The sequence below is a fragment of the Macadamia integrifolia genome, chromosome 3, assembly GCF_013358625.1.
Source record: "Macadamia integrifolia cultivar HAES 741 chromosome 3, SCU_Mint_v3, whole genome shotgun sequence".
NCBI classification, from domain to species: domain Eukaryota; kingdom Viridiplantae; phylum Streptophyta; class Magnoliopsida; order Proteales; family Proteaceae; genus Macadamia; species Macadamia integrifolia.
In genome coordinates, this window is record NC_056559.1 from 17,131,220 (window position 1) to 17,262,219 (window position 131,000).

The following is a 131,000-nucleotide window of genomic DNA, read 5'->3' on the forward strand; positions in this document are numbered from 1 at the left end:
AGAGTTTAATCATTGAATTACTTGAATTGTAGATGAACCTTTTAATTATCTTGACACTTGTGTTGACACCTATTACAATAAGACATGTGTTGCAGTATGATTCTCAACACATAGATGACAATAGCAAAAGGGGCAGCAGCTGCAGTCCAACAACCAGCAGCAGATGAAGATGCAGCGGTAGCAATAGAGGCAGCAGCTGCAATCCATGTTCGACAGCACCCCTCTCCTTCTTCTTCTTCTTCGTCTTCTTCTTCTTCATCTTCTTACAGTTCAACCGTAGTATACAGCAGAATAATGGAATAACAGAGGCAGTTTTGGGCTTTTAACGTTCAGCCCTAAGGGTCGTTAGGGCCCATTTGGTAGAACCAGTAGCAATTGGGGCAGCAGTTGCAGTGCATGTGCAACACCCCCCCTCTCCTTCTCCTTCTTCTTCTTACTGTCCCACCATAGTATACAGCAGAATAATGGAATAACAGAGGCGGTTTTTTTGGGCTTTTAAGGTTTAGCCCTAAGGGTCCTTTAGGGTGTAGGCATATGGGCCCCGGTAAAAATTTTCAATTTTTCCTGCATGTTCGGCTGGCCAGTTGGCAGTAGGGTATCCCGCCAGTTTGTCCATTTTTACACCACTGGCTGTCCTAACCTTTAGGTTCTCGAATCCACCCATTATAGGACTGGTTCCACTCATTTTTGGCTATTTTTATGCTCCTTCCATAGCCCATAAATTAGCCAAATTCCCTATCTCCCACTACTGTATATAGGGATCATTAGCAGAGTAGTCAACCTTCTTATACCTACTAGGCTACAACACTAGGGACAGTTGCTTCCAGTTTAGGGTGTTACAACATCATTGGTAGACTTCAAGTGTATGTTATATACTTCGCTCGTTTAAGGGTGAGAATATTTGTTCTATTATGCTAGGAGCCCAATTCCTATGTTATAATATTCTGTTTATACTTACCGCTCTCTTACTAACTTCTTATATTGGTCCCTCCGATAGGTAATTTGAAGAACATGTTTGTGCTAAAATGTCTCTAACTCAACTATTTCATATCAAGATACAAATTGATAGAAATCCTACAATGTTCTTTTAAGTATTCAAGCTAGATCATCCTAAGTTCCTTAGATTACTTGTCATATAATTTGCACGACTTTTAAGTAACTGTGAGTATTTTTCATATAATTACAGCTCTTTCAAGTTATTGAGTGTCTTTGTCATATATGAGATTCGCCACCTCAACTCAGATGGTGATCACACAGTCCAAAGCTCAGCTGTCCATATCAGCAAGGTTGGCAAATAGCCAGCCAATGGGAAGAGCCACCAACCACTATAAAAAGAAGACTTAAACAGAATTTTACGGTAAGACACTCAGAACACTCAGAGCTCTATCTACTCACCCTTCTATTTTTGTTAGAACACTGACTTAGGCATCGGAGCCTTCCTCCTGGGGTCACCCTCCGGGCCAGTTCCTTATCTATGGTTTGCAGGTTCTAACTGAGTGGGAAACTTCATCAGCATTAGCCGAACACTCGAAGACGAGCACTTTAAAAATTAGCCGAACGTGCTAAAAATCTCAACAGATATGTCTCTTACTAATTGCTTATACGATTTCAACATATTTAAATTTAAGTTTATGTGTTGGCTTCTATTATTTTGTAGCTCGTAGTCGTCAGGGATCATAACACTCAGAGCTCTGCCTACTCACCCTTCTCTTTTTATCAGAATACTGACTTTGGCATCGGAGACTTCTTCTCGGGGTCACCCTCCGGGCTAGTTTTTCATCTGTGGATTGCAGGTTCTAACTGATCAAGAAATTTCATCAACATTAGCCAAACACTTGAAGATGAGCACTTTGAAAATTAGTTGAATGACGCTTTCATCCCTCCACATCTCTCTCGACTAAAAATCCTAATAGGTATGTCTATTACCAATTGCTAATACAATTTCAAAATATTTAGATTTAAGTTTATAATCGACTTCTATTGTTGACACTTAGAACACTCAGAGCTCTACTTACTCACCCTTCCAATTTTGTCAGAATACTGACTTAGGCATCGGAGCCTTCTTCCCGGGGTCACCCTCCTGGCTAGTTTATTATATGTGGTATGCAGGTTCTGTTGGGCGGGAAACTTCTACAACATTAGCCGGACACTCGAAGACTTGCGCTTTGGAAATTAGCCGAACGACTCTTTCAACTTTCCACATCTGTCTCGGCTGAAAATCCCACCAGATATGTTTCTTACCAATTACACATACAATTTCAACACACTTTAATTTAAGTTTCCGTATTGAATTCTTTTGTTTTATGCCTCTTAGTCGTCAGGGATCATATGCCTACACACATTTGATCAATATGAGATTAGTTTGGCCAAAATTCATCAATATTGAAGTTTCTTAGGAAATTTTCCTCTTTGGAGTCAAAACTAGGGAAATGATACCGAAAGTCAATATACCGTTGAACTTTCCTCGTAATTGTAATTTTCTCATTGAAAACGTACAATCTATACAAAAGGTTTGAACAAAATATAATAGAGCCTGTAATTACTGAGAGCCAGTACGTCACCTAATACAAAAGGGCATCACAGAGAGAATGCTCATTAATTTTTCCATAATTTAAATGCACAAGAAAGTATTTTTTTTAACACTATAAACATAATGGCCAAATATCCAAATTTAAATTAGAACAAGTATTTAATATAATCCACTAATATTTGCAAATGAATCTTACAAACTGATATAAAATAAATTATATACTCTAAATAATTCCTATCATAATCATGCTAATACGAAAATGGTAACGCAGGCATTCCTTAAAAGGGAACAAAAGGAGATATAACTAAATAAATTAATCAGTTTCACATAATATGATTCACATACATGGTTAAACACCATAATATGACTTAAATACAAGAATAACTAAGTCATCCATAGGTCTCCCTATAAAATGATTATACCACCTCAACCTGCTCTTGCGGAACTTATACAGAATCGGTGTGACCCCCATTTTGTTTCTGATTAATAAATTCGTTACTTATCCCTCCTGGTCTTGATGCACATCCCTTATAACATCCTCATCTCTGCTACACCCAGAGATGAGGATGTTATATGGGATCCTCATCTTTGGGTGTAGTCGAGATGATGAAGTTACGTGTGATATGCGGTAAGACCAGGAAGGATAAATTGAGGAATGATTGCATGAGAAACTAAGTGGGGGTTGCACTGACTCAGGACAAGCTCCGTGAGAGCCAGTTGAGGTGGTATGGTTATATTCCATGGAGAGCTATATAAGCCTCAATTTGAAAAAATGACCGAATGTAAGTAGAGGGTTCCAGAAGAGGTATGGGCAGACCTAAAATTACTATCGACAAGTGGTAAGGACATATATACATATGGTAAGGAAAATTAGCTGTCAGACGATGTGCAAATTGGTTGGTATCAGGTTGGACACAAATCTTGCAACGTTCTTATAAGTAGTATTACTAGAGCTTCTTAAGTTAATGGGATTACTTTTCATATAATTTGCACGTATTTTAAGTTAATGAGAGTACTTTTTAAATAATTTACAGCTTTTTTAAGTTATTGAGTATACTTATCATATATGAGATCTGCCTCCTCAGCTAGAATGGTGATCGCTCGATCAAAAGCTCACGAGTCCACATCAGTAAAAATAGAAACCAGCCAGCAAATGGGAAGAGACACAGACCACGATATACAAAAGATTTAGACTTTTTTTTTACAGTAAGACACTCAGAACACTTAGAGCTCTGCCTACTCTCCCTTCCATTTTTATCAGAATATTGACTTAGGCATGAAGCCTTCTTCCTAGGATCACCCTCTGGGCCAGTTTCTTATTGGTGGTTTGCAGGTTCTATTGAGCGGGAAACTACAACAACATTATCCGAACGCTAGAAGATGAGCAATTTAGAAATTAACCGAATGACGTTTTCAGCTCCCCACATCTGTCTTAGCAGAAAATCCCAACAGGTATGTCTCTTACCAATTGCTTAAACAATTTAAAGACATATAAATTTAAGCTTATTGAAGGACTTATTTTATTTTGTGGCTCATAGTCATCAGGGATCATAACACTCAGAGCTCTGCCTGCTCACCCTTCTATTTTTATAAGAATGTTGACTTAGGCATCGGAGCTTTCTTCCCGGGGTCACCCTCCGGGCCAGTTTCTTATCTGTGGTTTACAGGTTCTATTGAGGCTGGGAAACTTCAGCAACATTAGCCTAACACTCAAAGACGAGCACTTTAGAAATCATCCGAACGTGCTTTCAGCCCTCTACATCTGTCTCGGCTGAAAATCCCAACAGGTATGTCTCCTACCAATTGCTTATGCATTTTTAACATATTTAAATTTTAGTTTATGTATTGATGTCTATTTTTTTATGGCTCATAGTTGTCAAGGATCATAACTCTCAGAACACTCTGAGCTTTACCAACTCACCCTTCCAATTTTGTCAGAATACTGATGTAGGCATTGGAGACTTCTTCCTGGGGTCACCCTCCGGGCCAGTTTCTTATCTGCGGTTTGCAGGTTCTAATGAGGGCGGGAAACTTTAACAACATTATCCGAACACTCGAAGGTGAGCACTTTGGAAATTGGCTAAACGTGCTTTCAGCTCTTCACATCTGTCTCGACTAAAAACCCCAACAGGTATGTCTCTTACTAATTGGTCATACGATTTTAACATAATTAAATTTAATTTTATGTGTTGGCTTCTATTGTTTTATGGATCGTAGTCATAAAGGATCATAACACTCAGAACACATAGAGCTTTGCCTACTCACCCTTCTCTTTTTATCAGAATACTGACTTAGGCATCGGAGACTTCTTTCCGGGGTTACCCTCCAGGCCAGTTTTTTATCTGTGTTTTGCAGGTTTTATCCGATCGGGAAATTTCATCAACATTAGCCGAATAGTTGAAGACGTGCACTTGGGAAATTAGTCAAACGACGCTTTCAATCCTCCACATTTATTTCAACTGAAAATTACAATAGGTATGTCTCTTACCAATTACTCAAACATTTTCAACACATTTAAATTTAAGTTTATATATGGAATCTTATTGTTTTGTTTCTCATTATCGCCAGGGATTATAACACTCAGAACACTCTGAGTTCTGGCTACTTACCGTTTCATTTTTTTTTTAAATACTGACTTAGGCATCAGGGCCTTTTTCCCAAGGTCACTCATTGAGCCAATTTCTTATCTGTGGTTTGTGGGTTCTAACTGAGCAGGAAATTTCATCAACATTAGCCAAACACTTGAAGATGAGCACTTTGAAAATTAGTCGAACAATATTTTCATCCCTCCACATCTGTCTCGTCTGAAAATCACAACAGGTATGTCTCTTACCAATTGCAAATACAATTTCAACACATTTAGATTTAAGTTCATATATCGGCTTCTACTGTTAACATCTAGAACACTCAGAGCTCTGCCTACTCACCCTTTTAATTTTTTCAGAATACTGACTTAGGCATCGGAGCCATCTTCCCGGGGTCACCCTCCAGGCCAGATTATTATCTATGGTATGCAGGTTCTGTTGAATGGGAAACTTTAGCAACATTAGCCGAACACTCGAAGACGTGCACTTTGGAAATTTGCCGAACGACGCTTTCAACCCTCCAAATCTATTTCTACTAAAAATCCCAATAGGTATGTCTCTTACCAATTGCTCATACAATTTCAACATATTTAAATATAAGTTTATGTATCGGCTTCTATTTTCTTATGGCTTTTAGTCGTTAGGGATCATAACACTCAGAACACTTAGATCTTTTTGTACTCACCCTTCCTTTTTTGTCAGAATACTGGCTTAGGAATCATAGCCTTCTTCATAGGGTCACCCTTCAGGCTAGTTTCTTATTTATGGTTTGTAGGTTCTATTAATCGGAAAACTTTTGCAACATTATCTGAACACTCGAAGACGAGCAATTTGGAAATTAGCCGAATGACGCTTTCAGCTCCCTATATCTATCTTAGTTGAAAATCCCAACAGGTATGTCTCTTACCAATTGCACATATAATTTAAAGACATTTAAATTTAAGTTTATATATCAGTTTCTATTATTTTGTGGCTCATAGTCGTTAGAGATCATAACGCTGAGAACACTCAGAGCTCTTCCCACTCACCCTTATATTTTTATCAGATTACTAACTTAGGCATCGGAGCCTTTTTCTCGGGGTCACCCTCCGGGCCAGTTTCTTATCTGTGGTTTGCAGGTTTTATTGAGGGTGGAAAACTTCAGCAACATTAGTCGAACACTCAAAGATGAGAAATTTAAAAATTATTCGAACGACGCTTTCAGCTCCCCACATCTATCTCAGCAGCAAATGCCCACAAGTATGTCTCTTTCCAATTACTCATATAATTTAAAGACATTTAACTTTAAGTTTATTTATCAGTTTCTATTGTTTTGTGGCTTATAGTCGTTAGGGATCATAACACTCATAACACTCAGAGCTCTGCCTACTCACCCTTCTATTTTTATCAGAATATTGACTTAGGCATCGGAGGCTTCTTCCCAGGGTCACCCTCCGGGCCAGTTTCTTATCTGTGGTTTACAGGTTTTATTGAGGGCAGGGGCTGGCTTTAAGGCCCCCGTGCCAAGCCCCAGTTTTATGAAGGCTTCGTATGACATAAGGTCAACGGAGGCTCCCGTGTCCACTAGGACCCTGTGGAAGGGGTGGTTGGCCACTACTAATTGAATTACAACAGCGTCGTTGTGAGGCCAGTTCAACTCTTCCAGATCTCTGTCAGAGAACGTAATGGGTGGATCCATTTTAAGGGCTTTGATAGGTTGTTCTGTGATGCATACGAACTGCGCGTTTGCTTTGGCTTTTCTGACTGATTCTGTCGTGGGTCCACCCATGATTGGTAGGATGGCTAAGTTAGTGTTCTGACAAAAATAGAAGGGTGAGTTGGCAGAGCTAAGATTTTTTTGAGTGTTATGATCCCTGACGACTAAGAGCCATAAAATAAGAGAAGCCGTTACATGATATTGAATTTAAACGTGTTGAAATTGTATGAGCAATTGATTAGAGACATACCTGTTGGGATTTTCAGCCGAGACAGATGTGGAGGGTTAAAAGAGTCGTTCGACTATCTTTTAAAGTGCTCGTCTTCTAGTGTTTGGCAAATGCTGATGAAGTTTTCCATTCAGTTAGAACCTGCAAACCACAGATACAGAATTGGGCCAGAAGGTGACCCCGGGAGGAAGGCTTCGATGCCTTAGTATTCTAACAAAAATAGAAGGGTGAGTAGATAGAGCTCTGAGTGTTCTGAGTGTCTTACCATAAAATTCTGTTTAAGTCTTCTTTTTATAGTGGTCGGTGGCTCTTCCCATTGGTGGGCTATTTGCCATCCTTGTCGATACGGACTGTTGAGCTTTGGATTGTGCGATCACCATCTGAGCTGAGGTGGCTAATCTCATATATGACAAAGACACTCAATAACTTGAAAGAGTTGTAATTATATGAAAAATACTCACAGTTACTTAAAAGTCGTGTAAATTATATGACAAGTAATCTAAGTAACTTAGGAAGGTCTAGCTATAATACTTATAAGAACGTTGTAGGATATCTATCAATTTGTATCTTGATATGAAATAGTTGAGTTAGAGACAGTTTAGAACAAACATGTTCTTCAAATTACCTATCGGAGGGACCAAAATAAGAAATTAGTAAGAGAGCAATAATTATAAACAGAATATTATAACATAGTGATGCAGAAAAATTTGACCGGACTGTCTCTCCTGCAGTTCCCAGTGCTTTGGCCTACCTGCACAGAAGAGATGACAAGGAGTGCCGGGCTAACCCAACGGGGGACTCTCCGATGCCTAAGTTAGACCTTTCCACAACAGATGCTCAAGAGAGCTTTTACAGTCTGAGAAGTGAGTAATCGATCCTTTGTGATGGAGGCTTACCTTGGTATTTATAAGCTGCTGATGGAGGGCAAGTGGGAGACGATTGTGAAGAGTCCTGTTTAGGCGTGGAGTCCTCAAGGGGAGCGGCTCTGTGTTTCTAGGAATATTCCTGGAATATTCCCCTCTTAACTAGGAAAGACCAACCGTGTGACATCATGATGACGTGTAGTGGATAGAGTCCTATCCTCTGAAATAAGGATTACGTTCCTTGAATGTAGGGGTGGACGAAAACACGTTTCTGGAGTCCTTCTTGTTGACGTCGGGAAGAGGTGGCAGCTCGGCTAGATGGAGGCCGAGGTAATAGCACGGCCCAATGGATGCCGAGGTAACAGTGCGACGTGATGGATGCCAAGGTGGAGCACGGCATGATGGAGGCTGAGGTATCAGCACGGCATGATGGAGGTCGAGGTAGTAGCATGGGATGATGGAGGCCGAGGTAGTAGCACAGCATGATAGATGTCGAGGTAGTAGCATGGCCTGATGGAGGCCGAGGTAGTAGCATGGCCTGATGGAGGCTGAGGTAGTAGCACGGCATGATTACGGCCGAGGTGGGGCACGACCTAATGGAGGTCGAGGTAACAGCACTGCCTGATGGGTGCCGAGGTGGAGCACGGCCTGATGGAGGATGAGGTAGAGCACGGCCTGATGGAGGCCGAAGTAACAGCACAGCATGATGGATGCCAAGGTAGTAGCACGGCATGATTGAGGCTGAGGTGATAGCGTGGCCTGATAGATGCCGAGGCAGTAGCATGACCTGATGGAGGCTGAGGTAGAGCACGGCCTGATGGAGGCCGAGGTAATAGCACGGCATGATGAATGCCGAGGTAGTAGCACGGCATGATTGAGGCCGAGGTGATAGCGCGGCCTGATAGATGCCGAGGCAGTAGCATGGCCTAATAGAGGCCGAGGTAACAGCACGGCCTGATTTATGCCGAGGTAGTAGCACGGCATGATTGAAGCCGAGGTAGAGCACGGCCTGATGGATGCTGAGGTAGTAGCACGGCATGATTGAGGCCGAGGTAACAGCACGGCCTGATTTATGCAGAGGTAGTAGCAAGGCATGATTAAAGCCGAGGTAGAGCACGGCCTGATGGATGCTAAGGTAGTAGCATGACATGATTGAGGTTAAGGTGATAGCGTGGCTCGATAGATGCCGAGTCAGTAGCACGGCCTGATGGAGGACAAGGTAGAGCATGGCCTGATGGAGGCTGAGGTAACAGCACGGCATGATGGATGCCGAGGTAGTAGCACGGGAGGATTGAGGCCGAGGTAATAGCGTGGCCTGATAGATGCCGAGGCAGTAGCACGGCCTGATGGAGGCTGAGGCAACAGCACAGTCTGATTTATGCTGAGGTAGTAGCACGGCATGACTGAAGCCGAGGTAGAGCACGGCCTGATGGAGGCCGAGGTAACAGCACGGCCTGATTTATGCCGAGGTAGTAGCACGACATGATTGAAGCCAAGGTAGAGCACGGCCTGATGGAGGCCGAGGTAACAACACGACCTGATGGAGGCCGAGGTAGGGTACATGCTTTAGCCGTGCTAAGGAAAGTGACATATTTTGCCTCATCACCAGCCCCCAGCTCTAGTAGTTCGAATCGAATTGCTAGAGGATTTAATCCTATGTGAGATGCACCGCTTCACTTTCTCAGTGAGGCGCCTTAAGGGGGGTCGAGAAGAAATGGCCCGATCCAAGGAGGGCCATCCCAATGATGTCGGGTCGATAACTAGGGAGCCGGAACAGGATGTTGCTGAACCCTTAGGCCTATCAGAAGCAGCTGGATGACGTTAACATTCCTTCGTTTCAAGTTGGCTCGGTCGATGCCATCTTGGTCATTCAGAGTAAGATACCAGGCTACACTCTGACGGACTATGAGCGACGCATTCCAGTCCATGCTACTCTGGTGCAGCCCTGTAGCTCGATCGATGTTGGTGAAGAAGTGAACCTACTCTGGTGCTTCTTTCTTTATTTTCTTGCGCGTCGGGCATGGACCAAAATGAGTAACTTTTTGGAAGAAGGAGGATGAGTGCAGCTATCTGGGTGTGGCCTTGAGGCGTTAAGCCTTGGACTAGCCCTAGAGGTGCCGAGCTAGGGCTCAATTTTTTTATGTGCCTTGCATTAAGGTCTTTTGTATTGCCGAGTGGGGGCTGGGGATTGCATGCTTAATAACTTAAGGCCTTTAGGTGCCGAGGTGTGATCTGGCGTGTTGCTAAGCTCGAGTTCGGTCTAGTTGCTGCCGAGCTGAAGCCCTGTGTTTGTGCCTCATTGGTTAAGGTCTTTGAGTCGCTAGACTAGGGTCTGGTCTTATGGTGCCGAGCTAGAGCTCAGGCTTAGATGCGCCGAGCTAAGGCCCGGTCTTAGAAGAGTCAGATATTTGCGAGAAGCTTCGTAGTATATTGATGTGTGGCATGCACTTGGGATAAATACATTGATTCAAAAGAGAATCTATTCTGCTCCTTGATAAAAATTGAATAACTGCTAAGGTCCTGATAGTATGAATCTATTCTGCTCCTTAATAAAAATTGAATAACTGCTAAGTAAAATCCCTGAATGGGATTTCAATGCAATCTACTGAAGAAAACTGTCTACTGGTAAATTTTTTTGAAATTTTCAACATTCCATTCCCTTGGTATAGTTGTACCCCCCTGAGTCTGCAAGTGGTATGTGCCAGGGCGTACCACTTTGGAGACTATGTAAGGGCCTTCCCAGTTCGTGCTGAGCTTGCCTTCACTTCTTGGGTCCGCCGTTGCTGCTTTTCTCAGCACCAAGTCCCCAACTATGAATCCCCGTGACTTGACCCTCCTGTTATGGTATTGCCGGAATTTCTGCTTGTAGGTTTCATTTCGAAGAAGTGCTTCTTCCTGAACTTCGTCTATGAAGTCGGCGTTTGCTTGGAGCCCAGCTTCATTCTGTGAGGCTTCGAACACTGCTAATCGGAACGAGGCTTGGGTTACCTCCACAGGGGTTAACGCTTCAGTTCCGTATACCAGTCGAAATGGTGTCTCTCCTGTGGGTGTCCGAGCTGAAGTGCGATAATCCCAGAGTACACTGAGTAGCTGATCTGCCCAGTTCTTCTTCTCCCAGTCCAGCCTCTTCTTTATTCCATCTAGAAGTATGTGGTTGGCCTTTTCTACCTGACCATTCGATTGCGGGTGTGCTACAGCGGTGTTTCGGAAATCAATATTGAAGTTGCTGCAGAAGTGCCTGACTTTTAGATTGTCGAATTGTTGACCATTATCCGTGACCAACACCTTCGGGACACTATAGCAGAATATGACATCATCCCTAACGAATTTCTCTACTGCCTGCTCATTGATTCTGGCCAGGGGACGTGCTTCCACCCATTTAGTGAAGTAGTCAATAGCAACAATCAAGAATTGAACGCCCCCTTTTCCCTTATTGAACTGTCCTAGAATATCCACTCCCCACATTGCGAATGGGATCGGGCAGATCACTGAACTAAGTTCTGTAGCCTGGACGTGAGGTATTGGGGCGTGTACCTGACACTTGAAGCACTGATGCACGAACTTCATTGCATCTCTTTACATGTTTGGCCAGTAGAATCCTTAGCGTAGTACCTTGTAGGCCAGTGCTCTACCCCCGATGTGTCCCCCACAAATCCCCTCGTGGACTTCACGAAGCGTCTCTTCAGCTCGGCTCGGGGGCAGGCACTTCAGCAGGGGCCAGGATATCGCCCTTTTGTAAAGCACTCCACCCTGGAGGGTGTATTTGGATGCTCTCCTTTTGACTGCCCTTGCTTCTGTTTGATCTCCCGGGAGATGCCCATCATGTAAATAGACCACGATGGGATGCATCCAGCTCGGCTCGGCCCTTTGAGTAATGCTGCACAGCAATTCTTGTTCATAGCTTGGTTGGTCTAGCACTTCAAAATATACAGAGCTTGCGCAGTCAGCGATGTCTGCTGTAGCTAGTTTGGAGAGGGCATCTGCCATAGCATTTTCTTTCCGCGGGATCTGTACCATCGCGAACGTGCCAAAGCTGGTCACCAGACGACGTACATCCTTCAAATATATGGCCATTCTTTCTTCTTTGGCCTCGTATTGGCCATTGACTTGGTTCACAATTAATTGGGAGTCACTATGAGCGACCAGGTCGTCTGTCATCACCGCCTTTGCCAGTTTGATTCCTGCAATCAGCGCTTCATACTCTGCTTCATTGTTTGTTGCGGGAAATGCAAACCTAAGGGCATAATGTATCGTGAACTCTTCAGGGCTTTTCAGCACAAGCCCAGCGCCGCTCCGTGCTGTGGTGCTGGATCCATCAACAAAGAGCACCCACTTTCTGTTCGGCTCAGCCTCAAGTTCTGCCGCTTCTTCGGCTTGGGTACATTCTACCAAAAAGTCAGCCAGCGCATGGCCCTTGATCGCGCTTCTTGGTCGGAATTCAATATTGTGCTCACTTAACTCGATAGCCCAACTTACCGTACATCCCGCTACGCTAGGGCTGTGAATTGACTTTCTCAACGGTTGATCAATTAGTACAGCAATGGCATGTGCTTGGAAGTAGGGCCTCAACTTTCTGGCTGTCACGACCAGTGCCAGTGCAAGCTTCTCAATCTTCCGGTACCTTGTCTCCGCTTCCAGGAGCACATGACTTACATAGTAGATGGGCCTCTGGGTCTTTGCCTCTTCTCTGACTAGGACTGCACTAACGGCCACGGCTGAGGTAGCGAGTTAAAGCTGTAGTTCTTCCCCGAGCTCAGGTCAGCTTAGCAGAGGGGGTCGGGCTAGGCAGGCCTTGATCTCATCGAAAGCTACTTCGCATTCCTCTGTCCAGCGAAATTGTTGTTGGCCTTTTCCTCCTTTTAGTAGCTTGAAAAATGGAAGGCACCTATCGCCAGCTCGGGACAAGAACTTGTTAAGTGCAGCAGGCAGCTGATCATTTTCTGCACGTCATGAATGTTTCTTAGTGCACGCATCTCGTGAATGGCCTCAATTTTTGAGGGGTTTGCTTCTATCCCCCTTTGCGGCACTAGAAAGCCCAAGAATTTCCCAGAGGTTACTCCAAATGAACACTTGGTGGGATTTAGTCTCATTTGGTTCTTTCGCAGGACACCGAAAGCCTCCTTCAGGTCTAGCACATGATTAGTGCCTTTGTTGCTCTTGACCAGCATATCATCAACGTAAACTTCCATATTTCTACCGATCTGGCTTCGGAACATCGTATTCACCATCCTCTGGTAAGTGGCTCCGGCATTCTTTAGGCCAAAAGGCATTGCAATGTAGCAATAGTTGCCCTGAGTGGTGAGGAAAGCGGTTTTCTCCTCATCTTCCAGCTTCATCTTTATCTGGTTGTAGCCGGAATATGCATCCATGAAGGTCAGCATCTCATGGCCAGCAGTTGAGTCTATGAGGGAGTCAATCCGGGGCAAAGGGTAGCAGTCTTTAGGACAAGCCTTGTTCAGGTCAGAGTAGTCAATGCATATCCTCCACTTCCCGTTGGACTTCGGAACCATGACCACATTGGCTAACCAGGTCGGGTACTTCACATTCCTCACAAACCCTGCGGCTAGGAGTTTGTCAACCTCCTCATTGATGATGGTGTTCCTCTCAGTCGTGAAGTTCCTACGCTTTTGCTGGACAGGCCTGAAGCTCAGGTTGACGTCCAGACTGTGCTCGGCTACGGTCCTGGAGATTCCTGGCATATTAAAAGCTTTCCAAGAGAAAATATCAAAGTTCTCACCGAGGAAGTTCAAGATTTCCTCGCGACGATGGGAGCTCAGCAGCGCTCCGAGCTGAACTATTCTGGACTGCTCAGCCTCTGAGATAGGGATGGTAAGCAGCTGCTTAACTGGCTTAGCTTAGGCCAGGAGGCTCTCATCTCGGCAATCAACAACTTCTACCATACATGCTAGCCCCGAGCATGGTTTTTTGACAGATTTTATGAAGTTGGCATAGCATTCCCTTGATTCCTTCTGGCTGGACTTGCATTCTCTGACTCCATTGCTGGTTAAGAATTTGACCTTCATGTTCCTAGTGGACACGATTGCCCCAAGACCGTTGAGACCAGGTCGGCCAAGGATTGCATTATAGGGTGAGGTGATCTTGGCAACCCTGAAAGAGACCATGGTTGTGGCTGTCTAAGCTCCTTGTCTGAGGGTTACAGGTAGGTAACAACTCCCTCTAGCTCAGTTGGCATGCTTGAGAAACCATACAAGGGTCCAGGGGCTGGTTTTAAGGCTCCGGTGCCAAGCCCCAGTTTTATGAAGGCTTCATATGACATGAGGTCCACGGAGGCTCCCATGTCCACTAGGACCCTGTGGATGGGGTGGTTAGCCACCACTAATTGAATCACGACCGCGTCATTGTGAGGCCAGTTCAACTCTTCCAAATCTCTGTCAGAGAAAGTGATGGGTGGATCCATTTTGAGGGCTTTGACAGGTTGTTCCGAGACACACGCAAACCGCGTGTGTGCTTTGGCTTTTCTAATTGATTCCACAGTAGGTCCCCCATGATTGTTAGGATGGCCAGACCCACAGGCTGGTTGTCGTATGTGACAGCTCGGTTCGTGGCTGGATACGCTATCGGCTCGGCCTTACCTCGGCTCGGCTGGACATTCTCTCCTCGGCTCGGGCCAGTTCCCACCTTATTTCTGCTTCAGATACTGGTTGAGGTATCCGACCTTGATGAGCTCATCAATTTCCCTTTTCAGAGACTTACAGTCTTCAGTGTCATATCCATGGTCTCGGTGGTATGGGCAATACCTGTTGAGGTTCCTCTCTTCTGGTTTACCTGCCATTGGCCTGGGCCAGCGAAAGTACCTCTGATTTTGGATCTCCAAGAGTAGGTTTGTTTGAGAATGATCAAGTTCATATCGCTCAAGTTCAGCTGTGTCCAGAGGCCGATCTGTTCTATTTTTCTTCGGCTCACGAGAGTCATCCCCATGTCCAAGAGCCCTTTTCTTCTCCTTCTCTGCCTGATCACCCCTGTCAGCTATTCCTCGGGCTTCCAGAACTTCCTCCATGTTGGCGTATTGATTGCACCATCTCAATAGTGTAGGCATCGTTTCCGGTAAGTCGAGGGCCAGGGACTGAACCAGATCGGGGTGTATTACCCCATTGCACAATGTGCTATACACCACTCCTTCCGGCAAGTTTTTTACCTCCAATGTCGCCTTCATGAATCGGGCAAGGAATTCTCTTATTGTCTCCCTCGCCCCTTGCCTCATGTTCATCACATTTTACATAGTTTGCTTATGCTTTATACTTGCTTGGAAACGTGTGAGGAACGCTCTTGTCAGTTCTTCATAGCTGCGGATGGAACGTGGCTGTAAGTTTGACATCCATACCAACGCGGATCCTTTTAATGAGGTTGCGAAGTACGGTAGAGAACGGCGTTGACCTACCATGCACTGCCATGGCTGAGCTGTAGTACTGTAGATGATCGTAGGGATCTGTGGTGCCGTCATATCTGTTGAAGACAGGTATCACAAAATTTGAGGGCAACTCGGCATCAATCAATTCATCGGAAAGTGCATTATGGGTCGTGGTTACTATAATGTCGACCGGGTGCTCCTGCCTCTGCATTCCCTCTATTCACTCAGTGAGTCACTGGATACGGCTCTCAAGGTCAGCTCTTCTCTCCTCGGCTTGGCCATCTGTTGATCGGTGTGACCCTTCTCCTCTCCTGGGGCTTCTTCCTCGGCCTTGGTGACCTTGCCGTGGTGCACCTCTGGTAGGCCCGATGGGCGAGCTCTGACCAGGATGGGGTCGATCTCGTCGAGCTTGCCTCTGGTGGTTCTCATGTTCTTCTCTGTGCGGACGAGTGCCTCTAGTGAGTCTTTGAGGCGACGGTTGGCGTCCTCCTACACGGTTTGGGGATCTATGAGTATCATGTGTCTCTGGGCTCCGATGATGTTCAGAACGACCGGCTCTCCCGATCTAAGTAGGGATGGCACCTCGCCTGTGAACCTCAGTAAGAGATCGCGGTGTTACAGAATGAACAGTGCACAAAGTCCTGCCCGACCCCCTTCTTTCTGTTGATTGGGGGTGACGCTGTTGTCAGGAGATTCGTCATTGGGATTTCTGCTCGGAGCAGACCTAAGCGGCTGAGCTGAACTAGTGCGTGGTACTGGAAGTGCTCTGCCGAACTGTCATATGAAATCCCTCACCAGTGCGTTCGTGGATAATACCTACAGCTGTAAGTTCTGCATTTGTTCTTCCATGTTCGGATGAGTTACCCGGGACGATGGGACATGGCGGGATAGCTGAGGGTTCTGCTCGCACTGATCCCCCTCTCCCTAGGCAACCTGTGCATCGGGCCTGGTTTGCTGGGGTCCTTCTAGAGGGGTCTCTGCTGGGACGTTTTCCTGCCCTGCCACTGGTGGTGAATGGGAACATCCAAGTGGTACTTCCCGAGTGGATCTTGCACGCGTTGTCGTTGAAGAAACGACCTTCTCACTCCTTAATTGCATTGTTCCAAGGTGACTTTTTGTAACAAGTTTCCCACAGACAGCGCCAATCTGATGCAGAAAAATTTGACCGGACTATCTCTCCTGCAGTTCCTGGTGCTTTGGCCGACCTCCACAGAAGAGATGACATGGAGAGCCAAGCTGACCCGACGGGGGACTCTCCGATGCCTAAGTTAGACCTTTCCATAATAGATGCTCAAGAGAGCTTTTACAGTCTGAGAAGTGAGTAATCGATCCTTTGTGATGGAGGCTTACCTTGGTATTTATAGGCTACTGATGGAGGGCAAGTGGGAGACAATTGTCAAGAGTCCTGTTTAGGCGTGGAGTCCTCAAGGGGAGTGGCTCTGTGTTTTTGGGAATATTCCTAGAATATTCCCCTCTTAACTAGGAAAGACCAAACGTGTGACGTCATGATGACATGTAGTGGATAGAGTCCTATCCTCCGGAATAGGGATTACGTTCCTTGAATCCTTCTTGTTGACGTCGGGCCAAGGTGGCAGCTCGGCCAGATGGAGGCCGAGGTAACAGCATGGCCCGATGGATGCCGAGGTAACAGTGTGACGTGATAGATGCCGAGGTGGAGCATGGCATGATGGAGGCCAAGGTATCAGCACGGCCTGATGGAGGCCGAGGTAGTAGCACGGCATGATTGAAGCCGAGGTAGAGCACGACCTGATGGAGGTCATGGTAACAACACTGCTTGATGGATGCCGAGGTAGTAGCACGGCATGATTGAGGCCGAGGTGATAGCGCGGATCGATAGATGCCGAGGTATTAGCACGGCCTGATGGAGGCCGAGGTAGAGCACGGCCTGATGGAGGCCAAGGTAACAGCACGGCATGATTGATGCCGAGGTAGTAGCACAGCATGATTGAGGCTGAGGTGATAGCATGGCCTGATAGATACCGAGGCAGTAGCACGGCCTGATGAGGCTGAGGCAACAGCACGGCCTAATTTATGCCGAGGTAGTAGCACGACATGATTGAAGCCGAGGTAGAGCACGGCTTGATGAGGCCGAGGTAACAGCACGGCCTGATTTATGCCGAGGTAGTAGCACGACATGATTGAAGCCGAGGTAGAGCACGGCCTGATGGAGGCCGAGGTAGGGTACATGCTTTAGCCGTACTGAGGAAAGTGACATATTTTGCCTCATCACATAGGAATTAGGCTCCTAGCACAATAGAACAAATATTCTCACCCTTAAACGAGTGAAGTATATATCATACACTTGAAGTCAACCAATGATGTTGTAACACCCTAAACTTGAAGCAACTGTCCCTAGTGTTGTAGCCTAGTTGGTATAAAAAGGTAGACTACTCTGCTATGGATCCCTATATACAGTAGTGTCCCAAAGGTGTTGGTCACAGATAATGGTCGACAATTCGACAATCGGAAATTCAGGCTCTTTTGCAGCAACTTTAATATTGATTTTTGAAACACCGCTGTAGCACACCCACAATCGAACGGTCAGGCAGAAAAGGCCAACCACATACTTTTAGATGGAATAAAGAAGAGGTTGGATGGGAGAAGAAGAATTGGGCAGATCAGCGACTCTGTGTACTTTGAGCTTATCGCACTTCAGCTCGGACACCCACAGGAGAGACACCGTTCCGACTGGTATATGGAATTGAAGCATTAACCCCTGTTGAGGTAACCCAAGCCTCATTTCGATTAGCAGTGTTCGAAGCCTCACAGAACGAAGCCGGGCTCCAAGCAAACGCCGACTTCGTAGACGAAGTTCTGGAAGAAGCACTTGTTCGAAATGAAACCTACAAGCAGAAAGTCCGGTAATATCACAACCGGAGGGTCAAGCCACGGGGATTCGTAGTTGGGGACTTGGTGCTCAGGAAAGCAGCAGCGACGGACCCAAGAAGTGTAGGCACCGATTGACGCAAACTGAAGGCAAGCTCAGAGCGAACTGGGAAGGCCCTTACATAGTCTCCAAAGTGGTGCGCCCCAGCACATACCACTTGCAGACTCAGGGGCGTACAGCTATACCATGGGCATGGAATGTTGAAAATCTCAAAAAATTTTACCAGTAGACTATTTTTTTCAGTAGATTGCATTGAAATCCCATCGATTGGGTGTTAGTCTTGAAGATTCTATTTTGAAGCAATGTATTTGTCCCAAGTGCATGCCACACATCAAAATACTAGGAAGCTTCTCGCAAATATCTGACTCTTCTAAGATTACGTACAGCTCAGCAGCATCTAAGACCAAGCTCTAGCTCAGCACAATAAGACCAGACCCTAGTCTGGTGACTCGAAGACCTTAACCAATGAGGCACAGACCGGGCCCTCGCTCGGCTCACCTAAGACCGAGCTCATGCTCGGCACCACAAGACCACACCCTAGTCTGGCGACTTAAAGACCTTAACCAATGAGGCACAAAGACCGGGCCCTAGCTCAGCGCGTCTAAGACCGAGCTCATGCTTGGCACCAAAAGACCAGACCCTAGTCTGGCGACTCAAAGACCTTAACCAATAAGGCATAAAGATCGGGCCCTAGCTCGGCGCATCTAAGACCGAGCTCCAGCCACCACCACAAGTCCAGACACTAGTCTGGCGATTCAAAGACCTCAACCAGTGAGGCACCAAGACCAGACCCTAGTTTGACAACTCAAAACCCTTACGAACTAAGGCATGCAAACCTGAGTCCCGACTGGACCTCAAGACCTTAGTTTATCTAGCATGCAAGCCCCAACCCCCACTCAGCACCATAAAAGATCTTAATGCAAGGCACATCAAAAAATTGAGGCCTAGCTCAGAACCCCTATGGCTAGTCCAAGGCTTAGCGCCTCAAGGCCACAATCAGACAGCTGCACTCGTCCTCATTCTTCCAAAAAGTTACTCATTTCGGTCCATACCCGACGCACAAGAAAATAAAGAAAGAAGCACAAGATAAAGAAAGAAGCACAAGAATACTGAGAGGTGAAGACATAAAGTAACTTTTTCATTCTCCAACAAAGGGAATAAGGCCCCCAAAATACATCGCTACAGAAGGAGACATCTGCATAAATATAGATCTATATACATGAGGCTAATCCCGGGGGGCTGATTCACGAACCTAGCTTAGCACAAGAAAATCCTTCGAGTTGGATCACCTCTTCACCAACATCGAAGGAGCTGCAGGGCTGCACCAGTGTTGCATGGACCGGAACGTGCCGCTCATAGTCCGTCAGATTGTAGCCTGGCATCTTACTCTGAATGAACAAGATGGCATCGACTGAGCAGACCTGAAACGAAGAAATGTTAACGTCATCCAACCGCTTCTGATAGGCCTAAGGGTTTAGCCACCTCGTTCGCCTTCAACAACCTCCTGTTCCGGGTCTCTAATTACCGACCCGACATCATTGGGACGGTCCTCCTCAGATCGGGCCATTTCTTCTCGACCCCCATGAAAGCGCCTCGCTGAGAAAGTGAAGAGGTGCATCTCGCATCGGATTAAATCCTCTAGCAGGTCGATTCGAACTGCTAGAGCGGGGGGCTGGTGATGAGGCAAAATATGTCACTTTCCTCATCACGGCTGAAGCATGTACTCAAACCTGAACAGGATTGAGCCGCTACTTCAGCCTCCATCAGGCCATACTACTACCTCGGCCTCAATCAAGCCGTGCTCCGCCTCGGCCTCCATCTTGCCGTGCTACTACCACGGCCTCAATCATGCTGTGCTGCTACCTCGGCATCCATCAGGCTGTGCTGCTACCTCGGCCACGACCAGGCCATGCTGCTACCTCGGCCTCCATTAGCCGCGCTACACCTTGGCCTCCATCAGCCGTGTTGCTACCTCGGTCTTCATCAGGCCATGCTTCACCTCGGCCTCCATCAGGGCATGCTGCTTCCTCTACCACTATTTCCAGAAACGTGTTTTCGTCCACCCCTACATTCAAGGAACGTAATCCCTATTCCGGAAGACAGGACTCTATCCACTACACGTCATCATAGACTCACATGGTTGGCCTTTCCGAATTAAGAGGGGAATATTCCAGGAATATTCCCAGAATCACAGAGCCACTCCCCTTGAGGACTCCACGCCTAAATAGGACTCTTCACAATCATCTCCCACTTGCCCTCCATCAGCAGCCTATAAATACCATGGTAACCCTCCATCACAAAGGATCGATTACTCACTTCTCATACTATTAAAGCTCTTCTGAGCATCTGTTGTGGAAAGGTCTAACTTAGGCATCGGAGAGTCCCCCGTCGGGTCAGACCAGCTCTCCCCTATCATTTCTTCTGTGTAGGTCAGCCAAAGCACCAGGAACTGTAGGAAAGATAATCCGGTCAAATTTTTTCCGCATCAGATTTAAATTGGTTCAGTCTAATAGTTACAATAAGATTGCTCATAGTTCAATGGTTCAATACAAACCAAACCAGTTCTGGTTTTCTATAGACCATTTGAGTTCAACCTTTGACCAGCTTGGTTATTCAATTCAGCAGCACTTTATAAAGACGTCAGTCTCTTAAAGACCTCTATCAGGCCGTGCTATTACCTCGGCTGTTACCACGGCATCCATCAGGCCGTGCTTCTACCTCGGCCTTCATCAAGCCGTGCTTCACCTCGGCCTCGTCAGCCCATGATTCCACCTAGGCCTCCATTTGGCCATGCTGCTAACTCGGCCCGACGTCAACAATAAGGTTTCCAAAAACGTGTTTTCGTCCACCCCTACATTCAAGGAACGTAATCCCTATTCCGGAGGACAAGATTGTATCAACTACACGTCATCATGACATCACACGGTTTGCCTTTTCGAGTTGAGAGGGGAATATTCCAAGAATATTCCCAAAATCATAGAGCCACTCCCCTTGAGGACTACACGCCTAAACAGGACTCTTCACAATCATCTCCCACTTTCCCTCCATCAGCAGCCTATAAATACCAAGGTAAGCCTCCATCACAAGGGATCGATTACTCACTTCTCTTACTAGAAAAGATCCCTTGAGCCTCTGTTTTAGGAGGAACTAACTTAGGCATCGGAGAGTCCCCCATCGGGTCAGCCCGGCTCTCCCCTATCATCCCTTCTGTGCAGGTCGGCCAAAGCCCCAGGAACTGCAGGGAAGATCGTCCGGTAAATTTTTTCCTCATCAGACTGGCACCATCTGTGGGAACCTGTTACAAAAAGTCACCTTGGAACAATGCAATTAAGGAGTGAGAAGGTCGTATCCACTCGAGAAGTACCACTTGGACGTTCCCACTCACAACCAATGGCAAAGCAGGAAAACGTCCCAGCAGAGACCCCTCCAGAAGGACCCCAGTAAACTAAGCCCGATGCACAAGTTGCCCAGGGAGAGGTGGATCAGCGTGAGCAGAACCCTCAGCTATCCCGCCATGTCCCATCATCCCTGGTAACTCACCCGAACATGGAAGAACAGATCCAGAGCTTGCAGTTGCAGGTATTTGCTACAAACGCTCCGGTGAGGGATTTCATATGTCAGTTCGGCTCAGCACTTCCAGTGCTAGGAACTAGTTCAGCTCAGCCGCATAGGCCTGTTCTATGCAGACGTCCCAATGACGAATCTCCAAACCACAGCATCACCCCTCAATCAACAGCAAGAAGGGGGTCGGCCAGAACTTCGTGCACTGTTCATTCGGTACCACAGCGCTCTCTTACTGAGGGGCTCAGGCGAGGTCCCGTCCTTGCCCAGATCGGAAGAGCCCGTCATTCTGAACATCATCAGAGCCCAGAGACACGACACTCATAGATCCCCACCCCAGGTGGGAAGACGCCAACTGTCGCCTCAGAGACTCAGTAGAGGCGCGCGTCCGCACAGAGAAGAACGTTAAAGCTACCAGAGGCCAGCTCGGCAAGATCGACCCCACCCGAGCCAGAGCTCGCCTACCGGGCCGACAAGAGGTGCCCCACGGCAAGTTCACCAAGGCCGAGGAAGAAGCCCCAGAAGAGGCAAAGGTCCAAGCCGATCCCCAGATGATTGAGCCGAGGGAAGAGATGACCTGGAAAGCCGCATCCAGCGACTCACTGAGCGAATTGAGGGAATGAAGAGGCAGGGGTTCCTAGCCGACATGACAGTATCCCCAGCCCATAATGTACTTTTCGACGAACTGATTGATGCCGAGCTACCCTCAAATTTCGTGATACCTGTCTTCAATGGATATGACGGCACCACAGATTCCTACGATCATCTGCTGTACTATAGCTCAGCCATGGCTGTTCATGGAAGGTCAGACGTCGTTCTCACATGTTTCCAAGCAAGTACGAAGCAGAAGCAAACTATGGAAAATGAGATGACCATGAGGCATGGATCGAGAGACTATAAGGGAGTTCCTTGCCCGATTCTCCAAGGCGACACTGGAGGTAAAAAACCTATCAGAAGGAGTGGCGTATAGCACGTTGTGCAACATGGTAATACACCCTGATCTGGTTCAGTCTCTGGCCCTCGGCTTACCAGCTACGGCTCAGCACATCATTCCCTTACGCATAAGGAATTCAACCCAAGCCCGGCTCGGCACCTTAAGCATTTACGCACAAAGGCAGGCAAGCACGAGCCCCGGCTTGGCACCTTAAGCCCTTACGCACAAGGCAACAAGTCAGAGCACAGCTCGGAACTTCAAGACCGAGCCCAAGCTCGTCATTCTCTATGATCGACTTCCAGCTCGTCACTCCTAAGGCTAGGCCCATGCTTGGCACCTCAAGAGCTTATAAACTAGACATGGAAGATCAATTCTGAGATCAGCTAGGGAACGGGGCCACACTCAGACAATTGTACTTGTCCTTATTCTTCTAATAAGTTACTCATTTCGAGCCGCGCTCGAAGTACAAGAAAATAAAGAAAGAAGCACAAGAATGTTGATAGATGAAGACATCAAAAAAGGGGAAAAAGACCTCAAAGTACATCACTCCTGAAGGAGACATCTACATATATGTATATATACAAGGCTAATCTGGGGGTGCTAATCCACGAGCCTAGCTCTTCACTTGGCTATCCTTCTAGTCGGGTCACCTCTTCACCAACATCGATCGAACCGCAGAGCTACAACCAAAGTAGCAGAGACGGGACATGCTACTCATAGTCCATCAGATCGTAGCCTGGCGTCCTACTCGGGATGAATCGGATGGCATCGTCGGAACTGACCTAAAACAAAGCAATGTTAATGTCAACCAACTTCTGACAGACCTAGGAATTCAACCACCTCTTTGACCTCCAGCTTGGCCCGGTGTTGCTTTTCCAACTCACCAAAGCTTGCTGCGAGCTCCTCCTCCTTGCGAGGGCCTTGAGTCTCAGACAACTCATCCTAGAGAGCATCATTCTCCTTCATCAAGTTACCGTTGGCATTGAGCTGCTTAGCAACCACCTGTTCCTGCTCTTTAGTTATCAACCAGACATCATTGGCATGGACCTCCTCAGATCGGGCCATTTTCTTCTCAAACCTATAATTGGCCTGTGATCTTGTGCGGCTCCCCATGAAGGAGCTTTGCCTCCTTAGCCTTTGAACAAGCAACAGCCATGTCCTCGAACCGTTGAGCAGCCTCAGTGAGAAAGAGGAGCAGTGCGTTTCGCATCGAATTAAATGCTCTAGCACTTTGATTTGAACTGCTCTAGCACTTCGATTCGCTCTAACAATCATGGATGGACCCACGGCAGAATCAATCAGAAAAGCAAACACACACGCGGTTCGTATGCATCACAGAACAACCTGTCAAAGCTCTCAAAATGGATCCACCCATTACGTTCTCTGATAGAGATCTGGAAGAGTTGAACTGGCCTCACAACGATGCTGTCGTGATTCAATTAGTGGTGGCCAACCACCCCTTCCATAGGGTCCTAGTGGACACGGGAGCTTCTGTTGACCTCATGTCATATGAAGCCTTCATAAAACTGGGGCTTGGCACCGGGGCCTTAAAACTAGCCCCAAGATCCTTGTAAGGATTTTCAGGCATATCGGCAGAGCTAGAGGGAGTTGTTGACTTCCCTGTAACCATCGGACAGGGAGTTCAAACATCCACAACCATGGTCTCTTTTATGGGCGCCAAGATCGCCTCAACCTATAATGCAAACCTTGGCCGACCTGATCTCAATGGTCTTGGGGCAATCATGTCCACTAAGCACATGAAGGTCAAATTCCCAACAAGCAATGGAGTCGGGGAATGCAAGTCCAGACAGAAGAAATCCCAGGAATGCTATGCCAACTTCATAATATGTCAAGAAACCGTGCTCAGGCCTAGCATGTATGGTAGAAATTGCTGATTGCGGAGATGAAAGCCTCTTGACCCGAGCCAAGCCAGTTGAATAGCAACTTACTGTCCCAATCACTGAGGCCAATGGACACTTTTATCAGTAGACAGTGTTATCGGTAGATTGCATTGAAATCCCATCGATTGGGTGATAGTCTTATAGATTTTATATTGTCAGCACCTTAGCTTCCATATCGCATTTATTTAATTTTTATCACGGAGCGGATTAAATTCTGTTTCGGAGCAATGTATTTGTCCCAAGTGCATACCGCACATCAATATACTATGAAGCTTCTCCCAAATATCTGGCTTTTCTAATGAAACAAAGACCTTAACAACTAAGGTATAAAGACAGGCTACAGCTCGGCAGGATCTAAGACCGAGCTACAACTCGGCATCTTCTAAGACCGAGGTGAAAGCTCGGCATCATTTACGATGGTGCTCAAGCTCGACACTATCATTTGGCAACTCAAGCCCTTACGCATTAAGGCATGCAAGCCCGAGCCACGGCTAGGCACCTCAAGCCCTTACGCAATAAGGCACGCAAGCACAAGCCACGGCTCGGCACCTCAAGCTCTTACGCATTAAGGCACGTAAGCCCTAGCCACGGCTTAGCACCTCAAGAGCTCATAAACTAGACATGGGAGATCAATTCCAAGCTCAGCAAGGGAACGGGGCCACACTCAGGCAGTTGTACTGGTCCTTATTCTTCCAACGAGTTACTCATTTCAAGCCGCGCTCGAAGTATAAGAAAATAAAGAAAGAAGCACAAGAATGCTGAGAGATGAAGACATCAAAACAAATTTTCCATTTATCAAAAAAGGGGAAAAATCTCTCAAAGTACATCACTTCCGAACGAGACATCTACATATATGTATATATTCAAAGCTAATCTCGGGGGGCTAATCCACGGGTCTAGCTCTTAACTTGGCAATCCTTCGAGTCGGTTCACCACTTCACCAACGTCGATCGAGCCACAAAGCTGCACCAAAGTACCAGAGATGGGAACACACTACTTATAGTTCATCAAATCGTAGCCTGGCATCTTACTCGGGATGAAGAAGATGGCATCATCCGAACCGACCTAAAATGAAGCAATGTTTATATCAACCAACTTCTGACATGCCTTGGGGTTATGCCACCTCCTTTACCTACAGCTAGGCCCGGTGTTTCCTTCCCAGCTCACCAACCCTAGCTGTGAGCTCCTCCTCCTTGTGAGCGCCCTGAGCCTCAGACAATTCATCCTAGAGAGCTTTTTCTCCTTCATCGAGTTGTTGTTGGCATTAAGCTGCTTAGCAACTGCCTATTCCATTTCTACAGTTATCAACCGAGCATCATTGGCAAGAACCTTCTCAGATCTTGCATAGATCCCCATGAAGGAGCTCTGCCTCCTTCACATTTGAACAAGCGACAGCCATTTCCTCGAACGGTTGAGCAGCCTCGGCTGAGAAAGTGGAGTAGCGCGTTTCGCATCAAATTAAATGCTCTAGCACTTCGATTCGAACTGCTGGAGCGGGGGGTTGGTTACGAGGCAAAATATGTCCCCATCCTCAGAACGGTTGAAGCGTGTATGCCAACCCGAACAGGACTGACACACTACCTCGGCTCAGTTAGGGCGTGTTACCACCTCTACCTCCATCATGCCATGCTGCGTCCTCGGCCTCCATCAGGGCGCTCATCACTGTCAAGGGTGCTCGTCACTATCAAGCCGAGGTGGCAATCACCTCGGCTCGTCACTGTCAAGGTGCCCAGAAACGTGCTCTCAACCAATAGTACATTCAAGAAACGTAATCCCTGGTCACGGGGGCAGGACTATATCCACTACAGGTCATCAGAGGCGTCCACCCCTCTCATGACATACTCCTTCAAGATCAATGGGGAATATTCCCAGAGTTTTCCTTGAAACCTGGAATATTCCTAGAATCCCAGAGCCACTCCCCTCAAGGACTCTATGCCTGGACAGAACTCTTCACAATCGTCTCCCACATTCCCTCTATCAGCAGCTTATAAATACCAAGGTAAGCATCCACCATGAAGGGGAGATCACTCACTTCTCTTACTGGAAAAGCCCTCTTGAGCATCTTTTGTGGAAAGATATGACTTTGGCATCGGAGAGTCCCACGTCGGGTCTGCCCGGCTCTCTGCTATCATCTGCTGTGCAGGTCGGCAAAAGCAACAGGAACTACCAGGAAGAACCTTTGGTCAATTTTTGCCGCATCAGGGGCCAAGGCTAAATGATGAAGCCTCTTGCAGCTGCATATGGCTGCTACTGATGCAAGCTATAAGGAAGGAAATTATTATACACTAAGGTGGTTGCTGCCCATCTTTGGTATTTAGCTGTTGTCCTGCAACTAACCATGACTGAGGATAGTAATTCATGCACATGGAGCTTAGCAAAGCTGCTGTTCAGAAGTTTAGATGTTGCTAGGACTGAAATTTCTACAAACTAGAGCAAATTCAAGCATGGAAGATTGCTACTACCTGGTTGTACATAGAGTTGATGCTGCACACAGCTAGGTTGGGCTGCTAGAACCTTCTTTCTGTTGTACACGTACTCAATAAGATAAAATTCCACCACCCTAATTGCTGTACAACAATTACATTAAGTAGGAATGAAAAACGTTTAGGGTTTCAAGCATATAGCCACCTAAAATTTGGGAATCAGGGACTGCATGCAAAGGAATTAGGTTAATTAAAGTAGAAGCATACTCGGTTAGGAATTCAGTAAATTAGGGACTAAAATTAGTCCCTATATAGTTATTTTGTACTCGGTGGAAGAATTCCTAATTTTAGTATGCTAGACTGTGGCTCATCCATACTTTTTATAATGTTCCAGCTCCAATAAAATCAGTATGAGAGGTGGGAAATTTTTTATTACAGAATTATAAGGTTTAAGTATACAAATTAGGAAGAAATTTGAAAGTATGTTAAGGCAGAAATTTAACTCATGTAATTGGTGATTTTGTGGACTGTAAAATGACCCTAGGGATAAGAAGATACTTCCCCATGTTGCCATGGACCATACCCATCGGCCATGGGCAGCCTAAACTGGAGAAATTGATAGAACCACATAAGGAAGAGCATAAATTTTTATAGAATCTCTCCTATCGATTGGGCAAGCGGCCAGATAGTTGTCTCATACCGATTGGGTGTTTTTCAGCCCAATCAGCCCCTATTTTGGTTGAATGGCACCTGATGAGTCAAAATATGTCCCTTCCTCAGCATGGCTGAAGGACGTATGCAAACATGAACAGGACTGACCTAGCACCTCGGCCTCCATCAGGCCGTGTTACCTCCTCGGCCTCCATCAGGGAGTGCTATCACCTCGGCTAGATCTAGCAAAGATTCCACCTCGTCCTTTATCAGGCCGTTCTACCCCCTCGGCATCCATCTTACCGTGCTTCCACCTCGGCCTCCATCTATCAGTGCAACTGCTTCAACCTCATCCGGTCGTGCTACCCACTCGGCCTCCATCAGGCCATTCTGTGACCTCACCTCCAACAGGTCGTGCTACCACCTCGGCCTAACAGGCTATGATTCCACTTCGGCCTCTATCAGGTCGTGCTGCCACCTCGGCTTCCTGAACACCGTGATCCTCCTCGGAATCAAACATGTCGTGCTGCATCCTCGATCTCCATTTGGCCGTGCTACTACCTCGGCTCCATCTTTCCGTGTTGTCACCTTGGACTCCTTCATGTCGTACTGCTACCTCGGCCTCCATCAAGTCGTGCTACCACCTCGGTCTCCATTGTGTCATTCTGTCACCTCGGCCTCCATTAGGCCGTGGTACTACCTCGGCCTCCATCGTGCGGTGCTCTCGTCTCCCCACCATCATTCAGTGCTGCCACCACGGCCTCCATCAGGCCGTGCTGCCGCCCTGGCCACTATTGTGTCGTGCTGCCTCCTCGACCTCCATCATGCCGTGCTGCCCTCTCGTCCTCTATCAGGCCGTGCTACAACCTCGGCCTCTATCTTGTCGTGCTTCCGCCTCGTCCCGACGTCAACAACAAGGTTTCCAGAAAAGTGTTTTCATTCACCCCTACATTCAAGGAACGTAATCCCTATTCCGGAGGACAGGACTCTATCCACTACACGTCATCATAAACTTCACGCGGTTGGCCTTTCCGAGATAGGAGGGGAATATTCCCCTAGAATATTCCCAGAATCACAGAGCCACTCCCCTTGAGGACTCCACGCCTAAACAGGACTCTTCAGAATCGTCTCCCACTTACGCTCCATCAGCAGCCTATAAATACCAAGGTAAGCCTCCATCAGAGGGGGGCGATCACTCACTTCTCTTACCAAAAAAGCTCTCTTGAGCATCGGTTGTGGAAAGATCTAACTTAGGCATCGGAGAGTCCCCGGTCGGGTCAGCCTGGCCCTCCCCTGTCATCTCTTCTGTGCAGGTCGGCCAAAGCACTAGGAATTGTAGGGAAGACTGTCCGATCAATTTTTTCCGCATCTGTACCCTACCCCTTGTGGGTTATGTTCTCTACCTATTTACCCAAATTTGCCCTATGACTAGGGGTAACTCGGGGCATTTTCGAGGTTTCAAATAAGATTTAGACATGGGTTGTTAAGAGTTGTTTTGGGTTCAGTAGTGAACCTATAATGAGTCAATTCAGAATATTTAACAAATGATGCACACATTTGGTTATGAAACTAAACAATTAGGCGTGGGTACGACGTCGATTGTGGGGATCTCATTGTATTTGTGATTTGGAAAACAAGGTGAGTGGGTGTGTTTTTTTTTTTTTTTGTTTTATGGAGTGTTTATGCATTATTACTATTGTGCGTTAATTATATGCATCGATGATATGTTATTGTATTGTTATGCATGTTGTGTGCCATTATTAATATTATCTACTAACCTGTGAATATGAAAGATGAGGCTGAGAAATGGTTTTAGACTGCAAAGGTAAGTGAGGTAAGTAATTATGGTTCTATGAATGAAATCTACAGTTGTAATATTGGTATTCACGGGCTGGGGCACGGTGTGGTCGAGGTTCTTTCTGATACCGTGGGCCCAGAGGTTAGTAGTATGGTTAGTACAGATGTGGAGAGCTGGAAGTGTCATTTGGCTAATTTTCAAAGTTCTCGTCTACGAGTGTTCAGCTAATGTTGCTAAATTTTTTCGCTCAGTTAGAACCTACAAACCACACAAAAGAAACTGGCCCAGAGGGTGACCCTGGGAATAAGGCTCCGATTCCTAAGTCAGTATTCTGAAAAAAAATGGAAGGGTGAGTAGGCAGAGCTCTGAGTGTTCTAAGTGTTATGATCACTAATGACTAAGAACCATAAAAAAAATAGAAGCCGATAGAAAAACTTAAATCTAAATATTTTAAAATTGCATTAGCAATTGGTAAGAGACATACCTATCAGGATTTTTAGTCGAGAGAGATGTGGAGGGCTAAAAGCATCATTCAGCTAATTTTCAAAGTGCTCGTCTTCAAGTGTTCGAATAATGTTGATGAAATTTCCCGATCAGTTAGAACCTGCAAACCACAGATAAAAAATTGGCCCGGAGGGTGACCCCGGGAAGAAGTCTCCGATGCCTAAGTCAGTATTCTGGTAAAAAGAGAAGGGTGAGTAGGCAGAGCTCTGAGTATTCAGAGTATTATGATCCCTGATGACTATGAGCCACAAAACAATAGAAGCCAACACATAAACTTAAATTTAAAGATGTTGAAATCGTATGAGCAATTAGTAAGAGACATACCTGTTGGGATTTTTAGCCGAGACAGATGTGAAGGGTTGAAAGCACTTTCGGCTAATTTCTAAAGTGCTCATCTTTGAGTGTTCGGCTAATGTTGTTAAAGTTTCCCGCCCTCATTAGAACCTGCAAACCACAGATAAGAAACTGGCCTGGAGGGTGACCCCGGGAAGAAGGCTCCGATGCCTAAGTTAATATTTTGACAAAATTGGAAGGGTGAGTAAGTAGAGCTCTGAGTGTTCTAAGTTTCAACAATAGAAGCCGATACATAAACTTAAATCTAAATATGTTGAAATTGTATTAGCAATTGGTAAGAGACATAACTGTTGGGATTTTTAGCCAAGAGAGATGTGGAGGGATGAAAGCATCATTCAGCTAATTTTCAAAGTTCCCGTCTTTAAGTGTTCGGCTAATGTTGATGAAATTTCTCGCTCAGTTAGAACCTGTAAACCACAGGTAAAAAACTGGCCAGGAGGGTGACCCAAGGAAGAAGGCTCCGATGCCTAAGTCAGTATTCTGATAAAAAGAGAAGGGTGAGTAGGCAGAGTTCTGAGTGCTCTAAGTGTTATGATCCCTGATGACTATGAAACATAAAACAATAAAAGCCGACACATAAACTTAAATTTAAATATGTTGAAATCGTATTAGCAATTAATAAGAGACATACCCATTGGGATTTTTAGCCAAGACAGATGTGAAAGGCCTAAAGCACGTTCGGCTACTTTCCAAAGTGCTCGTCTTCGAGTGTTCGGCTAATGTTGTTAAAGTTTCCAGCCCTTATTAGAACCTGCAAACCATAAATAAGAATTTGGCCCAGAGGGTGACCCCGGGTGAGTAGGTAGAGCTCTAAGTGTTCTAAGTGTTATGATCCCTGACGACTACGAGCCACAAAACAATAAGAGTCGATAAATAAACTTAAATTTAAATGTCTTTAAATGGTATGAGCAATTGGTAAGACACATACCTGTTGGGATTTTCAGCTAAGATAGATGTGGGGAGCTGAAAGCATTGTTCGGCTAATTTCCAAATTGCTCATCTTTGAGTGTTCGGCTAATGTTGCTAAAGTTTCCTACCCTCAATAGAACCTGCAAACCACAGATAAGAAACTGGCCCGGAGGGTGACCCTGGGAAGAAGCCTCTGATGTCTAAGTCAGTATTCTGACAAAAATAGAAGGGTGAGTAGGCAGAGCTCTGAGTGTTCTGAGTGTTATGATCCCTGGCGACTATAATCTACAAAACAATAGAAACCGATAAATAAACTTAAATTTAAATGTCTTTAAATTGCATGAGCAATTGGTAAGAGACATACCTGTTGGGATTTGCAGCTGAGATAGATGTGGGGAGCTGAAAATGTTGTTTGAATAATTTTCAAATTGCTCATCTTTGAGTGTTCGGATAATGTTGCTAAAGTTTTCCACCCTCAATAGAACCTGTAAACCACAGATAAGAAACTGGTCCGAAGGATGACCCCGGGAAAAAGGCTCCGATGCCTAAGTCAGTAATCTGATAAAAATAGAAAGATGAGTGGGAAGAGCTCTGAGTGTTCTCAACGTTATGATCTCTAACGACTATGTGCCATAAAATAATAGAAACTGATAAATAAACTTAAATTTAAATGTTTTTAAATTGTATGAGCAATTGGTAAGAGACATACCTGTTCAGATTTTCAGCTGAGACAAATATGGGGAGCTGAAAGCGTCGTTCAACTAATTTCCAAATTGCTCGTCTTCGAGTGTTCAGGTAATGTTGCTGAAGTTTCTCGATCAATAGAACCTACAACCATAGATAAGAAACTAGCCCGAAGGGTGACCCCAGGATGAAGGCTATGATTCCTAAGTCAGTATTCTGACAAAAAAGGAAGGGTGAGTAAACAGAGCATTGAGTGTTCTAAGTGTTATGATCCCTAACGACTAAGAGCCACAAAAAAATAGAATCCGATACATAAACTTATATTTAAATATGTTGAAATTGTATGAGCAATTGGTAAGAGACATACCTATTGGGATTTTCAGCAGAAATAGATTTGGAGGGCTGAAAGCGTCATTCGGCAAATTTCCAAAGTGCACGTCTTCGAGTGTTCGGCTAATGTCACTAAAGTTTCCCATTCAATAGAACCTGCATACCATAGATAATAAACTGGCCCAGAGGGCGACCCCAGGAAGATGGCTCCGATGCCTAAGTCAGTATTCTGACAAAATTAGAAGGGTGAGTAGACAGAGCTCTGAGTGTTCTATGTGTTAACAGTAGAAGCCGATATATAAACTTAAATCTAAATGTGTTGAAATTGTATTTGCAATTGGTAAGAGACATACCTATTGTGATTTTTAGCTGAGACAGATGTGGAGGGATGAAAGTGTCGTTCGGCTAATTTTTAAAGTGCTCATCTTCAAGTGTTTGGCTAATGTTGATGAAATTTCCCGCTCAGTTAGAACCTGCAAACCATAGATAAGAAACTAGCCCGGTGAGTGACCCCGGGAAGAAAGCTCTGATGCCTAAGTTAGTATTTTAAAAAATATAAAAGGGCAAGTAGGCAGAGCTCAGAGTGTTCTGAGTGTTGTAATCCCTGACGATAATGAACAACAAAACAATAGAAGTCCATATATAAACTTAAATTTAAATGTGTTGAAATTGTTTAAGCAATTTGTAAGAGACATACCTGTTGTAATTTTCAGTCGAAACAAATGTGGAGGGCTGAAAGCATCGTTCGACTAATTTCCCAAGTGCACGTCTTTGAGTGTTCAGCTAATGTTGCTGAAGTTTCTTGCTCAATAGAACCTGCAAATCACAGATAAGAAACTGGACCCGAGGATGACCCCGAAGAAGACTCCGATGCCTAAGTCAGTATTATAACAAAAAAAGAAGGGTGAGTAGGCAGAGCTCTGAGTGTTCTGAGTGTTATGATCCCTAACGACCAAGAGCCACAAAAAAATAGAAGCCGATACATAAACATAAATTTAAATGTGTTGAAATAATATGTGCAATTGGTAAGAGATATACCAATTGAGATTTTCAGCCAAAACAAATGTGGAGGGCTGAAAGCTTCGTTTGGAGAATTTTCAAAGTTCTCATCTTTGAGTGTTCGGCTAATTTTGATGAAGTTTCCTTCTCAATTAGAGCCTGCAAACCATAAATAAGTAACTGGCCCGGATGGTGACCCCGTGAAGAAGTCTCCGATGCCTACGTCAGTGTTATGACAAAAATAAAAGGGTGAGTAGGTAGAGCTCAGAGTGTTCTGAGTGTTATGATCCCTGACGACTATGAGCCACAAAAAAATAGACACTAATACATAAACTTAAATTTAAATATGTTAAACTTGTATGAGCAATTGGTAAGAGACATACCTGTTGGGATTTTCAGCCAAGACATATGTAGAGGGCTGAAAGCACGTTCGGTTGATTTCTAAGTGCTCATATTTGAGTGTTCGGCTAATGTTGCTAAAGTTTCCCAACCTCAATAGAACCTACAAACCATAGATAAGAAACTGGCCCGGAGGGTGACCTCGGGAAGAAAGCTCCAATGCCTAAGTCAGCATTCTTAAAAAAATAGAAGGGTGAGTAGGCGAAGCTCTGAGTGTTATGATTCCTGATGACTATGAGCCATAAAATAATAAAATTTGTTAAATAAACTTAAATTTATATGTCTTTACATTGTATGAGCAATTGGTAAGAGACATACCTACTGGGATTTTCTGTTGAGATAGATGTGGGGGGCTGAAAGCGTCGTTCGGTTAATTTCTAAATTGCTCATCTTTGAGCGTTCGGCTAATGTTTTTGTAGTTTCCCGCTCTATAGAACCTGTAAACCACCAATAAGAAATTGGCCCAGAGGGTGATCCCAAGAAGAAGGCTTCTATGCCTAAGTCAGTATTCTGATGAAAATGAAAGGGAGAGTAGGCAGAGCTCTAAGTGTTCTGAGTGTCATACCGTAAAAAAAGTCTAAATCTTCTGTATATCGTGGTCTGTGTCTCTTCCCATTAGCTGGCTGGTTGCTATCCTTACTGATGTGGACTCGTGAGCTTTTGATTGAGTAATCACCATTCTAACTGAGGAGGCAGATCTCAAATATGATAAGTACACTCAATAACTTAAAAGAGCTGTAAATTATTTGAAAAGTACTCTCATTAACTTAAAATACGTGCAAATTATATGAAAAATAATCCCATTAACTGAAGAAGCTCTAGCAACACTACTTATAAAAGCGTTGCAAGATTTGTGTCCAACCTAATACCAACCAATTTGCACATCGTCCGATAGCTAATTTTCCTTACCATATGTATATATGTCCTTACCACTTGTCGATAGTAATTTTAGGTCTGCCCCATACCTCTTCTGGAACCCTCTACTTGCATTCGGTCATTTTTCCAAACTGAGGCTTATATAGCTCTCCATGGAATATAACCATACCACCTCAACTGGCTCTCACGGAGCTTGTCCCGAGTCAGTGCGACCCCCACTTAGTTTCTCATGCAATCATTTGTTAATTTATCCTTCCTGGTCTTACCGCATATCACATGTAACTTCATCATCTCTGCTACACCCAGAGATGAGGATCCCATGTAGCATCCTCATCTCTGGGTGTAGCAGAGATGAGGATGTTATGAGGGATGTGCATCAAAACAAGGAGGGATAAGTAACGAATATATTAATCAGAAACAAAGTGGGGGTCACACCGATTTCGTATAAGTTGCGCGAGAGCAGGTTGAGGTGGTATAATCATTCTATAGGGAGACCTATGGATGACTTAGTTTTTCTTGTATTTAAGTCATATTATGGTGTTTAACCATGTATGTGAATCATATTATGTGAAATTGTTTAATTTATTTAGTCATTTCTCCTTTTTTCCCTTTTAAGAAATGACTGCATTATCATTTTCATATTAGCATGATTATGATAGGAATTATTTAGAGTATATTATTTATTTTATGTCAGTTTGTAAGATTCATTTGCATATATTTGTGGATTATGTTAAATACTTGTTCTAATTTATATTTGGATATTTGGCCATTATGTTTATAGTGTTAAAAAAAAATACTTTCTTGTGCATTTAAATTATAGAAAAATTAATGAGCATTCTCTCTGTGATGCCCTTTTGTATTAGGTGACGTACTGGCTCTCAGTAATTACAGGCTCCATTATATTTCGTTCAAGCATAGGTGTTAAAGCCGTTTCATTATAATAAAGAACTTGAATACACAACTTACACGTTTTATAAAAATTAATGTACTAAAAGCAGGAAATCCTAACTAGCCTAAGTCTAAGAAATTTAAACAACTGAAGCAAATGACATAATGTAAAAGTTCAACTAAACCTAAAACATCAAACTCAAATAAAACATAAAAAGGAAAATCCTAACAGCAATAGTGGTGAACATGCCACTACTCTTGCTATTGTTGCTGCTGGTTCTGTCCTTGGCCCTGAGCATGGTTCAGACCATGCGTTCCTGGAGGAGGCACTGGAATACCCAAATGGAAGACCATCGCCTGCATCTGTGCCTCTAGGGAAGCCACTCTATTGTCTATAAGACAATAGGTCATGTCCTTGCTCTCGAGGTGACTGTCCATGCTCCTCATCAATGACATAGTAGTATCTAGACAGGCCATAACATAATTGAGACCATAAGGCCTCGTACACCTAGTACTCTAGGATGTAGAAGCTACCATCAAACCTATGGCTTGGGGATCAAGTGGTGGAGCCCCACCAACCCTAGCAGCTTCTCCTCCTGCACCAACATCACCGGTACTGCCACCCTCTACCTCTATAGGCTACTGACCCTCTCCTGGGATAGGAGCCACCTCCCTCAGATCTATGGTCATCTTCCTCAGTGAGTCTTGGTTGAAGTCTATGACCTCTTCACCCAAGCGTGCCTAACCCTCCAAGTCCACCCCAAAGCGATGGAAGATGTCAGTCAATAACCTTCCATAGCATAGGTTCCCTACTCGGCAATCCTGCCCCTCAGATCAAATTACCATGGTCCACATTAGGAGGTAAGGCAGACGTATCTGCACCCCCATGTACACGTAGTATGTCATATAGGCTTGAAGGGCGGATACCTCGTTATAATGTTCGCAAGTGGGGAGGACATTCAGCTGAATCGCACGGCAAACAATCTTTGGAGTAGCAAAATAGTTCACTAAATGGTTCCATCCCTCAGCTTCCTTAGTCAGCATGTCATTGATCTCCTGAAAGGTATCTGGACTCTGAAACTCATATGTCGGAGTCCAAGGTGGGCAGTACACTAGGCCATCGGCATTGCTAACCATTAGAATGTTAGCCAACTGCTCCATGTCAAAGGAGATCTCCACCCCCTTCACATAGGAGGTGATTCGCATCTCTTCGATGTCTCGGTTCACGCATTCCATGTTGGAGCAGAATAGCTTGACCAATATGGGATAGTAGTATTTGTTGGGTTTCAGGATGTGGTACCACCCGATCTCCTCTAACCATTGACGAAGATGAAATGCATGAAATTCGTTGGTCCTCACATAACTCCTGGGTCGACATTACGGCGCTCAAAGAACTCCCAACGGTCTCGCTCAACCACAGAGTGGAACAGGATTAGGTTGAATTGTTCAGCGGCATCTTGCTCCTCTTGTATTAGAGCACATCGAGCACGTACACGGCGTCCAGACATCATTGCAAGATGATTCCTAAGGATTTGGAATGGAAAGCCTAGTTAAATGGTTGCATGCAAAACTCACAGAGAAGAAAATCATAAAAACTAGGTTACAGAGCAAGAAAACATACCTTGGATGCGAATGCGACACCGATCGATTGTGAAATGGATCAAGGAAGGTATGGAATGGGTAGCAAAAGACTCCTTGGCCATTTCCACACCTTTCTCACAAGAGTAAATAGGGTTTTGTGTGAATAAGCCAAGACCCGAGCCTATTTATGGCCGGTTTAGTGCCATCGGAAATAGCCCACTGGAAACACTGGGCATGCTTCCGGTGTTTGTTTCCAGGGAAGGGAAAAGTCAAATTTTAGCCTTTGTTTTGTCCATCGAAAATACCACTGATATTTCCAGTGGGTTAAACGATATTTCTGGTGGTTTGACTCCCTGTTTCCAGTGGACTCATTTGAAAAATAAATCATGTTACTTTTCAAACCTAAGTTTTTATTTGGTTCCTTTGATGGTGTGCCTCTTTGGGTTGTGTGCGTGATTGGATCCTAGTATGTGCTAACCCCACTTATGCATGCCCTAACCCTAATTTTGACTATCGTATATATGTGCGAACCACTATGCATGCATGTATTCCAATTACATGCAACCTTGTTCATGCATGTGTGCTAATCGGATTCCTTTGCAAGAATCATGTCACGCCGGAACACCAGATCCTGATCCCAATCACGTCCGTTGCCTCCCGCTTCCCCTACATGGAATCGGGGTAGACCCCATAATACACCTCTGGCTCCGCTTGTACTTACGGCCCAAGATGTGGCATCCATCATGAATAACATGATGCGGGAAGTGGAAGAAAGCCAAAAACAGTTTATGGTTGGGATCGATAATAGAATCTATACGGCAATGGAAGCCTGTAATGCACCACCCGCACCTCCTACTCCACCGACACCCATTCCAATACCCACTAGACCGGCTACCCTTCAAACATCTGGTGGGGCACAAGTGTATGGGCATGTGCAAGACCTGATGCCGGAACAAGCTCAAGCCCATGTAGAGGGCCGGACAGACTTGACAAAAATGATGGAGAAGTTTCAACGGCTTAGGCCGCCTTATTTCTCCAAGGTGGGGCAAGACCCGTTGTATCCATTAAGATGGATTGGTGGAATGGAGAAGGTTTTTAGACTGATGGGCTGCACTGATGAGCAAAAAATTTTGTGTGCGGGCTATCAGTTACAGAATAAAGCGGATGATTGGTGGAGTGCCACCAAGCCTATTCTGAGGACCAGTAACCCGAATCCCACTTGAGCAGACTTCAAAGGGGCCTTCTTTGAGAACTATTTTCTAGAAAGCTTTCAAGATAGGAGAGAGAGTGAGTTCTCTCAGTTGGTTCAAGGTTTTCGGTCTGTGCTCGAGTATCAACAGCGCTTCGAGGAGCTATTCCATTTTGCTCCTAAGCACCTCAGAGGTGATAGGGCTAAAGCGAAGAAGTTTGAGAAAGGATTGAGGCCAGGTATTGGGTCGACCATTGTGGGGTTGAAACTGCAAACCTATGCTGAGGTGGTCCAAGTGGCTAAGTCTATTGAAGACTGGCATAGGGATAACTACACTGCTCAGCAAGGAACGGGAAAGAGGCCACTAGGATCTACTGATTCTAAGGGAGGCAGCAAACCTTTTCGAGTGCCTTATTTCAACCGAACTCCAGTGCAATTTAAGAGGCCTGATACTAGTCAGACTTCCTAGCCCTCCCGATCTAGTGTTGTATCTCAGTCTTCAGGATCGAGCCTGAGATGCTTTTATTGTGATCAGCCCGGCCACATGGCGAGGACATGTCCCCACCGAAGTCCAGGTGATGCACCCTACGCTATGCCACCTAAGCCCTAGCAAACATATTCAGCCCCTAGACCAGCACAGCCCCTATAGGGCCAGAGACCATAGGGCAGAGTGTTTGCTATGACTGCAGAAGATGCTAAGGCTGCACCCGATGTAGTGACGGGTACATTATTGATATCATTATTTCCTGCACATGTATTATTTGACTCAGGAGCCTCGCATTTGTTCGTGTCACCAGCATTTGCAAAGAAGATGAGAATTTCACCTAAGGGACTATTGCTGTCGAAAATCCGTATGAGCTGATCCTGCACAAGCACAGACGGCAGAGGCTCGGAGCTTTGTCCGGGGTTAGTCCTCCGACGCTTAAGTTGAGGGTCGGCCGCACAATTTTTGTTATAGGAGTAATGGTGTGGGTAGTAATGCTTACCCTTTCCTTCTTCTCAGGCCCTCTTATATAACTTTTAGGGTTTAGGGTTTCCCTTTTCCTTGGAGGAGTCCTCATCGGGTCCACCTCCTTTCCTTATAGAGTTCTACTCGAATACGTCCTATCCCCTTCGTGGGGATATTCTCTTCACATGATTAACGTGGTAGAGTCCTTGTAGCCTCTGTTAGGTGGGTGACACGTGTCCAGGTGCACGACGCGTATCCTTACCCTATTGGGCAGTCAATTTGGCCATATCAGGAGCCCCCTTACTCCCCCAGGAGACTCTTCCTATGAGAGTAATCAAATTTTTCGTCATCTTTTCTCTTTTCTTTCTCCTTTTTTTTTTGCGTCCCTTCGGCCTTATTCCTTCGGCTTCGGCTTTAGTTCTGCTTACGACCGAGACCTTCAGTTAGCCGACGTGAAGACCTTCGGTTAGTTCGGCTCGGCCATGCCCAAGCACCCAATCGAGGTAAGGACCTTCGGTCAGTTCGGCTCGGGCTTGTCCAAGCCCCCCGACCGAGGTAAGTAACTTCAGTCAGGTCCGTTCGGCCTTGGCCTTAACTCCCAACCAAGGTGAGGACCTTCGGTCAGGTCTGTTCGGCTTTGGCCGAACTCCCAACCGAGGTGAGGACCTTCGGTTAGGTCCGTTCGGATTTTACCTGAACTCCCAACCGAGGTAGGGACCTTCGGTCTGGTCCGTTTGGATTTTGCCTGAACTCCCAACCGAGGTAGGGACCTTCAGTCAGGTCCGTTTGGCTTTTGCCTGAACTCCCAACCGAGGTAGGGACCTTCAGTCAGGTCTGTTCGGCTTTGGCCGAACTCCCAACTGAGGTGTGGACCTTCGGTTAGTTCGGCTCGGCCTTGCTCGAACCCCCGACCGAGGTAGTCCAGGCCCTCACCGCTCTGGGCCATGACATGCCTGCCCGAGACTCCTCCCCCATCGCGGACTTCAAAATCCCGATGGTGAGGAACGTGAGGGTCGAAGTTGGATTCGTCCCTCAGTGGTCGGTCAAGGAAGACGACACGTTGGCAATCGGGCATGTTGCTCGTGAGCTGGTGATGAAGGGCAGTCTTCCCCGAGATGCCACCGAAGCTCAACAATAAGGGATGGTAGCTATGATAACCAACGCCTGCATCTTCATGGCAGGGGTAAGCTTCGGTCCTCTAACCTTTGCTTATTTTTCACAACATTCTGACCTTCGGTGTCTCATGTAGGCCCAAAACCAAATGGTTCAGCTGGCGGTTAGGGCTGAAGCTATGGGTCGAGACCTCGAGATCGCCGAACGAGAGAAGGCAGTCCTGGAGAATGAGCGTTCGGTTCTCCTCGAGAAGGTCGAGCACCTGGAAGAGGAACTCCTCCGTACGTGCCAGGAATGCGATCGGAAGTTGGCGAAGCTGAAGGCTCAGATGAAAGCAAGGGTTCAGGAGGCCGAGGCCCTAGGGGCCGAGAGGTACAGGTCCTCCGAGGACTTTCATGAAGAGATTAAGCATGTCATTGCCCCTGGGTTCACCATGGGTGCTACCGAGGTCCGAGACTGGGTCCTCGAGCGCTACCCAGGGGTCTCTTTAGAGGACAACGGGCTCATCTTCAAAGAGGAGTGCATTGAGGCGGCCCCATCAGCCACTGAGGTTGCCAATACTGACGGCGGAGGCTGCAGCGAGGAAGGTGAGGTTTAGCCGCAACGCGAGGTACCTCCGACCCCCAGTCACGATGGCTCTGATCAAGGGACCCCCCATGTCGAGGATGAGGCCGTGAATCCGACGGACGCCTCCTAAAGCCACCCTGGGTCTCAACTCAGCCTTTGAGCTCTTTTTGTTTTTGATATGAGCCTTCAGGCTTCTTCATGTAACCTTGGCCTTCGGGTCTTTTTTATGTACTCTTGGCCTTCGGGTCTTATCAATGAATGTACTCTTGGCCTCTTGGCCTTCGGGTCTTATCAATGAATGTACTCTTGGCCTTCGTATGCTTTGACTTCCACTTTTTCGTGTTCTCTCGGGTAGGGTGATCTTTAGCCCGTAGGTAGGCACAGGAAGGTGGGAACCCTTTGTTGCTAGCCTAATGATGCACACATCTACTTTAGCATGGCTCGATCCCACTCCCTCGGCTTATCCGAGAGGTTTTTCGAGTCCGAGGGCTCTGGACTTGAGGTTTTCACCAAGTGTTCCCCCTCAGCTCCGACCGACGGGTCTTTTAAACTCGTGTTGATCCGAAGATCCAACCGAGGGTAGATCCTTCGACCATCGTCACTCCTTACTAAATTGAGGACCTTCGGTCAGGTCCCCTCGGCCATTGGCCTGAGCCCCGAACCGAGGCGAGGACTCGGTCAGGTCGGCTCGGCCCTTGCCAGAGCCCCTAATCGAGGTGAGGACTTTCGATCAGTTCAGATCGGCCTTTGCCTGAGCCCTGACCACGGTGAGGACCTTTGATCAGTTCGGCTCGATCCTTGCCAGAGCCCCCGACCGAGGTGAGGACCTTCGGTCAGATCATCTCGGCCTTTTCCTGAGCCCCCGACCGAGGTGAAGACCTTCGGCTGTATCCGTTCGACGGAGTTAAGGTCACCAAACAGTAGAATTCCTCTCAATTGCCGTGAACCAACTTTCGTATTTTTCCATGAATAAGATCCTCCGGAGTTTAGGATGAGGAATTATAACTTAAAAGTGCATAGGAGCAAAAATTGCAAAAATATAAAAATTACAAAAACAAGTGTGCTTGCTACTTCACTACTGATAGAATTTTCTTAATTCTCAGAGTTCCACGATTGGGGTACCCTTTCTCCCCCTACAGTCTCCAGGTGATAGGACCCTGGTCGTATTACCATTGAGACTCTGTATGGACCGTCCCAATTTGGAGCTAGCTTCCCTTGATGTCTCGGGTCTGATACTTCAGCCCTTCTGAGGACGAGGTCACCCATTCTGAACTCGTTCTTTCGAACTTTGGTGTTGTAGTGCCTCGCAACCCTCTATTGGTAAGCGGCCATCCTTTCCTGCGAGGTGTCCCTGACTTCGGCCAAGAGGTCTAAATTCGCTCGGAGCCCTCCATCGTTTTCCTCTTCATTGTAGTACTGAATCCGATGGGTTACGGCCCCTATCTCCACTGGAAGTACAGCTTTAGTGCCGTAAGTTAAAATGAATGGTGTTTCTCCGGTGGCCGATCTCTCAGTTGTTTGGTAGGCCCAGAGGATGTGGTGCAACTCGTCTGCCCATAGTCCTTTAGCGTCATCCAGTCTCTTCTTTATTCCTTGAAGCAGTGTACGGTTGGTTACCTCTGTCAGCCCGTTGGTCGGTGGATAACCGATAGAGGTTTTCTTGTGGTCAATACCAAGGGCATCACAGAACAAGCTGAAGGCCGGGTTGGCCAACTGAGTTCCATTGTTCGTTACCACAACCCGAGGGATTCCAAATCGATAAACTACTGCCCTCTGGAAGAAGTCTCTTACGTTCTTTTCGGTTATCGTCGCCAGTGCTTCGGCTTCTGCCCATTTTTTGAAGTAGTCTACCGCCACCATGAAAAATTTCTTTTGTCTCATGGCCAGGGGGAATGGGCCCAGGATTTCGACTCCCCACATGGCGAATGGTATTGGGCACGATAAAGATGAGAGCTCTGTAGAGTGTAGCCTGGGAACGGGGGCGAACATCTGGCACTTGACACACTTCTTAACTAATGATTCTACGTCCTTCCTCATTGTTGGCCAGTACAGACCCTACCTTAGCACTTTATGTGCCAAGGCCCGGGCCCCCAGGTGCTGGCCGCATATCCCTTCATGCACCTCTCGGAGTGCTACTCGCCATCGGCGGGGTCCAAACACTTGAGGTACGGCATGGTGAACCCTATTTTGTACAGTGTCTCGTCCTTTAGAAGGAAGCTTGCTTACCTCATTCGTACTTTCCTTGCCTCGTCCCTATTCTCTGGGAGCTTTTCTTCCTTGAGGTATTCGATTATGGCATCCATCCAGCTATGGCCGTGTTCGCCTATAGGTAATACCTCTCGGGGTTTTTCGGTACTTGGCTGTGGTAGAACTTCGAAATACACCGGTCATCCGAAGTCAATGAAGTTGGAGGTGGCCAATTGCGATAGTGCATCAGCACTAGCATTCTCTTCTCATGGCACTTGCCTTATCTCAAAATCCTTAAAGGCTGTTATTCTTTCTTGCACTGTCTTCAAGTACCCAGCCATCCTTTGTTCCTTGGATTCGTAGTCTCCATTCACCTGTCGTACCACGAGTTGTGAGTCACTATGCACCACCAGCTCCTGTACCATCAAAGCCTGAGCTAGATTAATTCTGGCTATTAACGCTTCGTATTCGGCTTTATTGTTGGAGGCATCAAAGTCGAACCGTAGGGCGTATTCTATCTTGAAACCCTCGGGGCTGACCAGTATGATTCTTGCACCGCTTCCTGCGCTGTTGGAAGCACCATCCACGTACAATGTCCAAGCCTTTTCTCCTCGGTCCTTGGCAAACTCCTGGGGATCAGCAGGGAGCGTCATCTTAGCGATGAAATCTGCGAGGGCTTGTGCTTTAATTACGGTTCTCGGTTTGTACTGAACGTCGAATTCTCCCAACTCTATGGCCCAGTTTACCAGGCGATCGGATATATCCGGCCACTGTAGTATCTTCTTCAGGGGCTGGTCCGTGAGTACATATACCGTATGTGATTGAAAATAGGGCCTCAGCTTTCTTGCCACTGTTACCAAGGCATACGCCACTTTCTCCGCCTTTTTGTATCTTGTTTTGGCATCTAGCAGGGTTAGGCTGACATAGTATATTGGCCATTGTTACCTCCCTTCTTCCTTCGTCAGTACTGCACTTACCGCCACTGCTGATACAGTAAGGTACAGCTGCAAGGTATCCCGGTGTTTGGCTTTGTCAGCAGTGGGGTTGCGGCCAGGTACCCCTTCAGTTGGTCAAAGGACTTTTCGCACTCCTCCGTCCATTCGAACTTTTTGGTCCGCTTCAGTGCTTTGAAGAAGGGCAGGCACCTGTCAGCCGACCTAGACATGAATTGCCCGAGGGCGGTGACCCAACCTGTTAGCTCCTGGACTTGCTTCACATTCTGGGGTGACCTCATATCCCGAATGGCTTGTATTTTCACCGAGTTGGCTTCAATTCCTCTCTCTGAGACAATGAAGCCGAGGAACTTTCTTCAGGCTACTCCGAATGCACACTTTGCCAGGTTCAATTTCATGTCGTACCGCCTCAGCACCTGGAACGCCTCTTCTAAGTCTTGAATGTGTCGTTCTGCCTTCAGGCTTTTTACGAGCATATCATCCACGTACACCTCCATGGTTTTGCCGATCATCCCCTTGAAGATTTTATTCACCAACCTTTGATAGGTGGCCCCTGTGTTTTTCAGCCCGAATGGCATGACTTCATAGCAATACAGTCCTCCCTTGGTCACGAAGGATGTTTTCGGGACATTAACTTCTGACATCTTGATCTGATTGTACCCCGAGTACGCATCCATGAAGCTCAACGCCTCGTACCCTGTTGTGGCATCAATGAGGAGGTCTATCTTCGGCAGGGGGAATGCGTCCTTACCAGATCCTCCACTTTCCATTTGCCTTTGGGACCATCACCACGTTGGATATCCACTCTGGGTATTGGATCTCGCGGATGAACTGGGCCTTCAGCAACTTCTCTACCTCTTCGTCTATTTTCTACTGCCTTTCGGGGGCGAAAGTCCTCTTCTTCTGTTGCATCGGCTTCTTCGTTGGGTTAACATTCAGATGATGCTCTATTACCCCTCGGTCTATTCCAGGCATGTCTGAAGCCGACCAGGCGAAGACGTCAGAGTTGTTTCAGAGGAATGAGACGAGTTTTTCTTGTTGTTGCCTTGGCATTGTAGCCTTGATCTGGAATTACCGAGCGCTATCCCCCTGTTCGGCCTCGACTTGTACCAGATCCTTGGCCGGTTCCCCCCGTTGGTAACTGGCATCATCACGTAGATCTTCTATTGGGAGCGTCTCGCCCACCTTTTCTCTTCCCCATAAGGTAGTGGCGTAGCACCTTCGGGATGCCTCCTGATCCCCTCGACATTCCCCGACACCGTTCTTGGTTGGGAATTTCATCTTGGGATGGGGTGTGGAGACGATAGCCTTTAGTAGGTTCAAACCAACCCTCCCTAGTATGGCGTTGTACGCCAAGGTAATGCCTACTACCAGGAAGTCGATCATGACTATTACTTGGCAATCTCCGGTGTCGGTTCTTACTGGCAATTCAATCGATCCTTTCACTTTTATTGGGACGCTAGAGAATCCCTACAATGGGTGTTCGACTTTCTTCAACTTTCCTTCGTTCAGGCCCATCTTCCGGAAAGCTTCCAGGAACAGGATATCAGCTGAACTACCGTTATCCACTAGGATCCTCTTCACTCTGCAATCCGTTATGGCCATGGTAACTACCAAGGCATCGCCGTGCGGGGTGTGCACCCCTTCCAGATCATCGTCCGAGAAGGAAATAACTGTCCCTGTCCTCACCTTCTTGTTCGACCATTCAGCCACGTGCACGCTTCTCGCATAGGCTTTTGCTTTCCTAGCCGAGACTAAACTTTCTCCAGTCTCGATGCGATAAGTACACCTGTGAACTCTTCTTTCGGGTCTAGACCTCTGATCGTGATCTTCTCTTGTTGGAAGCGCTTCATGTAGTTCCACAGTGATTCTCCTTCATGTTGTTTGACGTTGGTCAAGTTCAACGTAGTCTTCTGAAGGGGTTGGCTACTGGAGAATCCCTTCACGAAGAAGTAACTTAGATCGCTGAAGCGGTGGATCGACTTCATCGATAGACGGTTGTACCATAGCCTTGTCGCTCCTCTGAACGTCAATGGTAGGGCGCGACACATAATGTTTTTCGAGACTCGATGGAATTGCATGGCGACCTTGAAGCCTTCCAGATGATCGACGGGGTCCCCAGACCCATCGTAAGTGTCATACTTGGGCAGGAGAAAGCCAATCGGGAGCGGGTCCCTTATGGCCTCATCATCTAGAGCCGTGTCATTAGTGAGGTCTGGCTCGCGGGCTCGCGAGCTCCCATCTGATTTTCTGCCACCTTCTTGATCTCATCTTTCAGGTCCAGGATCATCTGCTTTAACCCCGAGTCCTAGTGCCTCCGTTCGTCTCCTTGGCGTGGTTCCCCATGTGGGTCTCTAGCGGCACGCCGCATCCTCCCCCTGGGTGCAGGACTCTCCCGCATTGCTCAGTTTTGAAAATTATGACCGGATCTTATCGATCCTGTACTGCTCCGATCTTCGTCTCGAGCTCTCTCGGGCTGGGTATGGTGGCCTCACGGTGCTCCGTCGGTCTTCTGGGAGACGGCTTTGGAAACCTCCCTCATTACCTAGGCCATTCGGTCGTATTTGTCCTAGAGGGCTTCGAATTGCTCCCTCGTCACATATTCCTGCGCTCTAGGAGGGGGCAGAGGATTACTATCTCCGTGCACCGAATATACGGACGAATGCTGGTACCTCTCAGAACCTTTCCGATCATCGTTCCCCCTTTATCGTCCAATTTCCATCGAGGGAGGGAGCCCTCCTGAAGGTTCCTCCTCCCCCACGTTCATATTCGATGATGCTCTTGTCTTCTTACGATTGTAGGTTCTCCCCACCATTACTATCGATTCCCACGGACGGCGCCAATCTGTTGCTGTCGAAAATCCGTATGAGCTGATCCTGCACAAGCACAGACGGCAGAGGCTCAGAGCTTTGTCCGGGGTTAGTCCTCCGACGCTCAAGTTAGGGGTCGGCCACACAATTTTTGTTATAGGAGTAATGGTGTGGGTAGTAATGCTTACCCTTTTCCTTCTTCTCGGACCCTCTTATATAGCTTTTAGGGTTTAGGGTTTCCCTTTTCCTTGGAGGAGTCCTCATCGGGTCCACCTCCTTTCCTTATAGAGTTCTACTCAGATACGTCCTATCCCCTTCATGGGGATATTCTCTTCACGCGATTAACGTGGTAGAGTCCTTGAAGCCTATGTCAGGTGGGTGACACGTGTCCAGGTGTGCGATGCGTATCCTTACCCTACTGGGCAGTCAATTTGGCCGTATCAGGGACTAACTCAATGTTTGGCTGTGAGCACCCCTATAGGAAGTGTGGTGGATTTGAACTATGTTTATGAGCCTTGTCCAATGACCATAGGTGACCATGAGTTGAATGCTCACTTGATCGAGTTGGATATGACTGACTTCGATGTGATTTTAGGAATGACTAGTTGTTCGCATACAGAGCCAGAGTACTTCTAGGGAGGAACGTATCCTGGAGAGGCAGGCTACTTTGAAGAACTCCTTCCTCAGACTGGGCCAGGACTTGGACACCACGGCCAATGCCATCTCAGCAGATTTTGGCCGACTTCGGAGGGAGGTACGGCTGGTGAACTCGAGGTTTGACTACTAAGACCATCGCCTCAACGTCAACTCTAGACCTTTGGCGAACGTAGTAATAATAGACGACGACGACGACGATGATCAGTGAGGACTTAGCTCGTCCACACTAGCTTCTCTCCTGTTTCCTATTGTTAATCCTATTGTAATTTTTTTCTTTCTTTTCTCATTCTTTGTACTTTCTCTGTAACTGGACTTATTTGTGGGATGATTGTGTTTTGATAGTGGTTTGTGATGAATTTGTATGTTTGAATACTTGTGTAGTTAGTTGTGATGTCCATTGTTACTTTTGATCATTGTTAAATATATGAATATATCGTTTATCAGGTGTTTGTGTGAAAATTTTTGGAAATCTCATTTTACGCCGTTATGCTGTCGAAATTTCGTTAAACTCTTACTCGATGGGTTATAACATCTAATAAATCAATCTTTCATTTCCTCTCATGCATGCCATGAATGCAACAACCTAAATGCAACCATTTTTTTTTTAATACTTTCTTTCTTTGGCTTTTAACTCTTTAAAGTTTTTACATTAACCCAATCCCAGTTCCTATTATAGATTCTATGGGGTCTAATGGTATGCTGTGAGTGGAGTAGAGCATCACGCTCTGATACCACCGTTGTCACACCCCGTTCACACAGAACTGGGCCAGTGACCGGGTTAACACCGGTTAACCCAAACCTACCAGGATCATCTGATACAGTAATCCACCACAGCATACATACAACTAAGAAAAAGCTTATCAGTTCAGTGGAAGTCTTGGTTTACCTGTGAATATTCCCATAATACTTGATACCCGAATTGTGATACAATAGTTAAATATATGTGGGCCCGAAGGCATGATATTTACACAATAAGATTACAATTCACATATCAAGTACATAAAAGAAATCATCAAAAATCTGAGTATGCAGCTCGGCTCGGTATCAAGCCTAGAGCTCAGCTCGGTATCAAAGGTTGAGCCCAGCTCGGCATCACAAGGTAGAGCTCAGATCGGCATCTAAAGTGGAGCTTAGCTCGGTATCAGAACTGCGGTCCTGTAGCACAACTCACGCACAAGCAATCAGTGCCGTGCTCTAACTCCTCAGGGGCCCACCAGTCCTCTTCAGGGAACTCAACTGTGGGACCCACCCCGTGCTCTTCAAATGGATGACCTGTAAAATCATCTAAAAGAGGTGCACATGTGGGATGAGCTCACTAGCTCAGTAAGTGGAAAGATGGACCACACAACAGTCCACACAACAAATCACAACCATATGCACTATATGCTATGCAATACATTTTAAATCACATCCACCTAAGCAACATTACTAAGTCTTTGGTTTACTGCTACTACAACCACAGTGTGCGTATACTCTGGGTATGAGCCGCGAACTCCATCCCACGATACGCCCATAGGGCTGTCAGAGAAGGCCCACCGTGAGTACTCGAAAAAGTAAAAACAATGCCGACCACCAGCTCTCAATATAAAGTAAATGACTAAAAATTAAAGGTGCTGACTCCAGCAATTTAAAAGCAGTACGATTGGCCCTCTTGAATATACCACCGGGGTTGCCGACTGTCCTAATGACCAGCCGGGCATAATGTCTAACTGCCACAGTGACCCGACAACCGTGACCACTGCTTCCCCCCAAATGGTAACCCAATACCTTAACCCCTGTTGGGAAGGGTCGTAGCACGGGAAGGTGATAATCCTAAACCGCATGCTCCTATATGACAATAGTACGATTGCATAGTGCCACCGCGTCCCATACCACGGGCCACCAATGCACTCGTTTTCAAGCCGACTATGGCATCTAGTCTATTAATGCATCATGCATAATGATGTCAACATTCATCACATAAGCATATCATCACTTGGCATTTAGAAAATAAACACAACACCCATGCATAACAATGTGAGGATGACTAATCTACATAGCATTTTCATGATGGCATGGCTAGACTAGATACAATTAAATGAATGCCAAACAATGCCTTGAAACAAGGCCAAACATCCTCTCCCCACTTACCTGTAGTGTACAAGGACTCACGCTCGGTACGGGTGAGATCCAGTGCGAGAAGCGTGGGATTTGGTGAACCTATCATAAGTGATCGGGGTTAGTATTTCACCATTTTGGGATCAAGATTAACACAATCCAATGATAATATCATGTTTAGAATCCTAAAAGAAGGTCACACATCCGATTTGGGTCCAATCGGATGTAAAAATCACATTCGGAGCCTCTCGGGTGGGTCGGACAGCCCACCTGTCTGACCCACCAGTCAGACCCACCGGTCTGGACCGGCGGGTAGGTCAGACCACCGGTCAGCCCACTGGTCTGGCCTTTCGGTTGGGCCTGAGGGTCCTGTTAAGACCGACGGGCAGGGTGGCCTGTCGATCGGCCCGTCGGTCTGGCCCACCGGTCTTGGCGGGAAACTGCTGTTTCTTCCCAAACTTCCCCCAACCTTTGGGGATCCAAATGGGGCTTTTCCAAATCCATTCTTCACACATTCAAGGTCTCATAAGATGGTTCTAACCTAGATCTAGGTTAGATTTAAGGAATGGGAAGTCCTCTTACCTTCTTTGCCCAAGAACACCTTCAAAACCCCAAAATCACTTCCAATCCACAATGCTTCTCCAACCTTGTAAATACTTCTTCAAATCCTTCAAAATCAACATATAAATCATCTATTAAACCTTAGATTCATCATTTCAAGAGGGATTTACAAGACCTCAAGAAACCCTACCCAAATCAAGGGTTTTACTTGGGTATGGTGAGGGTTTAAGGAACCTAGCCTTTGCTCACCTCTAAACGTAGATCTAGTGTTGGAGATCACTCTTCCGGCGTCGGAATGGGAAGATCAAGCCTCAGCGCCGCTGAAATCCATCTCTTTTTCCTCTTCCTTCTCTTCTCTTCTTCTTCCCTTTTCTTTTCTCTCTCCTCTTTACTCTTCTCACCAACGTACGAGTGTCATAAATGAAAAAGAAAAAGGGAAATAAATGCTATATATACTTCTTAAAATAACTAAGTATTCACATGGGTGGGTCACTCAGGTGGGTGGATGCGCCCACCTGTCCGCCCACCTGAGGGCCAAAACTTGGGATTTTGACAGAATTTGGCCCTCGGCACGAATCTCACTCTTGGCATACGATATAATATATGTAAGCGCCTTAATATACGGCTACATACCTGCTTTATCTGTACATGGTCTTATGATAGGTGCATGTACACGGCTTGGGTACACCCGTCTCTTCTGGCACTGGCTCGGACTTGTCAAGTCAGCCGGTGTTTAAGGTCACCCTTGCCATCATAGTCCATAAGGATCTCGCTTTAACTCTCTCTGGTTCGGGTCCTGCATGGTTAAACCGGGTCAACCATGTAATCAGACCGGGTTTAAGAAGTAGGGTATTACAGATAACATCATCAAGTTGCATGGTGTACCAGTTAGTATCATCTCTAATCGAGATCCCAGGTTCACTTCCAAGTTTTGGACATACGTGCAAAAGGCTATGGGCACACAGTCGGCTTTCATCATTACCTTTCACCCTCAGACCGATGGTCAATCGGAGAGGACTATTCAAACATTAGAGGACCTACCCGAGCATGTGCCTTGGATATGAGTTATAGTTGGGATGAGCACATTTCGCTTATTAAGTTCTCCTACAACAACAGTTATCAAGCCACCATCGGAATGTCCCCATTCGAGGCACAGTATGGCAGGAAGTGCCGCACTCCACTCTATTGGGATAAGATTGGTGAGCGACACATTTTGGGTCCAGACTTGATACAGGCTACTAGTGAGAAGGTGAATGTGATCAGAGAATGGATCAAGGCAGCTCAGTCTAGACAGAAAAGCTACACGGATATTAGGAGGAAGCATCTGGAGCTCGGTGTTGGAGACAAGGTGTTCTTTCGGATCTCCCCAGTTAAAGGGGTGATGTTGTTCGGCAAGAAGGGAAAGCTTAGTCCAAGGTTTATGGGACCGTATGATGTACTGGAGAGGATCAAACTTGTAGCTTACCGAATAACCTTGCCACTAGAGTTGGAAGGTACACATGATATCTTCCATGTATCTATGTTGAGGAAGTACATTTCTGACCCGACTCACATCTTGACTTACATACCCCGTGAGTTGGATGAGGACTTTGCCTATGTGGAGTATCCGGAGAAGATTGTTGATTGGAAGGATCATGTTCTTTGCAATCGTACCATTTCCTTCATCAAGGTGAAATGGATGAACCACCCCGAACAGGAAGCATCATGGGAGTAAGAAGATGAAATGATGAAGCAGTATCCTGGATTGTTTGATTTTCCAGGTATGTTCAATTTCGAGGATGAAATTCTTGTAAGTTGGGGGGGATGTTACACCTATGCCCTAATCCGATCTAATTTGAAACTGCTGTGACAGGCCTCGGATCGAAGATCAAAAGTACGATCTGGTTTTGGCTCGTGGCTGCACATTACCGAAGGGGTAGAGATGACCCCACATGTTCGTGCATCGCGTGCCTGTCTAATTGGAGGGGATTCATACCTTCCGATCCCAGACAGTAAGTGACCTGACTCACCACACTTGATTTCCAGCACGCATCATAATTGCCAAAAAGCCTTGGGCATGTCCGAGGGCAACCACCCATGCAAGACGAACCTTGGGACAAGCTGACCACAGGAAACAAGCCACCGGAAGCAACCTGGGCATAAATCCAGTGCCTATTTTCGGTGGGTCCACAGGTTGCTGTCGAGGTTCCGATGCCCATGGGTCCTGCCACTCTCATCGTAAATGGTTCTGGATGATCCCAAATCATCCTCCACACCTTCCTCTTGATGTGAACACCTTATGGACCTAAATGTCTGGGTCCTCGAGCCCCGAAACTCATTTTAACCAGATTGGTTCAAAAGGGGTCCAAACCAAATGGACCCCAAGGCCCAACTTAAGTTATAAGTTGGGAAATGGGGATTCATTTCCTCATTTCCCTTGTGCCCAACGTAGGAGAGGAGAGAAAGGGGAGGGGAAGGAAGAAGAAGAGGAAAAAGAAGAGGGTTGGAGGCCTACCTTGGTGCCAGCTGCCGCCTTGTCGAAATTGTTACTGGAGGTAAGTATAACCTCCCATGCCACTCTCTCTCTTTATTTTGACCTAGACAAAGCTAGGTATAGATAGAATCTTGGTGTACAAACCATGTTAAGGTTGTAGGATGGGTGTTCTACCATCCCGGTGTTGTTGTCAAGCTCGAACCAAGCCCGGTGAGCTCTGGTAACATATAATGCCAAAAGATCAACTAAGGTTTCGATCGTTCAATCGACGTATCTCCCAAACGGCTAGATGGAATTGGGATTTTCTTGGCTTAGAATGATGCTAGGAACATCCCCTACAAACTCCACGGAACAAAACCTGGCAATTGGGCCTGAGCCAGAAAGCCCCAAATTGTTGGACTGCCCTGTACCTCCACCAAAAATAGTCCACCTGATCCACTGGGTCTGTTTTCGATGGCATATTTCTGGTGAACTTGGAGCCTTATGTGCTCTCTGTCACCTCCACTGGAAATAGGCCTGATATTTCTAGTGGAAATGCCCTATTTCCAGTGGTTGTTTTCGGTGACAGTACTGTCACTTAGGGACAGTGTCTGTACATTTTAGGGGGTGACCTGTGTGGGTCCCTCCTGATGTTTTCGACGCATACTGATGTATGATTCCATTTGTGTCTAGGACAGTGATGTGCATATGCCCCGAAGTCAGAGTTGATTTGATTGATCGGTGGCCTTACTTGAACCCTAAACCAAACAAAGATCAGCAAGGTGAGGGATGGACTGTGTTTATTTTTGGAATGTTTATCATTTATTAAATTGCTCACATGCTTAGAATTATATGCTTAATTGTAATTGTCATTTTTCGATTAGGATATGAATTGTATGGAAATGTATGACGGGATCCGGTGTGGCCAAGGTGGTACCGGTACCATAATCGCCGTGTGATTGGATGTGTGTGTGTGAGACGGAATTCGGCATGGCCGAGGTGGTACCGGTGTCGTGATTGCCGTATGTATGTTATATTCATGCATTGACTATGTGCATTAGAGTTAGTTGTATTCGCGGGTTACACTTTGTGGCCAAGGTCTCGTTGGTATCATGTACCCCGAGACTATATTTGGAAATAGATACGCTTCATGGCCGAGGTCTTGTCGGTATTGCGTAGTCCATATTCAATTGTTATTGCATGCTATATTAGGTAAACGGTCTTGGGTTTTACTTTGTGGCCAAGGTCTCTCTGGCATCGTGCACCCGAGACTATATTTGGAGATGGGTTACACTTTGTGACCGAGGTCTCTCCGATATTGTGTAATCCATACTAATTGTATCATTATGAAGGTATGTAGTATATATGTGGTTAGGTATCACTCCCTATGCTACGCACCCTTGCCAACAGGGATTGAGGTGTTGGATAACCGATTGTGGTATGTTTGATGAGCCTTCCCAAAGTGCCACTCCCTCTGTATGATGTGATTGTTGTCGGAGGCAGGAACCTGTCCGACATGGCCGATGTGTTACCGATGCCGTGACTGCCAAGAGGGGGTTATAATGGGTCTGCTAGGTGACCCATGGATGCATACGGGGACTGGTAGGCTTCTAATCACAACTAGGGTTTGTATCGCTGCGTAATCGATGTCGTTTCTGAGACGAGGGATACAGCCTAATGCACCATAGTAGCATTTACCAGACTTAGTTTGTATTGTTAGGTGGATAATAAATAAATGAACTGCATAACGAGCATCATGGACTATGTGTCTAATTTTTGTGAGCATGCATCATAAATTATTACTGCTATTATCTTGCTTGGATGTGCTTGGCCCACCTCTCACTAAGCAAGTTGGAAAGCTCACCCCATTTATACATCTTTTTTTTAGATGATGATGTAGGTACTGTGGTGCCAATGGCGGGTGACCCAGTATCTTCTGGGTTAGAGCATGGTGTGAGTGACTGGTGGATGTCAGAAGCGGAGGAGCACAATCAGGACTGTGCTTGCGATCACTGTACTCACGCCGCACCGTGAGATTGTACATCATCTTTCGATACTTTTGGATATAGTTGTGGATTGTATATTTTTTTGAGATTATATTATATGTCATGGATGAATGTAACAGGATAACTCGGTTATTGCTATAATATTACCATTAGATGTTTTTCCATTTTATTTATAATTCCGCTACTATACTCTGATTTCGCTGCTTATGTTGGTTTGTGTTATGAGATTATAAAAAAGTTAAGGTACTGCTATCAAAGATCCTGGTAGATTGGTAAGATAGGTATGTGTCTTACTTATACCACCAGTATTCCTGGTGGTAAGTTGGATCTGCTGAGAGTGGGGTGTGACATAATGAGCCTCTGCCAAGGCCATCGGAAACAATAGACCTGTTTTGGTGACTCAAGTCTTGTTTTCGGTGGCATATTTCCGGTAACAAGTCCCATACTGTCAAAATTGACTGTATTTGTATCCTCTAGGGCAAACCTTGTTGGTCCCCATGATGTGTATGTTTATAAAATTGTTGCACAAAAAATAAGGCAAATCAAAGGAATCAACATGTACCCCACACTGCAGGTCAAAAAAATTATGCAAGAATTCATGATGAGAAGATAATTATTGACATGATCATAACTAAAGAAATGTGATATATCATATATTCATTTCTATTTTAGTATGAAGTTTTTAATCATGACATTTGTAATGTGACAATAACATAAAAAAAAAAATTGGTGTAGACTTATATATAATTACTCATAAACGTAGAGACGGGAATCATGTAGATGACATTGTACAAACTATGATTGTATATATTATTTATATTTTTAATTAAATTAATATTAAAAAATATTTTAAATATAATCACACCTATTTAAAGTAGCATACTTGTATAGGAATTGCAAGATAAAATTTAGAAAAAAAATCAAAACCCAATACCTCCCAAAACATGGGTGAGAATATCACTTGGGATAATGACATTCATTCTCAAGTGAAGAAAAAATACAAACGTGAACATGTTTTTGGGTTAGGATTGCTTCCTACAACTTCTTCAGCTTCTTATCTTTATGGAGATATTAGGATAAGTTCTGAACATGATAAAAAAAAAAAAAAGAGTGCTTTCACTGAAAAATAAGGTTGATATGATGCAAACATTAATTAATACTTATTATCAATCTTTCAAGATTTCATCCTAGATTTCATATAGGAGATTGTACATGCTCTTCTTCACAATCAATGAAATAGGTAATATAAATATTTAAAGTTTCATACTAAACTACTTATATTATGCCAGACTTAAAAGCTATTTTTTTATAGATTTTTCATTACTATTATAATTTAGTGATCCTTAATTTTAATTAGTTTGCACTTATCATGAATGATTTAATTAGGAATATTCAAGAAGAGATCTCGTGGTGTGTGTTTTTTACGGATGATATTGTTCTGGTTGGTAAAATAGTAGCATAAAATAATGATAAGTTAGAGCTATGGAGATATACTTTGGAATCAAGAGGTCGTCTTAAGATAAGTAGAACAAAGACGGAATATCCGATGTGTAACTTTAGTCGATTGAGGATTAATAGCGAAGGGGTAAAATTTGAGAGGAGAGAGATCCCACAAAGTGACTATTTCAAATATCTAGGCTATACCTTAAACAAGGAAGGTGAGATTGATGATGATGTTTCTCACAGAATTAAAGTAGGATGGATGAAATGAAGAGGGACGTCTAAAGTGTTATGTGATTGACATATTCCTCTAAAGATTAAGAGAAAATTCTGCAGGACAGTCGTAAAACCAATTATGATGTATCGTACAAAATGTTATACAATTAAGAAACGTAACATAGATAATTTGAGTGTGGAAGAGATGAGGATGTTGAGATGGATGTGCGGCAAAACCCTGAGAGATAGAGTAAGGAATGACCAGGTCAGAACTGATTTGGGAGTTATTCCAATTCAGGATAAGCTTAGAGAATGTCAGTTACAATGGTTTGGACATGTCAAAAGGAGGTCTTTGGATGCCCTAGTCTGGAGGAGTGACTAGATTCAGATGGATGGAGCTCAAAGATTAGAGGCAGGCAAAAAATGACCATTGATGATAAATAAGAAGAAACATGCAAAAGATAGGCCTACATCCAAGTATGACATCTAACAAAACTATCTGGAGAGTAAAGATCTGGGTTACTGATTGTTCGTAAGTGGATGTCCCAAAATTATATATATATATATATATATAATGCCCCAAAATTTATATATATATATATATATATCCTAGGATCCATGTAACCGACCTTATTTAGTTGGGATAAGACCTAGTTCTGTTGTTGTGTTGATATATGTGATAGGTACCCAGTACTTCTAATGGTTAAAATGAGTCAGTATTAGAAGGTAAATTGATATACAACTAACCATTTGTTATGAGTATTTATAATTTGATTATTATATAATCATTTTTTTTTTTATTAGAGAAAGTAACTTGGAAACTCATATATAGGGCTTGAGAGACTTGGACACGAATAAGGAGCACTTAAAAACTAGTCGAGCCATATATATATATATATATATATGGTTATATATAAGTTATTATGTATTGAATGAATTATGCAGGTTCGAGAAACAGGTCCATTTGTATATATCATATACACATATATATATATATATATATATAAAAGATATTATAATGTCACTGCTAAAAAATGTCATATCTATGTTTTCATAATAAATTCTCAGTTAAAATTCACAATTAAGATATTTCTATACAAAATATCTACCATTATAAAATCACAACTACAAATTGTGATGAAAATTTCTGCATCCAAAATTTGAAAGTATAAATTTTGCTACACAAAAAAATTTTACTATAAAATGTCAATACAAAATTTGGAGTGCAATATTCCGTAACTAATATCTGCTGTTATAGATTTGATGTGAAAAAAATCGCAATTAAAAATCCACAATAATAAATATACTGCAAAAACATTTGCATATGAATATCTGCAATTATAGATTTGCAATGAAAAAAATTCACAGTTAGAAATCTATAGTAATAAATTTGTTGCGAAAACATTCGCAACCATAGAGTTCTCTTTCCTTACGGTGTGAAATCCATAACCACAGACCTAGCGACGACACTTATAATGCGAATAGCAAATCGCAGTTATATAGCCACAATAAGCTATTTTTAGCATTGTTGGCAAACCAGATTTTGACTAGGAAAACTAGGCCAAGTTTGGTTAAAATATTAAAAACATGGTCAAGAGTCATGGAGACTCGTCCTGTATTAAAAAATGACAATATTGGGACCAAATCGTACCGAGTCATTCAAAACTTGTTTGTTTTTCCCGAGTCACAAAAAAACGGTCGATTTTTGTCAAAAGTTTAAGTCGGCATTTCTGAATAGTTTTGAACTAAAATATATTTTAATGATGTTAAATGTTCAATGACCTAAGTCTTCTGTATTGAATCTAGCGAATATTGAGTGTATACATCTAAATTTTAATTTAAAAAAATGATTTATGACCATGACATCTTCAAGGCGGATCTTATCACTTTCATCCAAGAGACAATGAATGATGAGCTTTATAAAAAAATTTAAAAAACAAACACTTTTATTATATATTATCTCATTTAATTTATTTATTTATTAATTATATATTTGGATTGCTTGAAAAATACTAAAATAAAAATAAGAAGGAAAATTTTGACATGACTTACCTATTTTTTGTGACTCATTCCGATTCACTTGGATTTAAAGAGGACGACTCAGATCACAAAATCTAATTTTCCTATAATGATTTTTAGACCATTACGACAGAAAAAATCGTAATTTTAGGCTTCCTTTGTTGTAGTGTGTATCAATATTAAATGCGATCAACCTCCTCACAAAAAAAAAAAAAAAAAAAAAAAAACAAAAGGGTACCGAACTTTGACCACAAAGACATATATATATATATATATATATAAATATAAATATATATTTATTGGAAATCTGTGGTCCCATACAGCCACATAATTGCTACCTAAGAAGTCGATCCACAAGAAATCAAGAGGGAGAGTGAAACCGAAGATCACCCAAGCTCTAGTCATGCTTTCCATCGGAGAATTGGCCATGGATTCATGGTTTTCTCCCTCGAATCTGACGGGAATATTCGTCGGACCAGACCAATTCTGGCGGGAAAACACCCGTGGCTGTTGGGTGACGATTCTCGTGCTTCTTTTTCTCTTTATCTGCCAACCTGCAAAGAGGGCTTTAACGCTCAAGAGGCGCCGCCGCCGCCGCCAATCCGTTTCTGTGGATGGCGAAACCACCGTCTCTCGCCCTGGGAATTCCCAAACCAGGTAATTTCTTCTTCTTCTTTTGTCAGATTGGATTTTTTTTTTTTTGGTGGCAGTTTTTAATTATGTTTTAAGTTTCCACTCTGTTCTTGTTGCTTCTATTTTAATGGCTGTCTGGGTAAATGTATCTAGCTATGCGGTTATTTGATTCGAAATCGTCACTTTTCAACTCCACCTGGGTATTAATGATGAATGAATTCCATTTAATGATCAAACAATTGCTACTTTCATCTTCATAGAGACCTGAGATGCTTTAGGGGCTCCAGTGTTTAAAGATTGGTCAATCTAATCTTCTCGCTTATAAATGCTTTTGTAATGTTAACTTTCTGTTGGATTTGGTAGTTTAATTTATTGGTTCACAATGTATTTTATGGCTCGTGCTCTTTTTGCTTAATTTAGTGACCATCTGTGTTGAAGTTATCTCTAAACTGGAGGGAACTCTCTGGTTATGCAATACTTGATTTCAAATAGTCTCTTTTCCAGTCCATTTGGGTTATATTCATGTATTTTAAGTAAAGACCAAACCATGGCTACTACCTAGATGGAGATCCGAGATGCTTAGTGTTTGATGTATAATAATTAGTTTGATGCTTGGGCAGTCAAATGACTCCCTGATACATATGGGTTATGTTAATTTTCTGTGGAAGTTTGGCAATATGATACAAGTTTTTGCTGTTGTATCTGATGGAGAAGTTTCATCTTCCTCCTTTCCTCCAGAATCTCTGAAATTATATCAGTTGAAGATTTGAGAAATTTAATTAACAGTTTGGATGGGAAGCTTAATGAGAAGGAGAATTGGGAAAACATCATAGACAAAAGGAACAACCTTCTTTCCTATAGTGCAAAATGCTGCAAACCCAAGGTTAGTGCTTTTTTACTATTATTTTTATACATTATTATTATAATTATTTTTCATTCCCTGGGAACTGGACTTTTTTTTTCCCTGATAAGTTGTATTATGTATTGAGAAAAATAAAATAAAATAAAATACTAGAAATTGGCATTCTACCTTCTTTGGACTGACTTAAAGAAAGGAAAAGGAACCCTTAGCACAAGCAGAATAGGCCCTGCCCTGATAACAACCCAAAAAGATAAAACACTGTACTCTGTAATACACCATGTTGGCCGCATCCTCCTCCACAAAGGCCTTCAACTCAGTAGGATGTCTATAGGTTTAATCTGAATTTCTTCACCTGTAGTTCCAAGAGAAGGCATAAGGTCTTCCGGTCTGTTTAGTGCCTGCCAAATATGCTTGAACTTTTTTGAAACTAAAGACCCCATCAACTGTAAGATCCTTCTCTTCATCACTTGAGTATCCCACAGACCTTGCATTTCTCCATTAAGCATATCCCCAACAAGCTTAGAATCCGACTTGATTGAGATATGACGCAAGTTGTGATCAAGGCACAGGGTTATACCTTTCATAATAGATAATAACTCCATGTGAAGAACCGAAGCAACATTCCCTACACCAGCAAAAGCTAAAATGGGCACCCCCTTATTATTCCAAATGACCCCACCATAGGAGCCAATATCATGCTCTAGGGACACCCATCACAATGCAAGGCTATCATAGAGTTAGGAGGGCTGAACCATGAACTGATGACATGCCTTCGTTATCTTCACTATCCACTTCATATTAATGCTCCACTTATCCATTAAAAACTGATTTCTAGGATTATTAATTCCTGAGAATTGAACTGGACTTAAGAGTATATTTGTGAGGGATTGTTTGAAGGATACTCTGTAATCTGATTAGGGTCATCTTTCGGGTTTAGATGTACAAGTTCTTTTATATACTTTAAGAAGTGTTCTAATCCTTATCAAGTTAATTCTTATTTTTTTTGTTTGTAATTGCAAGGTTTCTTAGCACCTTGGCGTGCTACGTTTTTTCCTTCGAGGGTCAAACTTGTAGAAAATTGAAACTCGATTCCTGGTCAACTGGACAATGGGAGCCTGAGTGAGAATTGTCTTGAAATTTTAGGTTTTTGTTTTTCTCACCCACCCCCCTCCCCCAAAAAAAAAAATCAATTTCTCTCGTACCTTCTTTTTTTTTTTTTTTTTTTTTTTTTTTTTTTTGAAATAAATCTTTCACCGACATAAAGTTCGTTCTAAATCTAGCCTTTTTTTTTGTTTTTTTTGATAGGTTGGGGAGGGAAGTAGGTAACAGCCAAGAGGCTCGAACTTGAGACCTCCTGGTGAGCATAGGATTTTTGCACACCACAGTTCATTTTAGCCTATTTTTTTTGTTTCTGCCGGATGTCCACTTTTGGCATTGTCTTTAACCCATGTGCTCATGATACTCAACCATTGCCTAAAGCTTCACCTTGACTCAAAAGTGTCCAAATTTTATAATCATGATTTAGTTTGAAATTCACGATGGTACTTAGCTTGTAGTGCCAATATATATATAGGCCAATCAGCAGCTTTACAAGCATGAAAGATCCAATGAAATTGGTATGCTTGCATTTTAATTGGTGATTATTTTCTGTTGTGCAGGATGGACCCCTGAAATACCTTAGTGTGACAATATTTGAGAACTGTTCACCTGAGTTTCTAAGAGACTTTTATATGGACAATGAGTACCGGAAACTGTGGGACAAAATGGTGGTTGAGCATGAGCAGTTGCAGATTGATGAAACCACTGGGATAGAAATAGGCCGCACAGTAAAAAAGTTCCCATTTCTGACACCAAGGGAGTATGTATTGGCTTGGCGACTATGGGAAGGGAAAGAGAAGACCTTCTATTGTTTTATCAAGGTAAGCATTACCAAGAATAGATTCAATTTGACTGTAAAATAATTATTGCAGAAGATTCCAAGCATTCCTAGTTGTTGTGAGGATGCTGAGTTTCATAATATGGATCCTCTGTAGTTTATCCTTCCCCATGGCTGTTGTGCAGTTTTTGTGGGAGGATAGGAAAAGCATCCAATAGGTTATATTAGTGGCATTAACTTCTGATACATTTATGTTTTTAATCGGTAACACTTCTAGAGGTTAGCGGAGTACTACTACGTTACGTTTTATTTTTACTTCATTTATTCTATTATAAGGAAATTTCTTTTATTTGTTTTTTATTGTCTTTTGCTCTATAGTGCTGTGGAAATCTGGGTTTGAGATTTTGGATATCTTGCTTTTCTTAGATCCCTGTAAGTTATACATGTTTATGTTGCAAACACTCAAGATGGGTTCTTTTAGAATGAATCTTGTGCTTACTTTTTGAAGTGGTTGGCTGATGTGATTGAGCCATTGAGTACCAGGCTCAGAAATTGGGATTGGGTCTGGCGGATTGGTGGCCACGGTTCCAGCTGATACTGGATAATATGCTGATCTTTCTTAAAGGTTGGCTGGCTGGTATCTGGCTGAATTGAACAATGTCTATCTAGACCAGCACTGGGGCCACTGATCAGGCCCTATGCCACTTTTAAAATCCTTGGTTTGGTATCAAAAGCTTTCTTTGTCTGGAAAATATTATGAAGTGGTCATATTGAGCTTTGGGTAGTACAAAAGATATATTTGGGTCTGTAGTAATTGATTTTATAATTTCATGTTCTATCTCTTTGTAATTTACCTAATACCAACTGTCCTTGCCCCCATTGATAACCCCTTAGGCATGTGAGCATGATTTAGCACCACGAAGGAAGAAGTATGTACGTGTCGGATTTTTCCATTCTGGTTGGTGTATCAAGAAAGGCAAGTGCATCCTCCAACTTTCTTGTTCTTTTCTTTGACCCAACCAAACATAACATCTCTTTGACGTGCTAATTTTTCCCATGACACTAAAATCTGAACTTGATTTTGATTTTGTAGCTTCTTTTTTATCGATATAGACCCCCCTTTACTGTTTGTCTTGTAGACCTTAATACTGTCTTTTCTTTGCTTTGTTTTTTTAGAGGGATGTTTCGGGGACACACCACATTTCACATGCTCTCTCCCTCTCTCTTGTGGAGGGTAAGGTAGATGGGTAAACTTTAATAATTTAACAGAAAAAATTGATCTTCAGAAACAATGGAAGGCTCTTGTAAAAGCAGAAAAATTGTAATTGGAACTCAGTCTCCTTGAGGAAAATGAAAGCCTTTGAAATCATTAAAGATCAAGGACCAAGGACTAAAGTCTAAAGGAAGAGAAACTTAATACTTCTCTAAATGAATGCCATTCCCTTCAACTTAAGGCCATGTTACTGTGAAGTGTGAACTCTATTTTGTGGGGGTATGTGTCATCATAAATCCTATAGTTCTTCTTATTCTAGAATGTCCAGCAGAAAACATGAACTTTCCACGGAAATCTTTGTCAATGCCAAGAGTACAAGTCTAGCATGAGTCAACTTGGGTATGACTTGCACTACCACAAGATCGGTGGATAAACACAGAACAGAAAGTCCACTGACAAGCTTGAAATGGATACTAGTAGCTGCTTCTGTACTCTTCTGTTGTTGGTTTCTAGAAAGTTGGTGCTTAACATTATTAGTAGTTTGTATTTCCCTTGTTTCTCTCTGTTTTCGGTTTAGATTAGTAGGAATCATCAAATTATGTTGTTTTCTATTTGAAACAAATTATTACATAATATATTAATTCACTAACCGCTGTTTATTTAGTTGGCAGATTTAGGTGTAGCCAGGACCTAAAATATCAGTTGGGGTCTCAGCCTGTGGTAACCCTAGATAAAAGTGGTCCAGTTTCTCTGGAATATTGGGGTGGAATTATTATTATCATTTCTACAAGTAAAAGGTAGGTCTGAAATCAATTGGTGAATTGGATTTGATTTAACACGTCAACTCTGCTGGTGAAATTTGCTACTTTGGGGAGATGCAACTGTAACAAAGTCAGGTTGAACGAACTTTTTGTAGGTCCTAGATTAATCCTCTTTGACTAGTTCTTGTACCATGCTGTTCATATTCAAGTCTACTTTCAATCATTGAAATTTTTGGTGTTATTTGAAGCTACTTTATGCGATTTATTTTTCACATATTGTTTTTTGCTGGAAGCTGGAAATGATGTAAGTTGTAGCTTTTACAATCTGTCCCTTGTATTACTTGCTACTGCTGTATGGTGACCCTTTCTAGTATGATTTGATATTTTCCTGGACCAAGAAGGCTAATATCTTTTTGGTTTGGATTTTTTTGTATTATAGTGCCTGGTAGAGATGCATGTGAGATCAAGATGGTGCACCAAGAAGATGCAGGTTTGAATGTAGAGATGGCAAAACTAGCCTTTGCCAAAGGAATTTGGAATTATGTGTGTAAAATGGATCTTGCACTACGTGGGTATGCACCCACCAACTGCCCTCTGCCTAGATCAGTCATGACTGCTGTCATTCTTGTGCAGAAGGTGAGGATTTCTATCCTACAATAGCCATTGGTTATTGGCTATTAACTGACGTGCCTTTGAATAGTTTATTGACAGCTTGATCAATATATGGTTTGCTTGGTACTAATGCTCAATTCAAGGCCCAAAATTCAGTGAAACATGGTTGAGTACAATGTCCCTGTCTCTTCATGACAACAGGAGGAGAATTTGATGTTTCAGAACTTAGAAAGAGTACAGATCAGACTTCCAAAAAAAATCTGATAAAATCTAAGATGTATCATGTTAGATTACTCTTCACTTTCTTTTCTCCAAGTTGCCGTTATGAGTCTTACCTGACTGAGAAATCATGGATGCGGGTCCGGTCCTCTTTTCAAAGGAGTATTGTGAAAGTTGGACTGGATATAATGGGTGTATTGGATTTTCAATTCCTGGATGGATTGTCACCTTGATGTTCTTTGGCTGCCCTCTTATTTCCTTAAATGTTTAATAAATGTTCTTGTTATGTTTTAGGTGCCACCTGGGTTGGAAACTGTGATTATGACTGCAAGTCCTGCCCTTTCGAGAAGTGTTGGTTGTGCAGCCAGCCAGAGGGTAACCGATGAAATAAAAGAGAGGAAAATTTTGAGACGGCCTTCTAGAAAATCGGTAGCCAATTGCTTGCTTTTGCTTGGAGGTGTCATTTGCCTCTCTCGTGGCCATTCTAGCTTGGGTGCTAAAGTTGCTATGGCTTACATCCTGAAGAAGCTCTCGAAGCATGGAGCATCTTCAAGTCAAGCTGGGCAAAGTGGAGCCACCCTTGAATCCTTGCATTAGAACTGATTTGAGTTTAAACTTACTTTAGATGATCGATGGACATTGTGGTGTAGAATTACCATAGATTCAATGCTCATGTTGTACAGAAAATTTTGTTTCTAAGAAAAAGGTGCATCTGTTTGTAAGAAACATAATTTGTAACCATACATTTTTCGCTTCTATGAGACTATGTTTCAGTTAAGAGGGGCTATTAATGTAAATTTGCTACCTCTGTCTGGCAGGCCTCGTTGTTTCTATTTTGTTCATCCATAGCAATTCAATGGGAATCCAACAATGGATGCTCTAGCATCAATTTCAACGACTGCGAGTGCGATGTAGGTGATCAATGGGAACGAAACCTACTCTGGGTTGTAAGCGTAAAAATTTCGACGATATTAACTCAGCTGCCGGTGGCTTTGCAGCTGTACCACCATCTTTCCCCCTATTGCCTGTTGTCTCCAACATCTTCCCCAAGTAGCAATGGCAGCCGTTTACATGCACTTGCGTCATCAGCATCCAATCCCATCCATCCTCCCATCACCCAAGTACCACCTATTGCTGCACCTGGTGCCGTCGCAGCACTAGTAGCTGCCGCTGGTGGCCAGGTTGCATCTGCCATTGCGGCCATGGCTAGTTCGGACCCGCATCAATTGCTGTCCTTTCATGCATGACATAATTGGTGGGAAAACCCCCTTTGCCCGAGCTGTTATTGGGATCATAACCAACTCAACTGTCAATGGTCAAGCTCCCTTTGCTAGGCCCAATGGTGTATTCCTCCCCATTAACAACAATATTCCCCTCATCTCTCCCATCCCTAAATGTAACGCCTCCAAGTTTTCCCACCTTGCTTTCATAGGTGAGCTCATGATCTTCTCAAAAGCATGAGACTTCCATCCAATCCATTATGTCGTCCTTTCGTCTTTTTGAATCTCTTTCCGACAATCTGCTTAAATTCCGTCTTTTCTTTGTTGGAGTTTCCAACTCTAGCAAAGCCCTCCTTCTTGAGCTTACTGGCTTCTCTCTTGGCTTTGCCTGTCAAATACCTTGGCCTCCATCTTTATCTCCTCTAGACTCACTGTCCACCACTGCATTACTATGTTGAACCAAATTCGTAAAAGGCTCCAACTTTGGAAAGGGAAGCTCCTCTCCTATGTGGGTCGCCTGGTTATTATTAGATTAGTTCTTTGATCCTCTTACATTTACCGGTTGGGAGAGTTCTAGTTGCCCAAATCCATCATCAAATCAATTGAATCCTTCTTTTGCTTTGAGTTTTGGTTCATCACCCATAGTGATGGATTAGCCTATATAAACTCTACGGAGGTGGGCCCACATGGATCAATTATCTCATTAAATCAATCATTATAAAGTACACTATTTAGGCAAAATGCTTTAGTCACATAGGCCCATGTATATAATGTGTAAACCAATTCATTTTTTGTCATTAAAAAAAAAAAAAAAAAAAAAATTCATTTCTTCATTTCATAAACTAAAGAAAGGAGGAGAGGAAAAAGGAAGGAGAAGGAGCTTGAGATTTGGGGAGCCATCTACCATCTAAACCTAAGCACATACCCTAAGGCAGGTGGTACACCTCTCTTTCTCCTAATCTTCACTCCTGATATGGGTTTTGGCAGGAGCCTAAGCTAGAGATTTGGTTTATGTGTAGCTGAAACCTACTTGGCTGAACATGGATATCTAAGACCCTTTGCATGCATGCCTCTATTTCACCTCATCTAGCATGGGAGCATGCAGCCCTATGTCACGGCCTTAGACCTTTCTAAGCAACCACACCGGCACTTAGTACTCTCACTAGCACTAAATCAGCCTAACCACACTCCTTAAGGGACTTGGGAAGAGAAGAAATGAACACAAGAGTGAGTTTGGGAAGAATGAACTTGTATTGCACTAAAAAACTCTTGAGTACAAGGCTTGAGAACTCACTTACTTCGTGCCTTGGCCAAATGAGGGCACCTCTATTTATAGTCACTCCTAATTACAATGAATGGCTAAGATATGTACATGTGTCTTACATCCAACGATTGGGGTGGAAACTAGAAGCTTCCCACCTTCTTAGTGGAGAACTCTAGAAACCTCCCTACATAATATTTCTTTATAAAATATCTAGAGTTCCACACTTTGGTAGAAATCTCTAGAAACTGGGTCTTACTAAGCCCAATGGCCTAAGTCCATGTGCATAATGGGCTTGGCCTGTGGGCCTTCAGTGGGCGGTCTGTGACACTCTCCCCCACCTAATTCGACGACGTCCTCGTCGCATCTTCTTCATGGAACCTTTGAATGTGGTCTTGGAACTGCCATAAAGAGGCAACGAGTTCCCAACTTGTCTCGCTCTCTGGTAGCTCCTTCCACTTGACTAAGTACTCCCTACTAGGTTGTACTCCTCGTCTTCGGATGACTCGATCAACGATCATGTATTCAGCCTCCTTATCGTAGGAAGTAGTGATAGTCATTGGTGCTCTTGTTGAGGCTCCACGACTTGGGTCTTCCTTATCTCTATGGTATGGCTTTATTAAGCTTGCATGGAAGACTGGATGGATTTTGAGTTTAGGAGGTAGGCTCACCTCATAGGATACTTTGCCCACCTTTTTGGTTATCTCGAACGGGCCTTCATACCTGCGTACCAGCCCCTTATGTACCTGCCTTAGGGACTTGAATTGTTGGGGTAGAAGCTTCACAAGTACCAAGTCCCCGATCTTGAAGTTTTTTGGTCGCCTCCCTTTGTCAGCCCATTTCTTCATCTTTTTGGTGGCCTTGTCTAGGTATGACTTAGCCACATCTAGTTTTTCTTGCCACTCCTTGGCAACCTTAAATGCCAAAGGACTCTTCCCTATATAGCCGGTCATCACCGTGTTTGGTGTTAAGGGTTGTTGTCCCGTAGCAATTTCAAATGGACTTTGGTTCGTAGCCTCACTTCGTTGGAGGTTGTAAGAGAACTGAGTCATATCAAGCAACTTGGCCCAGTCATGTTGGTTAGCACTCACTAAGTGTCTCAAGTAAAGCTCCAACAAGTTATTAATGCGTTCTGTTTGCCCATCGGTCTGGGGATGAAAGCTTGTTGAGAAGTGTAGCGACGATCCCAACAACTTGAATAGCTCTATCCATAACCTCCCTGTGAAGCGAGGGTCTCGATCACTTATTATGGATTGTGGCACACCCCAATGTTTGACGACATGCTTTAGAAATAGCCTTGCCGCTTCTTCTGCCGTACAATCCCTTGGTGCTGCCACGAATGTGCCATATTTTGAAAATCTGTCAACCACCACCATTATTGACCCACACCCTTCTAACTTGGGTAGGGCACTGATGAAGTCCATAGAGACACTCTCCCATGGTCTTTCTGGTATGGGAAGTGGCTCCAGTAGTCCCCTGGGTGGTTGCTGCTCCACCTTGTCTTATTGGCATACAAGACAAGTTATCACATAGGCCTCTATGTCATCCCGCATCTGAGGCCAATAGTAAGCCGCTTCCAACAATGCCCGCGCCTTTGTCCTGGGTGGCCAGCCCATTTAGTGTCATGGCATTCGCGAATGAGGTTTCTCCGTAGGTTACTCCACTTAGGCACGTAGAGTCTCCTCTTCTTAGCATAGAGCAAGCCATTTTGCTCCCAAAATCTTCTTGTCTTGCCTTCCCGTGTAAGGGTAAGTAAGTTCTTAGCCACAGGATCATGTTGGAGGTCCTCTTTGATCAACTCTAGAAGTTCCCCCTCCGGTTGGCTAAGAGAAGCTAACTCTGCCTTTCTACTAAGCGCATCAGCCACCTCGTTGGCCTTACTCGGCTTGTATTCAAAGACGAAGTCAAACTCTGCCAAGAAGTCTTGCCATCTAGCTTGCTTAGGACTCAACTTCTTTTGGGTTTGAAAGTAGCTAGTGGCAACGTTATCCGTCTTCACCACAAACTGTAACCCAAGTAGGTAGTGTCTCCACATCCTTAGGCAATGCACCACCGCGGTCATCTCCTTCTCATGGACTATGTAGCGCCGCTCTGTCTCGTTCAACTTACGGCTCTCATAGGCAATGGGGTGCCTTTCTTGCATCAACACCCCACTGATAGCAAAGTCAGATGCATCTGTGTGCACCTCAAATGGCTTGCCATAGTCAGGTAGGGTAAGCACTGGTTCTCCCATGATAGCCTTCTTTAAGTCCTCAAAGGCCTCTTTGCATGCGTCCGACCATAACCATGGTCGGTTCTTCTTTAGTAAGTCTGTAAGTGGAGCTGCCCTTCTTGAGTAACCTTGAATGAACTGCCGATAATAGTTAACTAAGTCAAGGAAAGACCTTAGCCCAGTCACTTTAGTTGGTGCCTCCCATTCCTGGATAGCCCACACCTTGTTGTCATCCATTTGTAAGGTTCCACCTCTAATCTTGTGACCAAGGAACATCACCTCCTCTTGTGCAAATGCACATTTCTCCTTCTTAACATAGAGTTGATTGTCCCTTAGTTCCTTGAAGATGATCTTCAAGTGTTGCACATGCTCCTCCAATGTGTTGCTATAGACAACGATGTCGTCCAAGTACACCACCACAAACTTGTCAAGGTAGGGATGGAAGATCTTGTTCATAAGGGTGCAAAATGTAGCCGGGGCATTCGTGAGTCCGAAGGGCATCACCAAGAACTCATATGAGCCATATCGAGTCACGCACGTTGTCTTAGGCTTATCATCTTCTGTGATGCGGACTTGGTAGTATCCCGATCGTAAGTCTAACTTGGTGAAGTACCTTGCCCCACCAAGTTTATCAAATAGATCTGCTATCAAAGGAATGGGATACTTATTCTTGATTGTTACCTTGTTCAATACCCTGTAGTCGATGCATAGTCGAAGCGATCCATCATGCTTCCGTTGAAAAAGAATCGGAGCACCGTAGGGAGCTTTAGAAGGGCGAATGAATCCCGCATCTAATAATTCCTTGAGTTGCTTCCTTAGCTCCTCCAACTCTAGCGGTGACATTCTATATGGTGCCATTGCTAGTGGCTTGGTGCCTAGCTCCAACTCAATGGCATGATCCACCTCCCTCCTAGGTGGAAGCCTCTTGGGTAACTCGTTTGGTATCACATCCTTGAACTCTTCGAGAACCTTCTCGATTGGCTTGGGTAGCACCTTAGTTGGACCGTCTTCCTTAGGCTCTAAGAGTGCTGCCAAGTATGTTGTCTTCCCCTTCTTAACTCCTTTCTCGAGCTATATAGCCGAAAGAAGTTTTGGGCCGTCCTTGGTCCCTTGTACAGTTGGGACCATGCATGGAGCTCCTTCCTCCATAATGCAAACCGTGCTGATAAATGACATGGGTATGGCCTTAACCCTTCGTAAGAAATCCATGCCAAGCACCACTTGAAAATCATCCATGGGCACTATCGATAAGTCAACCGTGCCCTTCCATGTCCCGATGTTTAACTCGACCCCTCGAGCAACACCATGTATGGGACGGGCTTAGGAGTTGACAGCCTTAAGCCATCCTCCCTCCTTGATCCCTTTAAGTCCAAGTCTCTTTGCCTTTCTGTTGAGACGAAGTTGTGCATAGCACCTATGTCTATCACGGCACGAGTGGGCTTACCTTTGACATGCACCTCCACGTACATTAGCCCTTTTTGTGAGGTTGTGGCCTTGATCTCTGTCTTAGCCTTGATGGCACTTAGTCGTTGTAGGGACCTCATATACACCTCATTGTCTTCTTTCTCCTCGAGTACGGCATTGAGAGCCTTTCTCTTGGGACAATCCCTAGCCCAATGGGGACCATCACACAAGAAATACTTATCCTTGGGCATGAACTTGTCCCTTTTGTCTTGCTTGGGCCTGCCCTCCTTGTTTAAAGATGGTTTACTACTACCTTCCTTGGGAGGGTATGTCTTAGGCCCCTTCTCTCCCCCACCTTTCCCATTAGTGCCCTTCTTGGGCTTGGAACTATCGTCTCTCCTAAACTCCATTAATGACTTTGCTGCTGTGATGGCTGAGGCAAGGTCCTGCACGCCTCGACGTTGTAGTTCTTAGGCAACCCAGCCTTGGAGGTCATCCATGAAGTTAAATAGGAGTTCCTCCTCGGTCATACTCGGGACTTTGAACATTAGGATAGAGAATTCCTTCACATAGTCCTGAATAGAACCTGTGTGTTTAAGCCTTTTTAGGCTCTTTCTAGCCAAGAAGGTGGCATTCTCATGATAGAAGTGTTTCTTTAACTCAGTTTTGAAATCATCCCAAGTGTCTATGGTGCACATACTTCTCTCTATATCGGCATGCTTTCTACGCCACCATAGAGTTGCATCATCGGTGAGGTAGAGAGTAGCGGTCCATACCTTTGATGCCTCATCATTAAGTGTCATTGCCTTGAAGTACCTCTCCATATGCCATAAAAAGTTGTCGATTTCTTGGGCATCTCTCTTCCTAGGGAATGGCTTGGGCTTTGGCACCTCCATCATAGGCACTTCTCGTGAGGTAGTAGCTCCGCTGGCCACCGCCCTCTTACATAAAGCCCAATCCTCACGTACCTCAGCAACATAAGCTTCTATCTTGGCCAACGCCTCCCGCATGTGATCCTTGAAGGTGGAAATGTCCTCCCACACATGAGCCTTAAAGGATGCAAACTCCTCGTTTTGGTCATATGCTATGGTGTTGAGAGTACTCAATAGGGACTCCTTGAGCTCTCCTTCGAGCTCCTTCCCACTTTACTTTACAACATCGAGGCGTCCCTTCACCTCGCCCATTGCTAGCTCCACCCGAGCTAAGCGAGACTCCATAGCACAACCAACATCTACGGACTTGTCTTTGCTCCTCTTTTGCTTCCCAGTGTTGGGGTTTCCCTCCCTTCCACGGTTTTGCTCACATGTTGCAACGTCGTGTATCTCTGAAAGGTTAGACATAATGCTTATCCCACAAGCTTGGCTCCCTCGCAACCGAAGCTCTGATACCACAACTGTCACGGCCTTAGACCTTTCTAAGCAACCGCACCGACACTTAGCACTTTCACTAGCGCTAAGTCAGCCTAACCACCCTCCTTAAGGGATTTGGGAAGAGAAGAAGTGAACACAAGAGTGAGTTTGGGAAGAATGAACTTGTAATGCACTAAAGAACTCTTGTGTACAAGGCTTGAGAACTCACTTACTTCGTGCCTTGGCTAAATAAGGGCACCTTTATTTATAGTCACTCCTAGTTACAATGAATGGCTAAGATATGTACATGTGTCTTACATCCAACGATTGGGGTGAAAACTAGAAGCTTTCCACCTCCTTAGTGGAGAACTCTAGAAACCTCTCTACATAATATTTCCTTATAAAATATCTAGAGTTCCACACTTTGGTAGAAATCTCTAAAAACTGGGCCTTACTAAGCCCAGTGGCCTAAGTCCATGGGCTTAATGGGCTTGGCCTGTGGGCCTTCAGTGGGCGGTCTGTGACACCTAGCTAAGTTAGTAGGATTCTAAGAGGTTAATGACATAGTAAGGCCTAGGTTAAGGGTTAGGACTTGCCGACTTGGGGTTCAGTAGAAACCCACTCATGGGACTAGTTCTATGTAAAATTGATCAAACTAGGCATGTATGATCCCTTTGCATGCTGACAAATCCTAGACTCAAACCCTAAATAGGGGAAACCCACCTAAATGAGTACAATGAGGCATTTGGTTGATCTCACCTACATAAATGATAAATTGACCATAGTAGGAACCCATATGGACCAAAATGATTTGAGGATGAAATCTAGGCAGAGACCTCACTCTCGGGGTCCCGTTGGTTGATGGTCACTGATGAATTACCAACCCACTGGAGACATCAACTGATGAGCAAAACTCAGAAACCTGAGCTTCTGTTCCATCCACCGGTGGCACTATTATACCCAAGCCTAATCCAATTATTTTAAATTCTTATAACAGATGACACACAGGAACTTAACAACATTAGAGACTACTAGATCGTAACAATTTCTTGTGAAGAGGAAAGAGATGATCCTACCTGTCGGTGTAGATCATGTTGATCTAATTGGAGAGGATTCAAACCTTTGAGACCTCAAGGTTAAAGTAACCTAATATTAGGGAATTTATCCAAGATAGGCATGCTCCACTCCGAGTATGCAATCCCTTAATGGAACCCCATAACTAGTAGGGTAAAAGACACAAAAGAAATCCCAGCCAAAGTGTTAACAACAATGTTCATCGATTGATCAGACCGATGGTACTGTACAGTCCAAATTACATTATTTGGGTGTGGGGCCCGAGGCTTCGCACCGGCATACTCCAAAAGCCTTCGAGATTTTATTTATCATCAATGGTGGAAAATCTATCAGACACCATAGGGGTGGGCCTAAATGGATCAATTAGAGAGTTAATGTTTATTACTTAGAAAATGGATTAATTCGGCAAAACATGCCTTAGTAGGAGTTGCATATGTATATAAAGTACAACCGAATCATTTCTTCATTCACTAAACTAAAGAAGGAGAAGACAAAGAAGGAAAGCGGAGAAAAAGGAGGAACCTAGGCTTTGGAATCTAATACAAACTTGCATACACAAACACAAGGTAGGAGTTCTCTCTCTCTCTCTCTCTCCTATCCAAATCCAATTATGTAGAACTTAAACTAGGGATTATGTTCAGCTAAAATCTAATTGGTTGAACATGATTATGTAAGACCCTATTCATGCATGCTTCAATACCATCTTATCTAGTATGGGACCATGCGCACCTCTAACTAAGTTACTAGGATTTTAAGGGTTTACAACTTAGTAAGGCTAGATTTGAGGTTTAATTTCTGTGTTCAGTTGGAACTTAACTTATGGGATCATGTTCTCTAATTTCTAATCAACGCAATCATGTACGATTCTTATACATGTAGTCCGAGTTAGGTTTTTGCCCTAGAGTGATGAAAACCCACCTAATATATGAATAAACCCCTGTTTAAGTAGAATTTCTATGAATCCCATAGACACTCAAATGGGACTAATTCCCTAAGAATGAAATCTGAGCAAATATCTCACCTTTCATCTGAGCAAATATCTCACCTTTCAAGGCCTCACCAGTCAATGTCCAAGATCCATCAGATGCATCTACCGGTGAAACTCCTAAGCTATTGTTTCACCAATTGAAGAGGCACCGTCCACTGGTGCTATCTGCCGATGGCACCTACTGAAGCAATATTCCGGAAATGATTTATGGGTTTGATGGGATATTCAATAGGGGTATTCTAAGGACAAAAGTAATAACATCAACATAAACCCTGGCATGATTGTGGTACTAAGACTCTCTAGTTCTCTTATCAATAGCAATTGGGTGCCCCAAGGCTTTCGCCAATGACAGAAGGATAGAACTATGCCAATACTCTTGAGGAAGATCAGAAAAGAAATCAACATGAATACATGGGTTATCTTCTAATCAATGGCATTAAATCAAGCTTCCATCTCTAAAATCGTAGAAATTGATCATTTAATCAAGAAGGCCTTCTCTTCATTACCATGGCCATTTTCGATTCTTGGAGGTTCCATGAATTCTTTACAGACCTCTACAAAAGCATAAAGGGGTTCACTTGAACCATAAGGCAAATCAAATTGAACCGTCGAAACCAAAATCGGGTCTAATCAAGCGAATCAACCACATGAATTTGAGTATGGTTGAACCGGCCAGGTCTGGTCGACCCGAAAACACGAAAATGTGACATGTTTGGGTTCTCCAGTGGGTCACCGAAAAAGTCGGTGGTGACCTGACTGGAGTTGACCGGTGTCGACCAGGAAGGTTAAAAAAAAAATCTTAAGGACTTGTTTGGATTTATATTCTTTTTTGTTTTTAATTTAAACTACTAAATTGGGTGTAAGCTTCCGCACACTCTTCCTAGCTGCACAATAAATTTTCAGGAAACTATGAAAGGGTGGGGTGGTATCCACAAAAGTAACACTTCTTATTCTTTCATGGTTTTCCTCAGAGCAACAAAGTTGGTGACATTTTCACAAATGTGATGTCACCCAAGGTACAGAAAATGACAGTAACTTAGAGGTTTCTAAGCCCAAATGTGAGGGGATCTCGAAAGTTATTGTTTTTTTTTTCACAATAAATATGGATTCTCAAGAGAACCAGTGCATTCTTAGCCCGAAGGATATGAATATAATTACGGTTGTGACTCTTGTACAATTTTTTATTGTCTTAGTGACATTTAAATGTATATTCCTGAACTTAAAGATACACATCTCCAATGGGAAATATGTGATAGGATTGAGTGGAACCCATCAAAGTGGTACATTTAATTCGATTGCATCTTCCCCAGCAATAAAGATGACATTTTCTCAAAAGTGATGTCATTAGGGTTTCTGGGTAAATATTCACATGTTAGGAAGAGATATTGACTTAGGAGTTCTTTTGCACAAAGGTGATTGAATTTTCGAAGATTAGTGTTCTTTTCACACTTAAAACAAGAAAATAAGAAGATCAGTGAATTCCTATCCTAAAGGATAGGGGTAGTTATTACTCTTAATACGTAGAAACATAGAAATCAAAGGCACTGCCAAAGAATTCTTGGATGCTATTAATGCCAGATTTGAACTTAACAAGAAAGTTGGGGCAAGCACATTGACGATCAGGATAATAAATGCAAGATAAAATGAAAATGGGAGTGTTAGGGAATACACTTGGACGTACATATTGATGTTAGTAAATTTAAAGATCTTGGAATACAAATCGATGACGAATATATTGTTTATGTTGCACTGAATATCCTCCCTAATCAGTCTAAGGTTATCATCTAGACTACCTACATGTCACTAAAGGAGAATTGGAGTTTAAATGAGCTTATTTCCATTTGCGCTCAATAGGAGAAAAAATTGAAACAAAACAAGTTTGAGAGTACAAATGCCACATTTCACAAGGGATCTTCTAATAGACCTAGCAGAAGAAACAAAATTTTTTCAAAGAAATGAAACTTCAAGCCATATGACGAGAAAAGGCTCTCAAGAGCCTTAGACATCTCAGAATGCTCAGGATTTCATAGATGAAAAAACAAACAACGTAGAGTGTTACTGGTGCCACAAGAAATAGCATTTGAAGAAGGATCGTTTCATTTTCAAAAAGTTGTTAGAAAAGAGAAAGAATTTTGGAGTTGATAAACAAAAGGATGCTAAGAAAGGGTGAGGTGGACTATTCATCAACGATTGAGAGTACGTAGAAGTTGATGTCATTAAAGTAAATACCATTTGATCTTCAATGCACCCAAAATAACCTTGATTTGAACCCTGGCAAAGCTTCTCTCCTCTCAATCTCTCAACACAGTGTAAGCCACTGCATGGTCGCCCATCTTGTTCTCCGATGACCAACGTTAAGTTCTAAAACTCGGGATCGATTAAAGGCCACTATTGATCTAGATCTGCTTGGATCAGATTCTTACCCTTTATAATAAAAATCAGTTTTTATTGTGCTTTTACCGTTGGGCCATACCTATATATAGTGATAGGATGAGGACATAGGATGAATCAAAACCGATACAATCCAATCCAATCCAGCCAAACCAATACTGATCGATCTAATCGGAGTTTTAAAACCATTGTGCTGACTATAACCTATCATTTGGAGGTTGTTTTCCCTTCTCCTTTTTGTAACTACCTATTTAGTTCTATTAAACAAGGTAGTTCTGTTCAAGAAGATGGAATACAAGACTCGGACTTGATTATGTTAACGTTTACGGTGTGACAGAAATAAGGACTGTTGCCCTCATTAACGTCTCTCTGCCCAACACTCCAAAAAAAGAAAGAAATAAAAAAATGGGGAAAAGAACTCCGCCCAGGAGAACAGGCTATGCCAACGCTCCATGTGTCTCTCCCCTCCCCCAAACAAGGGGTAGAAAACCACTTCCCCCTGAAAAATTAAAACAAAATATACACTAATGTTTCCAGACTTACACCACCATCCAAGTGGTGTCTCTGCCCTAGACCTTATGCAATGGGTGTTGAGATTTCACTTCTAGGTTGCCTTTTATCACTTTGACAACGAGGAAATCAGTCTCGTAGTACTGGGGGAGGGGAAGGGGGGCCTTGCTAAAATGTAACAAAACAATACTAGCATAACAGTATGCATCTAGACCAAAGGATGTGTGAACCAATTATGAAGAAAATGTATCAGATATGGTTGCTCCCACAGCTTCCTGAGCCAGGCATGCATGAGCAGTGGGTATTGCTTTACAGAACTTTCTTAACCTCAAAGAAATTAGAGCGCTCTTCATTTGCTGCAACAACATCTTCTGGGGATGCCACTGCCACCACAACACCTTTCTCTTTTACAGCTTCAATTGCATCAGAAAAGTCCTTGAAGTCGTTCAAACTGCACAAAGAAAGGTCAATAAGTCAAAATCAGAGAAGTTTGAAAGTGACTGAAGCACATATTGAACATATGCACTTAATCCTATATAAAGGAAATACTTTATAGGACCATGGGCTCGTGTCTCAGGCAACTAGTGGTGGACATAGACACACCATTCGGACAATAGCCCTATAACAGCATTGAGAATGACAGCGAAGTCTATTCTATCAATGACTTCATTTAAATAAACAAGCAAAACTTTCATTCCAAAAGTACACTTGCTAAGAGTGTCTAAGGCAATGAGATGGTAGAACCAACAGTCATCATCATAGTTTTGAAGGCATCATAGGCCTCTAGGTGCCTTGGTCTCCTTTGTCGCCTTGGCCACCTTGTTGGTGTTGCCTTGCATCCAAGGTCCCTCTTAACGCCTTGGGTCGCCTAGACACCGTGACAAATGTGGTCACCATGCCATCATGTTCCCATTGCCTAGATATAATTATCAAATCAATCTAATGTCAAAAGGGATTAACCACACATTTTACCTAGTTGATAATATCTCTTCACGCCTTTTCTGCCTTTCTTCTTCTGTGACTCCCAATAAGTAGCGCAACAAACTGAAATACAAGATTGAGTTTGTTAAGTTGGGCATCAAATTTAAAATAGGTGAAGAAAGAGGGTGTCATCAAGGAAAAATTGCACTTATTGATAATACTTGTATCCCACTGTCATTTACATACAGAAGGAAGTATGTATGGCCTGATTACAGTAGAAAGTGAAAATAAGAAACTTATACATGGAGACCTTACTTTCAATATTTCTTTTCTTGTTTCCCATCCCAGTTCCAAACTCATAACACAAAGGTTTCGATCAATAAGTCTGAGGATGCATATTCACCTCTCCCCCGGGAAAAAAGAGAGAGAGAGAGAGAGAGAGAGAGAGAGAGAGAGAGAGTTCAATTACGCAATTAAAAGGCAGATGAATTCCATTACCACTGAGGAGACTTTAGCTACTGAATTAGTTGTACAATAATTAGCATCTATATTTCAAGCAATGATATCGATGCAAGTATAGAATCCTACAGAGGGAGAGTTGGGGTGGGGGGTGGGGGGAGGGCGGGGGAGGAGGAGCTTGTTTGTATCTTTTGATTAGAAGTCATTGTTACCTGCTGTAACCTTTGGCATCAGGAAGCTGATAAGCATCCACATCCCCGATGGTTCCAATAATTGCTTTTGTAAGAATTTCATCATCCATCTCTAACTCTCGTAGGAAGTCAGCAGTTCCATCATATACGTCAAGTGTCTTTAATAAATTGGGATCACGATAAGAAAGGTATGAGAACACCCCTATGTAGAGATAACAACAATTAGTTAGTTCCTTATTATCATATTCTAGGTTTCTACCAAAGTGAGTAACCCGACTGGAAAACATGAGCACAGAGTAATGACAAAATTGAACCTGAGTGTGTGTCAAAATCACAGAATCCTCCATATGCACCACCACTAACCCGGACACGGTCCCACAACCATGTATTACTAATGTATTTGGAAATGACATACGCACTACCACTGAGCTGATAACCCGTCTCATATATATTTGCTGCTTTCCCAACGTAGTTAACCTGCGCAAGTGACAGAACATGAACTAAATGATAAAGAAATTCGTAAATAAAAAAAAGAGGTAAACCAAAGGTATTTATCTCACCTGAGTAGGAACTACAATTGCTTCATTTACCGGAGAAATTCGAGCATCCCAAGAATTAGTTTTGCTTGGTTGCTTGCCTGGAAGCAAATCAAGAAATTTACTCAAAAATTTTTCTGTGTTTGTTAGAGTTTTCCCATCTGCAGTCATATTGACCAGGCAACCCTGCCTTGAAACCAATGATTTGCGTATCTCCTCAAGGGACGATGAAACTCCATTCCAGTCCTGGTCAACTTTTTCTTCAAGGGTCCGTAGAAATTCCAAATAACTAGAAAAATAGATTAAGGGAACAAATTATTTCAAGCCTTAGATCTTGTACAAAAAAGCATACAACAACTCAGCCTTATCCCAACAAAAAAGCATGCAAAAAAGAAGAAAAAAAATTTCTGCAGAAGAGAGGTGCATGCAAATCAGGTAGGTTATTTGAAGAAGTGGAAAACAAAAGAACTCGTTCTTTTTTTTTTCTTTTTTCACTCTTTTTCGGATGCTATTACAAAGGAAACATTTGTAATTGAACAACAATCGTAGATCATATTGAGTTGGAATCCTATCACAAGAAGTGATTTAACACTGAAGGCTACAATTTTGGTTCAACATAAAAAATAAATATATATATATATATATATTCTAAAACATATTGTACTTCTTTGCAGTCTGTCTTTTTGGGTTGTGCATGGCAATGAAGCATAACTAGGCATGGTTGATTGAAGAAAATTTTTAGTTATATGATGAGGTTGATGTCCTCAACGGGTGGCAGTTGTATCATGGACAAAGATACGACTATTTTTCTGGAAAATATCCAAAAATTTAAAATGGGAGTAATTTACAAAAATTATGTATTATATTTTCAGTAAAGCAATTTCTGATTTCCAACACCATTTAATTTTTCATTTTCTTTTAAAACAAACAGAAGCTCATATCCCCCTCCCCTTGTGGTTGGGCTACTGCTATCCCTGCATGATTGTGTTGCAGGATCTCAGTCACGTGGCCTATGCTGTATAATATTTCCCAAATCCATCAAGAAGCATTAAACAGAAAAAGATATTTGGTATAACAGTAGCAAATAAACAAAAAGTAGGCTCCAAGACAATTTCAAAACAATCTAAATACCCCACCTAACACCACCCATTTGTTCAGCAATCCATCCTGCAACATTTAACTTTGCATCCATTCTTGCAGCAGCGATTCCATGACCACTGCCTCTTAAACGATTCTGGAAATAATTTCAAAATAAAAGTAAATAACTGGAACAAATGTATATATATTCCCTAGTAATCAGTGTTAGATTTCAATAGGTACCTCCATTCTAGCTTTACTTTGGCAAACAAATTGCTTAAAACGCTGCTGGTCAGTGAACTGAACATCTTGAAGAATGCAGTTAACCTAAGACAACAAATAAATATCAGACCTTTATTGAAGACCTTATACATGATCAAGTGCAAGTGCCTAGTTAACTCCAAACCCAAAGAAGAAAATAGATGCAAAGAAATAAACCAAAACCTTCAAGCTAAAGTTGATAAGGATTTTACTTGAACTGTTATTCAAGTGGATGAGATAGATACTTCATAATTTCCTATAGTGCTAGTATTAAAATATCAAAGATGGACCTGACACCATGTAATACAAGTAAATACCAAAATTTCTACTGAATTTCAATTCCTACTTTCTCTTTTTTATTTGTTAGGTGGCCCTTTTTTTTTTTCTTAGGCCAGGGGGTGGAATGGGGAGAACAACTCAGCAGACTGCAATACACCACCTACCTAGCAACTGAACTAACCATGCACCAGAATAAGTGGCTGCCTAACAAATGAAATTAAACCACATTGACAATGCTATTGTTCCTGAAGATAGATTCCTTAAATAGCAGCTTAAACAGTAAAACTAAATCAAGCCTATAATTCTAAACAATTCTAAATATTTCAATAGTTAAAAGACGCATAGTGTATGGATTCTAGTAGTCTACATTTATAAAAGCAGCTAACTACATCAATGCAACTCATTGATGTGGTATGAGATTTCCTAAATAATAAATAATAGGACCCAACATAATGGATCAATATGGCTATTTAATAACTTAATTGCTCTTACTTAAAAAAGGAAAACATAGCAGCTCTTACTACACAACAGAAAGAAAAACAGACTAGATCCCCATGAAAGGAGATATTATTTATTTATTTAATAAGAAGAGGGTTGGGCACGCCGCTAGCAGCTAGCTTTCCTAGAGCTAGTGATTCTGTAATTTCCAAAGGGGGGAAGAGAAACTGACACAGACTGGGCACCCCAGTAGCATGCCCAGCCTTTTCCCATTTAATAAATACAATTTTTTATTAAGAAAACAAAGAATAGAGACAAAACAAGGAGCAAAGGCTCCACAAATCAAACCAAAAGAGAGCAAGCTTACACCATCATAAAGGAAGACATATTCCCAATACAAAATCTTTTCCGCCCCTATTTCTTTGGCTAGGTCAATAGCTATGATCGTTAGTTGCCTTAGTCCTACACCATAGTTCGAAAACTCACTGAAATCTCGGATATTTTGATATTTTTTATTTTACCAAAACGAAACTGCCTACGAAACACAAATTTCAGTCATCTCGCTGAAATTTCGGTCATTTTGTTCTGAAATTTCGCTAATTTTGGTCCAAAAAAATGCACTATCTCGTCGAAATTTCGATCATCTCGATCACATTTCGTTTCGCTCGTTTCGCAAATTTCGGCCATTAACCCCCCAAAATGACCAAGCAAAACACATGGAAATTGCCGAAATTTCGGTATTTTGGCGAAGCAAAATGAGTTCTTGAACCATGCCCTACACAACAATTAGGAATTCACAAGAGGAACCTGGTTACAGACATGCCTGATGAAATACGAAAGCCTCAAGGGCAATCAAATTGCTTCCATAACCAACCAATGACAAATGCCGATCCCTCCACTAAAGGTGTAGATACCATCTGAAGAAGAAAGAAAGGAAGTCTTTCCTCTAAAAAGGAAGGCGTTATTTCGATGTCGGACTTTAGGCCACTCTCCCTACAAATTCACTACGAAGATCATGGCCAACCGTATCCAGACTGTCATTGACTCCTTGGTTCGCCCAAACCAACCTGCTTTCATTGCTAGTAGGAGTATTACTGACAATATCATGCTCTACCATGAAATAGAGGTCTTGATAGAAAGTCCCACTCCTCGGCGACCCTCCTCAAAATTGACATTCACAAGGCTTTTGGTTCTACCTATTGGGATTTCATTCAGCAAGTCCTTCTGCAAATGTCTTCCCACCCCCTTTTTGTTCACTGGATCCACTAATGTATCTTTTGATTCTCTTTCCCCTCTTTCTCTATCTTGGTCAATGATAGCCCCACAAGTTACTTCTCCTCTTCTGTGGCATCCGGCAAGGGTGCCTTCTCTCTCCCTTCCTCTTCTCCCTTGCCCTTGAAGTCCTTTCCTGATCTATCTAAATATTCCATCGACCAGCACCTCATCTTTCCTATCCCCAAATGCAAAACCCAGATGCTAACCCACCTTGCCTTTGTTGATGACCCATGATCTTCTCAAAGGCCGACCCTACCACCATCTCTTCCATCATATCCTCCCTCCGCCTTTTCAAATCCCTCTCCGGCCTCAAAATTAATCTCCTCAAATCCAGGATTTCCCTCTCTGGAGTCTCTGATGCTTGTCGGGCTAATCTCCTTCAGCTCACGGGCTTCTCCCTAGGATCTCTCCCAGTCGAGTATCTGGGTCTCCCACTAATCCCTGCTAGGTTTTCTGCCCACCACTGCTTCCCCATCCTTGACCAGATGAGAAAGAGGCTTCAGCTTTGGAAAGGCAAGCTTCTCTCCTATGCTGGCCGTCTGGTTCTCATTAGAGCAGTTCCCCATTCAATGCCTCTCTATTGGATGGGTGTCTTTGTCCTCCCAGGTGCCACCTCTAAATCCATTGAATCCATGCTCTCCTCCTTTCTTTAAAAGGGCTCCAACTCTTCAAAACTCCTCCGGCCTTTAAGTTGGGACAAGGTCTGCCACCCTAAATCTGAGGGAGGCTTGGGTTTACAAAAGATTAAGGACATCAATACTGTCAGCATTCTCAAGCTCATCTGGAAGCTCGTCACCAGGCAGAATAGTATCTAGGTCTCTTGGGTCTACTCCTTTCTACAGAATAATTCTCTTTGGTTTGCCTCCCCCACCCCCGACACCTCTTGGATCTGGCATTTCATCCTCTCCAAAAGATCCCTGACTCTCCTTGCTATCTCCTATTCTATTGGGAATGGCTCCTCCACGGCTTCACCTCTGTGGCTGGATCCTTGGTACCCTTCAGGCATTCTTTTCCTTGATCTCCCCCCGTGCCCTCTATTCCTCTAGGATTCCCATATTGGCCCAATCGCCTCGATCATCTCCAATGGAATCTGGTCCCCACCTGCCTCCCCTATTTGCTGATCTCTGGTCTTTCCTCCCCCCCCCCTAGTTCCCCACAGTGACCGTGGTAGAGAGGACAAGATGTCCTAGATTCCCTCCCCTACAAGAGAATTCATCCTTGCCTCTGCTTGGAACCATATTCGTGTTATGGGCTTCCCTGTCCCTTAACATAATCTCACCTGGTTTAAAGGTCACATCCCTCGCCACAGCTTCATCACCTAGCGTGCTCTCTCCAACTGCCTTCCTATACGGTCTTTCCTCCTCTATCGTCAAATTCCAGTTTCCTCCTCTTGTTGCCTCTGCTAGAATGGTGTCAAAGACACTGACCATCTCTTTTTTTCATACCCCTTCTCCTCCACGGTCTGGAAAAAAGTCCTCAACAATTGCTGGCCTACCGCAAATGCATTATTCCCTTGAGTAGGGAATGGATCTAGGTTGATATGACCTTTAGTAGATCCTCTATATGTGATACGGCAAGGAAATAGGCCTTCTATGTAACCGTCAACCATCTCTGGATGGAGCGAAATCTTTGAAGATGGACTTCCAACTCTCGCTCCTTTGAGAAGATTTGGAAAGTCATCTTCTTCAATGTTAGCTCCAAGCTTCGGTGTATCCGTCAGCGTCGGATTTTTGATACCCCAAAGAACAGGGCCATTGTTGTCTCCTGAGGCCTCCCTCCATCTCTCTCCTATCTCCCCCCTGATAGGTCCCCCCCCCCATGTTGTGCCCTCTTAGCTCTCCTTGGCTATATTTTTGTAGGGGCCTTCCCCTCGTGATTTATTTACTGCCTCCCTCTAGGGCTTCGCCTATTCCCCCCACTCTCTCTTCTCCCTTTCCTCTGCTTGGTGATGAATTTATTTATTCATCCAAAAAATATCTAGTTGATACTCTTATAGATCCACATCAAAAATTTGGCACATATGATGGTGAAGTGTTTGATGATACCCACTGGTACAGGAGACTAGTTGGGAAACTTATTTATCTATCACTAGGCCTGATATTTCCTATGTTGTGGATATTATTAGCCAGCTTCCGGAGGCACCGAAGAAAGTTTATTACGAGGCAGCTTGTCATATCTTAAGGTACCTAAAGGGGGCCCCAAGAAAGGGGATCATTTATTGTTCACATCGCAATGTTAATCTAGTCAGGTTTCCTGATGCTAATTGGACCAGTGCTGACGGTGATAAGAAATCTACCATAGGTTATTGCACATTTATTGGTGGAAATCTTATCATGTGGTGTTGATGGGGAAAAGCCTTAGGGAAGAAAGGAAGAATTAGAATAGAAGGGGAAGGAAGGGATCACACAATTAGATATTGCACAAATCCAACTAGGGAGGGAGAGATCGCATAAAGGGGGGGAAAATCACACACAGCCCTAAAGCTCTCGAACATTAACTCAATTCATCATTCTTCAAATCTGAGAAATTAGATTACATTAGCTCCTCTATATAAAGAGGGCAGACTAGCAGTCATAACCTAACTAGGAGCTAGTCTTTAAGTAGGACTATACAGTACCTAATAGGAGTTGAACTCCAAATAGAACTAGGACAAGAACTCCAATATGGAGTAGGTAACTAATTAGCCATTCACTAATAGGGAAACCTAAACTGACTAAAACTGAAATAACAAAGGAAATAGACTCAAAATAGGACTCTAACTAAACTAATGAATTAAATCCCGTTTTCTTACTTTCTACCCATATTTTAGGCCCATTAAAGGGGTCCATTACAAAGAAAATCCATGGGATCAAAGGCCCAACACATACATAACCCAACCCAAGGCTTATCTGTAATAAATAAACCCATTAAGTGACCTATCTACATCAATTCCCCCGATGTTAAGAAAAACTCATCCACAAGTTTTGTAAAACGGGAGAATCAACACCAATCGATCAATATACATCTTTTCCTGTATGAAGTCACCATCAAAACCATGATCGAATGCTATGAAATCCACGACGCAAAGTTCAAAGGTGAAGTAGTGATTCGGAAAAATAAAATCGATTGGTTCACTGAGCAGATCAACCGATTTAAATTTTACCACAAGTTGATCTTCAACTTCCAATGGTGCCATCTCATCTTCTACCACGAGTGATTCATCTTCTGGTTCGTCTACTTGTTGTTCAAAGACTGAGATCACATAGTTGAAGGTAGAGTGTATACAATCAGATGTGACCAATGTTAGGTCTTTGATGTCCTTAAAGTGTCGTTGCATCTCATCGAGCATCTCTCGCATCCATTGTATTTGTTGACGGATATCTAATAAAAGATTTTGATCCATTGGTCAGTTTTGCTTTCTTTTTTTGGGGGGGGGGAGGAATAGGGGAAGAAAGGGAGTTGCGTGGGAGGTGGAAGGGCTACTGTGGGAGGTAAACGGAGTTGCATTTCAGTAGAGCAAGGGATCCTTCGGCTCTGATACCAATTGATGGAGGGACCTTAGGGAAGAGAGGGGAAATCAGAATAGAAGGGGCAGGAAGGGATCACATAATTAGACATTGCACAAATCCAACCAAGGAGGGATAGAATAAAAAGGGGGAGAATCACATACAGCCCTAAGGCTCTCAAACATTAACTTAATTCATTATTCTTCAAGTCTGAGAAATCAGATTACATTAGCTCTTTTATATAAAGAAGGCAGACTAGCAGTCATAACCTAACTAGGGGCTAGTCTTCAAGTAGGACTAGACAATACCTAATAGGAGTTGGACTCCAAATAGAACTAGGACTAGAACTCCAACATGGAGCAGGTAACTAACTAGTCATTCACTAATAGATAAACCTAAACTGACTAAAACTGAAATAACAAAGGAAATAGACTCAAAACAGGATTCTAACTAAGCTAATGAATTAAATCCCGTTTTCCTACTTTTTACCCATATTTTAGGTTCATTAAACTGGCCCATTACAAAGAAAACTCACGGGATCAAAGGCCCAACACATACATAACCCAACCCAAGGCTTATTTGTAATAAAATAAGCCCATTAAGTGACTTATCTACATTAGGTGTAGCTAAAAGCAAACAATTGTGTGTCAATCCAATGTTGAGGCCAAGTATAGAGCTATAGCTTAAAGTGCAGCTGAGTTGATGTGGTTGAAGTCTAATCTTCAAGAGTTGAGTTTTCCAATTACTTAAACTTATGAAAGATGGTTTGCTCTAATCAAGCTGCCATCTACATTGCAAGCAACCGGTATTTCACGAAAAGACCAAACATATTGAGGTTGACTACCATTTTTTGAGGATGTTGTTATGAAGAAGCTGATTGTACTGTGTTCGCTTCATCTAGTGTGTTGTTATAAAGTCTCTTTTTGTACCTGCCATCTCGAAGTGTTGTTCCAAGCTAAGTATAGGTGATTTATATGCTAAAGCTTGAGGGGGAGTGTCAAGTTATATTCTGTTTTATAGAGGTGTCATGTGTACCCTATTGGACCCATTGTTAAGTTATGAGTTAATGATGCAGCAGCGCTCCGATGGATCGACCCAAACCCGCTCCAGAACCCGGACCATGACCTAGATCCAATTTAGGTTCCAAGTTACTGATTCGGGTTCAGGGTTAATAGAATATTCTCGGATTTTATTTTATTTTGAGGATATTTGTTATCTTTTATTTTAGGTTATTTTGGGGTAGCTATTAGGTAAGTAGAAATTCTCAATTTTAGTTTATTGTGTTTCTATTATATTTTAAATTAGGAAGCTTCTTCTATGTTAGATCAATTTCATATTTAGCATTTTCTTTTTTTAGTAATTCTTTTCCTACTTATGTAAGGCCATGGGCCACAATAATTTTAGTTGATTATTGAAGAAAAATTAAGTTTACTGCCTGCGTGGCTGCCTCTCTCCCCCTCCCTGTCCCCTTCCCTTTCTCTCCTCCTTCACTGCTGTCTTTCTTCTTTCTCTCTTTATTTCTTCTTATTCTTCTTCTCTGGAACTCCTCCTGCCCCCCCCCTTCTCCTCTTTCTTCCTCTTCTTCTTCACTTTACTGCTGTATTTTCTCTTCTCTGGGATTACTCTGCTTCTGGCAACTTACAGCTTTGCGTAAGTTCACTGATCTCCCTTGTGCTTGACCTTCTTAAGCTGAAGACTTGTTCGAAGGTTCTCCTCCCTTGGGCGATTAAAATCCTAGAAGCCTGGCCTCTGTTGAAGCCCCTACAGTGAGGTTTGAAGTCATGAACAAATCTGATCTGTGCACCATCACCGAGATCTGTTTCAGCAGTCCCAAATCTTGCATACACTGGTCGTCTAACCTTATGGTTGCTGGAAATCAAGAGCTCTATGACTACTGAATCTCTCCTTGAAGTTTCAGCCCCATCGGACCCCTATTGAGGGAGTTTTCTTCACCTGAGGACCCTCTAGACCTCCGCCCTGCTCCCTTGGCTGGAGGTTGAAGACAACCAACGTGGGTTGTCAAGAAACCCCTTTTCCATCCCTCTTTCCCCTTAATAACCCCTCTCTTTCTCCCATATTCTTCACTGTCCTACTTTTACATCTGATTCTTAATTTACCCTTTATAATAGTGCTTTGTAAACCAGTGCCAATGTCTTGAAGTTCAAACAAATTACAAGTTTGCCACCCTTGTGAACTTCAATTTATTTACGGGAATGCCACTCCCTTCTAAACATCAACATATTTACTGATTTGCCATCTAATTTTATACCTAAATTTTTTAAGTCCTTAGGTGGACCACAGCCACCTGGGTTGGTTTTCTTGGGGCCCACCGGCCCGCATTATTTGGTATCAGAGCCAGGTTTCCTGCTACGATGGTTGCTTACACCACCCCCTCGTCTGAACAGTGAACTCGGTTGTTTCAACAGAGCGAAGAAATCTTAAGAACCCTCCAAGCTAAGCAGGCTGTACAGAAAGCACAAGCAGTTATCCTCCAGGACATTAACGCAAGGCTTGATGCCCTAGAGTGACGTATTCGGAAACTCAATGGACAGAAAGGTCACGTTACTCATGACATTGTGACGACACCTCGAGAACCGTGCCCCCATCTAGAGACCATTACATCAAGTTTTGTAGTCAATGTTGAAGATGAGCGCGACGATCTGATGAAGGATGTTTCTGAAGAACTGATCGATGGCCCGATCTCATTTGTGAAGCCCCACCATCCGATTCTGATCAAAGTCATCATTTGTTGAAGACGATCAAAAGATCGTGACCGTTGATAGCGAGGTGTGTTGGATCTTTACCACTTTGAAGCCATTGATTGAGGATGTTGATCGAGTGGTGTTGATTCTCTCCTTTTATAAAACTCGTGGACGAGTTTTTCTAAACAAGGGAGTTGATGTAGCAGTGCTCCGATGGATCAACCCAAACCCGCTCCAAAACCCGGACCAAGACCCAGATCCAATTTGGGTTCCAAGTTACTGATTCGGGTTCAAGGTTAATAGAATATTCTCGGATTTTATTTTATTTTGAGGATATTTGTTATTTTTTATTTTAGGTTATTTTGGGGTAGCTATTAGGTAAGTAGAAATTCTCAATTTTAGTTTATTGTGTTTCTATTATATTTTAAATTAGGAAGCTTCTTCTATGTTAGATCAATTTCATATTTAGCATTTTCTTTTTTTAGTAATTCTTTTCCTACTTATGTAAGGCCATGTGCCACAATAATTTTAGTTGATTATTGAAGAAAAATTAAGTTTACTGCCTGCGTGGCTGCCTCTCTCCCCCTCCCTGTCCCCTTCTTCCCTTTCTCTTCTCCTCCTCTGCTGTCTTTCTTCTTTCCCTCTTTATTTCTTCTTATTCTTCTTCTCTGGAACTCCCCCTGCCCCCCCCCCTTCTCCTCTTTCTTCCTCTTCTTCTTCACTTTACTGCTGTATTTTCTCTTCTCTGGGATTACTGATCTCCCTTGTGCTTGACCTTCTTAAGCTGAAGACTTGTTCGAAGGTTCGCCTCCCTTGGGCGATTAAAACCCAGAAGCCTGGCCTCTGTTGAAGCCCCTACAGTGAGGTTTGAAGTCATGAACAAATCTGATCCGTGCACCATCACCCAGATCTGTTTCAGCAGTCCCAAATCTTGCATACACTGGTCGTCTAACCTTGTGGTTCTTGCAATCAAGAGCTCTATGACTACTGAATCTCTCCCTGAAGTTTCAGCCCCATCGGACCCCTATTGAGGGAGTTTTCTTCACCTGAGGACCCTCTAGACCTCCGCCCTGCTCCTCTTGGCTGGAGGTTGAAGACAACCAACGTGGGTTGTCAAGAAACCCCTTTTCAATCCCTCTTTCCCCTTAATACCCCTCTCTTTCTCCCATATTCTTCATTGTCCTACTTTTACATCTGATTCCTAATTTCCCCTTTATAATAGTGCTTTGTAAACCAGTGCCAATGTCTTGAAGTTCTAACAAATTACAAGTTTGCCACACTTGTGAACTTCAATTTATTTACGGGAATGCCACTCCCTTCTAAACATCAACATATTTACTGATTTGGCATCTAATTTTATACCTAAATTTTTTAAGTCCTTAGGTGGACCCACAGCCACCTGGGTTGGTTTTCTTGGGGCCGGTGGGCCCCGCATTAGTTAATTAGTCTGTTAGTATTGGGCCTTGCTCACGATAGGGGGAGTGGAGTGTCCCTATCATGAGATAAGGTTTGTCAGGTGTTAGTTTTATTAGTAATTAGTTTAGGACATTTGTTTCCTTTCCTGAGTATATTTCCTATTTTTATTTTTATTTTAATTAAGTTCTAACCATCAATAGAACATACTCTCTTATCCTGATTGACTGTGTTTTGGGTTCCCTGCAGTCACAAATTACAATGTATCCAATGGAAATAAACTGAACAAAATTCAAAAATTATTTGCAGGAAGTATTTGCATGATAAGACTAAGGAGAACAAACATACCAGGTTAAATATGTCTTCAGTCCTTCCGGCCATGGCTTTCCCACGAACAATTATATGGCTACATGGATCTTCCCTGCCCCTTTTAGAAGATGTAAGGGGATAAACTGATATTCCCCCTGTCTTCCTTCCAATTAACTGATTAAGTTGCACAAAGTCCATGTCTTTTGTACCCATCTCCAGCAATGACTGGCTGTCATCAAATCCTTTTGAGTTTTTAAAGATTCTTAAGGATTTAACTTTGCACCATAAACAGAGACATGTTGATAATCACTATAGGTTTCCAGTAAAGACTGAAGAATCTAACCATGCTTTTTTCTACTACTGTGAATGTCATGGTTTTGTCTATCTTTGGCTCTTTGCATTAAATATTAGTGCAGGAAGAAGAAGAGAAACAAGACACTAACTTTCCTATACAAAATACTCACCAAAATAATGGTACCAATGGAAGCAGCTCTTGCTTCAATGAACTCATATTGAAGACAACTTCTGTGTAAAGAACATCATTTGTGAAAAGGTCATGCTGTAAAACTTTTACTCCACCAATCTCCCCAATCTATAATGAAGTAAGCATCATTAGTAATGTGGCCCAACTAAAATGGGAATGTACGCAATTCAATTACACAGACAAAGGGATGTAATTACCTCAGTAGGTACATGTATAGGCTTTTTAGGGATATCATGTAGAGAGAGGCAAGGCACTTTTCTTAGAGCCTCTGGTGGGTCCGGAGTTTCCTGCTTCAGTCGAAGTTCCTGGGTTGCACGTGCTAGTTCAGCAAGATCTTCTTCTGTCATACTTGCTTTAACTTTCTCTAGAATTTCTCTCTCCGCTGCTTCTTCACGAGAAGCCTTCTCTGGATCAGGCTGGCACATAAAAGAAAAAAACACTATTTCATAAAGAGGACAATAAAACAGAAGGTACGCACACCATCATGGTAAATTTTGGCTCTTAGATTGCGATAATCACCTGCATTTCAACAGTAACACGATGAGGATTGTTCAAGATGAATTTCTCAATTAATGGAGAGAAAACAGCCTTGGACCCTACTTCAGCAATCTTTGCTTTTAAAGACTGTAGGGGCTTCTCATATTTTAAAGGCTCAAAGGGGTCCATATCATATATCCACTTCCCCTACATGGATAGAAACCAAGTAATAAATTATAAATACAACACTGCATCTGTGAAACATTTGGCAGCTAATCAATTAAGAACAGAAATTAAATCGCTTACAATAGAACGAAGCATCAAAGACAACCCTCGAGGGAAAGAACCAGTGTTGTTCTCCCTGAGAGAGAACTCAATTGTATTCATGGATGCCTCCACAGCTTCTGGATCAAAACCTTCATCTGCCAGCTTTTTAAGAGTATTCATTACCAGTTCCTCCACCTTTTGAATGTCCTCTTCAGAAACACCTTTCAAACCTATACTAAATTGGGGCTGGAGGAGCTCATCTTCAACCCCTCCACCAACAATGGCATCTCCCAAGCTACTTTCAAGCAGAATTCTTCTCAAAGGAGCCGCAGGAGTTCCCAACATAAGATGATCCAAGAATCCAATGGCGAGCTCAGTTTCCAAGTCCAAGGGCTTATCAGATAGAAGCCAGTTTAGGCATACCATGTGTTTCTTCTTCAAATCACTACCTTCACCTGCTGGATATTTCTCAACAATCCTAACTGGTTCTGAGAAGAGTTTCTGTGGTTCAACCTTCGATGCTTCCGAAGCTACATTCGCTTCAAACGAATCCAGATATTCTGAACATCAAAAAAAGGAAAGCAGGAATTACGAGAAAGAATTGAAAATTGAATAGAGTACTATGGAAAGGCTAAAAGGTTGATAGTAATAAACTTCAAGTACAGCTGATGCAGTACAAGGCCAGGCCCAACCAGTTTCACTGGTTTAAGCTATAACAACCCAACCAAGCCTTCATTTTCTTCCCATTGGTTTAAGTTAAACCCAGGTCCATTTAAAGCCCATAATCTGGTTTATATTAAAGCCCAAATTTTGTTTACAATAAGCCCATGTTCTGCCCCACAACATGGCCTGCGATTCAGCACAGTTTATCGAAGATTCTTTGGAGATATGTCCAGCATTTAGAAGATTTACTAGATTGTGCAGGACCCACAAAGCCAGCTTGCGTGGGTTGGTGATTTGGAGCCGCAAAGGATCTTTTAGTTGTTACTGAATATTGAGTTTCTAATTTCACGTTATAAGCTACTTAGTGGTTAAGCTATACCAAGTACATGGCTCTTGTTATGAAACCAAGATCTGTAACCAGTAACTTGAGAGAGTAAGAGAAGAGAGACTGCAAGAGGGGAGCAGCCGATTATAATCTCAGTCCCCCCCTACCATCAATATTTATTGACTCCAAAAGAAGTACAATCAAACTAGGAAACTAAGTGTGCCACAAGCAAAATAAGTTAAGAAATCTATCCTAATTAGTAAATAGAGATCTATCCTAACTAAGGAAAGAAATAAACTAAAACAGGAAGGTAAAACCCATACACGATAGGGACACTCCCCATATCATGGTCCATATTTTAACACTCCCCCTCAAGCTGGAGTATACATCTATCAAAAGAAAACTTCCAGCTTGGACCAACAAGAATAGAAAATTAAACATAACACCAGTCTTGAGTAGTAGTAGTAGACACTAGAGAGCACAGAGAGAACTCCAATCATCCCCATCATAAAGTCAGTAGTATCAAAGGCGCTTCCCAAGGAAGGCAGGTATTAGGTAGCAAGTAGCAACAACAGGTTGCGGAGGTAAGCATGTATCGACATCAGGTTGTTGGGGACCAAGTAGCAACATCAAGTGCCGAAGTAAGCAAGTAGCAGCATTGGAGTGCCGGGGTAAGCAAGCAGCAGCATCGGGTGCCGAGATAACAAGTTCCAGTATCGGGTGCCGGGGTAAGCAAGTAGCAGCATCAGGTGCTAAGGTAAGCAAGTAGCAGCATCAGGTGCCAAGGTAAGCAAGTAGCAGAATAAAACAGAAAATATAAGAACTGCAATTGAGTAGATAATAGCTCCAATCTCCCCCTCACGTGTAGCATTACACGTGGACATACAATGTCCACTAATTAGCATCTCAAAGGATGAGCAGTACATATAATCCCATATCAAGAGCAAAAAATAATTTCCAATCTCCCTCGCACTATAGCAAATTATCTCCATGCAACTACCAAATTTCCAAAAAATTGTAACCCAAACTGATGATGCAATCTAGGGGTCCAAGACCCTAAATTGGGTGTTATGTGCCCAAAAATGCCAAATATGTAATTATGTCATGCAAATCTAGGGTTTAAAACCCATCACTGACCATAATTATGGGCCCATCCAAAAGTGCAATAACCAATTAATGGAGTAATGGCATTCTAGTAAATAACCAGAATTTTCAAGGGGTCAATTTGGTAGTTAAAGAGGCAATGGACAACAAGGGAATTGGAATTATTGTTTGGAGATAAACTAGGAAAGAAGGTTAATTAATGGACATGAAGGAATAAGAACCAAAGGGAGGGGCAATATTGGAAATTAAAGAGAAAGTAAGAAAACTGAGTAATGGGAGTAACGTATAAACTAGGAAGCAAAACAAGGTGGGATAAAAAGGATTATAGATAAAAGAGAGGGGCAGTAGGGGAAATATGGGAAATAGGTTTTAATTAAAGAAGCACAAATCGTGGGACAGGTCAGTCGTCCCTTACCTTCAGCCAAAAGCATGGCAGAAAATCTGCCACCAGTAGTTCGATTTGGGATCAACAACTAGACACGCATAACAGCAAATCAGTAGCCAATCAACGACTTTAGCAGAGGCAAAGAGAAGATTGTAACGCTGGTTCGAACACAAGGTTTATCTTCACCCTTCGACCAGCATGCGGAAAACCTGAAGCTGCTGATGGTGGTAGCAAGAACCATGGCGGAAATCAGTGAGAGAGACAACGGACTTCTTCAATCGACACCAGCACCAACAAACCAAGCGACTACAGAAAGTCTTATGGCAGTGAGAGACCTTCAGCAGCAGAGAACCAAGTAACCACGAACTTCAACAAGCAAATAGAAGAACCAAGAATAATTGACTAGGTTTTGATAACCAGGAAACCGATCAACCAGAAGCTACTGTATGCATAACAGATTTGCAGAACCAATCGAAACCAGTAGAAATCGAACGTCGACTTGGGCAGTGACGATTGCTTCAAAACGATAACCGAGCAGTAGAATCAGACTTCGACAGCAAGACTTCCAAATCAGAAAACACAAGCATCAAGTCGAGACGATCGAACCAGCAGAAGCAAACCTTTGACTCAAGCAAACCTTTTTTTTTTTTTTTTTTTTTTTGGTCAAGCAAAGACAAATGGGTGTCCTTCAACCTCTCGGCAGTAGCAGATATAATTTTAATCAAGTGAGATACCTCTCACACCAGACACGAACCAGCAAACTAAGCAAAAGGAACCGACGACTTACACGAACAAAATCATTGAAACCCTAGTTCTTATTTTTCTAAGAACTCTTCACAATAGCATGAGATCTTAGAACGACTCTCAAAACAGCTACTGGTTACAGCTCTGATGCCATGTTACGAAACCAAGATCTGTAACCAGTAACTTGAGAGAGTAAGAGGAGAGAAAGAGATTGAGAGAGAAGAAGAGAAGAGAGACTGTAAGAGGGGAGCAGCCAATTATAATCTCAGTCCCCCCCTACCATCAATATTTATTAACTCCAAAAGAAGTAGAATCAAACTAGGAAACCAAGTCCTTGTGCCACAAGCAAAATAAAATAGGAAATCTATCCTAATTAGTAAGTAGCGATCTAACCTAACTAGGGAAATAAATAAACTAAAACAGGAAGGTAAAACTCATACACGATAGAGACACTCCCCATATCGTGGTACATATTTTAACAGCTCTATTTTTATTGCTTTCTATTTTCAATGTACTAGCAATGGATCCTCTATAGAAGGTTTCCATTCTAAAGCTTTCTTGGAAGCCAAGTAATTCCCCACGCATAGGGGGTTTCTATTTTCGTAATAACTCATTCGTTAAATGATGTGGATGTTTTGATAAAAAATCCTATGTGAGCGTGTGCACTGCGGTGATTTAGCTTCAATTTGGAAGTTAAGACAAAAGGAACTCTGTGTGTGTGTGTGTGCACTGTGGTGATTCAGTTGCCGCATGCAGCTGAGATGGTGAAGCCTTTGGAGGGAGGGCGGGTGGTGATGCCCAACTGCAGACCACTATATTCCTTCTTTTCTTCTTTTTCTTCCATTACTGTTCTGTAGGTATTCCAGCAGTTTTCTCTCTCTATCGTGACTCTTCTAGTGTGTGATCTCTCTAAACTTCTTGGTGCAATCCGGGTCAGAGTTACCCTTATTGGATAGCTTGTGGGCCCACCAAAACAAGGAAACACCCATAACCAAAGTTCAAGTGGCAAAACAGTAAATAAATCAATGTCTACAAAGAGGGTGGCAATTCTGTAAATAAGTTGAAGTTCATAAGATTGGCAAAGTTGTAATTTGTTAGAACTCCAAAACATAAGCAAAGTATTATAATGTGCTAGTAGAAAGGGTAAGCTAGGAACTAAAAGCAAAATAAGGATTTATGAGATTAAAGATTAAAGCTGAGGGCAAAACAGTTAATAGTACCATCATGGGAAGGGGTTTGTTTCATCTTCAACCTCCAGACGCAACCTAGGAAGAAAACGAGTAGACCACTGAAAAACCTGGTTCAAAGAGTGCTTCCTTAGTAAGGCTCAAACTGATCCAGGGATTTAGGAGATGGTTTGCAAATAGGAGACCATTCAAATGCCACTCAGTCTCAAAAACTGGTTGACGAAGAACTGCAAAATCGAGACCCAGTACCTGGCGGAAAACCAGATTTTTGTTCAGCTTATTTGAACTCCTTTGTTGGAACTATTTGTTCTGAAACTTCTGGGAGGTCTGAAATTCAATGGCCTGTTGATTCCAACCGAGAGACACCCAAAACTGAGATCCAATATATAAATAAAGTTGCTGCAACTCAGGTCCAGCGGCAAGAGGAGGGCCAGCCTAGAGTTTGATTTAATCTCACATTTGGAAGGATTAGGGGCCAAGATTCTAGGACTTGAGTCGCCTAGAGTAGAGGCACTTTGAATATTTTTCTTTGACATTTTAAAAACATACTCACCCCATTAGGACCTTTAATTTATGCGAGACCAAATTTGTGGTTTGCAAGTTATAATCACATTTAGTTTCTTCCACTATCATAGTTTTCTAGTTCACTGCAATTCTGGTTTTTTTAGGTTTGCAAGTGTGGGTTTGATTCAGCCTAGCTTACCTCATCAATTTCCAAGATTCCAAGTAAAAGCCACTTCACCGGAGAGATAGATCCCACTCATGAACCAGACTTAATTAAACAATAACATCCTACCATTTAAATATGCCATGTAACCAAATACATAACAAAAATCCCAAAAAGATAAAAAAATAGAACAAGCTTGAATTTCAGAAGCATCTGAATATGGACAGATTCTTTAGGTTAAATCACCTGGCTGTACCAATGATCATCTAAGAGTACCAGCAAAAGGAGGAGGGGGGTGGGGGGTGGGGGGAAGTGCTAAATAGATATGAGGGGCAGAAACAGAAGGGTAGCTTGTCTCAGGGAAACATCAGAAAGCGGGCTTCCCGATTACAATCATGCTACTTTAACATGTGACACCATAAGTCCGTAATACAAGAAAGCCAATCCAGCTAGTAATAAATCTGGCATACCACTTAAGATGCGTAGGCGCTCATTTGGATCATCATCTCCATAGAACCATATCCTGGCATTGCTGGGATGGTAATATTTACGGTGAAAATCCTGAAAATAAAATAGATACCCATGTAAGCCTATAATGTGTAAGCAAAAAACATATTAATATGTATGCCAAGTGTCCAGAAAATATGTTTGTGGTATCCACGTGATGTGTCATACACACTGTTAACAAGCTAACATTTAGCTCGCCTTTGGGTGTCCATAGAGTAAGGGAGGCTGGGAGGGTGTGAAAAGTTCACATTTCGACAATTCTCCTGCACTTTCTGGCTGTTTTTATGTTATGGAAATAAAAGTTACGGTCATGGAATAGTGCTTTTCCCACCTACTCTCTCATCCTTGCACTTTCTTAACACAACCAAATGTGTCATGGTCTTCTACTTCACTTCAACACATTCTCAAATTCTCTTCACAACCATACACAGCCTTGGTGCAAACATACATAAACATAACGACAATGTGCAACTATTTGGCTATTCCCAGAAGGCCAGAAGGCACATGCACAAGATGACAACGAAGGCATGAAATGCACCACCAATGTGCCAAAATTTAAAACTTCTACAAAATAAGCGAACATTTCAGTTTTGCAAGAAACTGAGATGAAAAAACTGTCGAATTTCACAGAAATATAAGACTCCGTTCGTATCTTCAGCAAACTTTTGGTGAATTTTTGCCAAAATATTTCGATTTTGGCAAGGGGCGCAATGGCTTAAAGAACCAAAATTTTGAACCTTGTGCAACACTAGCCACAATGGAAAGATAGAAAATCAAAGAGATTCAGGCTACACCTAATAATGAATCCTCAGGATTTTCAACAAACAAATCAAAAGTTCTCCCCATTAGGCATAAGATTTCCAATTAAATTTTCTTTTACTCCTAGTCAAATATAAAGACTGTCACTCCTTTTATCAGCAAATTGAGACAGTTTTCACAGACTACCAACACATAGTGAAGCTAACCACATGTAGCTAGTTGATGAATAGTATATACAACATGACATTTTATCAGTAGCCCCTTTACAGGTTTAAAGGATCTGTTTCTAATCCTGATTCTTCTCAAGGTCTACACCTGACAACTTTTATTTGAAGATCTGAACGGAGAGAACTAAATAAGGGGTTCAAATGGACAGTTGAACCTTCTTATAGAGTGGCTAATAGAGCAGTGGATAAGAATTCAAATCTGGGCTTCTCTCTGTTTTGACTGCCACAGAATGGCAGAATCAAAGGGAGTCAATACCCTTCTCTCATATTTGTGAAACTAATCAATATTATAGTGAAGCAAAATAGGCATCATACATTTTCCTATTTTCTTTTATTAATAAATTCTGATCAAGAATTTATTTGGGATAAGGTTATGGTTGTTGTTGTTTTAATAAATTCTGAACTACCAAGAGAAAAAAAAAAAAAAATTCTAATTTGATTTCCTGTTTAGCCCTACCACACATGCAAAGTGGTCCATATCAAGTTCAGTAATGCTTTGTGGAGATTGGCTTGCTGCAACTCCTGGTTTGGAATTAATTCGTATTCAACCATATAAACAGAAGAGTCAAATCTATAAACCCTACATACTTTAAAGTCCCCATAACCTGATTCAAGAATTTCACTTAATAAAAAAAAAATCTCTTGATAACATCTTTTTATGACCCTAATTTCAGCCCTAAATCAAATGAATAAACTCTAAATTTTCCAACCCTAAATTTTGAGAGCGCATAAAGGAATAGGTTCCAAAGGATGTTGGGTCAAAGGCTCTCATAGCATGCTAAGGAGAAGCTCAGATAGGTTGCATTAAATAACCCATTGCATCCCAAGAAACCCTAAATAAGAAAGTCCTGCATCATGAAGAGAATAAATAAAAATGCAAGTGCTGTTGCTTGATCTGTAAATTGAGAGGATATTTAGTGGTTGAATGCAAAATATTTGTGTCATTGACTCACTGGAAGCCATCAATATATAAAAGAGCCACCATAGTGGAGATTCATGAGGGCCTTAAAATGAACTTCCCAAGTAAATATCCCCTCTAAAAACCATGGAGGAAAACCAAATGCAATAATCCTTCTTCAATCCATCATCCAGAGACATCAATCTTGGCTTGGATACAAAATCTTGGTCAAGCCTCAAAAGGAAGGATATGAGAGAGTCCAACTTCCCAGTTATTCATTCGACTCCTAAACATTGGGTATTCAAACAAAGTAAGCATACACAAGGTTCAAAAATTCGAATTTCGCCCTCTGCCAAAAGTGAAACTTCGCAACAAAATGGGGGCAAAACTGGGTCCATCTCCCCAAAAAGAAAGAAATGGCCATTTTTTGAGGCCCAAACAGTAGAATTTTGCCCTACAACTTTAGGGAGTACCTATTTAAGCATGCTTCTTGTTTGAATTATTAGATTTAAAAAATAAATAAAAAATTGTGAAACCATTTAATATTACATTCACTCTTAAATCTACAACACATTATCAAGAAGCATAGTTACAGATTAATATTTTGCAAAACCGCAAAATTTTGGTTGAAACTTTTTGGTTTTTGAGTGAAGGTTTCAAGGCCCAAATAGTCAAAATAGATCCCGAAACTTCTAGGAAACCTTATTTTAGGCCCTTTAAACATAGTGAAACCTTATATTTTAAAACACACACAAAATAGTAGTTTGACTTCAAACCCTAGTTTGTTAGTATACGTTGTATGCTACAGTATTCATTCTCTAATATGGCATATTACACACAAAATTGAGTACTATAACACTAATTCAATTAAAACAACTTAAATATGCAGTAAGAATGACTAGACACAATTATAAACCATTTCATAACTATCAATGTGTGTTTAATTAAAGAGTGTCAAAGATATAGGAGTCAAGAATACAACCAAGTAACCCCTCTACTCATCCTAAAGTCCTAGTACCATCTATAGGTGGAAGGCCCAACAACTTGTTCCAAACATTTACCGGATAGATTTAGCCAAAATCCAAAAAACCAAAGTTTTTCCCACGCCTTTCTATTGGAACCACCGAATTGATTTTGTACGAAACCTGACATTTATTACTTTAAAAAATAAATGTATCATCACAGTCGAAATGACACCAAAACAAAAAATTTCGTCAAAGTTTCATGAAAACAGCGAAATTTCGACAGAAAAACTGTAAACTTTACATATCATTCAAGGTGCAGTACTTGATCTTCAAGAGGAGGAGACTTGATCTTCAATAGCGGAGGAAGACAAGGCTCCAAAAGAGAAGAATAAAAAATTGGACAGAACTCCAATCGATTTCTGCAGGGTTTTCGTTTTTTAGCTCATTGAGGTGAGGTATAGGGCAGCAACTAGATTCATAAGAATCATCTCATTAGGGCTGCCCTGGTAGGGATTTTTTTTTTTAGCTCATGAGTTGCCTGCTATGCTTGAAATATATATGGCAATGCAAGTGGCAAAGAAGAACAAAAAAAATTTTGGAAACAATGAAAGGAAAAGGAAGAAAATCATAGGGATTGTTGATTACCGTTGTGAGACTATAATAGATCGACCAATATATTTAGCTACCTTTTTCCTCAATCCAAACAAGTTCTTTAAGGCAGTAGCAAATAATCCAGATAATGAGATGGACTTTGCTCATAAAGCAAGTGATGCCTTCAATGATGTTCTTGCAAGGTTGGTGCCTGATGAGACCTTGCAAGATAAGATCATTCTCCAGGTTGAAAATTATACCTATGCTAAAGGAAGTTTTTCAAAGCACATGGCGATTAGACAAAGGGACAAGTTGAATCCTAGTAAGTATATTTCCTTTTAAAGTTATAATTAGGCTAGAACTTTATATGTTGATTTTTTACTTAACCTTTTTTTCTATATTATATATTTATAGTCTCTTGGTGGTCCCAACATGGAAGTTCTGCTCCCGACCTTTCAAAAGTTGCATTACGCATACTTAGTCTTTGTTGCTCATCTTCTGGTTGTGAGCGCAATTGGAACACATTTGAATTTGTGAGTATTGAGTTCTAAGCACCTACACTTCACTTAATATGGTTTTATTGAAGATAACCTCATATTATTAATGTTTTCAGATTCACACCAAGAAGAGGAATAGGTTAAAGCATCAACGGTTAAATGATCTTGTCACATTCAATATAATCGCCGACTTCAAGCAAGGTTCCAAGAAAGAAAAGAACAAAACAGAAACTACAATCCATTGTTGCTTGATGAGCTTAATTGGAATAATGAGTGGATGATTGGTGAATCAGAGGATGAATTGGTTCATCCTGAGAGTGATCTCACTTGGAGAGATGTCGATAGAGCACTTGGGGCATTTTCATCATATCAAGGCTACAATAGACCAAGGAGGGCTCCAGCATCTACCAGTGGAACCAATCTTTGCTATCCGGTGTGGTAGGAGGGTTGAGCTTGAGGATTCTTCATATGAAGAAGTGGATGAGATGAGTGAAGAGGATGTTCGTGATGATGAAAGCATTGGGGATGATTATGGCATAGCTCCAAATGATGCAAGCCAGCAACAGAATGCAGAAGAAGATTTTAATTTAATTACTGATTTGGATTGAACTTTGAGTCTTTGAGTCTTTGAGTCTTTGAGTCTTTGAACTTTGAAGTATTTTGAGTCTTTGAACTTTAAAGTATTGAGTCCTTGAACTTTTAAGTATTTGACTTTCATTGTTTACTAAATTTTTTGCATTTTATTTTATTGTATGTTTTTTCTTTATTGAAGATCTTTAGAATGATTCAAAATCCCCAGCTTAGTCACTTCTCATCCATTTAATTTGGCATCTCGATTTTACTTTAGATATTTTTTAATTCTAAGTTCTTTATTACTTCTTTGATAGGAGTAGAAATATAGTGGATGACCTTAGGGCTTAGGCACTCATTCTAGCATCATAGAGGTAAGTATAATAAATACTTGTATATTTTATGTCTTCTTTTCTTTATATTTATAATTTTGTTTCATAATTATGTATTTATATTATATGTTAATATGTTATGATGATTGATGATGGATGATTGATGATTGATGATTGATGATTGATGATTGATGATTGATGATTGATGATTGAATATTGACGATTGATGATTGATAAAGATGAACTTAGTTTATTCACTTTATTGATTTGTTTTCTTAATGAATATCTTGCATTGGTATGAAGTATGAGCCTTTAATATTTATTTAGCATATGAGTAATAGGATTCAACTAGGATTTGAGCCAAATAGATTGGCTTTATAAAAAAATTACACAGGAACGCTTTGGTCAATAAGGCGACGTTTATCGCTAAGGCGCTCTGAAAGACCCTCAAATGCCTCTGTCGCCTTAATAACTATGCATCCAACTTGATGGTGCTAGTAGGGAAGATAGGGTAATCATGACTAGAGGAACAACCCCCTACTTCCTAAGTAACTAATATCCCAAAATCTTCAGACGCCATGAGTGCAGGTTTAACAAGCAATCACAAGAGAGGATGACCAATCCAAAGCTAATCAAGTATAAGCAATGCCAAGACAAAGGCACCCCAATGGGAGAACACTCACCATTAAGGGAGAGAGCCGAGGAGAGGCAAAATTGCCCCCTCTTACAGTTTTTTTTTTTTTTTTTGGAGGGAATAACCTAGTGCATGTGTCAAAATTGGGTTAGGATTGGGTTAAGTTAGTTTAGTTGAGTTTTAGTTGGTTTAGGAATGGTTTAGGGTTTAGGTTAGGTTGGTTTGGATCGAGGTCAGGTCGATTTGGTAAGGTTAGGTCGGTTTGGGTTTAGTTGGTTTGGGTTAGAGTTGGTTTAGGAGTGGGGTTGGGTTAGGTCGTGTCGGTGAGTTTTAGTTGGAGAAGTTAGGTCATGTGGTTGCAGGCAATGGTTCTGCTCGTAGGTGGTTGAGGCGATGGGTTCTGGTCAAGCGAGGAAGGGTTGGGATGAGTTCTCATCGCGAGAGGTTGCCAGAGTTATGGAAGGCAGCGAGGGTTCAGTAAGGTTCAGGCGATGGGTACTGGTGGCAGATGATTTGGTTCTGGTTGCTGGATTTTGCAAAGTTTTCAGAGGTTTCCGGAGTTTGCAGAGGGTTTCGACGCAGGTAAGGATCGATGGGATGGCAGGGAAGGCGATGAGTTTCAGAGAGGAGATGGGTCGCAGATTGGTTTTGTTGCAGGAAGATTGGTTTTGTTGCAGGAAGAAGAATAGAAGGGGGTGGGGTTTGGATTTCAGGTCTGGTGATTAGTCCTACTCTGATACCATATAGAATTAAGGAAATATGGACTTGTCCCTTAATAGGCACAGTCGCTCCTTTATTTATAATAAAAGTTGTAGTCCTAATCATCTCATGAGTAATAGTTCTAATTACATTATTCAATAGAGAGTTATATAAAAGGATGTAAAATGGAGCGAATTCAAGGCGGATAAAGTTATAAACCACTATCCGACTTCGTGTCCGATTAGCATATCTGCTATCCAAATCTGATTTAATATCCAACAAATATTTCATTTGAGTATCCAAATTCCTATCCGCCAAGGACTCAGATATTTGAATTCAAATCCGATAATATTCAATTAAATTTTTAATATCAATTTAATAAAAATAAAGGGTGCGTTTGTTTTTAACCAAGAAGGTTGCAAACAGAGTTCGTAACCAGACTTTGTTTGCCCCTATAAAATGACGGTCACTTAATCAGAAGGGCTAAGAACGTAAATTTATAAGGACAATAATTCTTCCTAAAATCAGCTGATCCCTCCTCAAAGCCAGCATGGATTCCAACAGCTCTAATGATCTCTGGATGTAAAGAGAACCATCTAGCCACCATCACAGGCTGTGAGGTGTTTTGTTTGGATAAATAAATAAATTCATTACCAAGCAGGAGAAGAATATACAAGGGAGAGCATTGGGGGAGGGGGGGGGGAGGACAAATCAAGAAAGGCACTAGCCCACAAAAGGAGAGACCAAAAAGGGGCGAAGGACATACTCAATAGAACAAAATGATACATCAAAGGGGGAAGGGTCTAATAGTAGATGGGAGGCCCCAGGACACAACAGTGAGCATGTTCCTTGGGATGTCATAGACCATGCAATGACGGAGGTAATCAAGTTTGGAACTAACATCTAAGTAAATGGCTTTCCAAATCCTATCAAAGGATCTAGAGTTGGAGTCCATCTACGGAGATTACGCTCCATTCATATATGCTTAAACGTAGCACAGAAAGCAAGCTTTCCAACAGTATCACAAATGGTGGGACCTCCAAAGGTCATTTCAACCCAGATCCATTCTCTTCTTAGGACCCTTCTAGAAGTAGACCAGCAGGAACTAAGGACTTTTTTTCTAGACAGAGGAGGAAAAAGGACAAGAAAAAAAGATGGTTAGCATCTTCAATGCCCTTCGAGCAGAAATAGCAAGACTGGGGAACCTGAATGTGCCAATGGATGAGAAAGCTCTGTGTAGGGAGGCAGCTAGAAAGAGCTCGCTAGCCAATAAAATTGTGGCGAGGGATGTGGCCTTTAAACCAGATGATATTGCGCCAAGGAGTAAGAGGATCCTTCTATCAAAAAAAAAAAGAGTAAGAGGATCCATAGTGTGAGGTGTTAGTCAACTACCGCCGGCATTACCAATGGTGTTTACCAACCTTCAACCCATGCTCCGCCACTCACCTCAAACCGCTATGTTGATAGGTTGGGAATCAAATACAAGACTCTCCAGCCCTGACTCAATCTCCTCCTGTCCCCTCCTCTTTAAGGTGTCTCTAGCCGCGAGCTTCCATGGGTTGGTCCCTCCAAGTCAAAAATTTCACGGCAATGCCATTCTCCTCTGCTACCTTCACTCCAAGTCACTCTTTCTCTCCCAAATCCCTTCTTCCCATACGATGTTATTTTCTAAGCTTGGGTGTTAGTCGCCTTTTATTCTGCAGCAACAATTTATGTTTGGTCCAATTGAACGTTGAGTCTCATCTCTCTCAACACTAGATCTTTCGTGCAACAATAAGTCATCGTTAGAAGTTCCAATAATGCTTTGAAGAGATTTTCTCAATGGAACTTCCTAGCGACGTCCGAGGCTCAACCTCATCTTACTCATTGTTCTCTCTCTATTTACGGAGTGACCAGAGATTTTTCAACACATATTTATTATGGCTTTTGCTAAAGCTGAGCCGTTTTTCCAAGCTAAGACAAGTCGGGACCAAGCTTAAAAGTGAAATTACTCACACGTCCCCAGTTTCAAATTGCTCCAAAGAGGGAGATAATTCGGACGAGGGATAGAAAAAAGAGGTAACAAAATCTGTTGTAACCGGGTTGGTTAAAAACAAATTATCCCAAAAATAAATATATGTAACTATTTCTAATTTACAAAAATATAAATAAAATAGAATGTGTAATGCCTATTAAATAATTATAAAAATTAATAAGGTATAATCAAAGATATATCAATATCTGAATCTACATGCAATTACCATCCAGCTACCAAAAGCTATCCAAATTTGAATCCAATAATCCGGATAATATCCAAACGAACCGGACATAAATCCAGATTTAATTCACATTTTCGAGTATCCATTTTGTGTCTCTACATATATATGCTCAACATATCCTATTGTATAGATTTTTATAATATAGCACTATGAGTCTGCTCCTTCTGTTCTATTCACTTCTCTAACAAAGTGGCTATACACAAAGAAGGAAGAACATTCGATAACATTGTTCAAATAATTTCCATTTCAGCAGCAAAAATTATCAAGACATTTAACTTCAGCTTATTAAGCATGACGATGCACAAAGATAGGCTGATAAATTAAGTAAATTTTAAATATCATAAATATAAAATAGTTCAGAAACTGTCACAGCATGAACAATTATACAATGGCATAATCAGATGTGTAAATTAGTTAATCAAAGGAGATGTAACAAACCTTGAACTCCTCAAATGTAAGCTTAGGAATAACTTTAGGATCACCTCCACTATCTACGCCATAAGTATTGTCAGGAAACATAGCCTGCATAGTGAATTAAATGGAAGTAAGAATGCATCTAACTTTAACAATAAGCGTTGAACATCCTAGTTCTGGAAAATTCTTTGAGACGTACATTTTCATGAAATTTTTTTATATGTGCTGCAGGGAATAAGATTAACAAAATTATATAACTCAGATGCCCAGACTGAGTAACAGATTCTGAACTACTATCAACAATGTCTTAAATCGAATCAATCATGAACTACTCATCCTTCGTAGTATTAAGAATATACAGAGTAAAATGACTGTTAAGTGATGCAGATTCATCACCAAAATATGCTTGTTTTATTATGAATAAGTCTTGGATTAGGTTCCATGCATATTAAGCCTTTGATCCAGTGTGTTTTGAGTGTAATAGGCCACTTTTATTGGCCTAAACTTGGGGCTTTAAGGTTTCATACGGGATTAACTAGATTGTTTCCTTGTACATCAGTTTCCTTTTCGTTAGTTTCAATTTGAGTAATTAGTCTTTGTTATTTCTTTAGAGTTAAGTTATTAGTTGTTAATTTCCTTTTCCATTGTTTCTATTTTCAGTTTTAGAAACTTATGTAATAAGCAATCAATTGTGGGGTTTCTTATTGTTGATGCAGATTCATCACCGAAATAGGCTTGTTTTATAAGAAACAAGTCTAAGGTTGGGTTCCATACATATTAGGCCTTTGATCCCGTGTGTTTTGAGTGCAGTAAACCACTTTTATGGGCCTAAACTAGGGGCTTTAAGGTTGCATACGTGATTAACTAGATTTTTTCCTGTTACATTAGTTTTATTTGTAGTTAGCTTCAATTTAAGTTGTTAGGCTTTGTTATTTCTTAGAAGTTAAGTTATTAGTTGTAAGTTTCCTTTTCCACTGTTTCTATTTTCAGTTTTTAGAAACTTATGCAATAAGCAATCAATTGTGGGGTTTCCTATTTTGGAACCTTCCAATTGCTAGGCTATATTCCCTTCCCCATCATCACTATAAATATAATGCAAGGCTCCATAGAAGCCAATGATTTGAAGAAAACAATTGTTGTAGCTGCTGCTGCCTTCTCCATGGAGATTTGTCTTGTGTTTGATCGAGGCTGATGAAATTGGTGTTTCATCCAGTTGACTCTGTGATGGGAAGCTCGAGAGGTCCTCATCTATTTATTATCTTCTTATCCAAGCTATTCAAGATCCATTACTTCACCTCAATCGCACCAGGTACACAGATTCTCCATTTAGCCAGAATTGCACTAGTTTTCTCATTGGTTCCTTGCTGCCTGAGACACTTCCAGCCATCACGCTTGGCTGAAAATTGAACCGAACCTCCGTCCCATATAGTACTCCTCTTGGCCCAATTTGCAGGTCATACTGACCTGTAGTTTGTGAGTAGTCCAAAATCTCCATAATCAACTAAGTTGGTTTGGATCTATTTCAGTCCTATTCTGGGTTCTCTGGCGATGCTGATTTAGTTTTGTTGCCTGTTAAGCCCTCTATGTCAGTTTACTGATCTGATATGTGAAAGCCCATCTATAGAGATGGATAGCTTGATTTTTGCAGATCTGTTTCCTTCTTGTATTCTGATCTGATCTATACCATTGGTGCCTTGATTTTGGTGTGTTCTCTAAGAGTATCCCGCAGCATTGGGATTAGGTTGCTTTCTCAATCCTAGTTTTACATTACTAAAGCCTAAATCAAGACCTAAAACTAATAAACTTTGACAGCCAATCTATAATAACCCATTTAACGGAGTCTGGTCTAACCTTCTAATAATTTTCAAAACCAGTCCAAAACATGGTACAAGGTTTCACGGGATTTCAGCGAAACCTCAGTTTCTTTTTCGGGTTCAACAAGTACCAAAACGAAACCACATGCAATATATTAATTATACAAGGGTCAAATTTTCAGTTTCGCAAAATTTTTTATACTATTTTTCGAGCTAGAGGAAGGCATAAAATGACTATAGGAGTAGTGAGGAATGACATGCATAGTTTAGGTCTGGTCCCAAGTATGACCTCGGATAGACCTTTTTAGAAGGCAAGAATCCATGTACCCAACCCCTTTTACTTTTCATTTTTCTTTTGTCATCATTGATCAGATCCATGTAGTAAATCCCATTTAGTTGGAATAAGGCTGAGTTGTTGTTGCACCAACCAAAACGCTACAAAGTCTTAAACTATAAATACTAAGTTTCGAAGAAAATGGGTCAAAATTTAGACCTATTTCATCTATTTCATCTGGTTTGGACAGAATACCTTCTTGCTCTGTTGGCCAAATCTCTCCGATACAAACTTGGAAGTAGTGCTTGGGCAGTAGAGGAACACAATGGAAGTGACAATTTGCTGCCTAACAACAAGAATTGTGCAAGACCCAAAGTTGGAGGTAACTCACTTTTCCCCAAAACTACTTTTTGCCCAAAAAAAAAAAAAAAGGATCAATATTTAGTTGTTGGCATCCAACTTTTTACGTGTTAAACATTGTAGCTCGATCTATGACTTCACGCAGACGGATTTTATTTTCTATTTTCAAATTATTTTTAAAATTTTATGGATAAAAAATTGATTTTCTTGCACAAAAAATATACTTGGTGTTTGGAGATCATTTATATATATATATATATATATGTTGGACACTGTTGGCCGATCTACGACCTCACAGAATCGTTTTTTTTTTTCTATCCGAAAATTTGTAATTTTAATTTCTGGAATTTTCTAGTTATTTAAAATATTAGAGAATATTCAGAAAAAAATGTTAAGATATTCTGTTTTAGGTTGAAAATTCTTTAAAATTGGTGAATTTGTAGCTGTATTTCAAACTGAAAATGATAATTCATGTCTTATTCCATTATTATTTTTGATAAATTATCATATTATTATTTCTAAATAAATTATAAAAAATATTTTTTACTCAAAAATAAATAAATGAGAGGTGGAAAATAAAAAATAGCGATATGATTTTTTTTTAAGTTTGACATAATGTAGAATAGCTAATAATGCTTGCATTTTTTTATGTTATAGTGTGAAAAGTAAGAATATTGCTACACAAGGACTGAGGGTGGAGCTGGAGATATAGCATGCAGACATGGAGATCCTATAGGAAACAATAAGGAAAAGTCACGGTGTATGTATTGTAAGAAGGTGCTAAATTCTAGAGGAGCCACTAAACTGAAGTGGCATTTGGCTAGTGGGTACAGGGATGTGGCCAAATGCACCCAAGTTCCTTATGAGGTGCAGTAGGCCATGGCTAAACACTTGACAGGGAGGAAGAACTATAGTTGTCAAGGCGACAAGGAGATCCAAGCTAGTGGAGGGGTGACTAAGCGCTTAGCAACAAGGCGCCAACACCTAGATTTTTTATATCCCTTTTATTTTTTAACATTATTTAAAGCCACATCAAGTCATCAAAAATCAATAGAACTAGAAGAATTACTAAAGAAGCAAGCTATTGAAAGTTTGAAATAATCAAAACATACATTTGGCTTATACTATTCTTGGAAACTATCACTGTCCTAGTGTACCTAATATCCATTTGGTTCATATTGTTCTTGAAAAACTTGATCATATCTATAAGCAATTAAATTGCTCAATTTAGGGAAATATTCTTGTTCTCTAATAAATTTGACTGGTCAAATGATTTTATTTTTACATGAGACTTTTTGTATTAGATAGAGCAAAAATCCAGCTCTCCAAATCCAAGATTGCTTAAATCTGATTTACATTGAAGGAATTATGTATTGGTCAAACCTTATTTGGTGCGCATGAATGTTGTTTAAAATTGTCTTAAATGGAAATTAATTTTTAGACATCAAAACAAAAGGTTGTTTTGTCGCTCTTTTGGTCTTAGTGATGTTCTATCACAATAACATTTATGAAATTTTTAGATTTGACAAAAACCTTAGCAATTGAAAGTTAGAAATTGCCCCTAAAACTGAAAAATCGGTTTTTGTTCTTGAACAAGGGAGTTGACTTTTTATCCTTTTAGAATTTGAAATTTTAATTATTTTTATTAGATTTATTTGGGTGGAGTCTCGCATTTATAAACTACTTAAATTCAGTTTGGCATAAATCAGTGCCAAACCTGATTCGATACCAATAGAAACGTAATAAATGGAATAAAAAATTAAACCAACGCCAGATTTTCTTAGACCTCAAAAAAACAGCTTGGACACCAAGGTAACACATAGACAACGGAAGGACTGAAGAATGTGAAAATGCAATAGGCAATAGATGAGTATGATGAGGCAGTGAGAGAGAGAAACACCCACCAACAGCAAGGGCTGCCTTTGATGATTCGATAGGGATTACAAGCCTGAGGATTTCAAGATAGAAGCAAAGTGGAGACAGTTTTAGCAGGCTAGGGCAGACAGCCGAGTCTCACATTAGATGGAGAGAGTTAGGGCCGCAAGGGAAAGGAGTTGGTGTCCCTAGCTCTAGACCAGCTGCACCAGAGGCAAGGCCAACAGAGGAGGAGGAAGAAGCAAAGGCAAAGGGATTTGCCTCTTAAGAGATCACAGAGTGTGAGGGCACCCCCACCACCAGTACCAGATATGATCCCATTAAAGTACTTCAGCAAGATCCTCTGATACATAGGGCCCAGATACTACTACAGAGAACTATAAAGCAAGCCTGGAGTAATGTCCATGGATTTGCCATTAAAGTCAAGGAAGCATTGATTTTTAATGCCTACTCAAGGATTAAAGTATCGGTATCGGTTCGGTCAGTCAAAACTAAGATACGTATCAGAGGGTATCGTATCGTATCGTATCGGAGATACACTAAGATACGCTAAAGATACACACATAAATGGATAAGAAACATTTTTTTAAACACTTTTGCATAAAGAATTTGTTAAAAAAAGCTATTGATGATATGTATTATGCATAAACACTAAATTGAGGGTATCGCACTAAGAATTCAAGGTTTGTAGTTGTCCCATAAATGTAAAATCCTTGTTCCCAACCTTGATTTCCACTTTAGTTAGAGAGAAATATGGCTAACAACAACTTTGAAACAAAAACCCCTCAAAAATCCTTTTTTTCTGAAAAATTACCTACCTTGGCCATTATATGACCATAGCACACTGCATCAGTACATACCTATACGTACCAATCGATACATATCGATACGTACCGATACTCACCGATACGCACCGATACATACTAATACATACCGAAACATACATTTCACCTCGATTTTATATTTTTCATAGAGTCATATCGGTGCATATCGTATCGTATCAATGTGTATTAATGGTGTATTGATGCATATCGATATGTATTGTAGGATATATATATATATATATATATATCGATACGAAAAGATTTGAAATATTCCATGTATCGTATCGGTGTGTATCGTTTCGGAGGGTATTGTATCGGTATCGGAGATACTTTAAACCATGCCTACTACCAACACACCGTTTCCATACATCTATGCATAGTTCGAAATGGTCAAAAGATCATTTCGCTGGAGCCCGATACGAAATTTCAGGGTGCATAAAAAAGGACGTAGTTTCAAGCCATTTCGACACATTTCGGGAAATTTTGAAAAACTTCGACCAATTCGATGAGCTCGACCCGTTTGGTCTAACCCCCCTTATAAAAGGGCTTATTTCATGGGAAACAAGCCCTTTTCACATAATCAACTTTTGTCTCCCCTATTTCGACTATGGGAAGTGGGAAACATAGGAAATCAGCCAAGATATGGGGACATTGCATGGCTTTATGAGAGACCTCTTACAACTGACAAGAGGAAATCAGATTGTAATCATTGCCACAAGAAAATTGGGGGAGGTGGGGCCACTAGACTAAAGTGGCATCTTGCTAGTGGGAATAGAGATGTTTGGGCTGTCCTAATGTTTCTAATGAGATAAAGAGGAATATGATAGAACATCTAAGAGGAGGGCAGGAGAAGAGGGCAGTTAGGGAAGAATTTCATGAAGTTTGTCTAGAGAAGTTGCCAAAGTTGGGGGCGTAAGATTATAACAGTGATAAGCCTGACGTGGACGATGTAGAAAGTAAGAAGAGCCCAGCTTAGCACTGATGAGGAAAGACATGTCCAAATGGCTAGGGGAGCTGGTTCATTTGACCGGCTGAAGAAGACCCTAAGCCACAGAGGAGGAGGAGGAGGAGATTGAGACATAGAGAACCAGAGATTCCATTGAGGAGGTCCTAGAGTGTGAGGAACCAAGCCCCACCCCCACCACCAGCTCATCACCGTAATGTTGAGGTCCTTTGGGCTGATCCTGCACTATTACGGAAGCAAGATTCAAGATAATTAGACCTTGAACATGTGTGGACCAATGTGAAGGAGGCAATGGGAATGGATTTCTCCAAGTGGGCTTTCTACTATAGCATCCCAACCAATATCACCACAGGATCATATTACCAAAACATGTTGTATGAGATTGGTAGAGCTAGGCCAGGTGTGAAGGGGCCCAATGCATATGAGATGTACAATGATTATTTACCCAAGCAGAAGCAAAAGTTAGTGGATTATATTGAGGAGCTGAAGCCTATGTGGGAGTACTATCGAGTGACTGTGATGTGTGATGGAAGGACTGGACCCACTAAATGGTCCATTTACAATTTGATGGTAAATTGTGATGGAAGGACTGCCTTCCTCAAGTCAGTTGATGCATCTAGTGAGAAGAATGATGCAAAATACATTTAAAAGTTGTTGAAAGAGGTGCTTAAGGATGTTGGGGCAAAGCAGGGTCAAAGGTAGCCCTTGGGGGCCTCAACAAAACCCTAAAAGGGTTTAGCTAATGGCTGGCTGGGTTGGAAGATATTGAAGAAATCAACCAGGCCTCAAAACCTTGACAGCTCCAATTGATTCTGTCCTCTTAAACTGATTATGATATATGATCCATAAGTGGGCTTCAGATCTTCAAATAGTCTTGCAGCTCACTAACACTCTCTAATTGAAACAAAGAAGATAACAAAAAAAAGAAAACAGAATTGAAGGAGGGTTGAGAAGAGGGAGAAGAATTTAATGAATGGGCATCTCACCCCTCAAGGTAACAGCCATCTCAGCCATGAGTGAAAACTCAATTCATTAATAAAACGTGTCTAACTGATTACAATCGATGGGCGCCCCCTTGTAGGCTAACATAACTTGGACATAAAGCAAAAACAGAAAAGGAAACTAACTTAGGAAATTAATGCTGGAAATAAACTTCCTAACTTAACTCTTAACTTGCTAACCAAGTAAGAATAAGTTAGAAAACTAACAACAGAACTCAAAAAAGAATCTAGCCCAAGTTACAAAATAGGAAACTAATTTAAACAATCAAAATATAAACTAAATCCTAGGCAAACATAGGCAGGAGTTACTGTTCACAAGAACAGTAACTCGTGAAAAGTATGTCCAGCTTTCCTTTTGGGCTGGTTAGATGGGACCAAGGTGGGGGCTGGCTGGTCCAACATTGGACTTGGTTCCATGGGGCCAGCACCTTGTGCAAGCTTGATCTACATCAGATTCAATGCCGACGCCTATCTCCTTCCTTGGACTCGGCAAGCAGAACACAATTTTCCACACGTGTTTCGTACATATCCTCGGCCTCCTCATCTTCTTTATAAGTCTCTTCTTCAATGGTTGCATTGTCAGAGGTTCCGTCATCTTGAGGGTCGCAAAACTAAGCCTCCTCATTGGCCTCTACAACAGCTATGATGGAGTTACCTTTGTGACATTACGGACAGAATTTGGCAAAGTGGCATAGCCATTGCAATTGTAGCATTTTGTCTCTCCTCTACTGGTCATAGGGGCCTTGCCAATGTCTAAAGGTTGGAGGTGTTGCTTGACCGGTAGAAGTTAGAACCAACAAGTTTGGTGGCTGGAAAGCTTGGCCTTCCATCTCCAGATCGAGGATTAAACCTCCAAACAATAGTCTTAACTAAGTCTTCTACTCGGAGGGCTTTCTCAAAATAGTCTTGCAAGTCACGAATAATTGTAACCCGTATCTTAATCACGTATTTCAGGTTTCAGCCCCAACCTAAAACGTGAGAGCTGATCATCCTCTTCCTCCAAGCCGACACGAGAAACAAAAGTGTTAAACCGGTCCATGTATTCTTCCACTGGAAGTAAGCCTTGATTGAGACTGTTGTGCACTTGTGCTCATGTAGACGTTGTTAAAAGGTTTGAGGAAGATAATTTTTTTTAGTTCTTCATGCATCTCCCACATAGTAGGTTCCCTTCCTCGACGTTCCAATTTCACCTCATAGTTGCACCACCAATCTCGCGTTGCTCCCACAAGCTTGGAGTGTGTAACTTTTTTTTTTTTTTTTTTTTTTTTTTTTTTTTTTTTTATGAATAAATAATTCAATACCAAGCAAAAAAGAAGAATATACAAAGGAGAGGGGGGGAGAAGAAGGCTTAAGCCAACAAGGAAAAGCCAACTCAAAGCAAACAACAGGAAACAAGAAGGAGCTAAAGCTTAATACAACCAACAAACAAAACTGAAGACAACAAAACCAGCCCTAGAAGAGGGGAGGAAGGTGGGGAGGGGCAGGGAGGAGTGAGAAGGCTTCAGCTAGGAAGGGGGTGTTGTGGTGGCTATAGAAGGAGAGATGATTTCCACCCTCAGGTTCCAGGAGGAGATGATGTGAAACGTCAAAGTAGATAGCTTTCCAAATCTCCTTCTGGGAGCGAGATTTGAGGGTCCATCTACAGATGTTACGCTCCATCCAGAGGTGATTAATGGTTGCAGAGAAAGTCAATTTGCCAATAGTATCATAGATAGAAGAGCCCAAGAAGGTCGTGTCAATCCAATTCCACTCCCTGAAGAAGGGAAGGATAGGTCTCCTGCCTGACTAGCACTTGGAGAGGACAAGCTTCCAGACAGAGGAAGAGAGAGGGCAGGAGAAGAAGAGATGAGGAATATCCTCCACACCCTGAGGGCAGAGACAGCAGGAGGGGTTGGTAGGATGTGCCAGTGAATGAGGAAGGATTGGGTGGGGAGGCAGTTAGAAAGGCAACCAATCATAGAATACATGGGGGTCGTGTTTGACATTGTACTCCAAACTCCAATTTTACTTTATGAGTGCCATTTCGGCATTGCTGCGGTGTCCCATGATCAAAGTTTGATCGCATATGCTCCTCAAAAGTGGGTTGCAGAGGAGTGTTTTCAAAAGCTGGTAGGTTTATGGTAAACAGGTGTTGTTGCCTATGGACTGGACTGGCTGTCCATCACTTTGTGGAGATATGGAATCAATGTGTTGTTCCACCATGTTCATACGGTCAGTCACCTGTTTCAGCATGTCGATCACTTGTGCAATGGACTCAGAAGTCAGATTTGAGGTACTAATAATGTCAAGCGGATTACAGATGTAATCAACCCCACTAACACAATAATAAAGCTCCAAACAAATCACCCAAACTTAGGCTCAGACCTAATAATGAACAGAAACTGAAACAGTACTTGAAAATTAGAGAGATGAAGCATGAACATGGGAAAGTATATGATTGAAACTGAGTCTAAATTTGATATGTGGCAAGTTCACACCAATACCTAGTTATCAATTTGATCGAATCATCATATCAATTTCAAATGGCAAAAATTTGTGTGCTACTATAAACACTTACTAATATATTAAAGCTTTGGGGTACTGATGGACACATTGTTGTTATATCATGTGTCCTCTCACACTCTCTTCCCTCACAGCTTGGATCCTATAGCTGGAGGCCCGATAAGTACAGTAAAAAAAATTATTGCCAAGAATTCATTTGTTTCTTTCTCCACAGCCAAAAAAAAACAAAAAAAAGAAAGTGAAACTTAAAACTTTCCAAGCCTCTAAAATCATTTCAGTCAAACTTGAATAGAGAAATGTTGGACACATCAATAATTTCACATAGCATAACAATACAGGTTTTACTAGTTCAGCCCAAGCAAAGAAGAACTCATCAATGTTGCGGGGGTCAATTTGGTACGATGCTGAAACCATACCAAATTACCATACCGAAGGAGATTCGGCAGGTTTGGTATGACAAAACGGTATCTTTCTCGATTCGGTATGGTATCAGTTTTTAAGACAAACCCATTCGGTATGTACCAATCTGTACCAAATACCGAACTTCCGACTACATAGAAACCGTACCGAGTAAGAAATTGTATTTATACCGAATAAAAAGTGTATTGAAACTGTACCAATCCGGTAATAATATCAGTATTGAAATATAGGATTTTTTCGCGGTACAGTATGGTTTTGGTATCTATTCTTGGGCTCCTGTAACATACCAAATACCGTACTGGTGGACACCCTTAATCAATGCTTAAACCATGGTAAAAGATACAGATAACATAGAAAGAGATTTTAAGGAAGCTTGCCTGTTGAGCCATTCGGCCTAATATATTATCAGGCTGGGAGTATACCCCTTTCATCTCATTAAAAACAACACCTGAAACAACACAACTTAAATCATAAAAAAAGGAATAAAATATTAATTCCCTCCAAAAGGAGAAGAATCTAGCCTTTACAGAATCAAAATCAGGAATTTGGCACATATAAAAGCAACAAGTTCAACCTTTAAAGGATATATCTTCTGAAGGATTGTCAAGCTCGTAATGCCAACCCTCCTGTTGAAATGTCTGAAGGTCCTCCACACACTTGGGAAAGAAGACTGCATCCAGGTATACATCAACCAAATTGTAGAAATCCTGGGGAAATAAAAGGTAGCAATGTACTCTTAGCAACTAATAACAAAATAGACAACTGACAACATCTAGTGGTCGCAAACAACCAAAATTTTCTTACTTATGTTCACCTTTGTATTTGTTGAAGCAACAGGATAGCAGGTTCTGTCAGGATAGGTGAATGCATTTAGAAAAGTGTGTAAACTCCCTTTTAACAATTCAACAAACGGTTCTTTTAAGGGATACTTCCTTGATCCACACAGTACACTGTGTTCCAATATGTGAGGAATCCCAGTTGAATCTTTCCTGCATTGTAACCGATAATCATGAGAAAAATGTGAAGTATTTTAATGCTAACCCTTTTCGCCACTATCTATACTTCTAATCCTCAATGTAATAATATTTCTCAAAGAAAAAGAAATCTATTATCGTGCACAACCAGTGGTTTAGAAGGAGGATGCCTAAATTAACTTGAAAGAAAAAATATAGGGTAGTCCCAAAGTTAAATTAGCATTCTTGTACATGTGATCACATTTTTGGTGTAATCAATACAGTGCTTTACTCTTTTTCTGATCAACTAAATACTTCCATTATCAATAAGAACCACTTTCTCATTCGTTAACACAAAAAGACAAGAAACTTGATTAATGAAACTAAAAAGTTAGAGGTCAGTAAGTGACAGCCTAAGGCATGTTAATGAAGAACCGATTGTATCTAAGAAAACCAATTCAAAGAAGCACCTTAGATACTATGGATTTTATATACGCTAGAAATACACAGCCAATATCATGTACGAAGGATGGTAACAGTCATCAAGGATCGGAGAAAACAAACCATATAGAAGCCATCTTAAGATGTTAAAGATTCTTTTAGAAACACATCTGTAGAAAGTACCAAAGTAGCCCCCTTTCTCAATCCATCTCTTCCATCTCTAAAGAGTAAATATCAATCACAAGCTATTTTCTTCTTTCTCATCGTCTACCGTTCACATCATTAAAAAAGGGCATACCCGGTGGATGAGGCTGTCTTCTTGAAATCAACAAAAAAAAAAAATTAACTGAATGGTGCTCTATTATATCCTGTGCTCTGAATTTCAAGTGTGAAAAAATTAACGATTAAACCTTAAGCAAGAAGGAATTGCACTAAACTCGCAAAAACCATAAAAAATGCAGGATTCAAACTTGAAAGAATACAGTATCAACAAGCCTGTCAGGTGCAAAGGTAGAATCAAATAAGAGTTTCAGAAGGTTGTACAGTTCAAGGGAAACTACAATCTGATAAATGTCGTAATAAAACCAAATTAAATTCCCCGCACATTTGTGCAGATAACAACCTCAAATTAACATACCCAACAGGAAATAGCCAGACCAAATTATCTCATTTCGTATCATAACTAACATGAAGAGTGTATTGGATAGGAAAAGTTTCACAGATATCTAGGCACAATTAACATACACCACGCAACACAAAAGCATGACCTTGACGAGGAATAAGTAGACAAAACTAACAGTAAGAGAAAAAACAGCTGCCATATACTTACGGTGGAGTGCGGAAAACAATACCAAAAACTTTATTCTCATCATCGTTGGATACAGACATTACTTCTGCTCCGGTTTTCTTATGCTTGTACAGGACAGCTTTTGATTTACACTCTTCAATCATTTGTTCGGAAATCTTCTCGAACCCAAGCTTCTCCGCAACTTCTTCCTGGCTCCCACCAATGCCTGCAAACAGAAATTTATACAAAAATCAAGAAATCCGTAAATGAAGTTTTAGGACTAATAAAAAGAATAACAAAAATATCCAAAATTTTCTTTTTCCCCTTGAACTGAAGTGATTCAAGTACCTGGTGGAGAGGCGTACTGGGAAGAAGTGGTGACAGCTTTAGGGGAGAGAGAGGAGAAACATCGTTTGAAATAGAGAGGGGAGGGAGAGCTCGAAATCCGTCTCCAATGGTGACAGAGAGTAGAGCGTCTGCTGACATTTGGGACGAGACGCTTGTGATGCTGATGAAAAGGAAAACTAGGACAAGACCTTGATAATCTGTGATAAGAACGGAAGAATAATCTGTTGACGGAAGCTGAAGAACACGATAAGGAGCGGACAATAACCGCTCTCTCCATTGTTTCGAGAGAGATACTGCGTAGCGCCGGAACGTTCTTTGCTAACTTGTGAGAGAATTTATATAGTTTCGCTGGTTCCCTTGTTTGAATCTTAAGAGTTTTTTCTTTTCTTTTTTTTTTGGGAGAAATCGTTATTTATTTTTTATGGCCTAAGAAAAGGCGTGACTATTGAAATGAAATGAAACCTCAGATTTTTGTTGTTGAGGAAACGCTGGGGCATCCTCGGCCGCAGACAGCCTCAGATTTCCTATCATGTGGACGTTGAAATTTTTATTGAACCCAATGTTTCAAAAAAAAAAAACAATAAGGGAAAATAAATAAAGGGTAAGTCAAAACAAACAAAAAAAAAAATTTGGTTGAAATTACAGCAAAGATATCCAATATTAATTTACAGTGCCACCCCTAGAGAATGTCACTATTAGAGAAACACCCCCTACATAATATCAAATTATTCTCAGACCCCTTGCCAACTGTAAATGAGGAGTTGAAATTATTGTTGTACCCTTTTGACAAAAACACATGTCCAATTGGGCTTTTGCACAATTCCCTCTTCTTCTTCCTCATTCATTGTTACAACCGAGGGCATCGTTTGGTGGCCGCCGGAATCGGTGATGGAACTAGCTCATATCGCCATTGAATTTGGCGGGGATCCTGCCGCAATATAGAGAATTCTAGATCCAACGTCATTGCCTATGAGTTCTCATTCCCCTTGTTTGTTTAGGAACAGATTGTTGATTTGGAACTTTGGACTTTGATCAACAAAGGTGCCTGATGTGAGTTCGTTTTGTCACTTTGGACTTTGATCAACAATCGTGTGATCCTCTCCGATCACCGATTTCCTTTTTCGGGTTTCAGATTCAACCCCCTCTCCCGACGGCGATGCCGTTGTTGTCACTATCTCCGGCTTCTATTTCAATTATGGAACTACTTGCTGGACCAGCAAAGGCTCTTGAATATGATGCTCCACATCTCCCGCAGCAATGGAGTTGGCACTCACCTTTCCTGCGACCCAACTCTGCCAAAAAGCGTACAATGGTGCATCCAGGAGGATGAAGAGCCCTATGGCGAACACAAGCGAAACAACCCCGTTGTTTTCTCCTATGAGGTCATAGACCAATAGGTAGACAGTATGACCACGACGATGACATTGATGGCATTGAAGTACCCTGCTTCTTCTTTCTCTACTATTGCCCCTACGGTGGGTAGGGTCTCACGGAGGAAGAGCACCTCCATGAAACAAACGACCGCAGGAATGATGGCCAGCATAAGGAGGAAGCTGGATGGGTTGTCGGAGAAGAGGGCACTGCAGAGGTCGGTGAAAATCGCAATACTAAAGCCCACATAGCCTTTGAGAATGCCGGAGGCATACTGACTCAGCTGAAGAAGGAAATGGTGGCACCCCACAACTAGAAATTGGTTCAGCCCCCTGAGGGTACCTTCTTCTAGTTGAAGATAAAACAATGAATAGTTAGAAGCCCTAGTTAGAATGCATCGGATATATACCAATATATAGTTGTACTGCCATGTCGGTCCTATGAAGTCAAAGGATGAACCGGTATATCTTGAAACTTTTCATTATCCCCCACCCTGTGCTTTCCCTGTTTCTTCCATCTTCCTTTGTCAAATTGTGCTTCAGTGATGCTGTTTGATGGATAACATTGGTTGTGTGTCATATTGAGAAATTCTCTTTTAATTGAGAATATAAAACTAGTGTGCTGTGTTTTATCTTGCTTGCTTGCACTCATGGCTTATAGGAGAAATATATCTATCTATTGTACAACCACTCTTGGGGCTTTGTTTGCATCTCACAAGTCTTCTCTTGTGCTTATGCGTGTGGGTTACGGCCTCTGTTCTTCTGGAAGTTTTGCATGCAAGTGACAACACGATTAGTGACAAAGGAACGATGTCAGCTTTGGGTCTTAATTTATGTCTGAACTCCGGCACCAAGAGTTTCAAGTCTTCACCAACCAAGTTGGGCCCCTGTATTCTGGAGTGGCAGGTTTCTGGTATATTTTCTACTTCTCTCTATGCTTCAATTTCTTTCTCTCTCTATCTCTTGGAAGAAGACATCCATCTCCATTTTCAATCATAAAACCTAAGAAATCTTTGATTAAAGTTCACCAAAACAACAGCAAATGAAGGAGAACGAAAGAAAAAGAAGAGAGAGAGAGAGAGAGAGAGAGAGAGAGAGAGAGAGAGAGAGAGAGAGAGATGGAGAGAGAGAGGGGATATATTAGGCACTTCACATTTTGCAAGGGTATTTTAGCATTTAAAAAAATATACTAGTTGACATCAATATATAAGGTATATTCCGTAACAGTGACTAATGACAAGGCATCTGAGTATAATTTGGTATTATGCATGGGGGGTGTCTCTCTAATAGTGGCATTCTGTAGAGGGTGGCACTGTAAATTACCCTTAAAAAAATGACACTTTGGTGCTTCAAGTTTCACAAATGAATTACCCTTTCAGTTCACCATTTACCTCCACGGCTCCCCACCTCCTTCACCCCCAACCCTCCTTGGTGTTGAATATATTAACATTTGATGTGGGTTCATCAAATGTAATTTAAGAAGATTAAGTTTAAATATATGTTTGTTGTAATTGTTATATATGGTGTAACATTACGTGTTCTCAACTATAGATAGACTTAGACTCTCTATTAGGGTTGTATTTATATTTTTCAAGTGATGATTGGCTTGGAAATATAAAGAGGGGCACATTAATGTGTTGAACAATGAATCATTTGAAATCCCTAACTGATTAACACTAGCTATGTTTTGTACTAATAGTCTCTTATTTCCATACCTAAGAGGCACTTGCAATTATATTTGTATTTTATACATTTGTGCTGCGACACAAATGTACAAAATAATTAACTACACATTGGTAATAGGGGTGACAATAAGGTTTTCACTACCCCATTTAGGGAGAACATTCAAGAGAGAGAGAAAGAGTTGTGCAGATTGTGATTGGTCAAACTTGGGGGTTATGTAATTGTTCTATAAAGAGTTCGCAAAATATATTTTATATTATTAAATAATATTTGTTTGGAAAGTGTTTCAAATGTTTTTGTTCTAGTCATTGGTCGAGAGAATGTCATATTTACTTTCAACGAACTTAGATTTATGGTGTTGTATTTATTCCATAATTGCAAGTTAATGTTAATAGTGTGGGTGGAAAGAGTGTAATGAAGGTTTCTACCACTAGCGGTTTCTAGGTTACGCTTTTTTGTATTATCATCCTTTAATGCAATTCATGATAACTTCAAGGCTATTCTTTAAAATCACACCACTTGGCACAATTTGGTCTATTAGATCATAATCTCTGAACTTAGCTTTTCTATTTAAAGACAAGCTATGGGTGAAACCGAATTTGCACTACTTACTAATAATACAAAGTTAGACTAAAGAATTGGAAAGAGAAAAAGAGGGGTTTTCTTCTTCTTCTTCATGCTTGGAATTCAGTCATTGAAATAGGTGCACTCGACAGAGATCGTGTATTTGTATTGCATTCCTTCAGAGGAACACACAACTTATTTATTTATATATTTTTATTTTTATTTTTTTGGTTATGCCTTAAAAACAAAAATGTATATGATGAATAGTGCTCTAAGTAAGTCTATGCCAAAGACTCCGTATGAGTTGTGGAACGAATACAAGCCTAGTTTACAACATCTTAAGGTATGGGCGTTGCACATGTGAATCGATAGCGGACAAATAAACTTGAATCCATGATTGACAAATTCCATTTCTTAGGATATCCAAGGTACCATAAGATATTATTTTTATAACCCTATGGAGCAAAGGGTGTTTATTAGTAAACATGCAACATTCCTCAAGGATGATCACATCATCCCTAGGTCTGAGTAAATGGTTATCCAAGAGTTAAATAACATTGATACCCATACAATCCCAATAGCACCAACCATCGATATTCGACAACCTTTGGATAAACCTATAAAGCATAGGTGAAGTGAGAGGACAATTAGTCATCCTAACCGTTTGACTTTCTTTAATGAAGAGTTGAATAAAGTAGAAGAGTTCTACAAGGTCACCAATTCTTCGAATTCGGATATAGTACCAACCAAAAGCCTATAGGTGATGTAGACGTTGATAGATGGCTTGACACTATGAAGGCTAAGATGGAATCTATGTATGTGGACGATGTCTGGACTCTAGTGGATCCACCTAAGGGTATTAAACCCATTGGGTGTTGTTGCAACCAGAGATCTGCTAGTGATGGAACCTCTACCCTGAACAGTGAAGCAAGGGCTAAGAAGCCTAGAGCGGACTCTGAGATGAACCCTCCGATGCCCAAGTTAGGAACCCTTGCAACAACAGTAAGGTAAGGAAAGTAATAGTATGCAAGATAATGAACCTGCCTTTACCTTGGTTCCACCTTCTCTTTTATAGTGTAAGGTGAGGTAGAGTCCTACTAGGAGACATCCTTCTTATTTGATAAGTTAAGGGTGGTTCAAGGATTGGGCCCCCACAAGTTCCCTTCTTTAACGTAGAGTATCACCCTTTCTAAGGGAAATCGCGTCGGCTCTTCCCCCTTTGGAGAGATTGAGTTCGTCCGTGATTTTGTAGACGAGGGAAAGTTGGATCTTCCTCGGGTCTCGGGAACCAAGGTTACTTGCTTCCCACGGGTATATTTAGTTTCCGTTTGAGTTGGATGATGAGTCTTAGGGTGCCACGCGTCAACCGCTTGTTGAGTGATGGGTTTTACGCTATTAGATGCGCCCTTACTTCTTTTGGTGAATTATATCCGAGGGAGTAAAACCTTTAAAATGCAGGTAAGCCACCGGGGGTGACAGGGCCTCTCGGATGGGTTCAATCGGCCTTAGCTTGAGCCCCTATCGAAGGTATAAGGTAACCTCTCAGTCAGGTTTTCTCGACCTTGGTTAGAGCCCCCATCGAGGGTCTAGAGTGGACTCTCAACTACGTCTGCTCAGCCTTAGCCTGAGCAGCAATCGAGAGTCTAGGGTGACCTCTCGATTAGGTCTACTAGGCCCTAGTTTGAGCCCCCACCGATGCTCTAAAGTGACCTCTCAGTCTAGTCTACTCGGCCTTGGCTTGAGCCCCCCCACCGAGGCTCTAGAGTGACCTCTCAGTCAGTGGTCGTTGTCGGGTCCACAGAGAACTATAAGTCTAGATCTACTAAGACTGAGGTGAATGTTGTTTTGAAAAGCAAAATTATAAAATCTATAATTGAAATTAAAACTAAGTAAGCCAATTAACAAGAACAATAATTAAAGAGAAGAAGCTATCCTCAAGTCTCGAATCCATTTTGATATTATTACCAACCTCTAATTCATTACTTCGGTTCACTAAAACTACAAGTTTCAATGCAACCACAAAACAATAATCTCTGGCTACCCTAAGCATAATTTATCCTATCAAGTACTATCGTCTATCGCTTTCACTTAGCATGCTTAGTTTGATTGGTTAAAGGCTATCGTTAGTGTATGCAAAAAATCAACACAAAATACCATTGCTTGAATAGAATAATTAAATCACATAGACAATTATTCTAAACTAATTTAACCATTCAAAATTATCCACAATGGGAAAGGATCTCTAACATCAAACAATCAAGTATGAATTTCAACCATAAATTAAATAAAAATAAATCAAAATTTTATCTAAACCTAAGGATAGAGAGGGGACTTAGCCACTAATGGTACTAATGAATGAAAGGCAACCGTGATGATGGTGGTGATGGAACCTCGATGCAATGGCAGTCATCTCTGTGCAATACTATCCAGAAAAATCCGCCCCAATCATAGGTGTGATCCAAGAATAAAGAAGAACTAAGAGAACCAAGAAAACAAAAATCAGCAAGCTCTCTTCTATGTGAGGAGTGATATGGGCAGCCTATATCCTAAAGAATGGGTGTGTAGATACTTCCTAAAGAGAAGGACCGAGATTGATATATGGGAGAGAGAGAGAGAGGTCCGTGTGATGGTAGAGGTGGAATTGGATTAGGAGAGAAAAAGAATGATAGATAAAGGTGCGTGAGATGGGAGAGCACGGAGGGGAGAGACGTGGGTGAGGGGTAGATTTGGTGGGAGATGGAGAAAGATTAGGGAGAGAGAATGTGTGTGTGACGTTGGAGTGAAAGTAAGAGAGAAATTGTGGGTAATGAATTGTAGATGGTGAGATCCAAACCGTGGGTATGGAAAAAAACAATGGGAAAAGAGAAAGAGGGAGAGAAAGAAATTCAGTGAGGGAGAGGGAAACCATGGGAGATGGGGACAAAAGAGAAACGAGAGAGAGAGAGAGAGAGAGAGAGATCGGCTAGTAGGTGAGAAAAGAGGAAATAGGATATAAAGAAAGATGAAAATGTGGGTGAAAAGAGAGAGAACCGTGAGAGAAAGTAGTAAAAAAAGAGAGAGAGAGAGAGGGAGAAGTCTACTGTCTACTGGGGGAGAAAGTCTAGGACAAAGAGGAATTCTATTCTAATTAGGATAAGGAGAGAGAAAATATGAGAGAAAATAGGAGAGGGAAGAGGAGATTGGTGTGTGAACTAGAGAGAGAAGGAGAACCGTGGGGTTCTCTCTCTCTGTCCTCAATTTTCCCCTATTTTTTATCCTCTTTCTCTCTTGGAAATTCCAACTTTGCCCTTGATCTTTTTTGCCTTGCTTCTAGATTGAACCACATCCGTTCATTTAACATCAAATCCATGTATATCTCTTGAAAACCCTACAAGCATAGGAATCATATTATGTAGCCAAATTAATCATGAACATCTGATTAAAATTAACAATTAAATATTCATTTCATGAATAATTACAACCTGATCACAGTCCTCAATTTTCACTTTTGCTAGTCCTCAAGTGAAAGACAATAAAAACTACTTTGCTTGTAATGCCATCAGCTTAATGTAACCACTCATAAACAAGTAAGAGCATCAACAATGAAGCAATGACAAGGATTCTAAATATGCCAATAATTCAACACAAAGTTAAACAAATAACAAATCCTCGTCCACTCTAGTCAACTTTTACTCTTATATTTAAAATCAACCATCATAGCTAAGTCATGGGCCCAAGTGCTATACAAGCCATCACTTTTGTATCATGCTCTTTTTTTTTTCACAATTACTCTGATCCGTGCAATGTTCTGCCCTATTAAACTTTCTAAATGGGCTATGTAGCGAGCTTTAGGTCAGTTGCTCTCAAGCCATATGGCTTTAAGGAACTAGGGGTAGAGCACCCCTCTGACTTACTCAACCCAAAGAGGATACAAGGCAAGACTAGATCAAAGTTTTCAAATTTTGCTCAAACTATCCAACCTTTTTACGCGAAACTCTATGTTTGTGACACAGATGCCCTGTTACTCATAAGGAAGTCTTTTTTTTTTTTTAATATAGACATTCCACCTGTTTGACGCAAATTTCAATGCTTGTGGCCAAGAAACCCAATTACGAGGGAGGAAGTCATAATGCATGACTTCAAATAGCTATATTCATTGATTTGTAACAATTCCACTTACAACAAAAAATATTCTCACTAATATTATAAAAAAATGGATAATCAATTCACTTATTTAAAATCTCATAATCACTTTTTTTTTATCGGTTTCATGTGGTTCATTTTGGTTTGGTTATTGATTGATTCAGTTTGATTTTTAGTCGGTCCCATTATACCTCAGTCCGAAACCAATCCAATAAGGATCAGTTTGGTTTGGTCCGATTTGTTTCGGTTGATTTAATCGGTTTGGACTAGGTTTTGACACCTTTATATATGACCATAAGAATTGGAAAGATTCTTCCCAACATGAGATCGAAAAGATCCACAACATGGTAACCAGTATCAAGACTATTCCGTACTATGGCAAGTGACTCAACATCTCCGTGGATCATTAGTTTAGACAACAAGATAACCTCCCTCCAATAACGGAGAAAGAAATGATCATGAAAATACTACAACAATTGGTGTGTATAGCTATATTAGCATTAGTCTTAGCCGTCGATGTCCAAATGAGAAGGTTCAGCCCAACCATTGATCTAAATGGAAAAGTATCAGATGAGCCGAGCATCAATTTGATTTAAATTTTAATGATGTAAAGATGGATAAGATAATAACAAGATTTGACACGACTAGTATTCAATTTTATTGTGGAGTGCAACAACACTGAAACTAGGAGAAGGAAGGCGTTCAAACCACTTGAATTGAATGTGGCCAACCCAGTTGAGTAAGGTAGGTAGAAACATAAGGGGACTAGTATTGGAAATTAGATTGAACCAGAGAATGAAGTGCTTAAAAAGCTGAGGAAGACCTAAGCAAGATTCTCAATTTGGGGACTCCTAATGTTTCATCTAATCACCGCAATACAATACTTGTAGACACCACATTTTCTCAAAACCCTTGGAAGTGCTAAGTATTGATGAGTTGGGAACCCCACGACATGTGGAGTAATCCTGTATTTACAGTCGAGACCTTTACTTACACTTAAGTAGTGTATTTTTGCTTCCATTTGGCATAGGATGGTGTAGCAAATACACAAAAATGTTTTAAAAATTGGTTAAAGGTTTTTATACACTAAGAATTGACCAAGACCACACAAGAAATCATAAACTAGTCCTGAATAGAGCCAAAACCTAATTAGACCACACCTATTGAGACAACTTGAGCTAGAGTTGTAATGAATCAGGCCGATACCATATACACTCTGGCCAAAGCCATTTGCATCCATATCGACATCGACCAAATACCAATTATGTCGGCCAACTTACAGTTTCTGCCGGGTTCTTCGAAATTGTAGGAATTTGGTGAATCTTTGGCCATATATTGTTCTAGTTTCATTATTTCAGCCCAAGGCATGCACCTAGACACACACTAAGACCTCTAGGACACCTAGAAGACTCTAGAAAATCCATGTGACAAGTGTGAGTATTTTTCCACACCTCTTGGGAATATACACTTCCCATAAATAGACCCAAGATCTCTCTCCAAGGAGGAAAGAGATCACACCCCATTTGGAAGCATTCTATACCTTACTTTTTTGACCGAGAGATATCATAACTATAAATACATGACCCCTCACATTTTGAGGATCCTACAAGATCCTACAGACACAATCCAATAACCATGCATAGTTCAAGCCGCCGAGATTCACGCACTAGAATCATAAGGAGTTGTTTTGTTGTACTTTGCATCAATTCGAGCTTGTACTAACCACACTTGAGCCCATGCCCTTACAGCCACAAAACACCCTTCACAGTTTCGTATTTTGAGATTTGTGCTCTTCTTTATTGTACTTCTAATGAGCACAACTCACTATCGTCCCTAGTAGGGCAATAGTGAAATGCAATCAATTACATGCTTTTTCATGAGGATTTTTATAAATTGTTCTTCTTCATAATTGTATTTCAGGTTATGATATATCTACTATAAAATTTTCATAAGTTTAGATTTAGTTTTATATTTGTATAAGATTTATTCCATTGCTAGCATGTTCAAAATTTGAGATTTCCTCTCCATGTAATCTCGCATTGCAGAGCAAATAAAATCATTTTCCTTTTTTTTTTTTTTTTTTTTGAAACATTTATCTTTCAAAATTTTTTATCTTGATGTTTTATACCTAACATGATTTTATGAGAGTTTATAATTTTTGTTTTATTTTCTACCTACAATTTTTTCAACATATTTGGCGTACTTTGCATTCTTTCTTTTCTTTTAATTAATTACTCTAATTATTTGCTTTATCTGTCTTTCTTAGTTTGCTCACATATACATGATGGTTGTATACAATGATCCCCATCCCTATGTCCATCATGTTTCGTGAGATGAATGCTAGGGCTAGTTTTGTTTTGATTTCTCAACCTTTTAGCATGCTAGCTTTGCATTCTGTATACTAACTGTGCAGAGCAGATAGATATGGGTATGTGGATTTGAACTATCTATTGATATTTTGGAAATGATTTCCTTTCAATGCTTGTGTGATATTGATGCTTATGTACACAAACTTAGATGATTCATTCAATAATGCGTGTATTACCTAGGGTTGAAGTCCAGTTTTACCATGTGGACCGAGGTGCTTTACCCCTTCCTCGAACTGCAACCTAACACAAATCCTAACCTATGATTATACAGTTTATATGGAGTCATTTCAATTTCAATTTCGATTAGAGATGGGTCCTAGTACTTAATCTAGGTGGCAACTCTCAGTCGATAGAGACCATTGGATCCATACCACTCTATTCATAAGGAGAGGTCCACGAAACCCCGCCCGGTGCTTATAGTGGAAACTCTCACTAAGTTAAACTTTATACCAAATATATAGAAGTGCTTACTTTATCTGAAAAATCATTTGTTGTATGCAAAAAACATGATTTTTAGGGTCTGTTGTAACTAACAAGCATCATGCATTACACTTCCACACACTTGCATTGCATGGATGCATGGCCACCAATGTGATAAGTAGCTATGAGAATGGAATGAATGTTTGCGGGGCCCCCTTGGTGAACTCACAACCCTCCACTCCAATACCTTTGGGTATATTCAAATGATGCATAAACGTACCGTTTGAACACCTATAGTGAAGGTCTATCCGATGCTCCTTGCTACGATAGAGGAACCTTATGTATTCTTGAAGATCAATTACATACATCATTCAAAACATAGATTGATACACTTAGGGCTTAAAACCTTACTAACTTTGGGTGAATTACATTTCCATCAAAGAGACTTGGAACGGTATTTGTGGGTTGAATTTTTGTTTATAAATCATTTCCTTAGCTAGAGGCATGATATATTTTTGTGAATTAAACCAAAGATTCTCTGAGCACTGAAAGCTCAGCCGCTCGGTTATTCGTTGAACGAATGTGGATTTGGTCGTAATTAGGCCTTGAGCCGATCAAGGGTTAATTCCTTAACCCTTGAGGATGGTTTGACCCTGGCCCGTCTCAGTTGGTCTTAGTTCCACATATCGTGCTAATATTGGCGAATAAGTGCTTAACACCTTGAAGTTATCTACATATAACTTAAAATGTTTTCCAAATACTTGCAGGCTTGCTCGTAAAAATGAAAAAAAAAAAAAGAGAAAAAGAAAGGAAGATAGGTACCGCAATAACTTATTATCACCAAATCTATACCATTATTTCATATCTTAGTTATTTATTTATTTTTTTTCTCTTAGTATCTTTAAGATTCGTATATAACATTTCATACCAAGTGATATAATATGACATATATTTGGATTTTCTACGGCTAATTATGGTTATACAAGACCTTTAACTTAAGCATTGATCATAAATGATACATCAAAATCGGTATCAAAATTGGTGGTCTCAACTTAAAGCAATCCTTTCTTTTCTTTTTAATGTTTTATTTCTTTTTAAATATAATCGAATGCTGCGACAAAAGTACCATATCGTGACATTCTAAGTATAGTTCCAAGTTTTTTGAATGTCTATGACATCATCCCCAACACTATTTTATGGCTCAAGCGGTCAAGCCCACCAACGAAGTAGTCATTTTTTCTTAAATTTATGATTTTTCAAACTATTAACGACTAATATATTCCCAGAAAATGGAATTAATGTAGATATCTGCTCTATTTTCTCTTAATGTACTTTTTTCCTAAAAAAAAAAAAAAAAAACGAAAACAACCGAATGCAGCATTTTAATTTAAAAAAAGAAAAAACCACATCAGATACCACGATGGCAGAAACTTGAAAGAGCCAAATAATTGGATCACTAGACCCTGCAACGAGGATAAAAGTGGAAAACAAATTAATCGCTGGAGCCGTATCTGAATGTAGCATTCTACCAAGAGAAAAAAAAAAAAAAAATCTGAGTGTAGGAGCGGAGTCGGTGATACGCTTGGTTAACTGACACGTGTCAGTTAAGTCTTTTAATCGCCGGCCTCATTGAAGAAAAGATCAAGAGAGACAAATTCCCCCGCCCCCACGCCCACCCCAGGTAGTACGACGACAGTGAAACTCTCTCTCTCATATCTTACGAGTTACGAATTACGATAGAGAAGCAAATTTGAGAAAGAGGAAAAGGAAAACTAAGGAGGAAACAAATGGAATCAATCTCTGTTAATTGGGAAGCTCTGGATTCTCTGCTTATAGAGTTTGCTAAATCTGAAAACTTGGTTGAAGATTTAGACGACTCTTCTCCTTCCTCCAAATCTTCTCCGTCTTCTCCTCTTTCGTCTTCTTATCGCTCTCGTTTGCTTATCCATCAGATCCGACGATCACTGGAAATTGGTGACGTCGATGCTGCAATCGAGCTTCTTCGTAAACATGCTCCATTCATCCTGGATGATCATCGACTCCTCTTCCGATTACAGAAGCAGGTAGTTTTCATTTTTTTTTCTCGCTTTATATTGGTGAGTTAATTTGACTGGAGCTAACACTTGATAAAAAAAA

The 131,000-nt window shown here is 41.9% G+C and overlaps 4 protein-coding genes and 2 long non-coding RNA genes across 8 annotated transcripts in view; 3 read left to right on the forward strand and 3 right to left on the reverse strand.

Moving 5' to 3' along the window:
* Positions 1-10,522: 10,522 nt before the first annotated feature.
* On the reverse strand, positions 10,523-11,368 carry LOC122074201. Its single transcript, XM_042639056.1, has 2 exons — positions 11,077-11,368; positions 10,523-10,959 (listed from the first exon to the last, which is right to left on the reverse strand). Exons 1-2 carry the CDS (start codon positions 11,366-11,368, stop codon positions 10,523-10,525), a joined length of 729 nt encoding a protein of 242 aa, XP_042494990.1.
* A 47,144-nt stretch (positions 11,369-58,512) lies between these two features.
* LOC122074612 lies at positions 58,513-65,181 on the forward strand. The gene is made up of 6 exons (XM_042639514.1): positions 58,513-58,845; positions 59,560-59,704; positions 61,342-61,602; positions 62,454-62,535; positions 63,973-64,169; positions 64,659-65,181. Exons 1-6 carry the CDS (start codon positions 58,592-58,594, stop codon positions 64,959-64,961), a joined length of 1,242 nt encoding a protein of 413 aa, XP_042495448.1. The 5' UTR covers positions 58,513-58,591; the 3' UTR covers positions 64,962-65,181.
* An 11,370-nt stretch (positions 65,182-76,551) lies between these two features.
* LOC122073623 (presequence protease 2, chloroplastic/mitochondrial-like) lies at positions 76,552-118,670 on the reverse strand. The gene is made up of 19 exons (XM_042638231.1): positions 118,337-118,670; positions 118,031-118,214; positions 116,622-116,796; positions 116,382-116,514; positions 116,185-116,255; positions 105,798-105,881; positions 96,893-96,983; positions 91,387-91,907; positions 91,123-91,287; positions 90,801-91,019; positions 90,584-90,711; positions 90,159-90,348; positions 80,201-80,284; positions 80,017-80,114; positions 78,905-79,169; positions 78,659-78,821; positions 78,366-78,546; positions 77,746-77,817; positions 76,552-77,224 (listed from the first exon to the last, which is right to left on the reverse strand). The coding sequence occupies exons 1-19, from the start codon at positions 118,611-118,613 to the stop codon at positions 77,083-77,085; spliced, it is 3,243 nt and encodes a 1,080-aa protein (XP_042494165.1). The 5' UTR covers positions 118,614-118,670; the 3' UTR covers positions 76,552-77,082.
* Positions 92,457-95,986, reverse strand: LOC122073625. Its single transcript, XR_006138839.1, has 2 exons — positions 93,855-95,986; positions 92,457-93,087 (listed from the first exon to the last, which is right to left on the reverse strand). It is a non-coding gene; the product is annotated as an uncharacterized LOC122073625 (long non-coding RNA).
* Positions 106,955-110,538, forward strand: LOC122073624. Its single transcript, XR_006138838.1, has 3 exons — positions 106,955-107,082; positions 108,112-108,243; positions 108,879-110,538. It is a non-coding gene; the product is annotated as an uncharacterized LOC122073624 (long non-coding RNA).
* An 11,868-nt stretch (positions 118,671-130,538) lies between the features above and the next one.
* The window catches only part of LOC122074114, a 50,898-nt gene continuing 50,436 nt past the window's right edge, over positions 130,539-131,000 (forward strand). For all 3 annotated transcript variants that reach the window (XR_006138964.1, XM_042638956.1, XM_042638957.1), the window contains exon 1: positions 130,539-130,927. Coding sequence is in view for 2 of the 3 variants with exons in the window: in XM_042638956.1 (XP_042494890.1) it covers positions 130,652-130,927 (276 nt within the window). In the remaining variant the exon portion in view is untranslated. The remainder of the gene's footprint in view (positions 130,928-131,000) is intronic.

Bases quoted from the DNA above. Each gene is read 5' to 3' on its own strand.
- LOC122074201 (XM_042639056.1), bottom strand. From the start codon at position 11,368: ATGTGGGGAGTGGATATTCTAGGACAGTTCAATAAGGGAAAAGGGGGC. The intron at 10,960-11,076 runs GTCAGGTAGAAA...ATCGCACTTCAG, and splicing joins AGCACACCCGCAATCGAATG to CTCGGACACCCACAGGAGAG.
- LOC122074612 (XM_042639514.1), top strand. From the start codon at position 58,592: ATGCTTTCCATCGGAGAATTGGCCATGGATTCATGGTTTTCTCCCTCG. The intron at 58,846-59,559 runs GTAATTTCTTCT...CCTTTCCTCCAG, and splicing joins CCTGGGAATTCCCAAACCAG to AATCTCTGAAATTATATCAG. The intron at 64,170-64,658 runs GTGAGGATTTCT...GTTATGTTTTAG, and splicing joins CTGTCATTCTTGTGCAGAAG to GTGCCACCTGGGTTGGAAAC.
- LOC122073623 (XM_042638231.1), bottom strand. From the start codon at position 118,613: ATGGAGAGAGCGGTTATTGTCCGCTCCTTATCGTGTTCTTCAGCTTCC. The intron at 116,515-116,621 runs GTGAACATAAGT...TTATTTCCCCAG, and splicing joins TTGCTTCAACAAATACAAAG to GATTTCTACAATTTGGTTGA. The intron at 80,115-80,200 runs GTACCTATTGAA...AATTATTTCCAG, and splicing joins AAAGTAAAGCTAGAATGGAG to AATCGTTTAAGAGGCAGTGG.